Raw genomic sequence first — 144,179 nt, 5'->3', positions numbered from 1 at the left:
AACTTTTTGTATAAAAACATATATGGGAAACTTGGTTTTACCAGGCTTGAGATACCACCAACAATTTTTCACTATTTCAATAAATATTTACGAAGAACTCTGTGTCCAGGCACTCTTTCAAACACTTTTTTTTTTAATTTACAAGTCAGTAAATAAAGAACTTTTCCCATATGACACAGTTTAGTGAGAGAGTAGACAATAATAAAAATAACAAACAACTAAATAATTTAGTGCCTTAAAAAGTGATATGCATGGTGGAAAAATAGAATAAGAAGGAGCAGGTGAGAACTGGAGAGGTGAGCAATATGAGTGGAGGCCTCGGTGAATACATGAGATCTGAGTAGACTTCCTGCAAGTGATGGACTCAATCAATCAGGTATCTGAGGGAAGTACAAGCCACATGGAGATACAGTGAATGCAAAGGCTTGGAGATGGAGCATGTCCGCCACTACTTAAGGAAGATGGAGGAGCCACTTAAAAGTTAACCCAGAAGTGCTCAAATTTTCTCAAAGGTCATGATACCCTAAAGGTTCTCAGTAATTCTTTTCATGGACCTCCATGCCAAAATAAATACCTAATAGTTCCTTTCATTGAGTAGTTAGATCCAAAACACCAAATAAGTATTTACATCCTAACAATTTTAGTAGCCAGTTGAAAAAATAATACACATAAACTGAAGGGGAAAAAAAATGGTTTCACTTACTTGTAAACTACAGTCACTTACAAACGAGGTATCTATGAGCCTTTTTGGACACTGCACGACTCCTCAGGTGTTGGAATCAGATCAGACACTGTCACCCTCACTATTACATGTTGATTTTTAAATTTTTGTTGCTCAGTCGCCCAGTCGTATCTGACTCTTTGCAACCCCATGGACTGCAGCACTCCAGGCACTCCTGTCCTTCACCATCTCCCAAAGTTTGTCCAATTTCATGTCCATTGCTTCGGTGGTGTTAAAATAGTGCTTGCTTTTTATGCCCTTAACTGCAATAAAACCAGCCTTGCAGAAATATGTCATTTAAAGGAATATGAGTGCAATCCAGTACTGAAACTCTGAAGTGGTTTGCTTGGGTTCTGACAGGTGATGATCAGTCACGGGGCATCCCTGCGAGTTTGCTGCAGTTCCCTGGGGTGTCCCAGCACACAGGTTAAGATCTGTGGTGTTAACACACACCTGAACTTCTTCCCTTCTCTTAGGTCAAGCTACTTCTAGCCTCTTCAGTAGCTCCTCTGGTTTTTCTTTCAAGAATTTCTCCTCCCCGATTTCCTTTCTGAGTATCTGCTCTAAGGAATCTCACTGCGGGTTCTTTACCACTAGGGCCCTCTGGGATTGCCTCTGTGCTTAGTCACTCAGTCATGTCTGACTCTTCTCGACTCCGTGGCCTGTAGCCCGCCAGTCCCTGGGGATTCTCCAGGCAAGAATACTGGAGTGGGTTGCCACGCTCTTATCTAGGGGGTCTTCCCGACCCAAAGATTGAACCCAGGTCTCCTGCATTGCAGATGGATTCTTTACCATCTGAGCCACTAGGGAAGCCCCACGATTGCCTCAATAAGGGACAAATGTATAAATAACCAGGCAATCATTCAGAGGCCTTTATTCTGGTGAAGAACTCATTTCCTTTGTCCTCTAAGTTCTTTAAAGGATTTAACTCCTTCTGAATGTTGTGGTTCCAAATAGGAAAAGGAGTACATCAAGGCTGTATATTGTCACCCTGCTTATTTAACTTATATGCAGAGTACATCATGAGAAACGCTGGGCTAGATGAAGCACAAGCTGGAATCAAGATTGCCGGAAGAAATATCAATAACCTCAGATATGCAGATGACACCACCCTTATGGCAGAAAGTGAAGAGGAACTGAAAAGCCTCTTGATGAAAGTGAAAGAGGAGAGTGAAAAAAGTTGGCTTAAAGCTTAACATTCAGAAAACTAAAATCATGGCATCTGGTCCCATCACCTCATGGGAAATAGATGGGGAGACAGTGGAAACAGTGTCAGACTTTACTTTTTTGGGCTCCAAAATCACTGCGGATGGTGATTGCAGCCATGAAATTAAAAGACGCTTACTCCTTGGAAGGAAAGGTATGACCAACCTAGATAGCATATTAAAAAGCAGAGACATTACTTTGCCCACAAACGTCCGTCTGGTCAAGGCTATGGTTTTTCCAGTGGTCATGTATGGATATGAGAGTTGGACTGTGAAGAAAGGTGAGCCCCAAAGAATTGATGCTTTTGAACTGTGGCATTGGAGAAGACTCTTGAGAGTCCCTTAGGCTGCAAGGAGATCCAACCAGTCCATCCTAAAGGCGATCAGTCCTGGGTGTTCATTGGAAGGACTGATGTTGAAGCTGAAACTCCAATACTTTGGCCACCTCATGCGAAGAGTTGACTCATTGGAAAAGACCCTGATGCTGGGAGGGATTGGGGGCAGGAGGAGAAGGAGACGACAGAGGATGAGATGGCTGGATGGCATCACCGACTCGGTGGGCATGAGTTTGAGTAAACTCCAGGAGTTGGTGATGGACAGGGAGGCCTGGCGTGCTGCGATTCATGGGGTCACAAAGAGTCGGACATGACTGAGCGACTGAACTGAACTGAACTGAACTGAATGTTTTAAACACCAAACTGATCATAACACAATGAACGAATTAAAACACATCTCACAGCACCTGTAGACAATGAGAAGCTGCAGGGAATAGTCCCTGTGCCCACAAAAATAATTCTATTTATTGTGAAAGCCAGTAATCTCTTCTGCTAAGCATTCGCTCTTAGACATTACCTTAAGGTTTAACTGTTCAGTTATCTTAAAAATCATATTAATAGTCTGAATCATTGAAAACTGTTTTTTAATGGGCAAAAGAACATTTCAGTCCATTATGGGAATTTCCAAGGACTATAAGAAAACCAATACTTTCATTCTGATGAAAATTAAAGTCAGTAGCTTTCAGAGAAGGAAAGACTAGTAAACATACTCTCATCGTGAGAATCGATCACACAGAATCGATCACACACCTCCGTCTCTCCAGTCACCTTCCGAATGCTCACGTGAAATAGAGTCAGTGGCAGGGGGGATGCCATCATAGCCCATTAACCGATACCACACACTGTGAGACAGAGCTGCCAGCAGCCTGGCACTCTGTCCCTCAAAGTGAGAATTAAATCAAATTGCATTTGCTTTATGCAGAGGTAAAGTCAGACAGTAGGTCCCTGGCTACCCCGTCTCCTCCAGAATAAAAAGGTCAGGATTTCTTATCAAGGAAAACGAGAAGAAAATGGCTTAAAATAAACCTCTGCTTATCTGCATCCTTGGCTAATTACAAAGTGAGATTCCCATTCCTGCCAGCACTGCCGGTGGGGCCAGTCTTCTGCAGTGATGGAGCGCCATCTAGTGCTGACATCCTGGAGACACTGAGAAGCACCCGAATAAAGGGCTCCCGCAAACCATGGTCAGAGAAGGCAATGGCACCCCTCTCCAGTACTCTCACCTGGAAAATCCCATGGACGGAGGCGCCTGCTGGGCTGCAGTCCATGGGGTCGCTAAGAGTTGGACACACTGAGCGACTTCACTTTCACCCTTCACTTTCATGCATTGGAGAAGGAAATGGCAACCCACTCCAGTGTTCTTGCCTGGAGAATCCCAGGGACGGGGGAGCCTGGTGGGCTGCCGTCTATGGGGTTGCACAGAGTCGGACATGACTGAAGCGACTTAGCAGCAGCAGCAGCAAACAATGGTTAAACAAAACTAAATCAACAGAGCACCTACTATGTAAGTATCTTGTGCTGGTTTTTTCTTCACAATCATGCAAAAGCTTTTAGAGACTTGAGCTGCCCGAAGTTTTGTGGAAAAGGCTTACATTGTGGTAGCAGGGGAGAAGATGCTCTGTTGGACGTTTTGCAGGTGATTCTCTCAACATGAAGTATGAGTGTGGAGGTGGCCATCAGGCAGCTCAGCTTGAGCGGAACCCTGGTTACAATTGCTGCACCTCTTCCCAGAAAAAACATGTGGCTACTTAGCATTTATATTGCACTTTTCATCTCTAAACCACTTTACAGAACCTCTCTGGTGAATTCCCCCAACGCCCTGGCAAAATAGTTATTACTCTATACTATTAGCTTCTTTATGAAAGCTTCTGATGGCCTTTCCCACTGCATGGCAGTGAACTGCATTTACCAAAGGGAATTTCTCCAAAGACTCATGTCCAGAGTCAAAGAGCAATTATCATCTGAAACTTTAATGTTTCTCCTTTTCTTTTCTAGGGGAAAAAAGGCTCATCATTAATTTCTGTAGTGAACATACTGACCCTTTCGCATTCAAAGACAAGACTGTCAGAATAAAGGAAAGATTGCATCGTCAATGTGAGACTTCTCCCTAATCTTCCATTACTGCTATTACAGCAGAGGACCCTGCCCTAAACCAACAGCATCGTCGTGTCCTTAAAATAAAGAAAATCCGGGAGACAAAGGAGATGGGCAGGCTGATAAAACAGGACCTTTTCAACTAGGATTCTGTGATACATTAAGGACCTGACCTTTTTTATTTAAAATCGAAGCATCTGTCACTCTTAATCATATTTCATGGACCAGCTATTCCTTATAACATTTCAATCAGTGGTGTAGTTTAAGAGAGAATGGCTAAGAAGCTGTAGTCACATTTTCTGTATATAATTGAAGTCTGAGCATCTTAACTGGACTCTTCACTTTTTTAAAAGAAAAAAAAATTTTAGCAATCACATTTTCTAGATCACAAAGATATTTAGTACATGACTCCCATACAGTATGTGATAAAATATGAGTGTTCCAAGAGAAAGGGCACGCAGTAAGGTGCATCTCAAGGAGGACAGCAGAGCAAGCAGGACAGTTAAGAGGCAGAATCCTCAGCAAAAAACTCGTGTCACTGGTGGGAGCGGCCTAGACACACCAGGAACCTCAGGGACAGGCCTGGCTCCCTTACAACATTCATTTTTCTGCTTTCATATTTATTTGTCTTTATCCTAGAGATTACCAACCCAACAGATATATATATGACAGGCATTTCACAATGCATATTTTATGATGTTAAAAGTTTCACATTAGAAATAATCATCCAATATTTTCAGCATTTAAAAAAGTGAATATTCCATTCCATGGTATGTGGGAAGCAGTAAGTTAGAATTAATGTATCACATATCATTTCCAAAATCCTTCCTGCAGACCTGAGAGGATGCTTTTGGTGATGTCTCAATGCCAACTTTTTACAAACAATCTCTACTTATAGCCACTTTACATAAGGGGATTCATCACTCTCCTGCCACCTAATGTATTTTAGTATGTTTTAGCATTTAGGAAGAAAAGATAGGGTGAACTGAAATAAAAGCTCTAATGAGCATATTTATTAGGCCAGACTATTTCCTAACAGGAAAATGCATCATTTGAATTAAAAAGAGGTTTTCCTTTGGTTTGCTGGGAGGAGTGAGGATGCCTTTGTTCCAGTAGCATGTGTCCATCTTGGAAGAGTCTGGAGGTTCAGGAGAATGGAAGGGGAAAGAAGGTGTCTTTCCAGTCTATAGCTCAGAGAGAGCCACTAAGGCAAACAAACACTTAAAGTCACCTCTCCCTCACAAATGAGGCTGAAAGTCCTCGGCTGGAGAGAGTGGATACTCATCTACTCACACTGCAATCCAATGTGACCGAAGAGCTTAGTGTTTTCTTTCTGTAAGACTGACCTGATCTTCCTCATCAAACTCCCAGCAAGCTCAGGAGCATGGGTAGTTTAGATGCGCCATTAGTAATATTTCACTGTCTTTGATCTTAAACAGTCAGTTTAAATGATCACATTTAAATAGTCTACGTAAAGCTAGCCTCAGAGCAACAGCTAGTTTCCCTGATCTCTTTTGGATGGCACAGACCTTATAATCAAATTTTCAGTCCTTTAGCCTTTGCTCCCTTACTTCCGACTTCCCTGAGATGGCCACTGTATAGATAAAAGACACTTACCCTGCCTTCCTGGTAGTGGCAAGGAGGGACTGTCAGACCACAACAGCATCCTCTGAGTCCAGTGGCCCCTGCTGCTGAGTGGCTGGATTGCCTGACCCCACGGGTCCAACTGTAACCATCACAGACCAGTTCACACTGCTCTGGTCTGGTCTGGCCCTATCATGTCAATAACAGGATGTCAAAGTCATCTCACAGGGGCACTGAGTCTAAACTGTGAGTCATGTAACTGGAGCACATGCAGAAAGGGATATTTTGACCTGAGATACCTCCAGGCACCCAAGTTTCTCCTCACCAGGGAATCAAAGGCCTGGGACACAACCAGGCCTTGAAAGCCAGCTCTTCTTCAGGAGGAGGAAGGGGTCCATTGTTCCGGAAGATCCATAGGTAAAGCCCTTTTTCCAACTTTATCATAAATGGTCTTGCTTAAAATCCTCCCAATCAAAATCTGACCTGCCAGTGCTTCCTCATACCAACCCGTCCTTCACTAATTCATAAAGTTTGACCAAACCCATATCAGGGAGATGGATTTGCCCCTGCCTCCTATCCCCTTGCTGGTGGACCTTGTGATAAAGCGCATCCTCTTCTCAAAAGCCAGGGCCACGGTATCGGCTTCTACGTGTTATCGGGCAGCAAGCCCTTGCTCCGTGATACAGTCGGTCAAGTCTGACTGCTTGGAGGTGACGTGAGAGGACCCATCTCTAGGTCTCCTGTCCCAGCGGCTTGTCCCCCGTCTAGACGGCCCCACAGATGGTAACCTCAATGTTCTCACTCCAGGCCTCCGTCAGGTCTTATCACAGATGGCACCTCCACGTCCCCTCCCTGGGCCAGAGAGGGGTTCCTGTATCCCTTGCTCATGACTCCAAGTCCATGAAACCAGAAGGGCTGCCACAGGCCTGTCCATTTACACCATTGCTGCTGGGTACCATCTGCACTTTCCATGTTCGTAGTGGCCAGCTGCAAGGCTGCTTTTAAATCCTGCAGCATCTCATAGCATAACTGAGACCATTCACTACTAGAACTAGTATCTTAGGCCTCACATGCCTATCTGGCTAGTTCTGTAATCCTTGATGCCTGACCTCATTGGTTTCCCTTCTTTCTAAGCCTTAGAGAGGGGACAGAGGGATCACAGACTTTTCTTTCTCTCTGCCAATGCTTCTTGTCTTTTTTCATAACAATCATAAAAGTTCACCATCTTTGTTCTGCACACTGGAGGAGACGGGGACATCTATACATGGCCTGCTTAAAAATATATATTATATTATAGTTTAATCATATAGACAAAAAATACATTATAATTATAATTTTGATAAATAGACAGGAATCAAGAAAGCTGTTGAATTTGAATTTGTATAAAATACATAACTATTTTTCAATCTTTTAAGAGAAACTTGGGTGTGACTCTTTATGCACAAATTGTGTATCAGTTTTTATCCCTCAAATAAGTACAAATAATTTCTGACCAAGTTTTTAATGATGAGCTCTTCAAATTCAGAAAGTTGACCCTGATGAGAAAGTTTTTTTCCCACAAAGATGTGATACATTTAGAACCATTTTTTTTACATCAAATATTCTACAACTATTCAAAATCTGGCATTGTATAAAACTTCAAAAATTTATAACAGTTCAAATAGTGACATTTAAAGAATCTGTGAGCTCTTTCTTTTCTTTTATAGACAAATGAGATATTGAAATCGTAAGTGATTATGTAAAAGCACCTCAAATGCAAGTATGTGTGCTAATTAACGGTAAAGCTAACTTGAACAGGACGCATGCACTGTTAGAGCAGCCTCTCCACCCACAGCTTGGGCACCATGAAAGAGTGCATCTGCTGCAGCTGAGCAAAAATATACCATCTGTGGGAAAACTGCCATAACTGGGTCTAGTGGGAGTCTGTGCCAGGCCTCTCTGCCTCTGAACTATGACCCTCAGGTCACACCCCACACTCCCATGCACCTGGAAGATGAGCTTCCCGCAGCCCTATGCAATCCCCTGCAGCATCGGAAGCCACGTGGCCACAATGGGTAGCAACATACCTGCCCAGCAGCTGGCTGGTGGAGTCCAAACTGCAGAGCATCTCCTAAGCCAAGCATAGGCAGCGTGCCTGATTCCATTTTGCTCAAGCCACATACAAAACCGTCCATGTGAGAAACTGCCAGCCAGGTGCCACAGCTACTAGCCAAGGGCATGGCCACCTCAGGTCATGCCAAGCTTTCTTGAAAACTAGGAGAGAGGAGACAGGCTCTCACCCACTGGACTGGGAAGCCCTGTTCTGCCTTATTCCTGATTCAAGCCTCCAGGCATAGACAACAAAAGACACAGGCGAATCTTTAAACACTGTAGCAGAGATTCACCCTCGGAAGCCCTGGGCTCTGCTCTAAGCCTGATAAAGGAATTCAGAAAGCAATCCTCCTTTTAAGAAAAAATTTAGCTCCCAAGCTTATTGTCTTGCCGCTAAATCCTATTTTGAATATCGTAAGCTAAATATTAACACTTGGTTTTCATTTCATTTCAACGGAAACCCTTAAAGAATTCTAATGTCTGTGCTCTAAAGGAAGTTGTATGCTTTGGCTGATGGAGAAACTCCAGTACATAGAATTTAAAAAGATAACGTGTTACCATTTTTCAATACATTGACCCTAACACCTGGACATTCCACGCCCCTTAGAAGTAGCCTCAGCCTAACTCTCCAGCTTCACCTCTCCCTACTCCTCTTCAGGCAGAAACGTCACCAATCTAGACAATACAGCATTCCTTCAACAGATACCATGTATTCCCCTTTGCTCATGCTATTCACTCTGCTTCGAAAGCCTTCCCTTCCTGCCTCCCGCATTTTCACAAAATCTATTCTTTTCCTTCACGATCCATCTTCTGCTGAGTCTCACCACATGTGCCCCGTGACTAACCTGACGCCTCTTTCTCCTCTGAACCCCCACAGCATTCTGCGCTCTCGCCTGCACCTCTTCCACTCTACCTTGTGCCAGAGTGAGTTGTGCAGGTTTCTGCCCTTCACGCCAGCTCATGAGCGCCCTGAAAACAGGGATGATCTCCTGCTACCTTTGTGTGTGCTCAACACGCAAAGATGCAAGTTTGACATGCCTGGGGTAGCAGTGCGGATTAGAAGTAGGTTTAGCTACATATAAAGAAACACATTATAGTAGCTCAAACACAAAGGGTCTATTCTCTCACACAGCCTCTCTCTCTCCACAGCCAGCATTGGAGGCTGAACAACAGAGGCTGGCCCATCAAATGCCCTTTAAGGCCCTGAGGCGGAGAACTACAGAGAAGGCCCCCAGGCAAGGGAGCCGCTAAGTGCCTGAAGGGCGGAGCTTCGGAGAAAGACTGGCCAAAGAGGCCTTCTGAGCACCAGCTACCAGAGGCCGAGAAAAGACTCTGATCGGGCCCTAACTCCTGCCTCGGAGGCCGTCAGTGTCCCTGCACACTTGGCGCCGCCAGGGTCCCCGCAAGCCAAGCAAAAAAAGCCGTGTGTTCACGCGTGCGGGGCCTCCTCAGTCCTGTCCGACTCTGCGCCCCTGTAGACTGTGGCCTGCCAGGCTCCTCCGTCAGAGGGGGGCTCTCCAGGCAGGAGCACTGGAGCGTAATGGCCAACACTGGCTGCCATGCCCTTCTGGAGCGCTCTATTTCCTGCCGCCCTAGCCGCCACCCCCCGAGTCCCTGGTGCTGCCAGAACCCCTGCGACCCAGGCAGCTGCACCACCTCCACGCCTGGCCCTCAGAGGGGCAAACCCAAGCCCTCCAGGGCAGCCTCAGGAGCAAAGCCCAGTGGGCGACCCACAGGCAGAGGTGGGGACGAAACCACTACTGCAACCCAGCGGCAGTGGGGCTAAGGAAGGCGACCCAAACCTGCCCACCAGCTGGGCAAGGTGCAGACTAAATCCACACGATCAGCTAAGCAGACTGCGTCTGTGTCTAAGGCCACTGAGATTCTCAAAAAAATAAATAAATATATATATATATATAAGGCCACTGAGAGCTCCCGCAGAAGAAAACGCACTAGCTCTGATAGCTGCGGACATTGGAGGCAAGAACACACAGGAGTCGGACCAGACTAGAACTTGAGCTGCCCCCGCAGCAGGTCCAGAGACCAGCACGGTGTTGGAGGGCATCCTAGGGAGGTGAGGCGGACTGGGCTTCCCAGCGACGGAAAGGACGCTGACAGCAGTGACTCAAGAAAAACATCTATTATTTTCCATTTTTGACTTGTTCTGTAGATTCTTTTGGATTTTTTTTCTTTCTTTCTTTCTTTTTTTTTTTTTTTTACCTTTTTTGTCCCCTCTTTTGCAGTTGTCAATGTTATTGGCACTAAGAAATCCATTTAAGCTTTTGAGCTTTTTTCCCCGCCTCAGTCACATTTTTAATTTTTGTCATAAACCTCTGCCTCTATGTTGGGCTTTTGCAGTTCTGTGGAATTTCCTTCTTTTTTTTCTTTTTCTTTTCTCTTTTTTTGATTTTAATTAAAAATTTTTTTAAACCTATTATTTTTTTTTCTACATTTATTCCTTCATTTGCCTTTCCTACTGTTCTTTTCCTCTTGCAGTTAATCTTTAACGTATATAAATCTTTATCTACCTCTATTTAACTTTGCGTATGTATTCTTTCTTTTCTTTCTCGCCTCTCCTCTCAACATGTTTGTTAGTTTTATTTTCATTGTTTTATTCCCCAATTGGAACTTTGCTTCAGCTTTGTTTTCCAGTTTGCTTTAATTTGTTTTGTTCTGGTAGATATAATTTTTGGTTTCCTTTGTTCACTGGGTCAATCTGTTGTACTTAATTTTTGCTGGACTGTTTTGATTTTTCTTATGGGTATATATGTATATTGTTTATCCAGTCACACTTTCTATTGTTGTTATAAACCTCTGCCTCTACATTAGGCTTTTGCAGTTCTGTGGACTTTTCCTTTTTTTCCCCTTTTTTCTTTCTTCTTCCATTTTTTCTCTTTTCTCTCTTTTATAATTTTAATTTTTTTAAACCTATTATATTTTTCTACATTTATTCCTTCATTTGCCTTTCCTACTGTTCTTTTCTCCTTGCAGTTAATCTTTAATGTATATAAATCTTCTTTATGTACCTCTATTTAACTTTGAATATCTATTCTTTCTTTCCTTTTCTCTCAACATATTTGTTAGTTTTGTTTTCATTGCTTTATTCCCCACTTGGTACCTTGCTTTAGCTTTGTTTTCCAGTTTGTGCTTTAGTTAGTTTTGTTCTTAACTGGTAAATATAATTTTTTATTTCCTTTGTTCACTGGATCAATCTACTGTACTTTATTTTTGTTGGGCTGTTTTCACTTCACTCATAGGTGTATATGTATATGTGTATATTCCATTATTTTAATTATTATCTGCCTGATTTTGTAACTGCCATTTGTATGGGGTTCATCTTTGGTTTCTCATTTTTGAATATTTGTTTTACTCTCCCTTAATGCCATAAAAAAACACTTCTGGAATCTTTGTTCCTGACCAGAGATCAAACCCTGAGCCTTTGGAGTGGGAGCACTGACTCCAAGACCCTAGAGACCAGAGAACTCAGCCTAGGGAGTATCAAATACTGAGAACTCACATAAAGGAAACCACTTTATTACAAGACCCGGCATCACCCAACCACCAGTAGCACCCCGTGCAGTTCGCCTCATCTAAACAACAAACAAAACAAAAATACAAACCCAATCATCGGCAGACAGGAGTACCACCTCACTCAGCCTTGTCCATCAGAGGAAAAAACCTCAGTAAATTTAAGAAAATTGAAATTGTATCAAGCATCTTCTCCAACCACAACACTATGAGACTAGATATCAATTACAAGAAAAAAAGTGTAAGAAACACAAACACAGGGAGATTACACAGCATGTTTCTAAATAACCAACAGGTTACCGAAGAAATCAAAAGGGAAATAAAAAAATTTCCAGAAACAAATGACAACGAGAACATGACAACTCAAAACCTATGGGATGCAGCAAAAGCAGTTCTAAGAGGGAAGTCGATAGCAGTACAATCCTACCTCAAGAAACAAGAAAAACATCATATAGACAACCTATCTTTACACCTAAAGTAACTGGGAAAAGAAGAAGAAAAAAAAACCCAATGCTAGTAGAAGGGAAGAAATCATAAAGATCTGAGCAGAAATAAATGAAAAAGAAATGAAAGAAACAATAGTAAAGATTAATAAAATACAAGTATTCTACTTATAAGAATAAATTACTGTAAATAAGATCCCCTAATCATTAAAATTTAGCCTTGAGATAGAATCACATATTCAGGAATATCAGCATATGTCTAGACACGTGTACTCTTCACACTAGCTTACGCCCATGGGGACTAGCCTCTGACCACTACCTGCAGTGATGTACTGGGAGAGGTCTTCTGACACTTCTGAGGCAGAGGCAGCTACTGCCGTGAGGACACAGGTCTGCAGTTATTCCTCTCTGCCCTCAAAGGACCGAGCTTGTCTGAGAATGCAGCCCACGTGGAGCGGACAGAGCTGCCGTATGTAAAGAATTCTGTCCCGTTTCCACTATTTAATCCTTGACGTAAGCTATTGAGCATTCCACTAGGACATCTCAGTCAATCATCTATCTGCCAGTTTGGAGGAGGTCAGTTGAACACTCTGTCTCAACTGTAAAATTCCTAAATGATACAAATGTAAAAGATATTTGAGGCTGAGGAGGTTTTGCTTTAGCAAACAATGGCCTGCCAAGCTGTAACTCCAGCCGAGCTCCCCACAATGGGAACATGTGAACCTGAATCACAAAGCTGCCCTGTGGCCATAATTCATGTGTAGCAATAAGCTAGCATCCATCAACTGCATCCCTCATCTTAGCATCTACTCTGCTACTACAGCAGCATTAGATAATGTATTTGTTTTCTAGAGTTGTCATAACAAGTCACCAAAAACAATGGAAATTTGCTCTCTCACAGTTCTAGAAGCCCAAAGTCCAAAATCAAGATGTTGGCAGGCCACACTCCCTCCAGAGGGTTTAGGGTCCACTCCTTGCCTCTCCCAGATTCTGGGCATTCCTGGGCTTATGGGTGCATCACTCCTATCTCTGCCTCCATGGTCACAAGCCCTTTTTTCCCTTCTTTGTCTAATCTGCCTACCTCTCAAAAGGTCACTTGTCATTGGATTTAGGGCCAACCCAGATAAGCCAAGATGATCTCCTTACTTGTCATCTTTAATTTCACCTGTAAAGACCCTTTTTCCAACGGCTGAGTAATATTCCATGGTGTATATGTACCACAGCTTCCTTATCCATTCATCTGCTGCTGGGCATCTAGGTTGCTTCCATGTCCTGGCTATTATAAACAGTGCTGCGATGAACATTGGGGTGCACGTGTCTCTTTCAGATCTGGTTTCCTCAGTGTGTATGCCCAGAAGTGGGATTGCTGGGTCATATGGCAGTTCTATTTCCAGTTTTTTAAGAAATCTCCACACTGTTTTCCATAGTGGCTGTACTAGTTTGCATTCCCACCAACAGTGTAAGAGGGTTCCCTTTTCTCCACACCCTCTCCAGCATTTATTGCTTGTAGACTTTTGGATAGCAGCCATCCTGACTGGCGTGTAATGGTACCTCATTGTGGTTTTGATTTGCATTTCTCTGATAATGAGTGATGTTGAGCATCTTTTCATGTGTTTGTTAGCCATCTGTATGTCTTCTTTGGAGAAATGTCTGTTTAGTTCTTTGGCCCATTTTTTGATTGGGTCATTTATTTTTCTGGAATTGAGCTGCAGCAGTTGCTTGTATATTTTTGAGATTAATCCTTTGTCTGTTTCTTCATTTGCTATTATTTTCTCCCAATCTGAGGGCTGTCTTTTCACCTTACTTATAGTTTCCTTTGTAGTGCAAAAGCTTTTAAGTTTCATTAGGTCCCATTTGTTTAGTTTTGCTTTTATTTCCAATATTCTGGGAGGTGGGTCATAGAGGATCTTGCTGTGATTTATGTCGGAGAGTGTTTTGCCGATGTTCTCCTCTAGGAGTTTTATAGTTTCTGGTCTTACATTTAGATCTTTAATCCATTTTGAGTTTATTTTTGTGTATGGTGTTAGAAAGTGTTCTAGTTTCATTCTTTTTACAAGTGGTTGACCAGTTTTCCCAGCACCACTTGTTAAAGAGGTTGTCTTTTTTCCATTGTATATCCTTGCCTCCTTTGTCAAAGATAAGGTGTCCATAGGTTCGTGGATTAAAGTACCATAGGAAATGGACATATGTTTTGGGGGGCCACTACTGAGCCCACCACCGGTCACTAATGTCCTTTAAAACCTGTCACAGATCGTAAGAGACCTTCTTGAGGAAACACTCTTTGACATGGTGGTTCCCAAACTCTGCTTACACACTAGAGTCACGTGGAAAAGTCCTAACACCCTGCTGGCACCCCCAGGCCAAAAGAGCTGCAATATTGGAGAAGCAGAACCAGGCACCAGCAGTTTCTAAAGATGCCCCCAGGTCATCCTAATGTGCCACAAGATTTGGAAACCACTGCTTTCATAGCAGTTCTGTTTCTATATGTTTTCACTATCTTCAAGCTCAAAATGCTCCAGTTTTACTTTTTCTGCATGCTTATTAAAACTCCTAAACTTTTCCCTTGTGGTTATCTGTATTAAAATGAAGGCTTTTATAAAAACAAAACAATATCTTATTGAATATATGGTTATGTTTTCCTGTTGATTGTGCTCTGAGATCTTAGGACCTGCTCTTACTCCAGAGAGCCACAAATCTGCCAGTCTTTGCCTCAGAATACATATTTCTGCCAAAGGCAAAAACAAGCTGCTTCGGATCTGATTCCTTTGAGTAGATCATTGTACCCACTGGAAATCCACATCATTTTAAATAATTGCTCTAAAAAGAATGATTAAACATTTAGAGCTTTAAGGTCTATAAAGTATTAACCTCAGAGAATAAAGGAAGAGATGGGGTTTTAATGGAATCTTGATATGAGTATGGAAAAGAGGTACTCATGGTTTGGAGTACTTTCAAGTGGGGTCCATGATCTTAGAGAGGATCATAAAAGCATTTGTCCTGAGACATGCCAAGTTGATCTTTACAAAGAGAAGTTTACCTTGAGCCACATATGTGGTCAAATTAGCTCTTAGATATTGAAACCAAAGACCACCTTTCCATTTTTATTCATCTTTTCATTTTTATTATTAATTTCTTAGCAAACTTGCCAAAATTCCAGTGAAATATTTTAAGTAAAAATATTTCCCTGTATATATCTCTCTTCACACTAAATCTTTTTTGATTTCTTCTATGATTTGTTGGTTATTCAGAAGCGTGTTATTTAGCCTCCATATGTTTGAATTTTTAATAATTTTTTCCTGTAATTGAGATCTAATCTTACTGCACTGTGGTCAGAAAAAGATGACTGGAATGATTTCAATTTTTTTGAATTTACCAAGGCTAGATTTATGGCCATAGCTCTTAGATATTGAAACCAAAGACCACCTTTCCATTTTTATTCATTTTTTCATTTTTATTGTTAATTTCTTAGCAAACTTGTCAAAATTCCATTGAAATATTTTAAGTAAAAATATTTTCCTGTATATATCCCTTCACACACCAAATCTTAAAGTTCTCCACAAGGATACAGCCAAAAGTTGCATGACCCAAAAGTTCAGAACAGAGAAGAACACAGCTTGTACTTTACCAAAGGAAGACTTTACACTTTATTTTATATTACTGCAAGTGATTTTTTCCTGTGGTATAAGTTTGAACCCCAGAATAAGCTATTTATCAACATAGTTAATTTTAACACATATTTATAGACTAATAAAATTCTTTTCACTTGGTATACCCACATTTGCTAAAGAGTTTAATAAATCCCAGATACTATACTCTCTGTCCTCCAAGATCTTATAGCCAAAAGACATAGAAGAGCACAAATCAAAGTGATTAAACAAATATCTACTGAATGCCTACTTTATGGAATGCACTTTTCTAGGAATAAGATACCAGAGTTCTGATGCCATTCCTAGGCTGCAGAGATTTTGCTTGGCCTTGGTTGAAGACTAGGACTTGGACAAGGAGAGCTGCTAAGCAAGAAAGTCAACAGGAGGAAAGGAGCACTGATACCAAAGTACCTGTCAGGGTAGCAGATATCTGGTCATTGTTTGTGCAGTATCCTTTTTCCTTTTTAGGTAATTAATTGCACCCCAGCTTTCTTTTGGAGATTCACTCCTTTTTCACTCTCAGTCTGCCACAGTTTACAGATCCTGCCAGAAGACACAAAACTCTTGGGTCAGAGTAAAAACACTTGGCTACTAACAGCAACAGCAGTCACCAGAGTACTTTTCTTGTATCAGCTCCCCGAGCCCTGGTTCCTAGAAGGCAATGCAAAGAGAGTCAGGGGACACCTGTACACAGCAGGGTGTGTTGCAGGAACCTTAGCTTTTTTACAAGGATAGTAAGCTTGCCTCTCGTTTGTTTCAGAGGGACACACTGTCTCTGTCTTCCAAGGCTGTTTGCTATACAAATGTGAACAAAGAACAAGGTGTGTTGTTCACCACCCTAGTTCCATTAGCATTAATTGGTAACCCACTGCTGACCCACAGTGAACTCTGAGAGGAAACTGAGATAACAAGATGAGGCATTCTGTGCTTTGGACAAGGAGGTCCTTTATATAGTTAGATGTATATCTGACCCCAGGTTCTTGCATCTTCTCATACATAGAAAAGCACTAAAGTCATTCACTTGAGATATCTGTTTTTGGTGATTAGCAATAATCTTTTGTAAAGATGTATGCTTGACTGTACATAGCCCCTAGCCAAAAGTCGGGTATAAACTGGTTTCTCCCCTACCTGTTCAGAGCAGTTTTCTCAGAGCTAAGTGATTGCCTCTTGGGCTACAGTTTTCAGGAAGACCCTGAATAAAATTTAAAATTCACAACTCTTAAGCTGTGTATTTTCCTTTAAGTCAAGACAAACACTGAAAACAAAACGAAGTCACTCAGTGCCTCTGCTCACAAGAAATACAGAAATGCATGAGGCACAAGGAGAACTGTCTGCTAACATATACAGGTTTTGTTTTTCAGTTCATTCTTCTCAAGAAGTATACTGAGTATCACTTCAGTCAGTTCAGTCACTCAGTCGTGTCTGACTCTTTGTGACCCCATGAACTGTAGCACTCCAGGCCTCCCTGTCCATCACCAACTCCCGGAGTCCACTCAAACCCATGTCCATCAAGTTGGTGATGCCATCCAACCATCTCATCCTCTTTCGTCCCCTTCTCCTCCTGCCCTCAATCCCTCCCGGCATCAGGGTCTTTTCCAGTGAGTCAGTTCACATGCAACCACTCAATTCAAAACTGCTAGTCATCTGGAGCTTCTTTCCTTAATTTCCCAGTGAAAAGTAAAGACAAGAATATCCACATTATATGCTGTACTTAACAAGGACTCAGAAATGCATAGAAGCCTCACTGAGAAATTTGGTCCAAGACAACAGTCCCCAAATTCTAACCCCTGGGAGAGGGCTTTGGATTTCATAGTAATAGGCAGTACACAGTCATTTTAAGAAATCATCTGTTTTTCACTCGTGTGTAAAGAACAATGTCTTCTGAACTTTGGTAAATAATCTAGCTCAGTTGCCAGGCTACTTTCAAACTATCTCATTTCAAAGATTAGTATGCATCATGAAAGCAAAAACAGCATTTTCCTCATTCCTTTTGTCTGAAAACAAAGTGAAACATTTTTGTTTGAGAGAGGTGGTTTAATTACAAATAAAAGGAATTTCTACACAGTGTGGGGGAAAACTGAGGGAGCTCATCCCCTTTAAGAAATTATGTCAGTGAATTTCTTCACATTAGAAAAACCCATGAGTAAGAAATGCAAAATAAGTTATGCGTGCTAATTCTCTTCAGTCGTGTCCGACTCTTTGTGACCCATGGACTGTAGCCTGCCAAACTCCTCTGTCCATGGGATTCTCCAGGCAAGAACACTGCAGAGGGTTGCTATTCCCTTCTCCAGGGTATCTCCCTGACCCAGGTATTGAACCTGGGTCTCTTATGTCTCCTGCATTGGCAGATGAGTTCTTTACCACTGTGCCACCTGGGAAGCCCAAAATAAGTTATACAGAACACTTAAATACTAAGGGAAGTTATGCCAAACCATGAAATGAGCTCTAATATGACATTAAATATATACATACTAAGCTAATTTGTAACTGGTTTCTTAAGTCTTATGATCATATTCTGATCTCTGAAAGTGGAATTTAATATGATGAAACACAATGGAATTCTTCTTAATGAACTACTCATATTAAAGTATTTTTTTCTGCTCTTTTATAACCTGGTAAAAGAATGACTATCAACTAAAGAATCTAAAGATTTAGAATAAAGTTGCTGCCAAATATACAGACTCAGGATGCTCAAAAGGTATGCCCCACAGAGAAGCTCCCCTAGCAAGACCTCTATGATTTATTTACTCCTAGACAGTTCTCAACTTTGTTTTCACATGAGGCAATAGAGAGTCTACATTTTTAGTGAAAGTGAATATTTGAGCACTTATTGTGCATGCAAGAATGCTCAGTCACATCCGACTCTTTGTGACCCCATGGACTATAGCCCACCAGGCTCTTCTATCCATGAAATTTCCCAGGCAAGAATACTGGAGTGGGCTGTCATTTCCTACTCCAGGGGATCTTCCTGACTCAAGGATTGAACTCACGCCTCTTGCGTCTCCAGCATTGGCAGGTGGATTCTTTACCACTGTGCCACTTATTAAAGTGCAGCACTTATTAAATATTACACATATCAACCCATGTGTCTGAAAGCCACCCTATGAAGATGGTTGGTCCTTCCCATGTTCAGACAGGGACACAGATGCAACCTGGCCACGTTCCAGTGCAGGGAACGGTGCAGTTTGGATTGGAGCCCAAAGCCTGCACTCTCAGCTCTATACCACTGCCCTCAGGAGCAGTGGCCCATATTCCCTACCTAGTGGACAACAGTCAGAATCAACCCCCAAGGTGTTCAGCATTTTCACAATACATTTCCAGAATTTAAAAATGTCAAGGGTTTTCTCACTCCAATTTGTTGTGGCTGTCATTTGTCATACTATATAGCTAAAGAGTGTTTATTGATTTATTAAGGCTGTCAATTTCCCACCCTTGGTTGACATGGGCAGAAAAAATGTAGTTTTAAAATCCTGCCTATAACTCTTCTAAAGTGCTGAAGCACCCACTAGCTAGTAGCAGAAGGAAGACATCCCCATTTCAGTCCAATCTAGTCATTTGTCTGTCTGAGATCATACTCTGAAGTATCTCTTGAAGAAACTCATTGATCCCTCCTGGGATCATACTGGAGATACAGCCAAACATCTACTGGGGACTCTCAGGCTCAGACCAAGGCCAGGCTTTCAGAACTCCTCCTCCACCCTTGTCCTCAGATGGGGCGCTGCTCATGGCAATGGGCAAAAGGATCTAATAATCTGAGTGGTGTCCTCTTGCTTCTCTAGATCAACTGCACTACTCAGGCTGGCCACTTCTCCCTCTGCCACCACTTACAACACAAACACACCCCTGGTATAGTCTTTAGCTTGGTCTCTTTGGCTTGTTCTGGGCCTAGCATTACTTGTTGGCTTACTTGGCCCCTGGAAGTGTGTGTCTCTTGTATGATCCTGGCCCATGGGTTCTGCCTTGCAACCTTCAGCTACATGGTAACTTCCCCCCCTCTCTCCCCTATTCAAATCTAGAGCAAATGGCAAAATTTTCTGTCATTCCAAAAGAATATTGGAAGCATCTGGTTCTTGTTTAGGCCATGAACCAAAGATGAATGAGAAAACCAAGCTTAGCCCCTCTTTTACAACTAAACCCACTAAGTCACCAAGTTTAATTTGAAGTTGTCTCTCTCACAAATTGGGGCTTCCCAGGTGGCACAGTGGAAAAGAATACACCTGCCAATGCAGGAGATGTGGGTTCGATCCCTGGGTCAGGAATATCCCCTGGAGAAGGAAATGGCCACCCACTCCAGTCTTCTTGCCTGGAGAATCCCATAACAGAGGAGTCTGGGGGGCTACAGTCCATGGGGTCACAAAGAGTCAGACACAACTTAGAGACTAAACAACAACAACTTCCACAAATTAGGTTGTAATTTAGAAAAATTAATCCCCTACTCCCACACCAAAATGCCAATCAGGGATCTTGTCATTTCCTTTAGATTATTTAACATATTTTAGCCCAGAGAGGAGAGACTGGGATGTCTCTCATTCTCTACTGTCAACTTAAAAAATATTCACAACATAAAAGTTGAGGGTTATCTTTCATTTGGCAGGAATTTTTAGGACTTCAAGCCTGGAAGGTAGCATCTCAAGTAACACTGAGAGAACTGCTCTGAGGAGTTGAAGGGGGAGCTAGGATATATATGAGTTTTGCAACAAAGGGCAGGTAATCAGAACATCAATAGATTACTGTTAAAGAAAACCAGAAATTGCAAGTTAAAGAATTTAGTGCTTTCCTGTGTATGGAAAGATGCAAGAGTCTGGGTTTACTGAAATCATCCCTCTGATATGCACCTCAGCTATTTGTGACCAGTATCCTATGTTTTCGTATCCTGAGGTTCCTCAGGGTTCAGCCACTGGGAGTGGTTGCAGTCTGATGTCTGCTAGATGGCAAGTATTCCTTCTTTGCTGAGTTCTCTCAGGCTCACCAGCTCACCACAGGCTGTGGCTGTAGCTGCTAATGACTGTGATATCTTCTGTTTACTGACATGGCAGGAAAAGCTCCATTCCTCACCATTTACTCTGCCTCTCTCCTCCGTCTTTATTCCATAATCCCTCATGACAAGAGGATTTCATTTCATCCTTGAGGTCATATGCCTCAAGGAATAGCCACAGATGGGCATTTATCTTTGTTTACCTTTATTGAAGAAACTCTGATACTCTAACCCAAGCTCCCCCTGTTTTGCTCTTGATGTGCTAAATTTGAGAAAATTGTCTCTTCCTCAACAAAGTTTGTCTTACAAGCCTGTTGCCATAATGCAAAATCCTGTTTCATATGGCAGAAATTGAATGTGAATTCCTTCTTTCTCTTTACATTCCTACTGTAACAATCCTATAAGTACATCCCCACCATCAGCCATATGAGTCCTTCAGGCTGTAGAAGAAAAATACATGCAAGGAGACAAAAAAGAAAAATACAACATATTTTTAAGAATATTACCCCCCCCAAAAAGAATATTACCCCAGTTGCACTCATATTTAACATCTATAAGTATGTGCATATTTTCCATTATTCTTACATGCAAATATTGCGTCTACTTTTTTAAAAACATATTTTCCACACAGCAGAAACTAATACAACATTGTAAAGCAACTATACTCCAATAACTATGTAAAACTGTCTGATACATAAATTAAGTTCATTAAAGCCCCTGAGGTGTAAAAAAAAAAAGTGTTCTTATTCAGTCTTGAAGACATCCTTTTATAACATATGCCACTTATGAGCTATTAAATTGACCTTTTTCTTGATTAATAATGGATCTGGGTGAGAAAAATACCCTGGTGGAGGGCATGGCAACCCACTCCAGTATTCTTGCCCAGAGAATACCTTGACCAGAGGAGCCTGGCGGGGTACAGTCTATAGAGTCGCAAAGAACCAGACACAGCTGGAGTGACTGAGCACACACTGCACATGTATGCGTCTTTACTGCTGAGATAAAACTACAAGAAATAGTTACCGTAATGTCAGAAAGTGCTCTTCATTTTATTTTAATCATTTAGCAACAGTTTGCTTTAGGTATCACTTCATTTCTGAGAAACGTTTACCATGGCCACTGTCATTTTATAGTGTTTAGTTGGTGTGGATATTCAGGGGTAAGAAAGTATCTTCCCATTTTCTCCCGGTATCAGCAACAACAACAGCAAGCCAGAAGCAAATGCCTAAGATATTAGCTCTCCTGAAGACAGAAAAATGAACACAACACACCAAACAGAAGTAGTGTGATCCATGTAACTAACCATCAGTTCAGTTCAGTTCAGTCGCTCAGTCGTGTCCGACTCTTTGTGACCCCATGAACCACAGCACACTAAGCCTCCCTGTTCATCACCAACTCCCAGAGTCCACCCAAACCCATGTCCATTGAGTTGGTGATGCCATCCAACCATCTCATCCTCTGTTGTCCCCTTCTCCTCCTGCCTTCAGTCTTTCCCAGCATCAGGGTCTTTTCAAATGAGTCAGCTCTTCGCATCAGGTGGCCAAAGTATTGGAGTTTCAGCTTCAACATCAGTCCTTCCAATGAACACCCAGGACTTATCTCCTTCAGGATGGACTGGTTGGATCTCCTTGCAGTCCAAGGGACTCTGAAGAGTTTTCTCCAACACCACAGTTCAAAAGCATCAGTTCTTCTGCGCTCAGCTTTCTTTATAGTCCAACTCTCACATCTATACATCACTGGAAAAACCATAGCCTTGACTAGACAGACCTTTGTTGGCAAAGTAATGTCTCTGCTGTTTAACATATGCAGTTAATATGTTGTCTAACCATCAGGGAAGTGCAAATCAAAACAACAGTGAGATCACTGCATGCTGTCAGAATGGCTAGTGGCAAAAAGACAACAAACCATAAATGTTGGCAAAAATGCAGAGAAAAGGGGAGCCCAGGTATACTGCTGATGGTCATGTAAACTGGCACAACCACTATGGAGAAGAGAATGGAGATTCCTCTAAAATTTAAAAATAGAACTAGCTTATGATCTAGCAGTTTCACTTCTGAGTATTTATCCAGAGAAAAAGGAAAACACCAATTCAAAAAGATACACACCACCCCTATATTGCCTGCAGCATTATTCACAGAAACAAAGGCATACAACTTAAGTGCCCAGCAGTAGATGACTAGATAAAGATGGTGTGCTCCTGGAACCAGAGACAGAAAATGTACAAAAATCCTTACATTTATGTAAGGTCTCTATCACACGTTAGCCCATTGCCCAAGGAAAATAGACTCACACCATGCTTTGCTAGGAGCCTGCCTCTGCGAGGTCTTTCGAGCCAGCGCCGGTGATGCTCCCGCCCGGGAGGCTCACCAGCGAGACAGCCACTGCGCTCGGCCAGGACTGCAACCAGATGCCAGACCTTCGCTGCGTTGTGTCCACTGGAGCTGCGCCACCAGAATCGACTACTACTGCTCCTGCTGCTTCCTGGTGCGGGCTCGCTGCATCGTGCGGGCGGATATCTGCACCCCAAGCTGCCCAGCCACGGCCAGGGCCCTGGTCTAGGGTATCCTGCATCTTCAGAAGAACACCACGCTGAAAAGAAGCTCCAAACCCGGTCCTCCAAACCCAGGTCCGGCTGCCCTGCGGCATCCGCCTCGTCTTCCCCAGAAGCAGGTAATTTATCTTGATTAAACTACCCTCCGGCCAACAAACATCAAGAACATCAGTTAAGATTTGAAAAGTCAGACCAACCAACACGTTCGAAAGCTGACTGGCAGCATACCACTCAGAAAGATTTTGTCATCAGAGAAACCTTTGAAAGTAGCATTAATTCATGAATTCTGTGCTTCAGAGTACCAGGCCGGGCCCAGTTTTTCTAGTCAAACACTTAGGAATATCCTCCTTTCTCTCATGCTGGGACACTCTTCAAGGATGAAAATGCTAACCCGAATAAGAATATATAATGCTCCAACCCCAAATTGTAGATATGTAGTTTTTCATGGTAACAACACTAAGCTCTCAAACAGACGTTTGTGCTCTCATATTCATAGCCGCCGTATTCACAATAGCCAAAAGACCAAAGCAAACCAAGTATCTATTGACAGACGTATTAACAAATTATGGTGACGCATACATATGTGTTTATATATGTATACAGACACACATACACAAACTGGAATATTATTTACCCTTAAAAAACAAAAGAAATTGTGACACACGCTACAACATGGATACACCTTAAAAACATGAAACAGGCCAGCCACAAAAGGACAAATATTGTATGACTCCACTTCTGTGAAGTATCTAGAAGAGTCAAATTCATATAGACAGAAAGGAGGACACTGGTTGCCAGGGACTGAGGAAAGGGAAGACCAGGAAGTCAATGCTTAATGGGTTCAGAGTTTCAATCTGGGATGAGGAAAAGCTGAGGTAAGGGTTGCACAGTACTGTGAATGTATCCAGTGCCACTGAACTGTACACTGAAAAACTGTTAAAATGGAAAAGCTTATGTTATATGCTATTTTACCACAACATAAACACACATGCACACGTGCACGTGCGCGCACAGGCAGAGCTGTCCTTGCTCTGAATAGAAAACGTTCCTTATCCACGCTGCTGTACTAGATTCCGTGCTACTAAAGAACTGACTTTCCTTTTAGGAAAAGCGCGGCATACCTTCACCAGCTGTGACCCCTTCTGTGCCTCGAGGTTGTGCTCTGTGGCCGCGCACACTGGGCAGCCAGGCCCTCATCCGGACTGGAGGAGGCAGAGGGGACCCGAGGGCCTGAGCGCCTCTGACGGGAACACCCACCCTGCTGGGGCTCTCTCCCTGTTCTCCCCAGGGGGTAACTTCCATTCTTGGTGCCAGCTGAACTTGGTGAACTCCTTGCCCCCTTGGAAAGCATCCTGACAGTGAAATGGCATCACAGGGGCTTGTATTAGACATTCAGAAGAAGCTAAAGCTTTACGCTGTGAGGCAGGGAGAGAAAAGAACCAAGCTCTTCTGGCGCCCACCCCAACTCCTTACCGAGGAAGGGGAGTGAAGGGACCTGGTGGTTATGTTAGAGACTCCTCAGTTATACTTTCATCTCCTGTCCTTATACCAGATCATATGCGTGCCTTCAGGCTTGACCTCTGACCTGTCTTCGCAGTATTATATCGTCTCTGGGCTCAAATGCCTTTTCAAGTGAATTGGAGTAAGGGTTAAAAACTGAGGTAGTAAGTCCTCTGACCTGCAGCCTTAAAAGGGGTTTTTTTAAAATATGGAATTGAAATATGACTAGAGATATATATTGAGGTCCAGTCATCCAGAAAGCCCCACATACCTGATCTTCCTTCTGGCTCCTCTGTCAACATCTCATCTAAATGGAGGACTAAGAGTTATGCTTCAGAGATGCACTTCTCCAGTGTCATAAAATATTATTGCGTGCATCTCATCTCTGGCTATTCTTTCTTAAGGGTTTTATAAGCAGTTGGTAAATTTCAAGTCTTGGGATGCAAACTTCTTAGCTGAATCAATGTAACAAATGGACTTTTTGACACCTGTAGGTCGGTCCTGGTGTCTTTGCAGAGTTTGTAGATTTCAAATATGTCTTCATTGTTCTAGTGCTCAGAGTGACAAGGTCTCAGACTTGAGACCTTTTGTGGAAGATTCAAGGAATGAGGCAAAAACAACACAAGTTGAACTGGAATGAAAAAGCATTTGAGGTAGGTTCACTTAAGTCTTAAATTAAACCTCTGAATCTCCTTTAAGCATTTGGCAGCAATTTCACCCACAAATGGCTTATAGTATCGTTTAATTTCCCACTGGAACTTTGGGGAAACGATGATACTAACAATGAAGTGAAATAATATGTGCGTCAGCACCTACCTCAGTGCCTTGTGCGATGTCAGCACGTGATTGAACTTGGAAAGCAGTGATAACTTCTTTTATTAGATCAGTTGTGAAGCATTTTCTATACTTTATAGCAGTGTTGAATGGGGATGATCATTTGTCTGTCAGTTGCTTCGTCTGCTTCAGAGCATTCAGCCTCTAAGAGTGGATTAGTCTCAAACAGATACGACCTCCTGGATGTGGGAGGGAGGGCATGCACAAGGCTTCTACACCCAACCAGCAGAAAGTAAACTTAGATGACTCAATTCAGCTCTCTTTCCTCAATTCCAAAAATGATAATGCTTCAGAAATGGGACATATCTAAGTTTAGACAACAGGGTGGAAAAAAAAAAAAAGAATCTACCTTTCCTCCTCCCCAGTCTGATCCATGATAGAATTAAAAATGCTAAAGAGCACACTAGTGACCCCATGGAAACACAACCAACTTTGGCATTATTTATTATCTTCAACTAGCTTAAGGAGAGAACTGCAGCCTCTTTACACATCATTTGCACCCTGAGTGCCATCCCAAGTGAAAGGAAATTGATAGAGCAAGGCACCTTTATTGTTAAAGGCTTGCTTTTTCAAAGGATTGAAACTTAAATGACAGGACTTGGTTTTATGAGACCTAAATAGTTGCAGGATATAAAATTAACACACAGAAATCCCTTGCATTCCTATATACTAACAATGAAAAAACAGAAAGAGAAATTAAGGAAACAATACCATTCACCATTGCAACAAAAAGAATAAAATACTTAGGAGTATATCTACCTAAAGAAACAAAAGACCTATACATAGAAAACTATAAAACACTGATGAAAGAAATCAAAGAGGACACAAACAGATGGAGAAACATACCGTGTTCATGGATTGGAAGAATCAATATTGTCAAAATGGCTATTCTACCCAAAGCAAGTCTATAGATTCAATGCAATCCCTATCAAGCTACCAACGGTATTTTTCACAGAACTAGAACAAATAATTTCACAATTTGTATGGAAATACAAAAAACCTCGAATAGCCAAAGTAATCTTGAGAAAGAAGAATGGAACTGGAGGAATCAACCTGCCTGACTTCAGACTCTACTACAAAGCCACAGTCATCAAGACAGTATGGTACTGGCACAAAGACAGAAATATAGATCAATGGAACAGAATAGAAAGCCCAGAGATAAATCCACGAACTATGGACACCTTATCTTTGACAAAGGAGGCAAGGATATACAATGGAAAAAAGACAACCTCTTTAACAAGTGGTGCTGGGAAAACTGGTCAACCACTTGTAAAAGAATGAAACTAGAACACTTTCTAACACCATACACAAAAATAAACTCAAAATGGATTAAAGATCTAAATGGAAGACCAGAAACTATAAAACTCCTAGAGGAGAACATAGGCAAAACACTCTCCGACATAAATCACAGCAAGATCCTCTATGACCCACCTCCCAGAATATTGGAAATAAAAGCAAAACTAAACAAATGGGATCTAATGAAACTTAAAAGCTTTTGCACTACAAAGGAAACTATAAGTAAGGTGAAAAGACAGCCCTCAGATTGGGAAAAATAATAGCAAATGAAGAAAACAGACAAGGATTAATCTCAAAAAGATACAAGCAACTCCTTGCAGCTCAGTTCCAGAAATATGACCCAATCAAAAAATGGGCCAAAGAACTAAACAGACATTTCTCCAAAGAAGACATACAGATGGCTAACAAACACATGAAAAGATGCTCAACATCACTCATTATTAGAGAAATGCAAATCAAAACCACAATGAGGTACCATTACACGCCAGTCAGGATGGCTGCTATCCAAAAGTCTACAAGCAATAAATGCTGGAGAGGGTGTGGAGAAAAGGGAACCCTCTTACACTGTTGGTGGAATGCAAACTAGTACAGCCACTATGGAAACAGTGTGGAGATTTCTTAAAAAACTGGAAATAGAACTGCCATATGACCCAGCAATCCCACTTCTGGGCATACACACTGAGGAAACCAGATCTGAAAGAGACACGTGCACCCCATGTTCATCGCAGCACTGTTTATAATAGCCAGGACATGGAAGCAACCTAGATGCCCATCAGCAGATGAATGGATAAGGAAGCTGTGGTACATATACATCATGGAATATTACTCAGCCGTTAAAAAGAATTCATTTGAACCAGTCCTAATGAGATGGATGAAACTGGAGCCCCTTATACAGAGTGAAGTAAGCCAGAAAAATAAAGAACATTACAGCATACTAACACATATATATGGAATTTAGAAAGATGGTAACGATAACCCTATATGCAAAACAGAAAAAGAGACACAGAAATACAGAACAGACTTTTGAACTCTGTGGGAGAAGGTGAGGGTGGGATGTTTCAAAAGAACAGCATGTATACTATCTATGGTGAAACAGATCACCAGCCCAGGTGGGATGCATGAGACAAGTGCTCCGGCCTGGTGCACTGGGAAGACCCAGAGGAATCGGGTGGAGAGGGAGGTGGGAGGGGGGATCGGGATTGGGAATACATGTAAATCCATGGCTGATTCAAAGAATAAAAAAAAAAAGAAGAAAAAGAAAAAAAGTTCCCAAACAGATGTTGAATTCCCCACTACTCACAAGTTGCTCAACAAGATGATATGCTTCTTAAATTCCCTGAACTGCCTGAAAGTTTTTAATTTAACCTTTTTGCTTTGAAAAGGGCTTCATTTACTGTGTGTCTTTGGCATTATTTATTATCTTCAATTTTATTTTCTAAAACACTGTTGTCCTAGATTTTACTCTACCCTGGAGTCTATTTTTATCCTTTAAAATTGATTAAGTGGTTCATTCATTTGTTTCCTTCTATTTCCTAATTTTAGGTCTAGCACAAATAAAGCATTGTGTTAGGGTATGCCTGATAAGATAATGGTGTCCTCTTATTGTTCACATTCTTACTTCAGAAGCCCCTAGAACTGTCTTAGAAATGTGTAAGCAGAGAGGAGAGAAACTGTGCAAACACTGAGAAAAGATTACGCAGGGTATATGTCTCATAAATGTCCAAGGGAAAATAGCTGATGCAATAAAAGCACATAATGGGGATTTGACCAAGCCTGAGCTATCTGAGGAGGCTCCAGGAGGAACTTTGCTCTGAGATCTGAAGATGTGGACTGAAGTGAGCCCTGCTGTGGGGAGGAACACCTCTCAGCTGATGGACTTTAAGACAGGGTGCAGCCAGTGAAAAGGAGATGTCAGGCAAACCTGGACAGACAAGCAGGGGCCAGATCAGACAGACTTTGTGCCCACTGCAAAGATCTGAAATAGATCAGGATGTAATCCAACATGATTTTAAAGGATCGCTTGAGTGGCAGAAAATGGATTGGAATGGAAAAGTGGAAATGGAGAGACCAAGTAGATGGCTCAGAAGTATGGGTAAAATGTGAAGATGGTTTATCAAGGGCATTGATGATGGAGAGAAACATTCAAAAGATATGAAGTAAATTGGTCAGTTGTGGTTGTGGAAGGTGAAGCAGAAGGATGTCTCCAGATTAAAAATCACCCCCAGCTCCTGGCATATGCCTCTAAATAAACTGGGGTATCATTTGCTAAGCCAGGAAATCAAAAGTGGAAGGGGGTGAGGAATGGGGGAAGGGGGAACCCAAATGGTGACCTTGGCAATTTGTTTCCTTGGAGACATCCAGTGGAAATAGTGGGTAGGAGGCAGTGTGGACCTTAAGCCTTTCACATGGCCTCTGATCACAGTTAGAAGTTTATCACAGAAAAAAAAAGAAAGAAAGGAAAGGTATCAAAACAACATTCTTTTCATGTACCTCTCTCACTACTTTCTCCATTTTTCAAAAGAAATTAATGATTCATGTCAATGTATGGCAAAAACCATTGGCAAAAAAAGTATTTAGCCTCCAACTAATAAAAATAAATGGAAAAAAAAAGAAATTAATGAAGCCAGAGGTACTATTCTTACTAGGACAGACTTACTCTCAAGCCATGACTCTTTCTGAAGGGCACTACAATCTATAATCTCTGATAAACAAAGGTTCCTGGTCCCTGAACTTTAAAAATAATTATTGTAAAAAAATATTTAATGCAAAACAACTTGGAGAAGACCTTTAAAAGTCACTATATGCATTGAACTCACCATTGGGTGCGTACAATTGTGTTGAACATGGGATAACTTATTGAGAATGATTATGAAACTATATACAGAGATCTTCCTTACTAAAGGAGAGGGATTATATAGAGGAATAAGACTTTGCACAGCAACAATTTTTCAAAGAAAAGGTGAACATCACTTTTCCTTAAAAGGCTGCAGATGTATTCTGTATGAATTTAATACTTAAGCACTAATCATTAATAATTCAGGAGTTCCCATAATACCACTAGCTTAATAAACCAAGATAACTTCCATAGCATCAGTGATCAGTGCTTAAATGAAGGTGACTCATGTTATCATCACAAGGGAGTGGAAAATAATCAATCTAACATGCTAGTATGTTAGCCAAGGTCGAATCACCCTTCAAACTTTCCTTTTGTTCTAATAGCATGTCCCTTATAGACACATGAATTTCTGATTTGCTGCTTCTGCTTCTCCTTGCATGCTACATTACATTCCCTTAGTTCCAATTATTAATTTATTAATTATCACCAAGTAAAAGTTTGTTTTAAATGCCCAGAGGATGTGTACTGTAGGTTCACAGATGTAGATCCAGCAGAGTTTATGAACTCATTGCCAGTGAATTAGGAGGCTTCCATATGCTCAGAGACCATTATATGAACCAAAAATAAAATTTCTAATTATTCCCATCCATAAAATGTCCAGTAGAATGCTATGCTAGCTAATTTTAAGAATGTAGGATAATGTAACAGATGTCATGAGTGGGCTACCACCTAGGAGGGACAAAATCCTTCAGTGAAAGAAGCATTCTTTGTGGCGTGATCATGTTACTTACGAGTTCTCATCATTGCCTTAGCAACAACAATGTATTATTAGGACAGTCTCTCTGTCCCAGACTCTAAATCAGGTGTTTTCTGTGAAATATTATTTAATCCTTACAACTACCGTATGAGGTATACATTATCTGCATTTTATAAGGGCAAAACCTGAAAACATTGGGAAACTTACCCCAAGTCACACAGATAAGAAAAGGCAGAGGTTAATACTTTGTCTTTGGACAACAGACTCTCTATAGGAAATAATGATAAGACATTATATAACTTGTGTATATTGGAAATCACAGAAGTACGAAAAGAACTCACCCAATGACAAAGATTTTCAACATGATTTTCACCTCCGGTCAACTCTTGATCATCTCAGGATACAGAAAACAGAAATTACCTAAACCATGAAAATCATGGGAAATCTCCAGGTTTGCTTCACCAGTTCCTTTTCTTATTTAGTATAAAAAAAGTGTTTAGGTTAGTGACATGAAGATCTAACATTAATAGGGAAAAATAATCAAACAGAATTAGAGTAAACTATGCATGTAAGAAAATAACTTCAGAAATTTTTCATTATTCCTCTTTCTCTAAGTTCAAACCAGAAATCAGACATTTCCTCAAGATATTATAGCAGTGACCAGTACCCTATTTCACTTCTTAATCATTTCATTGTCAAAACTATCTGCTTTAGAGTATCTTTGACACAAACTTCACTTTCCTTTCTTGGAGATTTTGGTTTTCTAATTTTTTTTTCTTTTGGCCTTTACATAGAAACCTAGGCTTACTATAAATTCTTTTCCTACAAAACTCACTAACTCTCTGTTATATAAACATGCTAGTATTCTCTTAGGATCCTGGCCATTTTGAAAGTTATCCCAGCAGATCTTCAACAATAAAGTTTGTAGGCACTCAGTACCTTTCAACATCATCTCTTTTGTTGTTTTTGGAATACGTCATTTTTGGAAATGTGGTGCAGTCAACTACTTCTCCTTGATCGACTCATATGATTACTCCTTATAGCATCAAGGTAAAGTTACTAGTGAGGTTCTTTCTAATCCACTATTTTAGATTTTGAAATCTGTCCCTTTCCCAATATCAAAGGACATAAGATTCAGCTCTGAGCATCCCTCTCTAATTTGGTTCAAATGATGTTGTCTCTCAAAGATATTATTTAACCTTAAATAATGTTTAAGGTTAAAGATTAATGTTTAAGGTTAATAAATGTTTTCAAACTCAGTCTAATAAAACTTGACCATTAACATTCCAACTTGAAAATTCACACAGAAATCCAACATCACAAACAGACCTTTGAAAGGAATCTCATACTATAGAAATTGAATAGTTTCATTGAACAGGTCAGGGTTTTTGAGTAAGAACAGATGAAAAGATTGAAGAGATTGAATTGAAGGGTCTGTTTACAGAGGAGAAAGCAGGGTTAGAAAAAAACAAGGGAGAATGAAGTACCTGATGACTTGCAAGAGCAGGAGGCTACTGCCACCTCTAGACCCAAAGGAACAAGAAGTTGCTGGAAACCACAAAGTCCCAGTGACAGGAGAGACTTACGTGACAGGAGCTAACCAACTGCAGGAGAGAGTTATCTGACAGAAAGTACGACTTCTAGCAAAGGATCAAGGACACAGGGAAGCTACCAGTGACCCAGGCACTTAGTTGTGCCCGACCCTCTGTGACCTCATGTACTGGGCCCGCCAGGCTTCTCTATCCGTGGAATTTTCCAGGCAGGAATATTGGAATGGGTTGTCATTTCTTCCTCCAGGGGCTCTTCCTGACCCAGGGATCCAGCCTGTGTCTCTTGCGTCTCCTGCACAGAAAGGCAGATTTGTTACCACTGCGCCACCTGGAAGAAGACAGACATAGGGAAGTAAATTCTCAGCTCTCTATCCTCTCACCTTCCTACTTCCTGCTGTTGCCTCCCACTGGCCAAACCCAGCACGAAGTCAGAGGACAGAAAAGCCAGCATCCTGGGCAGAAAGGAAAGTGAACTGTGAGTCAAGAACTATCCATCATAGTGACCTTCACAGTAGCTTACTGAAATTTAAGACACAACATTGAATTTTAGATATAGTTATATACATTTATCAGTGCAAATGAAAAGGTTGCTCTTTTAAAAGATACGTTATTGACTCAATATTATTAGCTTTAGTGGAAAGAAGTGTAAATGGTGAGCACTTTAGTTCCAGTCTTGGCTACAGTGTGGCTGAGAATATTACCAAAATTAGAAAGGATCAGAGAAAAAAGAAAATAAGGAAGTGGAGGGAAAAATAGCACATCTTTTGGAGACTTAGGCACTTCAAGAATTCTGGGAGGAAAGGAAAATTCCCAGGCAAATCAGTGGTTAGGACTCAGGGCTTTCATTGCCATGGGCCTGGGTTTGAGCCCTGATAGGGAAATTATTAATATCCTGTAATCCTCACAACATGGTCAGGAAAAAAAAGAATTTGGGGTTCTCAGATGTGGGTCCTGAGCACATGCCATGGCTCCTCCGCATAATTTGTTTAGTGGTCTGTATATAGGGATTTCCAGTGGTCAAGTATGGATGTGAGAGTTGGACTATAAAGAAAGCTGAGTGCCAAAGAAATGATGATTTTGAACTCTGGTTTTGGAGAAGACTCTTGAGAGTCCCTTGGACAGCAAGGAAATCCAACCAGTCCATCCTAAAGGAAATCAGTCCTGAATATTCATTGGAAGGACTGATGCTGAAGCTGAAACTCCACTACTTTGGCCAGTTGATGCAAAGAACTGACTCATTGGAAAACGACCCTGATGCTGGGAAAGACTCAAAGCAAGAGGAACAGGGACGACAGAGGATGAGATGGTTGGATGGCATCAACTCAGTGGACATGAGTTTGGGTAAACTCCAGGAGTTGGTGATGGACAGGGAAGCCTGGCATGCTACAGTCCATGGGGCTGCAAAGAGTCGGACACGACTGAGCGACTGAACTGAACTGAACAGAAGGGATATTACAGAGAATCTATACAGCCACCTTGCCCAAGTGGTCTCCCCATTTGACTTGAGTTTCCTCTCTCTTCATGTCTGAGGAGGAATCCAAACATCAGTATATAGTATGTTCCTTATGTGTCATCAATATTCCATATACACACATTTATTGGGTTACCTTTGACTGTGGAAAGAACATAAAGCACATAACTGCAAGGTATGTGAAGGCAGTAAGGAAGCTTAGTTGAAGGAAGGCTCTGGGCAAGCTCCCTCCTCAACCAAAGCCTCTGGGCATTACTAGGATCCCTTCTGCCTCAGGGGAGAAAGACAGGCTTTCTTCACAAATGTAACTAAAATATACAAATGTTTCAGTGCCAAAGAGTCAAAGTCCACAACTAGTATCACTCCAGTCCCTCAATGGCCAGAGGCACATCTGTACAGTATGTTATGACTGAAGAGCCCAAGCTTCAACTGTTCCTTCCCATCAGGGTATTCTTTAGATTTTTCCAAAGACCTGTTTTCAGTCAGACCTCTCCCTTAACCTGGGGGCAACAGGTTCTTCACCTGTTTAAAAAAAAAAAAAAACAAAAAACCATGAACTTTGTGATTTCTTAAATTCTTTCCAACCCTAAAATCATCTTGAGAACGTGCCACTTAAACGTGCCATTTAAATGCACTTTTTCTTTCATGTCTGTAATACTTACGATTGGTTTGAAAACGCCGTGCAACACCGCCATCTAGTGGAAGAAATGAAGTGACAATTGTGACAATTAATACAAACAAAAGGAAATTTCCTCTTCATTAGGAGAAAGTAATTTTATAGAACGTTCCACGTAGTATTTTTTTTTAATACATTGTGGGCCCCTTCGAGATTCCTCCCCCCGCCCCAGTGAGAAAGCTACACGTACCAAAATTCTACATACAATTTCAGGGAATATAATGGTCTTCTCCAGACTTCTCCAATCATGCAAGGGCTGCAGTTTAATAAGAGCCCCTACTGTTTGCATTATTTCAACCACTGGGAAAACGAGAAACTATCCTGTAATCATCAGGAATCAGAAGGTGCTATAACAGATCTATGTCTCCCTTAAAAAACAAAACAAAAACACCATAATTCAAAACTTGTTATTGGGAGGAATACTTCATTGTATTAGGGCTGGTAGGAGGCAGGGTCCCATTTTCTGTGGCAGAAGAGGCCAGAACCTCCTGCTTCCTACTCTTTGACAGGAAGGGTACCCACTTGGCTAGTCATTTGATCCCAGCAACTTTGATTCTTGAGAGGGTGTGGCAAAGATACAGGGAAGACTGGAAAAATCACCCAAGAAAGAAGTGGGATCTGGTATTGTCAGTGTCCAGTAGCAGAAAAGCCAGGGGTAAAATCCTGGACTGACCTTTCTTTAGCTGAACTCCCATCTACCCACTCCCCCGGCCATTTCCATATCTGGTTATTCAATCTCATCAGTTCTCTAAATCCTTTGTTTTGACGTGGGTGTGTACGAAGTCGCTTCAGTCGTGTCTGACTCTTTGCAACTCTGTGGACTGTAGCCCGCCAGGCTCCTCTGTCCATGGGATTCTCCAGGCAAGAATGCTGGAGTGGGCTGCCATGCCCTCCTCCAGGAGGTCTTCCCTACTCAGGGGTCAAACCCACATCTCTTGTCTCCTGCATTGGCAGGCATGTTCTTTACCACTGGTGCCACCTGCGAAGTCCCTGTGTTCTGACATCCTGTAAATCCTCTTACAGTATAAGCAGAACGTGTTACTTGCAACTAAGTTACACAGTTTTTGATGGATACACACAGCAGATTCTTAGAGGTGACCCCAAAGGTAACTTTCATCCGATGCGACACATTTTATCACTTACTTACCAGCACCTCTACTTTGTACTTTTAAGTGTGTAAGTTTCTCCACATCTCTTGCAAGTTATTCTTAGGTATTTTATATTTTTAGTGTTATTGGTATGGCATTTCTTTTAATTTACAATTGTTTCTTGTTAATAGAAGTACATTTTTAATACTGACCTTGTACCCTGCAACCTCACTAAACTCACTAATTAATTCTAGTAGCTTTTGGTAGTGAATAGCTAATAATTTTGCCTTCCCCAGAATCCTTATTCTGGTAATATTACTTTGATATTCCTTTAGAGAGCCATTTCTCTTCTATTCTTGGCCCATGTGTTTGGGGTGAATATTTGACACAGATTTGGCCAGTTAGCATAGTAATTGGTGGAACAAGAAGCACATGACCAGTTGATCCAATGAGAATCAATCCTGGAGCTTAGAGGAAACTAGTGAGAAAACATTTTTTTTTCTAGCTGGTTTAAAGTAGGATGTTACTCACTTCTAATTTAAGTCTATTTTAAGAAAACATTGCATGATTTGAATCATTTTTAAATTTATTGAGATTTTTAAAGATAAAACTATCTTATGATCCAGCAATCCCACTTCTGATATATTCAGAAAACTGAAATCAGGATCTCAAAGAGATATGTGCAGTCTATTTACTGTATCATTATTTACAATAGCCAAGATACAGAAACAACCTATCCACAGATTTCTATCCACAGATGAATGGATAAAGAAAATGCTGTCCATCCTAGAGTGAAATATTATTCAGCCTTGAAAAAAGGGGGGAACTCTGCCAAACATATCATGAATGAATTTGGAGAACATTATGCTAAATAAAATAAACTAGTAACAGGAGGACAAATACCACATCATTCCACTTTATATCTACAGTAGACAAAATCATAGAGAATACAGTGATTGCCAGGGACTAGGTGGGGAATGGGAATTGCAGATAAGTTCTACAAATACGCTATACACCGTGCCTGTAGTTAACATTATTGTATTGTGCATTTAAGAATTTGTTAAGGGTAGACCCAAAGTTAAATGCTCTTACCATGCTTATAAAACCAATTAATAAAATAAATGTATTGAGATTTGTGTCATGGCCCATAAAGTGGTCTATCATGATAAATATTCTACGTGCATTGAAGAGTGTATATTCTGCTGCTGTTGGGTGACAAGTTCTGTAAATACTAATTAGGTCAAGTTGTTCGATATGGCTCTTTAAGTCTACAATATATTTGCTGATTTTGTCTACTCTATCAGTTACTGATCAGTATTGAAATCTGACAATACTATGAACTTACCCTTTCAGTTTTATCACCTTTCACTTAAGTATTTTGAAGCTCTTTCAATTAAGTGACTAAATATTTAGCATTATTATGTCAATTGATTCTATTATTACTGTCTTTATCCCTTGTTTATAGTCTTTGTTCTGAATATTACTGCCCTTCTAGTTTGTCTGTTGTTTTTTTTTTTAACTAATAGTAACATGGTATAACTTCTTTCATTTTTAAAACTTTTAACCTATTTGTGTCTTCATTTTTAAAGTACAGTTCTTATAGGCATCATGTAATTGAGTCTTTTTCTTTATCCAGTCTGAAAAGCTTTCCCTTTTAACTGGGATTGTGAGGCAATATGGTTACTGATTTTTTTAGGTCTGAGTCTATCATCTCATTATTTGTTTTCTATTTGCTATTTTTGTGTGTTCTTTTCCCTCTTTTCTGCCTTCTTTTGTATTTTTACAAGTCTGGCTAGTGGGAAGAGATACTATTCCTGGCCCGTTACAAGCACCGAGCGCCACTTCCTTTAGCCCTTTCAGGTGGCTCCTCACCTCAGGTAACCTCTGTGTGCATGCGCTGAGAAGCGCTCTGAGGAGTACTGCAGAGAGACTACTGCAGGGTTTGGGCCTTGCCTGCTGTGCAGTTCTACCCTCTCTGCTACTCTGCTCTAGGAACTCTAGCTGCTTTGGTTTCCCCACTGTAACCTCTGTCTCCTCAACTCAGAAACTCTCAACTTCTGCTTCAGTTGCCCTCCCTAGGCCACAACTTGGAAACTCTCTGAGGCAGTTAAACTTGGGCAGTTGTAGAACTCACCTTGTTTCCTACGTCTCAGGGATTACTGTCCTTCACCTGATGTTCAGTGTCTTGAAAACTGCAACTTCATGTATTTTGTCTTTTTGTTTGTTTGTTTGTTTCAGGAAAAAAAGTAAAGGTTCATGTTACTCCCAATCTTAGAGGTGAAACTCCTCACTATCCAATTTCAAAAAATTATCCTAATATACCAATAATCAAGACTTCAGTATTGGTGATGGGACAGATACATAAACCAATGGGACATAATAGAGAGTTCTGAAACAGAGCCAAAGAAATAGGCAAACTGATTTTTGTTAAAAGTGCAAAGACAATAAAGGTTAAAGTCTTTAACAATAGTGTTGGAACCACTGGACATTCATATGCATTAAAAATGAACCTCAACCTAAATATCACAACTTGCACAAAAATTAACCCAAAATGGGTCATGAATCTAAATATAAAGCTAAAGAAATTTTAGAAGGAAACAGGAGAAAATCTTCATGACTACGGATTAGGTAAAGGAATTCTGAGAAATGACACCTAAATCATGATTCATAAAAGAAGAAAAACTGGTAAGTTATAGTTCATCACAATTTAAAAATACAAAAAAAGTTACTGTTAAGAGAATTAAAAGACAAGCTACAAATAAAGAAAAGAATGTAATCACATATCTGACAAAGAACTTGTATTCTAAAAACATAATGAAAGCCTCAGACTCAAGAGTAAGAAAACAAGCCTTTTTAATTTTTAAATAGTCAACACACTTGGACACTCACTTCACCAAAGAGGATGTATGGGTGATGGCTAGAGGCTGGATGTTTGTGTGCCCCCAAAATTCTTCTTTTGAAATTCTAATGTCCAATGTGATGATACTAGAAATATTTCTGGGGCTTTTGGCAGGTGGTTAGGTGATGACGGCTGAGCCCTCATGAACAGGATTAGTGCTTTAATAAAAGAGGCCCCAGAGAGCTTGCTCATCCCCTTCTAACATGTGAGGACACAGCAAGAAGTGAGCAGCCTGCAACCAGGAAGAGGGCTTGCACACTTGGCACCTTGATCTTAGCCTTCCAGCCTCCAGAACTGTGAGAAATAAATTTTGGTTGTTTACAAGCCACACAGTTTGTAATATTTTATTTTACCAACCTGAACAGACTAAGGGAGCACATGAAAAGATGACAAACAATAACAGTCATTAGAGAGCTACAACTGAAAAATGATGAAGAGATACTATTGCAGATAGCATGGTGGAAATAAATGTATTAGCAATAGTAAGTGCTGTTAAGTATGTGGAGCAACCAGGAGCTCTTAAGACAGCACTGATAGGAATGCAAAATGGTATAGTCACAGTGGAAAACACTTTGGCAGCTTCTTATAAAATAAAACATAAACTTACCATATGATCCAGCAATTCCAGTCCTGGGTATTTACTCAAGAAATGGAAACATGTTCCACATAAAATACTGTACACAAATATTTAAATGTTCTACTTATAAAAATGGAAATAAAATATGGAAAACAACCTACATACTCTTTGACAAATAAATGGTTAAATATAAAATGTGGCACATTCTCTGCAATGGAATACTATTCACAATAAAAAGAAGTAAACTTTGATATACATGACTTGGATCATGCTTAAAGGCATTAAGATGACTGTGACTTTGTAGTAGAGCCTGAAGTCAGGCAGGCTGATTCCTCCAGTTCCATTCTTCTTTCTCAAGATTGATTTGGCTATTCGAGGTTTTTTGTATTTCCATACAAATTGTGAAATTATTTGTTCTAGTTCTGTGAAGAATACCGTTGGTAGCTTGATAGGGATTGCATTCAATCTATAGATTGCTTTGGGTAGTATAGTCATTTTGACAATATTGATTCTTCCAATCCATGAACACAGTATATTTCTCGATCTATTTGTGTCTGCTTTGATTTCTTTCCTCAGTGTTTTATAGTTTTCTATGTATAGGTCTTTTGTTTCTTTAGGGAGATATACTCCTAAGTATTTTATTCTTTTTGTTGCAATGGTGAATGGTATTGTTTCCTTAATTTCTCTGTTTTCTCATTGTTAGTGTATAGGAATGCAAGGGATTTTTGTGTGTTAATTTTATATCCTACAACTTTACTATATTCATTGATTAGCTCTAGTAATTTTCTGGTAGAGCCTTTAGGGTTTTCTACGTAGAGGATCACGTCATCTGCAAACAGTGAGAGTTTCACTTCTTCTTTTCCTATCTGGATTCCTTTTCTTTCTTTTTCTGCTCTGATTGCTGTGGCTAAAACTTCCAAAACTATGTTGAATAGTAGTGGTGAGAGTGGACACCCTTGTCTTGTTCCTGATTTTAGGGGAAATGCTTTCAATTTTTCACCATTGAGGATAATGTTTGCTGTGGGTTTGTCATATATAGCTTTTATTATGTTGAGGTATGTTCCTTCTATTCCCGCTTTCTGGAGAGTTTTTATCATGAATGGATGTTGAATTTTGTCAAAGGCTTTTTCTGCATCTATTGAGATAATCATATGGTTTTTATCTTTCAATTTGTTAATGTGGTGTATAGTCATCAAGACAGTATGGTCCTGGCACAAAGACAGAAATATAGATCAACGGAACAGAATAGAAAGCCCAGAGATAAATCCACGTACCTATGGACACCGTATCTTTGACAGAGGAGGCAAGAATATACAATGGAAAAAAGACAACCTCTTTAACAAGTGGTGCTGGGAATACTGATCAACCACTTAGAAAAGAATGAAACTAGAACACTTTCTAACACCATACACAAAAATAAACTCAAAATGGATTAAAGATCTAAATGGAAGACCAGAAACTATAAAACTCTTAGAGGAGAACATAGGCAAAACACTCTCCAACATATAGAACAGCAGGATCCTCTATGACCCACCTCCCAGAATATTGGAAATAAAAGCAAAAATAAACAAATGGGACCGAATGAAACTTAAAAGTTTTTGCACAACAAAGGAAACTATAAGCAAGGTGAAAAGACAGCCTTCAGAATGGGAGAAAATAATAGCAAATGAACAAACAGACAAAGGATTAATCTCAAAAATATACAAGCAACTCCTGAAGCTCAATTCCAGAAAAATAAATGACCCAATCAAAAAATGGGCCAAAGATCTAAACAGACATTTCTCCGAAGAAGACATACAGATGGCTAACAAACACATGAAAAGATGTTCAATATCACTCATTATCAGAGAAATGCAAATCAAAACCACAATGAGGTACCATTACACGCCAGGCAGGATGGCTGCTATCCAAAAGTCTACAAGCAATAAATGCTGGAGAGGATGTGGAGAAAAGGGAACCCTCTTACACTGTTGGTGGGAATGCAAACTAGTACAGCCACTATGGAGAACAGTGTGGAGATTCCTTAAAAAACTGGAAATAGAACTGCCATATGACCCAGCAATCCCACTTCTGGGCATACACACTGAGGAAACCAGATCTGAAAGAGACACATGCACCCCAATGTTCATCGCAGCACTGTTTATAATAGCCAGGACATGGAAGCAACCTAGATGCCCATCAGCAGACAAATGGATAAGGAAGCTATGGTACATATTCACAATGGAATATTACTCAGCCATTAAAAAGAATTCATTTGAATCAGTTCTAATGAGATGGATGAAACTGGAGCCCATTATACAGAGTGAAGTAAGCCAGAAAGATAAACACCAATACAGTATACTAACGCATATGTATGGAATTTAGAAAGATGGTAATGATAACCCTATATGCAAAACAGAAAAAGAGACACAGATGTACAGAACAGACTTTTAGACTCTATGGGAGAAGGTGAGGGTGGGATATTCTGAGAGAACAGCATTGAAACAAGTATTCTATCAAGGGTGAAACAGATCACCAGTCCAGGTCGGACGCATGAGACAAGTGCTAGGGGCTGGTGCACTGGGAAGACCTAGAGAGGGGCGGGAGGGGGGATCGGGATGGGGAAAACATGCAAATCCATGGCTGATTCACGTCAATGTATGGCAAAAACTACTACAATATTGTAAAGTAATTAGCCTCCAACTAATAAAAATAAATGGAAAAAAAAGTAAAAAAATAAATAAATAAAGGCATTAAGATGAGTGAAAAAAAAAAAAAAAAAACCAGACCCAAAAGGTTATATGTATAATTTTTTAATATATTTTCAAAAGGAAAAAACTAGAATGTCAGAGAATAGACCAGCTGGCAGGGGTTAAATGTGGGAGGAGTATGTAACTACGAAGGATAGCATGAGGGAGTTTTGGAGGTGATGGAACTGTATCCTCATTGTGGTATAAATTACATATGTCTGTACATGTATGAAAAGTCATAGAGCTGTATATCTAAGAAACATTTGATTTTACTGTTTGTTAATTTTTAAAGTTAAACTGTTGTTATTAAGACACTTTGCAACTCCATGGACTGCAGCATGCCAGGTCTCCCTGTCCTTCACTATCTCCTGGAGCTTGCTCGAACTCATATCCCTCGAGTCGGTGATGCCATCCAATTATCTTATCCTTTGTCATCCCCTTCTCCTTCTGCCCTCAATCTTTCATCAGGATCTTTTCGGGTGAGTTGTCTCCGCAACAGCTGGCCAAAGTATTGGGGCTTCAGTTTCAGCATCAGTCCTTCCAATGAATATTCAGGGTTGATTCCCTTGTTGTCTAAGAGACTCTCAAGAGTCTTCTCCAACCCCACAATTCGAAAGCATCAATTCTCCAGCACTCAGCCTTCTTTATGGTCCAACTCTCACATCCATACAGGACTACTGGAAAAACCATAGCTTTGACTCTATGGACCTTTGTTAGCAAAGTGATATTTCTGCTTTTCTGATACACTGTCTGGGTTTGTCACAACTTTTTTTCCCAAGGAGCAAGTGTCTTTTAATTTCATGGCTGCGGTCACCATCCACAGTGATTTTGGAGCCCAAGAAAATAAAGTCTGTCACTGTTTCCATTTTTCCCCCATCAATTTGCCATGAAGTGATGGGACCGGATGCTATGATCTTAGTTTTTTGGACGTTAAGTTTTAAGTCAGCTTTTTCACTCTCCTCTTTCACCTTAATCTTTATTTAGTTCCTCTTCGCTTTCTGCCTTAAGGGTGGTATCATCTGCATATCTGAAGTTATTGATATGGTTTCTTTAAAAAAAACTTTACAGTAAAGCTAACACTAAATGATGACATAACTAATTGGCCAAACAGGTATTCTGAGAAAGGCATTCCAGGTAGAGTGAAGAAAGAAAACTAGTCTCTGATGCTGGAAGGTACTTGATATTGAAGGAACAATGAAGAGGTCAACGTGGCTAAAGTGGAATGCGTAGAGGAGGAGAGCAGAGGAGAGATGGTCAGAGAATAGGGAACCAGCTCATAAAAGGGGACCAGATCATCATGCCATTATAAGGACTTTGGCTTTGAGTGAATTGGGGAGCCACTGCAGGGTTTTAAGCAAACAGAATAATATAAATTGATTCAATGTTTTTAAAGACTGATTCTGTGTTGAAAATAGACTGGTAGCATGAGGAAGGGGTAAAGAAGGGAAGACATCTTAGGAATGAAGGTGGCTCAGTCCAGAGCAGTTGTGACACATGTGGTGAGAACCAGCTGGAGTCTAGATATATTTTGAAGCTGAACCCAGGAAAATTTTCTGATGGATTAAATTGACAGAAATAAAGGAATCACATATAACTCCAAGTTTTCTGGTTTGAACAACTAAAAGAATGAAAGTGGCACTAATCAAAAACAGGACAACTTTAAGTGGAACAGACTGTGGTGAAAGAATTGCGGCTAAATTTTGAATATACCGAATTTGAGATTCTATTAGACAGCCAAGTAGAAATTCATATTTGGCTAGAAAAACCATGATGCACCCAGTGGCCTTGGCCACACTTGGCACTGTGTGGGCCTCTGGGTAGACAGCAATCATGGAGATCTCAGCAGCACAGCAAGGATCTGTGTATGAGAAGCTTGCTCAGACCAAGACGTGTGGTCACCTGTGAATTATGTGTCCAGCTTTTCACCCTGGTATTGATTCAGGTGTAAAGTTCATTTGACTTATTTCTCAACATTTTCTCTGTCTCAGGATATAAGATTTTAAATGGTGAAGAATGAGTCTCTGAGAACAAATTCTTAAATGAACATGTCTTTCCTTGAAGTACTCAACTGAGATTATTCTTTCCTTATTGTTTATCTTTGCTGTAATTGGTAGAGTGAGGCTGGATACAATGGCATAATGCACCGTCTTGAGAACAGAAGGTGGACAGCTACATAGCCTATTAATAATCAGATTTTATGTTAAAACAAGCCTTGGGATTTTTCTCATGCCCCTATCATAATAAGGTAATTTTTTTTCTAGGGAAAGGTACTGATGTGAGGCCATCACCTTCTACTGCAATTTAGTATTTTTCAAAGTGTATGAAATTGATTAATATCTCAAGGGATAATTGTTGATCATTGATAATGTCAGAAATAACAAAATCTAAATGATTTAATAGAATTTCATTTAATAAGTATATTTAAAGTTCATCTCTCTCAAAAAAAAAACAGCATTTTAATTACATTCAAATTGTGTTCATCTTAAATATCAACAAACTCATTATTTACATACAGGGATAGAGATTAGAAAACAGGTGGAAATTGAAACAAGTTCTATTTTTCAGAAGCTCTTACTTCCAGATTAGAATACTGTGAACTGCTAAATATATACCTAAATAAATGTATACATTATCAGAAAACCACAACTTGCTCTAATAGGAAAAGAAATGTAATATACATATAGTGGAACATAAGTCACACAGGCTCAATTTACAGGTATGTTTCAAAGTATAAAACAAACAAAATCCCAGTAACTACAAGTACAGGCAAAAGTTACAGCCAGCATTTTAAACTAATGCACCAACATACAATGCTTTCCCAGAGAAAGTAGAGAAGAGTGCCCAAGATTTTATGTTGATGAATGACTTTTCACTTCTTTACTCTTAAATAAAGAAGCAGAACACTTACTCTTTTTGTGTTTAAATTAGATTCATGTTGGTTTTTTGTTACATAGCAATGACCCAAATGCATCATGAGAAGTGCTATCAAACCTGTTTCACTTAGAACTCAGCAACCAATACAATTCTTTCATTTCTCCTTGAACTTCCATTTCCCTTCAGAAAGCCTCTAAGGAAATTTTATAGACAACTGTGGTAAAGAGATCAAACCAAATAATTCTGAGATGGCAAAGAAAGGTAAGAGTTGGCACTAACATGGGTTTACAAAAAGTTACTCTCCATTTATTAAACCACAAATGCAAAAAAAAAAAAAAAAGGAGCAAGAGAGAAATCTTACCTGGAAACAGAAGTAGGATAAAAAGTACTAGAAAACATTGTATGTTGTTTGGGAGCTTCAGTTTGGAAAAATACAGAAACCAAGTTACCATTAACTGTTACAAGCATTTTTTTTCCAACTTGTATAACTTGCTTAAATCTTTAACTTGTCTAAATCAAGTTTCTCTAGCCAAAATGAAGAGTTCATAATCACTGTTTTTATATCAGAGATAATATGTGAAGATTGTCATGTAGGAGAAAGGATGGTTTGGACACATCAGATTAATAGAGGTAGCACCTCTATTAAGCACTTAATCTGATGTGATTCAAGTCAGGAAGGAATTCTGCCTTTCTTCAGTTTTTACTGTGTTTTACATAGTTGCAGAACAAGAAGATTCTTTCTTCTTTTTTTTTTTTTCCTTAAGGTACCTCAGGTTAAAAATGGCAGAATGAACAGTCCTTAACTAGCATGTACTTTTTTAAAGGGACATTTTTACATTTTGGTCATTTGCTTTTCTTTGTTTTTAATGATAAATCTTTAGAGTTGACTCTTCTATAATAGTGCTCAGGTGGACAGATAAAATCAGACTTTTCTTAAAAGTAAACAATTTATCTTGCATTAAAACAAATCACCAATTAGAGATCTAAGTCAGTGTTTCAAACAACTGTTTAACTTCAAATTAAATATGTTAACTGCTGCTGTGTTAAATAAAGAAACAACTACTTCATTCAATTATAAACATATTAACAAACACATAATCATTCCCTATGATCACTATAAAAATTAAATTATCCTTTTCTCTTTTATATGAAGATGGTGGTCCTCAAGAAACACTTTCAACCAGAAAAGCTCATTCATAACACAACCCCATCTCAGTTTTTGGACGTCAGTGCATTCAATGGTTATAAGGAAGCATGATGTTCTTCTGAAAGCTAAGAGTTCTGAAAGAGTTAAAAACAAAAAAAGGAGAAGGAAAAAAGAAAATATAAATAATCTGAAAGATTTCCTTAATGATAACAAATAATGCCTGTACTCAAAGTTAAGTATGGTATAACCTGAATATTAATCAGTTGTGGTTTTTTCTCCCAGCGGAAGGCGTTCCCATAACTGGAGCAACTGTTCACCAACCTGAGGTTCTAGTTCCTAGTATAAACCAAAAGTCACAATAAACATAAAAACAACTAGATTGAAAACTATACTGATAAAAATGTAAGAAAATCAAATTTCATATTTCTACTAAAATCATGTTATGCCTTCACTGCTCTAATGCTTTTCATGAAGATTTAGAGTTGACTTCCCAACGTCCAAGGTTGCAGTTAACCTGCAAATATTACAACTGCCCATGACAAAATGGTGAAAAATTTCTGGGGAGTTCTTCTGGAATTTTTTCTCCCAGGAAATAGTGAATTTTGTTTTCATGAAGATTTAGCAAAAGTACTCAGCTTTTGTACTTCCAAACGTTTATGTTAATACTTAGCATTTTAGATGTTTGCATTTTTTCCCTCAAGAAAGATTCTTAGATACTATGTAATATTCTTAAGGAATGAAATTGATTTCAAAATTATTATCGAATAAAAATTAAAATATTCTCACATAATTGAAAAGAATGTCATTTATTGTCCTCTTGTGACACCATGTGCACTTAAAAAGAACCTTAAGAGTTTTCATGCGGTTATTTGAAGAGTCACACTCGTTCAGATGAAGTATTAGATGTAGCCTTAGATAACTCTCTAAATGAATAACTAGATAGCTCTCTAAATAGATTCTCTGAATCTATTTTCTCCTACAAAAATCTTGGTCAATAACTTATTTTAGGCTTAAGAATTGAACTACCTCATATAAAGAAACTAGCACAGTCATCAATATATATATGTTAATTCCTATCACCTTAACTAGTTTAAAATGCCTATCAGCAGTATCATGAAGGCAAAGCATAACACAAACAAAACAAGCCACAAAAATATAAAATTGCTGCTATTTATATCATTAGTTAAATCCATAAAGAACTTAGATACTGTTCTTATCCTTAGACTTTAGTGAAATTACTTCAGATTACACTAGGTTTTTTATTATATCACGTTAGTTAGACAATAGGAACCTCCAAGAACTGACATGAAAGATTATATATACAATGACAGAGCAAAGTCAGGTTTACAAAATGTTTAAAAAAAAAAAAAAAGAGCTCTGTCAGGCACCTTTGCAGGTAGGTTTTTAACTAACTCTTCTACAAATTGAACCATTATCTTCCCATGTGCACAGGGAATATACAATTTGTATTCTTGCATTTGTTTCTCAAACAAGTCACTCAGTAACAGCCAAACAAAACAAAGAGTGGAAGAAAAACATTAAATGCCATTGTATACCTGCCCATCTCTGCTTATCTGGACTTTCTTGTTGTCATTCCAAGGATTGAGTAAATGGTGTGCAAACTGAAACGGAAGACTTTCTTTCCGTATCCACTCCACCTTAAACACTCCTCCTAGTCCAGCTGAGCCCCAATCCTGACTCTTCTCTCTTCCTATCTCAGAAGACATTCTAGAAAATCCCTGTGAGTAAAATGAGGGAAAAGGGGAGGATGATATTAAGACCTCTAAATTCAATTTATCTGAGAAAGCCCTGAGGTTTTTGTACTTTTAAGGTAACAATGTAATATAAAAATAATAGATATCTAACAAAATTCCAGAAAGACACTCATTAAGTATTTCTTATAAGAAGATGAATTAGAAAATTTTAGAGGAAAGACCGATTTCAGCTTTCTAAAATAATTTTAAATACAAACACATATTTTCTAAATAATGTATCATAGTTCTAAACCCACATTTATTCCTTTACCATATGAATACAATCTAACTTCCAGGTTTTTAGTTCAAAAAATGATAATTATATCAAATAATAAATCCATTATTTTATAAATTCAGATATACATCAAGTCAAGCTGAGTTAAGAAACACACTTAGTTTCTTGATGGTCGGACTAATCTCTTTGGCACTATTTAAATAAACATTTTATCACAAAGTCACACTACTCATTACTTTTAATCCACCTGAAATCTTAAGTTGTCCTTAGAAGGAAAAATTGTTTATCTGGAGAGACTGTGGGAAAACAAGGCAAAAACAAAGGGATCCCTCTATACCATTCCTTTGAAGAGGTGCAATATATTCCTCATCCTCAGTCAAGCACAATGCATTCTTACGTTCCAATGCAATAAAAACCCAGCTTCTTCTTAACCTCTATGATTTAACTGATCTAATCTACAGCCAGAAAAATGTCCTTTTACTGTTTCAGGATGGCTCACCTGGAAATGTCCAGATCCTTGAACAGAAAATACCAAGTAAACCACGCTGCTTTCCCAAAAGGCTCGATTTAGCTTCCGCTCATTACTAGGAGTTGTGGACCAGATACCCTTCTGTTGAGAAATTTCAAGGTTTCTCAGATTGCTACTCTTCATTATGAAGTATCGAATAGGCATGTTTGGTTTTGGTGAAGGAGATTTTGAGCCCTAAAAAAGAATGCATAAATTCTTGAAATGAAACTTGACCTTTCAAAATCAATAGGCTCAATTAAATAACATCTTATAAATATATAAACCAAAATATTTCACCAAATATTCAACAAATTTAAGTAGCTCTATCATGGCTGAAAACTTACACAAGACTCAATCAAAGTGAGGTGAAAGAACCAAAACCAAGTCCTGATTTTCAGAGCATTCAGAATAGTAAACTCTGATTTATACTCCAAATGTACTTTCAGAAAATATCTTAATAAACTTGCAAAGACTGAAAACAAAACAAAAACTGCTTCAGCTTACTGCCTGGATACAGTTTCCAGGTGACAATGCAGGAAGGGAAACACAAACGGAATCCAATGGCCTCACTGAACTTACATTTTAGAGGCCAAGTTAACTAGATTTTGCATGGCAGTGTACCAGATGGAAGGGAGCTGCATGGGAAGAAAACAGGGAACTACAGAAGGGGTCCTCACAAGTGTTTGGCTAAGTAAAGACCTGAACATAGTAAGAAAAAATGACCTGAAGCAAGGAAAAATTCAAAGAAAAAGAGTTCTTAGAGCTCATACATGTTTGGGAATATTTCATCTTTTTCCCAGACAGAATGGAAAGAATGTGTAATACCTAGCACATCAGCCCATGGAAGGATCCCTAGTGCTGTAAATAAATTCGTACCAGAATAAAAACCACCCTCTGCCCTAGTAAATATAAAAGACACTTTCTTGACTTTTGATATAAAGGTAATTGTGTAAAATAAAAACTAATATATTCTGACATTTGTAACATGTAGAAATAAAATGCAAGAAACCAATATCAACAAAGGACTGAAGGGTAATAATATAAATATACTGTTGCAAGGTTCTCAAACTATAACTGAAAGGGCATAATGCTGATTCAAGATACATTAGGACAAGGTAAAAATGACTTAAGTAGTGAATTCCATCAAGCACTTAAGGAAGGAATAATATTAAGCCTATACATCTCTTTCAAAAATCGAAGTCAAAGGACCACTTCCCCACTAACCATAACATAACCACACAACCCTGATACCAAAATCATACAAAGATAACACAAGGAAAGATAACTAGAGAATAGCATCCCTCATAAACAAAGATCCCTCATTTAATAAAATTTTTGATGGAGCAAAATCAAATCCAGCAATATTTTAAAAGGGTAATACATAATGACCAAGTGAGGTACAGCATGCAAAGAGTTCCAACTATAAAATCTCTAGAAGAAAGCACAGTAGAAAATCTCTGGAATCTTTGATTAGGCAAGGACTTCTTAGACACAAAAAATATGAACTGTAATAGAAAATACAGATGAAATATTAAAAATAAATTAAATGGACTTCCATCAAAATTAAAAGCATTTGTTCTTTAAAAGATAACCGAATCACCTTGATGTACACCTGAAACTAACACAATATTGTAAACCAACTATACTCTAATATAAAATAAAAATAAAATTAAAAATAAATAACAAGGACACATTGTATAGAACAGGAAAATATAACCATTATTTTGTAACAAATTTTAAATGGAGTATGATCCATAAAAATATTGAATCATTATGTTGTACACCTAAAACTAATATGATATTGTAAATTAAGTATACCTCAATAAAAAGTTAAAAACTAAAAAAAGTTAAAAACACTCTTAAATAAATAAATAAAATGGTGGGTTACATGAAGACAAAAAAAGAAACCATTAATAAAATGTAAATGCAAGCACAGACTATTGAAAAAAGTGTTTACAACACAGATAATTAAAACTTGTATAGAGAACTCTTACAACTAAATAAAAAAAGACAACCAATAAACAACCTAAAAAACTTTAACAAAAACTTGAACAGATATTTCACCAAAGAAGATTCAGAAATGGAAAAAAGCATGTGAAATGATGGTCAATATAATACTTAATCATTGGGAAAACACAAGTTAAAACTACAATGGTGCTTCACTATACACCTAAATAGCTAAAATTAAGAGTCTAGTAATGTCAAGCACTGTTAAGAATATTGAGCAAATGGAATCCTCATAGATTACTGAAGGGGACAGAAAATAGTGCAGTTGTTTTGGAAAACAGTTGAGTAGTTTCTTGTAAAGTTACACTCACCACACAACCCAACAAACACACTCATGGGTATGGACCCAAGATCAGAGAACACATCTGTATATAAAGATGTGTACCTGAATATTATTAATAATAGCCAAAAAGTAGAAACAATCCAAAAGTCCATGCATGGTGAATAGATGAACATACTGTTTATAAACAAATCTGGAATCAAGACTGCCAGAAGAAATATCAATAACCTCAGATATGTAGATGACACCACCCTTTTGGCAGAAAGCGAAGAACTTAAGAGCCTCTTGATGAAAGCAAAAGAGGAGAGTGAAAAGTTGGCTGAAAACTCAACATTCATAAAACTAAGATCATGGCATCTGGTCCCATCACTTCATGGTAAATAGATGGGGAAAGAGTGGAAACAGTGGCTGACTTTATTTTGGGGGACTCCAAAATCACTGCAGATGGTGACTGCAGGCATGAAATTAAAAGATGCTTGTTCCTAGGAAGAAAATTTATGACAAACCTAGACAGCATATTAAAAAGCAGAAACATTACTTTGCCAACAAAGGTCTGTCTAGTCAAGGCTATGGTTTTTCCAGTGGTCATGTATGGATGTGAGAGTTGGACTGTGAGGAAAGCTGAGTGCCGAAGAATTGATGCTTCTGAACTGTGATGTTGGAGAAGACTTTTGAGAGTCCCTTGGACTGCAAGAAGACCCAACCAGTCCATCCTAAAGGAGTGTTCATTGGAACGACTGATGCTGAAGCTGAAACTCCAGTACTTTGGCCACCTGATGTGAAGAACTGACTCATTTGAAAAGACCCTGATGCTGGGAAAGATTGAAGGTGGGAAGAGAAGGGAACGACAGAAGATGAGATGGTTGGATGGCATCGACTCAGTGGACATGAGTTTGGGTAAGCTCCGGGAATTGGTGATGGACAGGGAGGCCTGGTGTGCTGTAGTCCATGGGGTCACAAAGAGTCAGACACAGCAGAGTGACTGAACTGAACTGAACAGGATATATCCACACAATGGAATACATACTATTCAGCAATAACAAGTAATAAACTAATAATATAATAATTATAACAATAATATATGTAACTAATATATAATTATATTAATATTCCACTTATATTAATTATCTTCTACTTGCATAATATATTATTAATATATATTATATATAATAATTAGTATATTATATTATACATAATATTAATATATAATATTAAATTATTATGTTATATTGTAATGTAGTATATTATATATAACATATAATATATAATATAAAATATAATTTATATTATATTATACATAATACTAATATAAATAACATATACTATTATATGATATATTATATGTAATATATAATATTAATATAATATATTAATGTTAATAGTTATAATATTCATAATATATAATAATTCAAATATTATAAATATAATTTAATATAATTAAATATAATATAATTATCAATTATATAAAATTATAATTATATATTGTTTATATATAATTTATATGTAAATAATTTATAATCTATATATTTATATATAATTTTTATATAAATAGAATTTAATATAAATCAAATATAATTAAATATATTTATATTAATATAATATAAAATATATAATAACATTGTATATTATATATAACTAATATAATAATAATAATAAACTCAATAATTTACAAATGAATTTCAAAAGTGAAGTAAGCCAGTCACAAAAAGTTATACACATTTCCTTTACAGGAAGTTCCAAAAAGAAGCAAAGCTTTAAGAACAAAGAGCAGCTTAGTGGTTGCCAGAATCCGAGGGTAATGGGAATGCTATCCATGAGGCTATAGTACAGTTCATGATTGCATACACTTGTCAAAATTCACTGAATTGAACAGTTTGAATTGGTGAATTTTATCATGTAAATTATGCCTTAATAAAGGCACTTAAAATTAAAACCAAAAATACTCTTAAAACCTAAGAATATAAATCTGCAAAAACATTTCTTTTCCTCTTATTTAACAATAGTATTTTAGCAGACATTTTCACCAGAACTACATCACATAGCTAAAAAACACTAACCAAATACTTATTCAGGTGTTAAATTAAAATTATTCTAAATAGTTGAAATCATTCATATCATAAACTTTATAAAAGATACATAGTTCTCAATTCTTTATCAACATTTCCTTATCTTCCTAACCCCATCTAGTGTTGTATTTTTAATATAACCACTGAATTGAAGAAATCAGTTAAGAATGAAAGATTGTTTTCAATTCTGAAAGTACAAATCAAAATTAATTTAAGAAATTCCTCTTGTCATTTGTATTTAACAAAAAAAAAGGTTCTAAAGGTACAGAAAGGGAATCATGAACTGCTTAGCCACATGCCATCAGGGAATGGTCTACTAGTATGAAAACTTCCTTGGATGATACCGACCAAAAATACCTGGCAAGCAGGAAAAACTAAAAAATTTACTGTTTGCAAACTTCTATTTGTACCTAGAACAGAGGCCATGATCAGTGATTTAAAAGTAGAATTATTTATAATTTTGTTTAAATAAGTAACACCAGATGTGCTACAAATCCCTGATACTCTACCTTTCCTGAGGATGGAGGAGAAGGACTAGCACAAGGGCTTGGATAATTACTGCTGTCTGTAGATTTCACAGAAGATTGATCTGACCGGTCCTCAGTGCTTCGTTTAGGATGCAAAATTCCTCTATCTTTATACTTCTGAGGTTGGTGTAGTGCTGGAGCTGGAGATTTCATCAGTACTCTTGAGTAAAAAGAAGGAAGCAAAGATCAGTTACACATAAGATCATAATACAAAGCAGACTCCATTTCAAACCAAAGTTCAATGATTCTGTGATATATGGAATAGCATTTAAAAAGGTAGTTTCATTCTTCTATTACACTTAGAAGAAAGGATTGTACTATTAGGGTACACTTAAAAAGATTACATTTTTTTAAAACAATACAAAAATACATTAAAAACAACCTATAAAAAATTTTAATTTAGATACCCATGTATTATTTCCCTTACAAAACTCCTAACATCTTTTATGACAGTCTAGAAGAAATCCTAAACAATTATAATGTCATATATCGATGCCTAATGTCTTTACCATTTTAAAATTATTTAAACACATCTATGCTAATGGCCGTTACTAAAAAATCACCTACTCCTCTTCCACTTGTGTATATCTTAAAACCAAACAGATTTCAAAAGCATACTAAAAATTAAAGCATGGCAAAATGGAAATAATACTGGACTAGAGTCAGAAGAGAAGATTTTCAGACAGAACTAAATTTACAACTAATGAGGTAGGTGATCCTAGGCAAGTCTTTTAATTTCTCTTTTAATTTAATTTAGCTAATATCCTTAGCTGTTAAATAAAGGGATTAAACTGGCTAAATGCTAAGATTCTTCTGTTTTAAAGTTCTATGAATAAATGCAGCAAAAATGACAGTCAAGAATTTTATAATTTTTTTTAAAGTATACATCTCAGTGGAAAACCAGACATTAAAAACAAAGAAGACATTAAGTACTTCCTAAAGCAGTATAATATAAAGTTCACAGCATTACCTATAAAATATTCCTGCCAAAAGAAAAAAAATGTTCTTGCCAAAATACTGGATCTAATCAAGCCTTGACAGCTAACCACATCCATGAAATATGCAGGGTATAGCAATAAAAAGAGACATATCCAGAATGTGGTACATCTCATACCACTGACCTAGTTTCCTAAGAAAAGTCAACAAAGGAACAAACTGCTCTAGATCACAAGAGATTCAAGAAACAAGACACCCTAACACAGTGCATGAGTTGAGTCCGCCCTAAATGCTGTTTCAAATAAACATAGTTTGAGAACTGGGAAAATGATTATTTTATTGGGACTGATTACTGGATTTTGATTGTAAAGGAAAAGTGCCTCTGTTTTTTAAGAAATACAATTCTAAATACAGAGGAGTAAAATGACATGATATGAGAGACTGATTTTGAAATACGTGAACAAGAAAGAAAGAAAGCAAGGAAAAAATAATTGGGTAGATACAGCAAATAGGTGAAAATCGTCTGAGGATGAGATGGCTGGATGGCATCACTGATGCAATGGACATGAACTTGGGCAAACTTCAGGAGATGGTGGGGGACAGAGAGGCATGGAGTGCTGCAGTCCATGGGGTCACAAAGAGTTAGACACAACTGGGAGACTGAACAACAACAATCATTTACTTTGCTGTGTTTATATATAATAATTAAACAGAGCATAAAAAGAATAAGTCATAAACAGTTCATAAACTTCCACTGAGTCTTGCAATTATAATTACTCTGCCTTCAAAATAAGTTTAAATAGCTTATCCCCACAATTTGCTTCTCTTTCAATAAATATCTTGAATTCAATATTTCTTTCACAAATGAAATAAAATAGCTAAAGCCTAAAAATGCTAACAAAAATATATAATAAATAAACATGTGAATAATTATTAAGAACTTGATAAATATAAAAAACCAACTTTTCAGGGCTTTTGTCTTCAAGAATTGAAGTTCAGTGAATTATCAAGTTATACCTCTAAAATTCCATCATTCTTACCTTGGCAGATTATCTACCTGAAAACTAGGTAACAGAACTTATTTGAGAGTAATATCTTATTAAAAAAAAATGATGCTTCCAATAGAACCAAATGCCTACTTTTGCAGTTTCCAATTTGATCTTTGATTCTGTGCTCTATTCTCGCTTTCCTCTCTCTTCCTCCCCAAATTTTGGCTCCCCCTCAAATTTCATACATGTAGAAACAAAGCATTTGTATAAAACCTTCCACCTACATTTTCATTTAAGAGGAACAAAGAATTCTGATAACTCAGTTATATCTCATTTTTCTTATAGAAAAGATGTTTATTCTTTGTAAGCAAATTATTATGTAAAAAATGACAATTTAAACACTGGTTTAATTTTATAATGGGATATGGGCAATTTCCATGTTTTAATAGTTTCTTAAGCTTTTAAAAATAACTTTAATAAAATGTTTTTACTAAAAGAAATTATCTGATCTATATTTTGCCATCCTACTGTAAAAACTCTAACTATAAATACCTTTTCTTCAAGAAGCAATTCCAGAAAGATTATAAAGAAAGATTATTCTCCATTCAAAAATACATCTTCAGAAGAGTCCTTAATCTATTCCTCAATAAGCTACATCAGTTTCAGGCCTTGTCTAATAAAACTACAAAGTCTAAAAGTACATGAAATTCTTTATCTCACTGTTCAACAGATAAGAGAATAAAGAAAGCAAGGTTACAACCTATAAAGAAAGGAAAATGGCAGATACTCTTATCACAGGAGAAAAAATGAATTTATAAGATAATCAGGTTCTAAAGCATAACTAATATTACACTTAAATTATGATTTTCTCTTGCATTTCTAATTTTTATTAAATGAGTATATATTACTTTTATAAAGAAAATAGGAAAAATTTTCTCATAAATGTATGTGTATAGTATGTATGTATATAAACACATGTGTATAAATAGTCTCTTTGAATATATATATATCTGAATATATATATATTCTCTAAATAATATATATATATCTGAATAGATATATTCTCTGAATATATATATATTTTACAGAGGAGTCTATAAATAAGTATACCACACAATTTCTACACAAATGTATTCACGTATTTGAAATAACCCCTGTTCAAGGAAATTTTTAGAAAAATTTTTTTAAAAAGTGAGGAGTATCTAAGTAGAAAATGTATTTTTTACTGTTTTCTTTTTTCTTGGCAGTATCTACATCACAGAAAAAGGTTTAGGGACACACATTATTATAAGCAATTGGTTGAATTATTCCTAAAATGTTATATATGAAAAATTTGGAAACCATCATGTATTATTACTTTTTACTGAAGTCTTAACTGATAACATGACTTTATGCTTCATTCAAATAAGTAAAATCTGATTAAAAGACAGTAGGTACTAAACATTCCATCTGATCCTTGAAAAACAATAAGCATCACATATCTTTTATGCTTCCATTATTTTTATTTTCAATTTTTAACAATGAAATAATATTCTTAGCATAGAGATAATATCTACTATATTGTTCAAACTAGCATTCTAGGCAAGAATGTTGTCTCTGTTATCCATTCTATCAGGGTAAAAAAAAAAAAATTTAACTGATATAAAGAAAAACAAATTGGGTTCTAACAAACATTTTTACAACCAGAAATATTTCTAAATCATGGCCAACCATTCACTATAAATACTATCATATTACCAAATACATTTTGGAAAAATGATTCAATATAAGAGCTCTCAATAATCATAGAATAAAAAATTCACATCTAACTGCCAAATGATAGAAAGGATAAAAGAATTTAGCTAAATTCTAAGAAATTTTGCCAAGACAGTAAATTTCCTTTTTTAATATATGTATTCCTTTCTTCAACAAAAGGTAACCTTTCTGAAAAGATTTGTTTTTTATTTGTTATACACTGCTATATGCCTCACACCAAGAACACTAAGCATTTAATATGTCCCTGTATGAACAAATGAATAAAGTACTTTTCTGTACAAAAACCAATCAGTTTTATTAATACCTAGGTAAGACTTGAGAGGAGACAGTTCTTCTAAATGGCCATAGCCAACACTTTTTGCTGTGAGGTATCTAGGAAAGATATGACTTGACATATATGAACTAAAATGCATAATAAAAAATGCTGTTATCTTTTTCATAGACCCTAAATTTGTAAATTCTGAAAATTAAACATTTTGAGCTTTTCCTGACAAAAAAAAAATCCTTTTTAAATAATTCAAGACCCCAGGAGCTTGAAATTCTTCGTATTATCTAACACTTAAAAGAATTATGTTTTAAAAGTAATAAATTATTCCCATTTTATTGCAACCTTTTTGCCTATCTCAGATTATAAGTAATTTTTAAATATTGTAAAAGCATGTGATTCTATGATAAATAACTATTTCCTAGAGAAAATATCTCATTTTAGTAAAATGCTATAAATTTACCTTTCTGCAGTAGTAGACTCATCAGAAAATTCAGTATCTGCTGAACTTTTCCTACTATTATTTGACCTCCAAGATGATGCCAAAGGAAGTTCTTCTGAAGACATAGGTCTTGGCCTTTGGCCAATCCCAGATGGCTGTTGTAAGCCTGCAGACTGTTCTTCAGTGCTTAAAACAGCTATAATTGCTCTTATAGTAGCTTCATCAACTTGAGACCAAGGTTTGGATGGAGCTCTCATTCGACGTAAAAATAAGCTGTGCCACTTCTGTCTAAGTTGCAGCAATAAACTGGCTGCCTGTAATAAAATAGCTTTTTTTCAGTTCAAATGAAAGTGAAAATCACTCAGTTGGGTCCAACTCTTTGCGATCCCATAGACTATACAGCCATGGAATTCTCTGGGCCAGAATACCGGAGTGGGTAGCCTTTCCCTTTTCCAGGGGATCTTTCCAACCCAGGGACTGAACCCAGGTCTCCCACATTGCAGGCAGATTCTTTACCAGCTGAGCCACAATAGAAACCCAAGAATACTGGAGTGGGTAGCCTGTCCCTTCTCCAGTGGATCTTCCTGACCTAGGAATCGAACCAGGGTCTCCTGCATTGCAGGTGGATTCTTTACCAACTGAGCTATCAGGGAAGCCCCCAGTTCAAATAGGTAACAGCAAAATATGTACCACACTTGCAAGACAATTATTTATTAGTCTGAAATTGTTTCCAAAGAACACATTTCACATTTAATATATTTCATTATCAGTTTCATTCATCTTGTTGCATGAAAGAAATAAAATTTCTTCTTTACCATTTTGAGGCACTAGAGACACAAAATCAAGTTACACAGTCCAATGATGAGAGTAAGAAAAACAATGTGTGGTAAAGTGTGATTAATACTGGAAAAGTAACAGCAGAGTAAATAAAGAAAAAAACACATTTAATTTCACTCATACTTTATTTTACTGCCAAATGATGGTGTCCAGAAAGCAGCTGAATTCATACAGAGAAAATCCTAAGCTAGAGATACAGATAAGATGTACCTGGAAGTTATCAATGTATAAATGATTACCAAATCTACACACAGAGGTAAGGTCCCCAGAAACTGTGCAGAGACAGAGTAAAGAACATACTACTGGTGAACATCTAACATTTAAGGTACAAGCACATACAAAAGAGTACATGAAAGAACCTAAGAAGGAACAGCCTCTCTAGATAGAAGGATCAGGAAAGAGTAGTAGTATAAAAACTAGTGACAAAGAAGTTGGACAGGGGTGAGGAAGGAAATGGGGAAGGGTATGGGCAATAGCGTTAACTACGAGGGAAAGGCCAAATTTATCAAGAACAGCAGTCTGGCTTTGACAACATGGAGGAGACAGCATCGACCTCGGCAAGGACAGTTTCAGTAAAGTGAAAAATCGATAGGAATGGAAAGGAGACTGCAGTAGCTTGAAGTGATGAAGTAATGCATGTAAAAAAGTAAGCACTAGCCAGTATCAACTTTTGATAGTTCATATTGTTCCCCAAAAGGATATAAAATGATCTTTAAAAGTAAAGATAGAATTAAGGGAAGGCTTTGTCAATAATTTTAATTTGATAACAAACATTCATCTTTCCTACTTGAGAGATACATGTAAAGAGAAAACAGAATGACCTAATATCTTTCCCTTTAAACAGAGTTATATAAAAGAATTTCTTGTGTACCCAAATACTCAGTATTTTCTAACATGCTCAAACATATTCAAATATCACCATGTTCAAATACTGAGTGACACCTAGGTTTTTCAAATCCTCTATAGGAATAAACCGCAACATGTCAGAGAATGTTAACAGGGCCCTATGAAAACTGAAAAACAAGATGTATTCTATTCTCTCACGCTAAGGGCTCAATTTTAAAGAGACAATTTTCATCACACCGTGTATAATTCATACAACTGAATGAAAGGAATCTATCACACTACTAGAAAGCAACTTACCTCTGGCTCTAGTTTGAAACTGAGCCACTCATCAAGTTTTAAAGTTGCCAAATTAGCAGTAGTCCTGTCTTCCATCTCACTATCGCTACTGTCATTAGGAATACCATCAGCTGTTCAAACACGTATGGAAAGGGAAAAAAATTCACTTTTACTATCTAACATCACAGCAAAAAAAGTAAGCCAATACAGATACTCTGCATTTAAACAAATCCTCCTTATATACTAACAATTTGTGTGGACAGTTCTCTAAACACTGCTGCTGCTGCTAAGTCGCTTCAGTCATATCCGACTCTGTGCGACTCCATAGACGGCAGCCCACCAGGCTTCCCCGTCCCTGGGATTCTCCAGGCAAGAACACTGGAGTGGGTTGCCATTTCCTTCTCCAATGCGTGAAAGTGAAAAGTGAAAGGGAAGTTGCTCAGTCGAGTCCGACTCTTAGCGACCCCATGGACTACAACCTACCAGGCTCCTCCATCCATGGGATTTTCCAGGCAAGAGTACTGGAGTGGGGTGCCATTGCCTTCTCCATCTCTAGTAGGTCACAAATTAAAAGTCAACATCTGGCCATTCTTTATTTCTCTACTCAAATTCTAAATATCAGAATTTCTCAAATCTTTTTCTCAAATTTTTACATCCTCAATGCCCAGCACAATAATTGACATAAATAAATATTTGCTGAAACACCAAATAACAAAAAATTGAAAACAATCAAGATATCCAACTATAAAGAAATATTTTAAATGCATTCTGTCACTTTAATGTGACAGAATATTTTCCAACCATTAATATAAAATATTAAAAATGTTTTCTATATTTTGTATTTTGTGAAATGAAAATAGAATATAAAATAACAGTATGGGTGAAATACCTAAAATATTTAAACACACAGAAAAAAATATGTAATATTAAAAAGTGTCTGCATAAAGTTAGTAGGATTATGGGTAACATTTCTTTTAAACAATTACCTTTATTTATGTTAAACTATCATTTAAATTCAAGTGGAAAAAAAACTAAACTTCCTATCAGCAAGATTAATCAAAAATGTACAAATCAATATCAAGCTACCTTAGAAATCAATTTCAAGAATAGTGGTGTAGTTTAATATTTTTTAATTAGTCTTAATACATCAAAAGGGAGCTACTACCACATAAATTTCTATAATTTCAAATTCTGTTTGGTTCAATAAGAAGAAAAACACAGACTTTTCTCTCAAACAGATTTGTGCTTCCGTCGCAATGCACTTACCACGGAAAGATGAAGGTTCCTGAAGAGCGCTGCTCGCCAGCCTCGCCGGCCCACAGAACACCAGCACAGTGACGGGCGTCACTGCTGAGCAGCATCTGACGTTGGCTGTTCTGTGGGCTCTGGTCATCTCATCGTAAATGAGCCAATCTGTGGGCAGTGCCTGGACTGCCGCAGTTTGACCATTAGCTGGAGGAATCTATTCGGAAGATAAATTTTAAAACTATTAACTGAATTTATCACTTAACTTACTGGTAATTCTTTTAAAATGTATAAAGTCCCTCAGCAAAATAGAGGATGCATATATTACTACTCAAACAAGAATTAAAGCAAATCATTGCTCACGTAGTTCGTACAAAAGTCCCTTAATACTTAACACATTACTTCTTTCAATTCTATCAAAGTTTTGTTTCAGTATTGAATTGTACATTTATAACTAATTAATTTTGCAAAGCATGTTGGTATTGGGAACATTTTTCATTGATTTTCAACTATTTAAATTAGACAAGTTTTACCTCAAGGCCAAAAAGCATTCAAAAAGTTTTACCTTTTTATATTGAGGCTGACTGAGAACTGAAGTGGGATGAAACCGTACTTTTTTCTCCTTTGGCCCTGCCAATACTATATTCTCTCTGTCCACATGAACTAAGTGAGGATACATGCCTGCAACCAATGCAGCTTTAACAACAGCCCAATTCTCAGAATTTGTGTTAACATCTCGAATGTCACCACCACCTCTTGCTCTCACAAAACCTAGAAAGACAAAAGAAACCACACCAACTTTTTTTACTTCACAAGATATACTTTTAAATTTGTGGTTTTCACACAAAAAAATAATTTGTAACCGATGCAAGTTTAATGATTCAAATTTCACAATAATTCATAATATATCTTCTGAAAAGTTTAACATACAGAAGCAATGTTCTAAGGAAGTTTAGGTTTACTTAGACTAAAGTCAGCAGTAGATACACTGGGAAGCTGTGGACTTAAAAAGAAAATACACACTCTTGCAATAAAGTTCTCCATAAACAGTTATCAGAAGCATCCTAAAATCACACCTAGAAACCTAAAATACTCTGCTGAATGGTATTAATATCACGTTGGTTGTGATAGACACTAATCCTGGAAGTGAAGTCAAATAAATATAAAGTATTCTTGCTTGAATTTCAATAGTCCTTCATATCTCCCCATATTTGAAACAACTCTAAATCCTCTGGTTCATGCCTTATATCACTTTGGCACTTGAGCTATTCTAGGAATCCAGGCTCAGGTACTTTTCTTCTATTTCCTCAAGATAAAATGCCACTCAAACAGAAATTCAAAGAAACAATTCTAAAATGATATAGCAAAACTGACATTCTCTTAAAAAAAAAAAAAATCAAGTGTCTTCACGTGCTTACTAGTTGTTTTATGTTCCAAAAATATAAAGGACAGCATTCATATCAATCTACTTAATTTTTAGCAATTTCTCTTCCAAAAAACTATTAATAGTGATAAAATATAACAAGTACCATACCTAAATCTATTTTCCCAAAAAATATAAATTGTTTATTGCCAACATTATATCATTCATTTATATCACCCACAGCTTCTACAATATCATTTTTTTAATCAACAAATAAAGTTGACATCATGCAGAAGTCTACAAAGTTAATACAAAGCAGTTTATGAACAAAAGACAGACAACATGATAATGTTATAAAGACAATGCAAGATGGCGTTAGTTAACAGAAGAAGTGCTATAAGGTACAGGCAGGGCACTCCCAGTAGCTGAAACAGGTTCTCTGGAGGAAAACTTTACCTGACGCTCTAAGCTGACCAAGCAACTGAGTTCTCATGCCAATGATTATTTCCATGGTAGCCTGTGAAAGAAAATTCTTCTCACAAAAGGCTCGTTCCCACCCATCACTTCGAGCTTTCTGCCATGCCTATAAAAACAAAATTACACAAAAGACACATCACTCTCAGTTAGGCAGCAAAGTCACTGAAAATCATTATATTAACCACTCAAAAGTCAATTCTTCTTTTTATAATTCTCTTACAAATAAAGAAAACAGGCAAACAAAAACATACTCATAGATATAGAGAACAGATTGATGACTGCAAGAGGGGGGAGGTTAGGGGAGTGGAGAGTGGGTGAAACAAGTGAAGGGGATTAAAAGGTACAGACTTCAAGTTATAAAATAAATAAGTCCTGGGGATGTAATGTACAGCATGGTCTATAGTTAATAACACTATATTGTATACTATAAAGTTTCTAAGAGAGTAATTTTCTTCATTTTTGACAAGAACATTTATTTTTTAAGTAATTTTTACTGGAATATAGTTGATTTACAATGTGTTAGTTTCTCTGCACAGCAAAGTGAACCAGTTATACGCATACATATATCCACTCTTCTTTATTCTTTTCCCCATAGGTCATTACAGAGGACTGAGCAGAGTTCCCTGTGCGATACAGCAAGCTTTCAACAGCTATCTATTTTATATATAGTAGTGTATACATGTCGATCTCCATCTCTCAATCTATCCCTCCCTCCTCCTTTTCCCTTTAGTAACCATAAGCTTGTTTTCAACATCTGTGACTCTATTTCTGTTTTGTAAATAAGTTCATCTGAGAGTAATTTTGGTTTTTTGGCTGCACCACACAGCATGTAGGATCTTAGATCCCTGATGAGGGGTCAAACCTGCACCCCCTGCACTAGAAGCACAGAGTCTTAACCACTGGACCACCAGGAAGTCCCCAAGAGTAACTTTTTCTATTGAGACATAATTGACTTATAACATTAGCTTTAGGTGCATAATATAATGATTCAATACGTGTATGTATTGTGAAATGATCACAATTTTAGTTAACAGACTAGAGAATAGGCCTTAAAAGCTCTTATCACAAGAAAAACATTTTCAGCAAGGAAAGATAAGAAAGCCTTCTTAAGGGAACAATGCAAAGAAGTAAAGGAAAACAACAGAATGGGAAAGACTAGAGATCTCTTTAAGAAAATTAGAGATACCAAGGGAACATTTTATGCAAAGATAGGCACAATAAAGGACAAAAACAGCAAGGACCTAACAGAAGCAGAAGATATTAAGAAAAGGTGACAAGAATACACAGAAGAACTGTACAATAAAGCTCTTAATGACCCAATAACCACAATGATGTGGTCACTCACCTAGAGCCAGACATCCTAGAGTCTGAAGCCAAGTGGGCCTTAGGAAGCATCACTATGAACAAAGCTAGGGGAGCTGATGGAATTCCAGCTGAGCTACTTAAAATCCTCAAAGATGATGCTGTGAAAGTGCTGCACTCATTATGTCAGCAAATTTGGATAACTCAGCAGTGGCCACAAGACTGGAAAAGGTCAGTTTTCATTCCAATCCCAAAGAAAGGCAATGCCAAAGAATGTTCAAATTCCTGTACAACTGCACTCATTTCACACACCAGCAAGGTAATGCTCAAAATCCTTCAAGCTAGGCTTCAGCAGTATGTGAAATAAGAACTTCCAGAGGTATAAAATGGATTTAGAAAAGGCAGATGAACCGGAGATCAAATTGCCAACATACACGGGATCATAGAAAAAGTAAGCGAATTCCCATAAGACATCTACTTCTGCTTCATTGACTATGGTAAAACCTTTGTGTGGATCACAACAAACTGTGGAATATTCTTACTGAGATAGAAATACAAGACCCCATTACCTGCCTCCTGAGAAACCTGTATGCAGGGCAAGAAGCAACAGTTAGAACTGGACAAGGAACAACTGACTGGTTCAAAACTGGGCAGAAGATGGTATACTGTCACCCTGCTTATTTAACTTATATGCAGAGTACATCATTTGAAATGCTGGGCAGGATGAAGCACAAGCTAGAATCAAGATTGCTGGGAGAAATACCAACAACCTCAGATATGCAGATGATACCACTTTAATGGCAGAAAGTAAAGAGGAACGAAAAGAGCCTCTTGATGAAGGTAGAAGGAAAAAGCTGGCTTAAAACTCAATATTCAAAAAACAAAGATAATGGCATCGGTCCTATCACTTCATGGCGAATAGATGGGGAAAGAGTGTCAGATTTCATTTTCTTGCGCTCCAAAATCACTGTGAATGGTGACTGCAGCCATGAAATTAAAAGATGCTTGCTCCTTGGAAGAACAGCTATGACAAACCTAGACAATGCATTAAAAAGAAGACACATAACTTTACCAACAAAGGTCCATCTAGTCAAAGCTATGGTTTTTCCAGTAGTCATGTATGGATGTGAGATTTGAACTATAAAGAAGGCTGAGTGCTGAAGAATTGATGCTTTTGAACTGTGGTGTTGGAGAAGACTCTTGAGAGTCCCTTGGACAGCAGTCCAACCAGTCAGTCCTAAAGGAAATCAACTGTAATTATTCATTGGAATGACTGGTGCTGAAGCTGAAGTGCCAATACTTTGGCCACTGGATGCAAAAAGCCAACTCCAGAAAAGACCCTGATGATGGGAAAGATTGAGGGCAAGAGGAGAAGGGGTAACAGAGGATGAGATGGTTGGATGGCATCACTGACTCAATCAACATGAGTCTGAGCAAACTCCAGGAGACAGTGGAGGACAGAAAGGCCGGGCATGCTGCAGTTCATGGGATCGCAAAGAGTCAGACATGACTTAGCAACTAAACAACAACATAGTGATGGATGTTAACTAGACTTATTGTGGTGATCATTTCACAATATATACAAATACTGTCATCAGGCTCTACACCTAAAACTAATATAATGTTATATGTCAATTATATCTCATTTTTTAAGAATAAACAATTCACTGGGAAGATCCAAAGGGATGGGATGGGGAAGGAGGTGGGAAGGGGGGATCAGGATGCGGAACACATGTAAATCCATGGCTGATTCATGTTAATGTATGGCAAAAACCACTACAATATTGTAAAGTAATTAGCCTCCAACTAATAAAAATAAATGATAATAAATAAATAAAACAAAATCTAAGACTTTGTAATCAAATAGAATTATCATTAGATAATTTATACTCAAAGCTATGATGCTATGAAAGTCACTGAGTTTATAAAGTTCTAACAATAATGAAGTATCAGTTAACCTAAATACCTAGCTATGTAAAAATATTCACCTTTATAGATGTGCCTGCTAGTTTTCCTCTACTAAGTATGAGAGATTTCCAACTAAGCCATCATAATACCATTATATCTAAGAATCCTGTAACTCCAGGCCTCTAAAAATAACCTTTATATCAACTTCCTACTCTGTGTAAGAATGGAAAGTGAGATTCCTAGAAATTACCTATATGTAGGATAGTAAAGCTTCTCTTTGAAAATGAGTTCTCTTGTTTCAGAATATAACTGAAAAGCTGGGGAAAAAACAGACTAGAAAGGAATTCCACTCCAAATCTTCCTCTGATTACAATATTATCAATTAATATTATGATATATAGTATCTGATATACCCAATTAATAGCAATGCATCAACCTCTGTTCAATAATGCCCACAAAAGAGCTTACAATTATTATTTTTTTAATTGCAATATCATTTCCTTTATTCAGGCTCACTATTCTTATCCTTTCTTTCCCATTTATCACTTTCCTCAATTTCTCACCATTATTATCTTAAAATTTTTAAGTGATTTTTGGATTTTGCTTTATAAAATTAAATTCTTAGTATACTGTCTTGAGTACACAAGAAAGAGATATACTCTGAAAAATCAATAAATAGATATTAAATTCAAAATGATTTTCTTCTAAGTTTTGTTCTATACACTTTGAGTAATACACAGTTGCTTCTTAACTAAAATTTTACAGCATTCCTGAATAAGATATGATTAAAGATAAGGAATTTGAGCTTATAAAAAAATAAATATATATAAAAGTAAAAAATGTATATACACACATATTTCTACAAGGAGAAAATTGAGAAAATGAAAGAAACTAGAGAAAAACATGACAATTTTAACATAGTAGTAGTAGGAAGGTATTCTTTGGAGCTATTAATAAAACATGACTTTATAATGAAATAAAATTAATGGAATCATATCTACTTTTTTTAATTTGTTACGCTTACTCTAGAAATGTGTTTAGCAACATTTCAAAAATAAAATGACAATAATATTACCTGGAATGCTCTGAGAAGTGCCATGTGGTCACTGAAGGTTCCTGCAGTGAAACGTTTCCTACAAAGCATAGCTGCACGTTTCTGAGAGGCCTGAGTTGGCAGGACAAAAGGATCTCGATAAGCTAGTGTGCAGGCAATTGTAAGGATGGGATCCAGACACTTCAAAACAACAGCACACAGGACCATTTTACCAAGATGTGGCTCTACTGGCAAGTCAGCCAAATGATACCCAAGTTCAGTGAGATCTTCCCATGCATCCATTGCATCTATTGTCTAAATAAAAGGATATGAAATATAAATTGACATGATCAAAACTATTTAATCAAACCCTATACTTAAAAATCCATAAGCAAGATACAAGAACATAAATTTTCTTTTGCTATTACAAGCAATAGCTTGTAATGAGACATAAAAAAATTTTCTGCTTCAAATATATCATGTAAAAATGAACCATACCTACTGTTTTATAATATAATTACCATGAAAGCATTATTTAAAATACATGATTATTAAGATAATTTGGTAAGGTACAAAATTACTTAAGACATATTATCAATTGGTTTAAACTTCAAGTAAAATAGTCAGGTAAAATAAGTCTATAAAGATACCAACCTTAAGCATTTGTACAGCATTTCTTACAATTAAAGCTGGTGGAGGTTCAGGAGCTTTCATAAGGAAATCAGCAATAGCACAATTAACTGGGGCTAAAAGCTTTGTATGTAAACACAGTTCCTGTAAATAAAAAGAGCAAATAATTTTGAAATGTTGACATTTATAGCTGATTTTCATTTTTTAAAAAATCATAGAAATTACAGATCCCCAACAGAGACTAGTAGAGTCCCTGATTAAAATGACCAGCAAAGGAAACAATGTCACTCCATGAAAGATCTTTCTATGAAAGACGGGCCCATACTTCAGAGTGAGAATCTTAATAACCACCTCCCATTACTCCTGTCAAGATCACCACTGTCCCTGCTGGCAGTGTCTTCTCACATAGTCCTTATATGTAACAATAATAGTCACTGTCCAAAAATCTTTTTTTCCCCCTTTATACTGCATTCTACAACCTTTTCTCCATTCAACAAATATTTAAGTGCTTGATAGATGCTAGGCACTACACATCAAGTTGGAGAAAAAGAAGAGCATAGGCAGACACTGCCTTCATGGATGTTCATTGTGTGTGAAAAACAGAATAATTATATAATTAACTACTTAATTACAGTTGTGATAATGAAGGATAAAAGGAACTAAAGACGTAAACATGAGGTTCAAGATAATGGCAAGAGGAGGTGGTCATGGGAAGTCAAAGACAATTCCCTAAAGAAATGACGCAAATTAAGATGTAAAGATTGTGCGTGCTAAGTAGCTTCAGTTGTGCCTGATTCTCTGCGACCCTATGTACTCTAGCCCTCCAGCCTCCTCTGTCCAAGGGATTCTCCAGGCAAAGATACTGGAGTGGGTTTCCATGCCCTCCTCCACAGGATCTTCCTGATCTAGGGATCAAACCCACATCTCTTTAGTCTCCTGCATTAACTCCTATGTAAAGATTAGTTAATCAGAAAAGGAATAATGTGGTGGATTCTATGGAGAGGGGATGGCACATATGAAGGACCCGAGATACAAAGAAACAAAATGTGCTTGAAAAATTGAAGCTACTAGTATGAGTAGAGAGAAGAGGAAAGGTATGAATTAAAAATTAAAACCAGAGACACAAGCAGGAGAGATGATCTAGGCTCTTGTTAAGAATTCTGCATTCCATCATAAGAAGAACAGAAAATAATGGCACATAGGCATGGAGAAGTGGGAAGTCATCCAGGTATATGGATGCCAATAATATGATCCAGTGTCTCTTTAAGATTTGGAAGCCAGCATGTAGCTTGGCACACCAAAGAATCAAATTAATGTACTTCTGATAGTTTTCCCAACAAACTACACAGTGTTTGATTGTTCCATTAAATCAGAAAACTAAAAGGAAAATAATTGATATAGACCAGGAAATCTCAGTGAACTCAGTTACAAAACTAACAAGGTAAGCTCAGCAACTTGAACTGAGATTTTGGTATTATCTTTTGGACCTTAAATGATTTGTTTTCTACTTCTCATTGAGAGAAGCAGAAATGATTTGTTTTCTACTTCTCATTTCTAATTCTCATTGAGAATTTAAAAGGTGAACACTGATGTGGTTGCCAGAATCCTAAAATGGTACAGTAAAAAGAACAGTATATTTACATACTATACTATAACTGAAATGCACTCAAGCAGCTCTTTAAAATTTTGGAGATTTCTGAATTAAATTTTCTTATAGAAAAAAATATTAGTTTTATATAATGACCCTCCATAATATATATTTTAGAATTTTATTTTATAAATTGATTTGTTTTTAGGTCCAATCGGTGTAAGTTGAAATGATCCCTCTCCTCCCTCACCCACAAACAGAATTTAGTAAATTTAGTAAATTTCCACCTGTAATGGCATCCTCAAAAGCTCTGGAGTCTGAAATTCCAACATATTCTGGAATCGAAGTCTACTGAACAGCCGGAAACAAATTCCAGGTCTGCATCGCCCTGCCCTTAAAATTAAAACACAAAATTAAGGCTCAAACAAGGAATAAAAACCATAAGAGGGAAACTGGAAAAGCAATGTGATTTAGGAGACAGAACAATAAAGCAGTATCAGGACATCTGAGTTTCAATCTGTACTCTGATACTGATCCCCTAACCTTTGAAAAGATACTTCATAGGTGTGAAATTCAATTATTTCATTTACAAGTGAGATTCATGAATGATATCTACCTGACAAGTAATACTTCTAGAAAATGGTAAAAAAATTTAATACATATATACATATACACACACAAATAAAAGTGAATAAAAAATAAAGTATGAATAAATATATAGCAATTTAATCAGTTTTATGAAGCTGATACCAAGCACTGTGTTTAGGTCCACTGATAAGAGTTGTGGAAGTTATGCATTTATACAACTTTAAAGGAGTGTCATTTACCTCATCATCAGAGACTTGCATAATGTTCTGTAAAGTACCAGAAATATACTTTGAAGAAAAGCAGTGACTTTTAATTTCATTTAATGTCCTTGTGTCAGCTAACAGCAAGGCTAATATCAAGTGACAGAGATACAGAAATATCCCTATTCCCACAAAGTTCACAATCCAGAGAGAAAAACAGAACTATAACACAGTGTGATACAAGTTAGAAAATCTGACATTGTTGGACCATTCTTTCCTTCACCATTTCCCTGACTACATACACATGAGTTTTCCCACCTAACTAGCCTCCTCTAAGAAATTCCTATCCTTCCACAGTCCTTAAATGCTGATGTTCTTCTGAGGTCAGACCTCAGATCTCTGCTCTCCTTACTCTACTCTCTCTCCCAAGTGAAATTAATAATCCTCATAACTTCAAATTTCACCCATCTAGGTTTCATTATCCTAATCTGGACCTGTATTTCAGAAGCCTCTTAGCTCCCCCTGGATTTTCCACAGTCAACTCAAACTCAACACAATCAAAAATTAACTGTCCTCATATCAACACTTTTCACATTTCACCTGACAATAGCACCACCATCCACAAAATTTTCTTAGAAACCTGTAAGACATCCTTCATTCCACTCTATTCCCTACCCCTCACCTCCTGAACATACAATCACCAATATTACTCTCCTGAGTACCTCTTGAATTATTTACAGGCATACCTTAGAGGTATTTCAGGTTCAGTTCCAGACTATGGCAATAAAGCACACATAATAAACATAATACAAACAACATAACAATAAACGATGTAACACACACAACAAAGCGAGTCACAAGAATGTTTTGGTTTCCAAGTACCCAGAGGAGTTGTTTTACACTATACTGTAGTACATTAAGCATGCAATAGCATTACCTCTAAATAAACAATTTGTATATCTTAATTTTAAAAATTATCACTAAAAAAAATGCTAGCCATCATTTGGGCTTTCAAAGTCATAATCTATTTGCTGGTGGAGGGTCATGCCTCAGTGTTGATGGCTGCTGATCAGCTGAAGGCTGGAAGTTATGGCAATTTGTTAAAATAACACAACAATGAAGTCTGCCACATTTATGGATTCTTCCTTTCATAAATGATTTCTCTGAAGCATGCCATGCTATTTGATAGCATTTTACCCACAAAACTTCTTTCAAAATTGGAGTCAATCTTCTCAAACTCTGCTGCTGCTTTATCAACTAAGTTTAGATAATATAATCTTTTGTTTTGTCCTTCTTCTCAGTCAAAAACCTGTTTTTTAATATTGTTCTCTGCTTTGACAATGTATGTCTAAATACATATGTAAACATATACAGATACTTTTTAGCACAAGAAAATACTAGATATATGCTTTATACCTTACTTTTTCAATTAATACGAGTTTCTGAAAACTTATCCACATAAGACACATATATCTACATATTTCCTTTTAACAGTTACTTAGTAAGACATTATGTGGCAATAATATAATTTGCTTAACCACTTCACTATTTATGGATATTACAGTGTTCCCAGATTTTTCACTACTAATAATATACTGCCTAAAAGCATTTTTAAACATATATCTTTGCACACATGTGCAAGTGTACTCAAGATAAATTATGAGAAGTGGAATCCAATGCAAAAAGGGAGGTCTGGATAAACAATTTCAAATCATCCTGTGAAGAAGTCACACCAATTTACACTTCCAGTAACAAACTATGAAAGCCTACTGACCTATGCTTTTTCCAACTTAAACATTTTCATTGATACCAATCTGATAAGCAAAAACTAGTACCTCATTAATTTGCGTTTCTTCACATATATGTGAGATACATGTGGTATACATGAGGTTAATGTAGTGATCTTTATTTAACTGATTTATTCCGAGTTTTTTTGTATAGTACAGAAATTAGTTTTATCTTACATTGCTTTTATTTTCATTTTTTAAATTTTTTACATGTTCTGAGTGTAGATTATACAGGCAAAAATTTTTACTTTTAATATAACCTAAATTTGACTTTAAAATAAGTATTAAAATGGTCTGCTTTGAAAAAATAATATAAAAATTAAGACAAACATGAAGATTTTAACATTTTATAGAAAGTAGAATATACATTAAATATGTTCCCATTTGAATGGGAATTGAATGAATGTTCATTAAATATACATTACCTGCCTTTTCGTTGTATGGCGCTAGCTTTGGAAATCCATACCATTTTTAACATTGTAACAAAATTCAGTGCATCAAAGGATTTCTGTAATATTTAAATCACCTTCATGTTAATACATAAAAGGTATTTAAGATGAGATAGAAAACATTATGAATATATTTTAACATGCCAAGTTTAATTCAGAGTCCCTTTTGACTAATTAGCACAGGGTACTGATTTTTTTAAAAAATCCAGATTTCTGGTTATAATCATTCTAAGAGAAAAGAAGAAAAACTAAACTCTGAAGAGCTGTAAAACTTCCTCATGCTGTGCCTTGCTAAGCTATTTGTTTTACTCTACTACACTTGGATAATGGCAGTCAGTTCTGAAAAAGCATCAAGATTGGAGAGAATTGATCTATTCTCTTAAGGTCATTTTCTATCAGATTTACATCATTGTGGGGAATAGGATTCATCAGGGAAAGACATTTTCTGAAATACTTTTCAGGAGCTGATCAGAGAGAACAGTAATAATCACTAAAGTAATCCTATTCCCAAATGAAGAATTTTCAACCCCATCCATTTTATCTCCTGCTGAAACTACTAATGTATTAGCCTATCCAGAATGTTACAAAAGAGAAAGTGAAAAAGAACCACTACTAACCCCATATTTTCACTACTAAAGTGAAAATTTACTATAGAGAAATATTTTAAAAGAATTCATTGCCAACTAGAATATATACACTCTAGTGACTTTATACCTTCCTTTTCATAAAATAACTACATAAATAAACATAAATGGGTTCTCTTAATAGTTTATTATGACATTTTTAGAAAAGATGCTGCTTATTTTGTTTTTAATAAAATATTACATTTATCAATTTTGTGTATAAAATAACTTTTGACACTATCATCAGTTTTCTTAATAACACAAAGGTAACTTCTTTTCACATTAAAAATGATCATTTATATCCACTAGAGCAGACATGATTTGTTTTCCCAACATGGATAGCATTTATTTCCTTGAAAAACCAAAAATTTTCAATTCTTTCATGAAAGGGCTGACCAAAATTAGGGATACTGAGAATTGGTGGGCACTGCAATACTACAAGGAAATAAACACTGACTTTTATTTATATCAGGTGTTAGCAGAAGTTTTTTAGCCTTTGCAGAGGGGTTCTGTTGCAACTACTCAAATCTGCCATTGCAGTATGAAAGCAGTCAGACAATGGGTAAAAGTGGACAAGAACGTGGCATTATTCCAATAAAACTCATTTTTACAAAAGCAGTTGATGTTCTGGTAGCCATCATTTGCTGAAGCCTGGTTTTATGTTTGTTTTCTTGAAGTAAAGAGAGTTTCTTTGAACTAAATATTTTTTGAATACCCATTAATACTACATGCAGAGCACTGGACATGTAACAGTGAACAAGGACAGAGTCCATGCCCATAAGTAGAAAGAAAACATACAAAGTATGTAATCAAATTTCCACACTGACAACACTTTCAGTTACTAGCCAAATGCTTCATTTTCTTCCTAATAATAAGTGTGTGTGTGTGTTAGTCACTCAGTCATGTCCGACTCTTTGCAACCCCATGGACTCCTCTGTCCATAGGATTCTCAAGGCAAGAATACAGGAGTGGGTTGTCATTTCCTTCTCCAGGGGATCTTCCCAACCCAAGGATCAAACCTGGTTCTCCTGCATTGCAGGCGGTTTCTTTACCATCTGAGCCACAGGGAAGCTGGAGAAACTAAACTGTTAGAATAATAAGACAAACCCTACAAACTGAATTGTTTAAGGTAGAATATTCACTTCAGTGAAACCAACATTTACTATGTCAAATTCATCCTAGAACCAGAAGTTTCCCCATTAAGATGAATTCTGCTCATAAAAATATTTATTGTTATGGAACTTAACCTTCTTCATTTAAGTAAAAATGCAATTTATTCATACATACCTCTTTCACCTTACCAGAATCAATAACAAAGACAACATCATTGACTGTGATGCTGGTTTCAGCAATATTGGTAGAAAGGATCTGCAATAGAATTTTATATCATAGTTAATATGAATGTAAAACCAATGACTAACAAAATGGAAAAATGAAGATTTAATGAAGCTTACTATTTTTCGAACACCTGCAGGTGGGTTTTTTAATACCTTCTTTTGATCAGATGTTTGCATATTTGAATGAAGCATAAAGACTTGATATCTGTTGACAATTAAGAGAAAATACACTGTGATACCTAACTGTTATTAAAAGTAACAAATGCAAAGTGTTAGCTTTTACCTATGTGCATTATCAGCAAACCGCTTGTCATCAAACAGGATGCGATCCCTCAGACCAACAATTTCATCATATCCAGGTAGAAAAATCAGTATTGCACCTTGAAGAAGAATGATTTTTTTAACATTCAATCTCTTTGTAAAACAAGAATCAATAAAAACAACTAGACATAATGAACTATATATCTGTTTTCAAGTACTGATAAGCTCTAATTCCTATGACATTTAAAGAGAGAGTGCATTATTATCAATGGAATCATATAAAAATTTATATATACAAAATATTAATTTCTAAAACAAAGACTATATTTTTGTTCCAGTTCTTTTAGACAATACTCATTTACCAGCTTCACAACTATGGCAGATATTGTATAGAAGATGCATAATCAAATCCAAGTCTACTTTTTCATCATCAAAACTATGGTGATAAGCTTTCAGAAGCTCTCTGTCTTCTGCACTGAGATCACTCCCATTTGTTTGAACCAAAGAGCTTTCATCCAGATTTCCAAATTCCAAAGAAGCACTAGGGAAAAAAAAAAAAATAGACCAAGTCAAATTCCATTAAAAAGAGTAACCCTTGTCAATTATTCCCATATGTCCACCTTCAAATTTTCAATATACTCTAAGAAGGTCAAGTGACAATTAATGCTCTAGCTATAATGTAATTCATATTTTGGTTTCAAGTATATTATTCAAAGTAAAACTTGGCAACAGATGCTTTTTAAAAAGCTCAACCTGAAGACATTTCTTCAAAGCAAATACATAAACAGCCAACTAGCACATGACATCATTAGTCATCAGAAAAATGAAATTCAAAACCACAATGAGATACCACTTCACACCCACGAGAATGACTATTACCAAATGACAAATAATACGTGTGAGAAAGGATGTGAAGAAACTGGAACCTGAGTGGAAATGTAAAATGATGTAACCACTCTGGAAAACAATGTGGCCGTTTCTCAAAATGTTAAACAGTGTTACCATGTGCCCCAGCAGTTAGACTTCCAGGAATATACACAAGAAGAAATTAAAATATCTGTCCACAAAAAAATCTGTACACAAATATTTATACCAGTAATTATTCATAACACCCCAAAAGTGGAAATGAACTGTTCATCATTTAATGAGTGAATAAGCAAACAGTGGTCTACCCAGAAAACAGAATATTACTAAGTCATCAAAAGGATGTTACGACATGGATGACTTTTGAAAACATTATGCTAAGTGAAAGAAGCCAATTATAGAAGACCACAGATTATATGATTCCATTTATATGAATTGCCCAGAATATTAATCTATAGAAAATGGAAGTAGATTAGTGGTTGCCTAGGGCTGGGAAAGTTGAGGAAAAGAAGGACTTCAAATGAGCATAGGTTTCTTTTTGGGGTGATGCAAATGTTATCAAAACTGACTATAGTGATGATTGCATAACTCTTTGAACATACTAAAAACCACTGGAATACACAGTAAAGTAGGTGAATTATATGATATGTGAATTGAATATCAATAAAACTTAAAAAACACAAACTTTTGGTCATCACTTATATTTTAATAGGTTGTTTCTAACTACTCATTATTATAAACAATATTCTGAAAAATAGTTCTCATTAAAAATAAAAGAACTGTACAGGTGTCAGCTTAACATGACTGTTAATTTGGTTCTCCTATACTAAAAGTAGGCTTCCCTGATAGCTCAGTTGGTAAAGAATCTGCCTGCAATGCAGGAGACCCTGGTTCGATTCCTGGGTCGGGAAGATCTGCTGGAGAAGGGATAGGCTACCCACTCCAGTATTCTGGCCTGGAGAATTCCAAGGACTGTATAGTCCATGGGGTTGCAAAGAGTCGGACACAACTGAGCGACTTTCACTTCAAACTAAAAGTAGGTTGACTGTGCTACTTCCCAAAAGTCAGCATCAGCAGAAATTACTGGAATAACCCACTTGTTTCTTCATGCTGTATGTAAAAATATAGACTACTGCCATCACTAGCAATTATCAATATGATTTCTAGAAAGTTCAGTTCAGCTCAATGTCTCTTAAAGAGCTTAACAGAAAAATAAGACTGCTTTCAATAGGAAAAATATGAATCTTTTGCAACTTTATACCTGTAGTATTTAAAATTTTTAAGTCTTAAATTTTTAAGACTTTAAAGACTTAAAATTTTAAGTCTTTAAAACTTAAAACATTTCAAGTTTATTGTTTTACTTGTGTTGTTTAAAGCTATAAACTTTTTCAATCCAGCAAACATAATGAACTTAATTTAAATATTTTAAATTTATAATTGATAATATCACAATCTATGTAACAAAAAGAAATCTGACTTAGCTGGGATAATTAAAATATTATCCAGATAACTGCTTTTGTGATAATCTGTAGTAACCAGTAAGCTATACCTAACACCATAAGAATGGAATTTTCAAAGTGTTAGAATTAAAAGGACTGCAAGTTCTGGGTGCAATTAATGAAATGAGAACAAAACCCACCACACCAGCATTAGCATTTGGATCTGCCAAGAATTTTGAGATACTACATTATCATTTAATGAAATTAAAATGACAAAACTAATTTCATACATCAAATGTTTACTTCATCTAATAAATTTTCAAGACTAAATCTATAGATGTTCAGTTCAGTTCAGTTGCTCAATAGTGTCGGACTCTTTGCGACCCCATGAACCACAGCACGCCAGGCCTCCCTGTCCATCACCAACTCCCAGAGTCCACCCAAACCCATGTCCATTGAGTCGGTGATGCCATCCAACCATCTCATCCTCTGTCATCCCCTTCACCTCCTGCCCTCAATCATTCCCAGCATCAGGGTCTTTTCAAATGAGTCAGCTCTTTGCATCAGGTGGCCAAAGTATTGGAGTTTCAGCTTCAGCATCAGTCCTTCCAATGAACACCCAAGGCTGATCTCCTTGAGGATGGACTGGTTGGATCTCCTTGCAGTCCAAGAGACCCTCAAGAGTCTTCTCCAACACCACAGTTCAAAAGCATCAATTCTTCAGCACTCAGCTCTCTTTATAGTCCAACTCTCATATCCATAAATGACCACGGGAAAAACCATAGCCTTGACTAGACAGACCTTTGTTGGCAAAGTATTGTCTCACCTTTTTAACATGCTGTCTAGGTTGGTCGTAACTTTCCTTCCAAGGAGTAAGCGTCTTTTAATTTCATGGCTGCAGTCACCATCTGCAGTGATTTTGGAGCCCAAAAAAATAGTCTGACACTGTTTCCACTGTTTCCCTATTTGCCATGAAGTGATGGCACTGGATGCCATGATCTTAGTTTTCTGAAAGTTGAGCTTTAGGCCAACTTTTTCACTCTCCTCTTTCACTTTCATCAAGAGGCTCTTTATTTCTTCACTTTCTGCCATAAGGGTGGTGTCATCTGCATATCTGAGGTTATTGATATTTCTCCTTGCAATCTTGATTCTAGCTTGTGCTTCCTCCAGCCCAGCATTTCTCATGATGTACTCTGCATACAAGTTAAATAAGCAGGGTGACAATATACAGCCTTGATGTACTCCTTTTCCTATTTGGAACTAGTCCTAACCCTAACCTAACCCTAACTCTAATTTTCCATGTCCATGTCCATGTTCCATGTCCAGTTCTAACTGTTTCCTGACCTGCCTATAGGTTTCTCAAGAGGCAGGTCAGGTGGTCTGATATTCCCAATAAATATTCAACACTAAATCTATAGATGTAATATAATAAAAACCCAAGTCAAATAAATATTTTGTGTTCCTGAATAATAGATGTTTTAATATATTTTAACTTCATGTTCTGGCATTCTCATCTCTTTAAGAATTTTCCACAGGTTGTGGTGATCCGCACAGTCAAAGTCTTTCGCACAGTCAATAAGGCAGAAATAGATGTTTTTCTGGAACTCTCTTGCTTTTCTGATGATCTAATGGATGTTTGCAATTTGATCTCTGGTTCCTCTGCCTCTTCTAAAACGAGCTTGAACATCTGGAAGTTCACGGTTCACATACTGTTGAAGCCTGGCTTGGAGAATTTTGAGCATTACTTTACCAGTGTGTGACGTGAGTGCAACTGTGTGGTAGTTTGAGCATTCTTTGGCATTGCCTTTCTTAGGGACTGGAATGAAAATTGACCTTTTCAACCTGTGGCAGCTGTTGAGTTTTCCAAATGTGCTGGCATACTGAGTGCAGCACTTTCACAGCATCATCGTTTAGGATTTGAAATAGCTCAACTGGAATTCATCACCTCCACTAGCTTTGTTCGTAGGGATATTTCCTAAGGCCCACTTGACTTCACATTCCAGGATGTCTGGCTCTAAGTGAGTGCTCACACCATCGTGATTATCTGGGTCATGAAGATCTTTTTTGTACAGTTCTTCTGTGTATTCTTGCCACCTCTTAGTATCCTCTACTTCTGTTAGGTCCATACCATTTCTGTACTTCATTGAGCCCATCTTTGCATGAAATATTCTCTTGGTATCTCTAATTATCTTTAAGAGATCTCTAGTCTTTCCCATTTTATTGTTTTCCTCTATTTGATTGCATTGATCACCAAGGAAGGCTTTCTTATCTCTCCTTGCTATTCTTTGGAACTCTGCATTCAGATGCTTATATCTTTCCTTTTCTCCTTTGCTTTAGTTTCTCTTCTTTGCTTAGTTACTTAGAAGGCCTCCTCAGACAACCATTTTACCTTTTTGCATTTCTTTTCCTTGGGGATGGTCTTGTTACTGCCTCCTGTACAATGTCAGAAACATGGGTCTATAGTTCTTCAGGTAGTCTATCACCTAATCCCCTGAATTTATTTATCACTTCCACTGTATAATCATAAGGGATTTGACTTAGGTGATACCTGAATGGTCTAGTGGTTTTCCCTACTTTCTTCAATTTAAGAATGAATTTGGCAATAAGGAGTTCATGATCTGAACCACAGTCAGCTCCAGGTCTTGTTTTTGCTGACTGTATAGAGCTTCTCCACATTTGGCTGCAAAGAACATAATCAATCTGATTTTGGTGTTGACCATCTGGTAATGTCCACATGTAGAGTCTTCTCTTGTGTTGTTGGAAGAGGGTGTTTGCTATGACCAGTGCGTTCTCTTGGCAAAACTCTATTGGCCTCTGCCTTGCTTCATTCTGTACTCCAAGGCCAAATATGCCTGTTACTCCAGGTATCTCTTGGCTTCCTACTTTTGAATTCCAGCCCTCTATAATGAAAAGGACATCTTTTTTGGGTGTTAGTTCTAGAAGACCTTGTAGGTCTTCATAGAACCATTCAACTTCAGTTTCTTCAGCGTTAGTGGTTGGGGCATAGATTTGGATTACTGTGATATTGAATGGTTTGCCTTGGAAATCTTATTAGCAACCTACAAAGTAACTGAAAACTATTATTAGAAAATGTTCTCAGAACTACAAAAATATATATACAGGTGGATAAGATACTATAAATAGCTTTTATAGGTCACATTCTATGATTTATATGGCTAACCTTTTTCAAAAGGAGTTTGAATTAAAAATAGCAAAAAGTTTTACCTGTAAGATTCTAGAAGATCCACAATTTCAGTCTGACCAAAGTGTTTAGCCCAATCTAAAGCCATCCTGACAAAATTCAAAGGTATCAAATTAAAAAAGAGAAATAATGTTCTCAAAATTAGGAAACTAGTTACTCAAAGTTATTCATTCATCAATTAAAGTAGAGATGTATGAGCAATTTTACACAACAGCTTTCATTTATTTTTTAAGTTTTTCTTTTTTATTTTTTTAAGCAACTTTATTTATTTACTGGCTGTGTTGCATGGTCTGCGGGATCTTAGTTGCCAACCAGATATTAAACCCATGTCCCCTGCAGTGGAAGTTCAGAGTCTTCATTACTAGACCACCAGGGAAGTCCCCTCACAATAGCTTTTAATATAAAGGCAAATATAAGAAATCAAAACAGACATATGTAGCTATACAAAGGTATACAAAGGATGGATGCAATTAAAAATTACCAGCCATTTGATGCTTTACTGTGAACATTGGCTCCCATGCTAATTAACTGTTCTACTTGACTTGAGAAACCTCGTCCTGCAGCAACCATCAGAGCTGTTGCACTGGTTTCACTGTGTCTATAATCAACTAAAAGAAAGAAAAGGTATGTAAATGTTAAATGTTCAAATTACTTAAATACATTTTAATTTACTTGAATGTTAAGAGAATTAACCTAGGACGTGGTCATTTACCTAAATATATAACAGCACTGTATAAGCCTTAACTCAGATCATCCAAGATCTGATACTGATGTGTCATTAGTATAAGCAGGATAAAGTAAGTACCACAAGTTGGAAGGCAGGAGGAGGAGAGACAGTGTTAATCAAAACAGAAAGGAAAGCTACTAACTTGTTGAACTATTAAGTAACCTTCTTAAATCTAGATTCTGACTTAATCAAATGACCAGATATAATTAAAAAGTTAATTGTCATCAGAATCTAGTAGTGAAAGCTTAAAAGGGCAAATGAAAAATTTAAAATGACTTTTTTACATCCTTTTATTTTGCTTTTATTCCCCCATCAATCCAGGGTCATCTTATAAGATGCTTAAAGAGAGTAACACTGGCAGAAAGTTTACTTCCCATAAAACCCTCCATGAGAAAAAAAATAAACTTTTATTGAATTTAAATTCCATCTTAAAATATATTTCAAGCAATGCGATATATTATAATTACTTAGAACTAATGTTCATTAAGTACAAAATTGCTAATTTCAGAAAGAAATCACTACTGATAAAAACCCTCTATAGTAAAACAGGTTAACAACCCTCTAAAACATGGTATCAAATATTAATATAAACCAATGGTTCTTAAGGTAGACAGGGGGACTTATAAGAGAATTACCTCAGGCTTTTTATTTCTGAAAGCACAGATAGCTATGCCTTAATTCTAGATTCAGATTCAGTAGTCTGGGGTGGGAAAGCACATGCATTATTAAAAAGATCTGCAAAGATTATGATTTACGTTCACTATATGAGAATTACTACTTCAATGTAGTAATTCAATTCAATTAGGGGTACAAATAAGCGTGGGAGTTTGAAAACCAAAAATTCACTAATACTTTTTCCTTCAAGGGGTGGAGCCTAATTCGCCTCTCCTTGAGTGTGAGCAGGACTAAGTGACTGATTCTAGCAAACAGAATAAAGTGGAAAAAAGGGTGTGCCACTTTGGAGACTAGGACATGAAAGGTACCTACAGTTTCCTGCTTGCTTTTCCTTTTTCCCTTTTGAATCACACACTCTGGGAGAAGCCAGCTGTCACTTTCTGAGAAGAACAAGGCAATCCTATGGACGGTCCAGATGGCAAAGAACAGAGGCCTTCTGCTAATAGCAGAGACAAACTGAGTTCTCTGACCAACAGCCACAAGAGTGAGCCATCTTAGAAGCAGATCCTCAGTCTCAGTAAACTTTCAGATGACTGCAACCCTGCCAACAGCTTAACTATCAGTCTACAAGTGACTAGGAGCCAGAACCACTCAGTTAAAGCACTCCCAGATTCTTGACTCTCAATAACTATGTAAAATAATAAACGTCTTAGGTTGCTAAGTTTGGGAATCATTTCTTACACAGCAAAAGATGACTAGCATCCAGCATTCCACGGAATGCCTAGTCCTACTAAACCAGCTAATTACTACCTGGCTACACAAGATCACACAGGAAAATTGACATAGTTAAAAAGAAATCTATGAAGCCAAAGGTTTCCTGGATCACATGAAGTATTTTCAACTTCTGTTACCTTAAAATTAAGCATTGAGATTTTAGAAGAGAAATAAAAATATGGAAAGTAAATTACTGTTCATAGAGATATGCTAACATTTATTTTAGTTCACTACACGTGGCTTAAGACATTAGAATACTGGGCTCTGAAAAATGTCCAATAAAACTATAAAGGAGAGATGACCATTATCAAAGTAATAATCTAGTAGTCACAAAAGAAATATCTAAAAAGAGGGTCAAAGATAATACAAAAATACTTTAAAATGTTTCATAAATGTTTTAAAGCAATGTGTCTCAGAGTTCAAATTTCCTAACTTATGGATAGAAACCTAAATGAAGTAGGCATTGGACCATATTAGACCATATTAGACCATTTCAAGCATAAAAAAAAAATAAAAGCAAAGGCCCAAAGATGGGAATGAGACAGCATATATGAAGAGCAAGAAGATAAGAGTGGCTAAATTACAGTGAACAAGGCAAACAGTAGAAAATGAGATTTAAAAAGACTATCAGAGACTAAATCAGGGGAAAAGACTTTGATTTTTATTCAAAGTGTAATTGAAAGCCATTGGAGAGTTGAGAAGAGAAGTGGCATGATCCAATTTCCTTTTCGAAAGGATCAATCCGATTGTTCTCTGGAGAACAGACTATAAGTAACGTAAGAATAGAAGCTGTTAACAGGTCAGTGTAACAGTCCAGGAGAAAAACGCTGGCTTGGGCTAGATGGCAGCAGTATAGGCAGTAAAATGTGGTGAGATTCAGGATTTATTTATAAGGTAAAACTAACAAGATTTGCTAATGGATTACACGTGAGGTATGAGAGCAAAGTCAAGGATGATTTTATATTTTGTTACCTTAGCAACTAGGTGAATGGTAGTACAGTAAGGTTAGATTCAGTGTGCTTGGGATGGCCAGGCACTTGCATTTTTAATGGGGTCTGAAACTGATAATGATCACTAGAGGAACATTCACAAAATAGCAGGTTGAGAGAGAGATTAGGAGATAGAAAATCAAGTTGTTTGGTGTAAATCTAGCTTTATTCCCCTTACAGACTTCCAACTGGAAATGTCAAGTAGTGAGGTATATTGAAGTGAAGCGGGAGGTCAGGATTAGAGACGACATAAAGTCAGGAGTCATTTTAAATAAATATTTAAAGCTATGACTAGATGAGATTCAACTTAGGTGTAAGTGTAAAGAGAAGTAAAGTTTAAGGACTGAGGGCCAGGACATTCCATATTTGGAGGTCAAGAAAAAGAAAAAAATCCTGCCAAGGAAACCAAGACCTACCAGTCAGGGAGACGAGAAGAAAATAAATCAAGTATGGAATATCAGAAGTAAACTGAAGAACATGTTTCAAGAAGGGAGTGGTCAATTATAATAATGCTGAGAAGTTCAAGTGAGGGGATAAACTATTTGACACCTAAGTCCCTTTCAGTACTGACGTTCCATTACCATCATTCTACCTTTTGTCTAAAAGCCTTCAGGGTTCTAAAACTCACCTCTGATTATTAATATCCATTATATTCAACTAATGAAATCAGAATAAATCATTAGTGAAAATATGTCACATGATATAATGCAGGTACATGTGAATCAGAACTTGAGCCTAAATAACTAAAGGTATACTAAAATTTTTCACTTATTGAAGGAATAATCTAGAGCAAAAGATAGTAATATTTTTCCATGTTTTGAAATCATAAATCTCTTTGAAAATCCAAGACATTTGGATTTTCAAGGGGGAAGAGGGGTGATTTTGGAGTGAGTATATTTATATCACAAATCTTATACACATAAAAATACTTTTGCATATAATTATCATATATTTACAGACCCCATAAAACTGTTCTGGAGACATTAGGCTAAGAATCCTTGATTTAATACAATACTATTCTATTGTACAATATCTATTCTACTATGCTAATAAAAAAAATCCTCACTTGTATATTTGAAATAAGTACTCCAAAAGAACAAATTATTGGTCATGAACAAAAACTGAATTTTGAATTTTATGAATTAAACTATATCTCTATCATAATAAATAACTGCAAGAGTAATTTAAAAAACTGAAATAATTTATACTTACCACTAACATTTTCAGTTAAAATAAGGTGAAAGACCTGAGCAAAGGCATCAACATCTTTATGCAGCCATATGTCAGAAAGACAAGCATCCATTTCCTTTATTAACCATGGTTCAAGGCAATTCACATCTTTTTCTGTCTTCAAAAAGAAGCAAAAATTATAAATTACTTAACCTTTGCTGGCAAAGAACACAAGATGGCCATAATGACCATAAGAACTGTTAGTCATACAGTGTTATATCAAAGGATTTGACATAAAAGTTTGTCTTTTCATCATAAACATTACCATTCCCAATACTGTATCTTGTTTTCACATTCATCTTTTATCTGAGAATGAGCTTGTCAACAAAGCAGTATGATCCAGTCACAATATTAACTGTGCTTCTGACACAACGTGCTAAATATACCTGCAGATCAGTGGTCTTCCCTTCCAACTGTACCACAGAGGAAGTATCACCTGGAGCTTGTCAACACTGAAGCCAAGTCCCACCCCAGAGCAAGTACATCAGAATTTCAGATGGAGGCCAGATTCCACAGGACTTTAAATGTTCCTTGGGAGATGCTAATATGTAGCCAGACTTAAGAATCACTAACTTACAGGATCAAAATGCTATTCACCGAACCAAATGGATGTTCCCAACACTAAATAACAATTTTTAAACATTCTTTAAAAGTATACATTCTTTACAAGAATAGTTCATTTGGATGCATCAGAACTTTAAACAATGGGAGAAAACTGCCAAGCATATTTGCATTCTCATGCTCAATACAGTTTAATTCCTTTTCTAAAAAATATACAGTCCCAGCCATTAATCTAATTGCCAATGCCTTTTTAAGAACTCTGAGTGAAAGTCGCTCAGTTGTGTCCGACTCTTGCAACCTGTGAGGCTCCTCTGTCCATGGGGATTCTCCAGGCGAGAATACTAGAGTGGGTTGTCATGTCCTTCTCCAGGGGATCTTCCTAACCCAGAGATTGAACCCAGGTCTCCCACACTGCCTGCAGATTCTTTACCATCTGAGCCACCAGGGAAGCCCTTAAGAATTCTAAACCACAATCAAAGACCAGAAGGAACCTAGGAAATTCATTAGGTTGTTTTCAAATAGACTTCATGGAACCCAAAGTAGCAGAAGCCCCACCTAGGGAGTAGAGGTGGAGAGTGAGGGATGAGTTGGCAGGATGTCTACAAAAAAGATTTTGTAGAAAGATTTTGTGGCAAAATAAAAGGGAGAAAAGAAGAAGAAACTGAGATCTATGATGTGTAACTGACTTTACAGTCACATAGCTTTGTGGTAGGGAGAAGGCAATGGCAGCCCACTCCAGTCCTCTTGCCTGGGAAATCCCATGGAGGGAGGAGCCTGGTGGGCTGCAGTCCATGGGGTCGAAAAGAGTCAGACATGACTGAGCAACTTCACTTTCACTTTTCACTTTCATGCACTGGAGTAGCAAATGGCAACCCACTCCAGTGTTCTTGCCCGGAGAATCCCATGGATGGGGGGGCCTGGTGGGCTGCCATCTATGGGGTCGCACAGAGTCGGACATGACTGAAGCGACTTGGCAGGAGCAGCAGCAGCAGCTTTGGGGTGGAAACACTGGTCTTGATTATACTTGCCTTAACACCAACAGTCTTTTCTCAGTGTTTTCCTAACTTAGCTAATCTTACATTGCTTAGCTCATAGGTCCTTAAATTTTTGACATGATAAAATATCAAGCAATAATAATGTATATACATAATAACTATAACTATTTTCTTGAAACAATTTATAGAAAATATTGAAATAATTTAACTCAGAATGAAACAATAAAAGATGTCTCATTATTTGAAAAAAAGAGTTTATAGAAAGTTATTCTGAAAAATGTGTTGTAGTCTAAGATAAAGGGAATTATGCTTTAATAATGCAATAAAAATTATAATCTCATAAAATACTGTTTACACAATTTTCTCTCAAACTATCAGTGTAAAACCACAGAGGTCTTACCAGCTGACTGAAGACAGCGTCACCACCATCATCCAATAAATCATACTCTTCAGTCACATTTGGGATAGCTCTCTGTCTCTGAGATTCAGGCTTGAAAGTATTCTCTTGAGCTGAGTACCATTCTGTAAGTGTGGTTTGTTGTTTTTCCTCTAAATTAATTACCAAAGAAAATAAGTAGACACATTCTTTGTTTTATGAAACACATTTCTTTAAAAAAATAAGTGAATTTGAAAATACCTAAAAGTTGGCCTCATTTTAAAGTTACTTTAAAAAATTAATTAATTAGAAACATTCAATAAAACATGTTATGCTGAACCAAAAGGAGACATGAAACTGCTTTAAAAAACTTCATCTGTTCATCTACTGGTAAGAAGTTTACTTCTATATAAGTACATAATTTAATGAACAGTATTTTATCCATGTGACAAATATTGTTTAAACCAATGACTAATATCCATATGGCACTTTGAAGGAAATCATTTACTGAACTTCTACCACTATGCTAGTTGTTTGAGATACAAGTTATGATCAGAGCAAGAAATTTTATAATGTACATATTAGTGATTCAACATTGCACTGTAAAACAGGCATTGCTAATTGCTTTTTTCAAGCAAAGAATCCAAAGAAGTTAAGATTATTTGTCCAAAGTTATACTAACTAAACAAAGGAATCAAAACTTGAAGTCTTCCATCATGAATAATGTAGTTAAAAGTAACCAGAAGGAACTTAACCTTAATTCAAAAGTGGACATATAGCATAAATCATAAGAGATGTATTAATAGGCAGGTCATGCTACATTCAAAATTCAGATGCAATTCATAACAATATCAAGATTTGAAGAACTTGACAATTATAACAAAGATGAGCCTTTCATCACTCACAACTCTTTGCACTTCCTCACCCGCCTCTCGCTCCCACTCTGTAACATATGCTGGGGGACAGCCAGCATATCATCTCTCCCTACTTAAAACAGTGGCTGAATCTTTGGATGCAGACACACAGCCTACCCAGCTCTGGCATTCCCTTTCAATTCCTCTCCATAGATTATAACTCGTGGACATAAACCACAATATAAAAGGTCCATTTGGGACAGTAGTCTAATATAATATTCTACAACTATACACAGAGAGAAATACTTTCAAGTATCCTTGTATCTGCACACTATAAGACTGGAGTACTCTAAAATGTCAGTATCAATAGTAATTTTCTTTTATATTTGTTTGATAAAGAGCTTACCTCGCTGTTTTTCCTTTTTGTATTTTAACATTTCTTTGTTTGTATATCCAGTAGTTCTTAAAATGTCTTCCAAAAACATTTCTTTTACTTCAAATGGTCTTCCCTGTACTAAATAATAGGAGTATTTTAAACAGTCAACTTGCATCTCAGAGATAATTTGCATAAAAACATGAGATTCTCAAATTAATAAATCTGAGTATTAATCCAAAGGCAATTCCATAGATCAAGTAATCCTCATATTGCCCTTTAAATATAACTTTGATAGACACCTGTTTATTTGCATGTTTTTTCAAGTGTTTGCTATTCACCTGTATGTCTGGCATTACACTAGGTACTAGGAATATAAATGGCAAGTAGAAACAGAGTTCCTCCTGTTCTCCTGAAGCTTAAAGATTGCAGTCTAGCAGGAGAGTCAGACCTTAGTCCAGTAATTCAGAACAACAATGTAAAAATAAAGTTGTGAAAAGTCCTATGAGAGAGAAGTACAAGATACCATGACAGTACATAATAGGAGAACCTGAGTAAGACAAGAAAAACATCTTCACCGAGAAAAATGAGAACCAAGAGAAGGAGGTAAACAAAATAACTAAGCTACACAAAGAGGAAAGAGTATAATATGAAGAAGAAGAAAAAAAAAAACAGTATGCACAAAGGTCCTATGGTGGGAAAGAGTATGGTGTTCTCAAGGAACTAAAAAGCCAAGCTATTTGGAACATGATGTGAGAAGTGATGTGGAGAGGGGGCTATAGTTCAAGATGAGGCTGAAGAAACAAGTCTTATTAAGGGTTTAGGTCTTTATTCTGAGGTAAAGGTCATTCAAAGTTTTAAGCTCATGAGAGTGTTTAAATCATCAAAATTCCACTTCAGAAAAGAACACTCTGGCTGAAACCTGGGGAATGGATTTAAAACAGAGCAGAGTAGATGGAACAGACTAGGCAGGGGCAATTAAAATTCTTCAGGCTGAAGAGGACAATGACCTGAATAAGACTGGTGACAGTAAAAATGGAAGCAGACAGACAGACTCTAGATAGACAGGAAGTAAAATCCACAGAACTCAGTATTAGATTAAATATGGAGGAATGATAAGGAAGTATCAACCACAGCTCTTAAAAGTCTAGCTTAAAAACCTGGATAGAGGAAGATGTCATTCTCTGAGGTTGACAAGGAAAGCTAAAGACAAACAAGTTGGCTTCTGGGAGTTGGGGTCTGGTATTATACATGTCAAATGTTAGTTGCCAAAATGAGCTTCCATTAGCAGATGCATAAATTTTATGTGCCTTCAGTTCAGTTCAGTCGCTCGGTCATGTCTAACTCTTTGCGACCCCATTAATCACAGTATGCCAGGCTTTCCTGTCCATTACCAACTCCCGGAGCTTGCTCAAACTCATGTCCATCAAATCAGTGATGCCATCCAACCATCTGATCCTCTGTTGTTCCCTTCTCCTCCTGCCTCTAATCTTTCCCAGCATCAGGGTCTTTTCCAAACAGTCAGTTCTTCACATCAGGTGGCAAAAGTATGGGAGCTGCAGCTTCCAATGAACATTCAGGACCAATTTCCTTTAGGACTGACTGGTTGGATCTCCTTGCGGTCCAAGGGACTCTCAAGAGTCTTCTCCAACTCCACAGTTCAAAAGCATCAATTCTTTAGCACTCAGCTTTCTTTATGGTCCAACTCTCACATCCATACATGACTACTAGAAAAACCATAGCCTTGACTAGGCAGACCTTTGTTGGCAAAGTAATGTCTCTGCTTTTTAATATGCTGTCTAGGTTGGTCTTATGAACAAAAAGTCCTATAGGTTGTGACTTAGGTGATTTGGTCAATGGTATGATTAACTAAAACAGGCAACACAAAAGAAGCAGATTTTTTATTTTATATATTCCTCTTCTTTTATTTTTTTTAAATTTATTTATTTTAGTTGGAGGTTAATTACTTTACAATACTGTAGTGGTTTTTGCCATACATTGATATGAATCAGCCATGGGTTTACATGTGTTCCCCATCCGGAACTCCCCTCCCACCTCCCTCCCCACCCCATCCCTCTGGGTCATCCCAGTGCACCAGCCCAGAGCACCCTGTCTCATGCATCAAACCTGGACTGGCAATCTATTTCACATATGATAATATACATGTTTCAATGCTACTCTTTCAGATCATCCCACCCTCGCCTTCTCCCAAAGAGTCCAAAAGACTGTTCTATATATCTGTGTCTCTTTTGCTGTCTCACATATAGGGTTATCGTTACCATCTTTCTAAATTCCATATATGTGTTAGTATACTGTATTGGTGTTTTTCTTTCTGGCTTACTTCACTCTGTATAATAGGCTCCAGTTTCATCCATCTTATTAGAACTGGTTCAAACACATTCTTTTTAGTATATGCGCTGCCAAAGCAAGCACCAAACGCATTCTTTTTAATGGCTGAGTAATATTCCATTGTGTATATGTACCAGAGCTTTCTTATCCATTCATCTGCCAATGGACATCTAGGTTGCTTCCATGTCCTGGCTATTACAAACAGTGCTGCAATGAACATTGGGGTACACATGTCTCTTTCAATTCTGGTTTCTTCGGTGTGTATGCCCAGCAGTGGGATTGCTGGGTCATATGGCAGTTCTATTTCCAGTTTTTTAAGGAATTTCCACACTGTTCTCCATAGTGGCTGTACTAGTTTGCATTCCCACCAACAGTGTAAGAGGGTTCCCTTTTCGCCACACTCTCTCCAGCATTTATTGCTTATAGACTTTTGGATAGCAGCCATTCTGACTGGCGTGAGATGGTACCTCATTGTGGTTTTGATTTGCATTTATCTGATAATGAGTGATGTTGAGCATCTTTTCATATGTTTGTTAGCCATCTGTATGTCTTCTTTGGAGAATTGTTTAGTTCTTTGGCCCATTTTTTGATTGGGTCATTTATTTTTCTGAAATTGAGCTGCAGGAGTTGTTTGTATATTTTTTAGAAAGGATTAGTATTCAGTTAGCGCATATTAGATGTGAACTGCTTATAAACTTCCTAAGTCCAAAGCTCTGGAGAACAGGTTGAATTGGGAAATAAAGATTCAGGAGTCATCCATAAAAGAGGAAGTAGAAGTCAAGGGTAAGAATGAGATCTTCCAGGGAAACAAACTATGCATTCCCAGTATCAAGTAGAGAGCAGCATAGAGCAGGAAAGAGAAAAAGCAAAGAAGTCAAAAAAGGAAGGGAAAGGAGGGGAAGGGGAGGGAAAAGAAGAGAGGAAGAGAAAAAAAGAATGGATTATGGGAATAATCCTCAAAAATACCAATATTTAAGCACCATGCAAAAGAAGCCCACAGAGAAGACCAAGAAAGTATAGGCTGTAATACAGAATGAGACTTAGGAAGCAGTGCTGGCAAACAGATGATGGGAATATAAGTATTTCACAAAAAAAGGGGGAATGATTACAAGAAATACTACAGCAATTTTAAGTAAGATTTTTATACAAAATTTGAATAATAGGCTTGGCAATTAAATCAGTTTCAAAACAATACTGTTAAGAATGCATAAATGAATAGCCCCATAAACTGCAGAAATGTGAATCATTTCAGCCTTTTGGAAAAGTAAAATGGCAAAACCATATTATTGTTAAAATTAAAAACAGACATACTTTTTACTCAACAATTTCACTTTTAAGAATCTATTCTCAGAAATAAGAGCACCTATATATACATATATAAGAATATATGTATAAGGATGTTCATAACAACAAGGTTTATAGTTGGCAAAAGGAAGGATCCAGGACCAATGTGAATGTCTAAAAATTAAGAAATGGTTAAATAAATCATGGTACATTCATATTAGGAAATACAAAAGTAGCTGTTCAATATAATAAACTACATCCTACATGTTTGAACTGAGGTAAACACAACTTTTTCAATTTTTGAGAAGAAAATTAATCATTTTGTTAAAGATTGGTGGAAAAATCAGGTATTATTAAAGGACAAGGACAAAAGTTCAGTGGCAACATACTCAGAAATACATGGGAAATAAACATGGGACTATGACTACTCTGTGAAAGAGTCTAGCAATAAAGGTGAAGCTGTAAGACAGAATTTAAAGAGGAATACAAAATTAAAACATATCTTCTTTTAAGACTAGAAAACTGGCTCACTACACAATACCAAAAAGTGAAAAAGGAGAGGATGAAAATATATAGAGATGACTGATTAAGCACATCTCAGAGAAAACAGAAAAGGATGCCCTATACATCAGAATATTCCTTAATATTTCTATTTCAATAAATAAAATCAAGCCAGAAAAGAATTCTTTCGTAAAATCCTAGAAGAAATCTGATAATTTTACTTACTATATATCACTGGACAGCTCCCAAAATATCTAATAAAAAGATTTACATCTAAGGCAGCACTAGAAAGAATTAGTTTCAAAGTTGGGTGCTTCTGCAGTAAATCTCTTAACTTTGTAAGTAAAAAATCACTAAATCGATCCCTTTCATGTACTTCATCCTGCAGTAAACAAAAACAAACCATGGAACAGTTAAAACATAAAATAAGTGAAGTCTTTAAAACTATGGAGCTGCTGAGTTTCACACTAAATAAAATTAAATGTGGACACAGTCAATTAGTGAAAATTTTGTTATACGGACAATTTAGAACTACTCAGATATTAACAATCTTCTGTGGGTAACGTATTGCCCTTTTTCCCACAGAATGTAAAACTGTAGAAACTAAAACAAATTCTGAATTAGTACAGTCTAATTTAATGTACTTTCAATAAATATAAAATCTATTTAAATATACTTCTGTTAGCATCAGGACCAGGTGCATATTGTGGTTTGAATGCAGAGAACTAATAACTCCAAAAGCTGCTTATCACAAGCTTATAGAATTTAATCTAAGTTTTCTGACACAAACTGGATAAAAGCTTAGAATTCTTTAATAAGGTGCTAATTCATCTACTTATTTCATCAGCAGCTAGTTAATTTAGCAGCTTAACCAGTAATTTAACTGACTTTAAGTATTCTCCTAACATATGGAAGAGAAAATAGATGACTAAGCACAGAGAAAAAAGAAAACTTTCTCTATTCTGGAGACTCTTGAAATACATGTAACATTTTTACATATAAAAAGCACTTTTTACAAAGCTATCTATTTTCACTCATGAAAACTGATGGCAAGAATATCTTTACTTAATATAAATATTTATTTCTAATAATTATGGAAAATAAAAAGTAACTTGATTAGAACAGCCTGTTTTAAAAAAAAAAAATTGGTTCTCACTTATACTCTATTCTAAAATCTTAACTAGCTATTTAAATTTAATTATTCTTACCACAATAACATGCGTCACAGTTGACAATGTACTATCTCCTGCCATCAGTGTACGAAGCAGTACCCCATTGGTGCAAAATGTCAGAAGTGTCTTTGGAGAAACCCTTTTTTAAAAAAAAAAACTACAATTACAAATCTTTTTTGCAATTAAAACATGGCCGTATTAAAATGCTAGTATCCTTAGTATTTTAGTAAGTATTACCAACATAACAGTGTACTGGTTCAGTTCAGTTCAGTCACTCAGACGTGTCCGACTCTTCACAACGCCATGAACCCCAGTATGCCAGGCCTCCCTGTCCATCACCAACTCCCAGAGTTTACTCAAACTCATCTCCATTGAGTCGGTGATGCCATCCAACCATGTAACCTTTTGTCGTCCCCTATTCCTCCTGCCCTCAATCTTTCCCAGCATCAGGGTCTTTTCAAATGAGTCAGTTCTTCACATCAGGTGGCAAAAGTATTAGAGTTTCGGCCTCAACATCAGTCCTTCCAAAGAACACTCAGGACTGATTTCCTTTACGATGGACTGGTTGGATCTCCTTGCAATCCAAGGGACTCTCAAGGGTCTTCTCCAACACCACAGCTCAAAGGCATCAATTCTTCGGCACTCAGCTCTCTTTATAGTCCAACTCTCACATCCATAAATGACTACTGGAAACCATAGCCTTGACCAGATGGACCTTTGATGGCAAAGTAATGTCTCTGCTTTTTAACATGCTTTCTCAGTGCAGTTCAGTTCAGTTGCTCAGTCGTGTCCGACTCTGCGACCCCATGAATCGCAGCACGCCAGGCCTCCCTGTCCATCGCCAACTCCGGAGTTTACTCAAATTCATGTCCATCAAGTCGGTGATGCCATCCAGCCATCTCATCCTCTGTTGTCCCTTTCTCCTCCTACCCCTAGTTCGTCCGAGCATCAGGGTCTTTTCCAATGAGTCAACTCCTCAAATGAGGTGGCCATAGTACTGGAGTTTCAGCTTCAGCATCAGTCCTTCCAATGAACACCCAGGACTGATTGCCTTTAGGATGGACTGGTTGGATCTCCTCGCAGTCCAAGGGACTCTCAAGGGTCTTCTCCAACACCACAGTTCAAAAGCATACATGACCACTGGAAAAACCATAGCCTTGACTAGATGGACCTTTGTTGGCAAAGTAATGTCTCTGCTTTTTAATATGCTATCTAGGTTGGTCATAACTTTCCTTCCAAGGAGTAAGCGTCTTTTAATTTCATGTCTGCAGTGATTTTGGAGCCCCAAAAAATAAAAGTCTGCCACTGTTTCCACTGTTTCCCCATCTATTTCCCATGAAGTGATGGGACCAGATGGCATGACCTTAGTTTTCTGAATGTTGAGCTTTAAGCCAACTTTTTCACTCTCCTCTTTCACTTTCATCAAGAGGCTTTTTAGTTGCTCTTCACTTTTTGCCATAAGGGTGGTGTCATCTGCATATCTGAGGTTATTGATATTTCTCCAGCCAATCTTGATTCCAGCTTGTGCTTCTTCCAGCCCAGCGTTTCTCATGATGTACTCTGCATAGAAGTTAAATAAGCAGGCTGACAATATACAGCCTTGACGTACTCCTTTGCCTATCTGGAACCAGTCTGCTGTTCCATGTCCAGTCCTAACTGTTGTTCCTGACCTGCATATAGGTTTCTCAAGAGAGAGGTCAGATGGTCTGGTATTCCCATCTCTTTAAGAATTCTCCACAGTTTATTTTGATCCACACAGTCAAAGGCTTTGGCATAGTCAATAAAGCAGAAATAGATGTTTTTCTGGAACTCTCTTGCTTTTTGGATGATCCAGCGGATGTTGGCAATTTGATCTCTGGTGCCTCTGCCTTTTCTAAATCCAGCTTGAACATCTGGAAGTTCACAGTTCAAGTATTGCTGAAGCCTGGCTTGGAGAATTTGGAGCATTACTTTACTAGCATGTGAGATGAGTGCAACTGCGTGGTAGTTGCAGCATTCTTTGGCATTGCCTTTCTTAGGAATTGGAATGAAAATTGACATTTTCCAGTCCTGTGGCCACTGCTGAGTTTTCCCAATCTGCTGGCATATTGAGTGCAGCACTTTCACAGCATCATCTTTCAGGATTTGAAATAGCTCAACTGGAATTCCATCGCCTCCACTAGCTTTATTAGTAGTGATGCTTTCCAATGCCCACTTGACTTCACATTCCAGGATGTCTAGCTCTAGGTGAGTGATAACACCATCATGATTATCTGGGTCGTGAAGATCTTTTTTGTACAGTTCTTCTCTGTATTCTTGCCACCTCCTCTTAATATCTTCTGCTTCTGTTAGGTCCATACCATTTCTGTCCTTTATCAAACACATCTTTGCATGAAATCTTCCCTTGGTATCTCTAATTTTCTTGAAGAGATCTCTAGTCTTTCCCATTCTGTTGTTTTCCTCTATTTCTTTGCATTGATCGCTGAGGAAGGCTTTCTTATCTCTCCTTGTTATTCTTTGGAACTCTGCATTCAAATGGGTATATCTTTCCTTTTCTCCTTTGCTTTTCACTTCTCTTCTTTTCACAGCTATTTGTAAGGCCTCCTCAGACAACCATTGTGCCTTTTTGCATTTCTTTTCCACGGGGATGGTCTTGATCCCTGTCTCCTGTACAATATCATGAACCTCTGTCCATAGTTCACCAGGAACTCTATATATCAGATCTAGTCCCTTAAATCTATTTCTCTCTTCCACTGTATAGTCATAAGGGATTTGATTTAGACCATACCTGAATGGTCTAGTGGTTTTCCCTACTTGCTTCAATTTAAGTCTGAATTTTGCAATAAGGAGTTCATGATCTGAGCCACAATCAGTTCCCGGTCTTATTTTTGCTGACTGTATAGAGCTTCTCCACCTTTGGCTGCAAAGAATATAATCAATCTGATTTTGGTGTTGACCATCTGGTGATGTCCATGTGTAGAGTCTTCTCTTGTGTCGTTGGAAGATGGTGTTTGCTATGACCAGTGCGTTCTCTTGGCAAAACTCTATTAGCCTTTGCCCTGCTTCATTCCGCACTCCAAGGCCAAATTTGTCTGATACTCCAGGTGTTTCTTGACTGCCTGCTTTTGCACTCCAGCCCCCTATAATGAAAAGGACATCTTTTTTGGGTGTTAGTTCTAGAAGGTCTTGTAGGACCATTTATTTGGCTTGTCTTAGTTTTGGCATGCAGGATCTAGTTCCCCAACCAGGGATCGAACCCAAGCCTACTGCATTGGGAGCACTGAGTATTAGCCACTGGACTACTCTAGGTTGGTCATAACTTTCCTTCCAAAGAGTAAGTGTCTTTTAACTTCATGGCTGCAGTCATGCCATCTGCAGTGATTTTGGAGTCCCCAAAAATAAAGTCAGCCACTGTTTCCACTCTTTCCCTATCTATTTGCCAACAGATGGGACAGGACGTGGTGATCTTAGTTTTCTGAATGTTGAGCTTTAAGCCAACTTTTCCACTCTCCTCTTTCACTTTCATCAAGAGGCTTTTTAGTTCTTCTTCACTTTCTGCCATAGGGTGGTGTCATCTGCATATCTGAGGTTATTGGTATTTCTCCCTGCAATCTTGATTCCAGCTTGTGCTTCATCCAGCCCAGCGTTTCTCATGATGAACTCTGCATATAAGATAAATAAGCAGGGTGATAATGTACAACACTGACATACTCCTTTTCCTGTTTGGAACCAGTCTGCTGCCCATGTCCAGTTCTAACTGTTGCTTCCTGGCCTACATAGATTTCTCAAGAGGCACGTCAGGTGGTCTGGTATTCCCATCTCTTTCAGAATTTTCCACAGTTTATTGTGATCTACACAGTGAAAGGCTTTGGCATAGTCAATAAAGCAGAAACAGATGATTTTCTGGAATTTTCTTGCTTTTGCAATGATCCAGTGGATGTTGGCAATTTGATCTCTGGTTCCTCTGCCTTTTCTAAAACCAGCTTGAACATCTGAAGTTCATGATTCACGTATTGCTGAAGCCTGGCTTGGAGAATTTGGAGCATGACTTTACTAGAGTGTGAGATGAGTGCAACTGTGTGGTATGCCTTGGAAACGAACACAGATCATTCTGTCATTTTTGAGACTGCATCCAAGTTCTGCATTTTGGACTCTTTTGTTGACTATGATGGCTACTCTATTTCTTCCTAGGGATTCTTGCCCACAGTAGTAGATATAATGGTCATCTGAGTTAAATTCACCCATTCCAGTCCATTTTAGTTCGCTGGTATACATGTAGTGTATTGGTATACATATACATCTAGTGTACTGGTATACATGCTTTATTAGCAAAGTTATATGAAATACATATTTTATGTTTGATAATATCACAAATTTATTATTACTAATAGCCTTTTTTTTTTTTTTTATTTTTTTTTTTTAGCTTCGCCCCATTGGCTCCTCAGCCAAGCACATACACCAAATGTCTGAACCTGCGGTTCCTCTCGTATACTAATAGCCTTTTATTAATTAATTATTTTGTTAAAGAGTACAAAGAGATTGTTTTTAAGATCCCAAACATTTTTAACTTGAGGAAAACAGTATATCATAAATGAGATCAGCTTTTTGAATCATTATACCCAAATAACTATGAGCAAAGAAATGGTACTACCTGTCAAGAAGGCACTACTAAGTACTACTAATATCAATAACAATAATAATAATGAATTCAGTCACTAACACTTACTGAGTGCTTACTGTAAACTTCACATCAAACCTGTGCTCTAGATGCTTTCATTAACCGCATACTACAGATGAAGAAACTAAGACTCAAAGAGGTGATACAACTTGCACTTTATCATGAAACTATGAAACAGGATTTCTTTTCAAACTATTTATTTATTCAAAACCTCAATAAGTTTAGACATGACCTCAATGTTCTGTTCGCAAACTTACTTGAAGCAAAATGACCACCTCATTTTTCAACACATTCTCTATGTTTAGTGAAATACAAATATTTAGTCTTTTCTAAGAATGATAAAAGGTTACAGGTGAATTGTCTTTACCTGCTTTCTAAACGAATCTGATACCCAATTGTTTGACCAATCCTTTCTCTCCTCTCTGCAGCAACTCTTTCAGCCACAGCAATAGCTGCTAATCGTCTTGGTTGAGTACAAAATATACGGCAGGGAATACCATTTTTAAAGCAATCATCTAAAAGGAACTGAGGAATCTGAAACAAATTTTAAAGTACTATTAAGATGGCATAACTGTATATCCAGAAAATCTATGTCAACTGAAAAATCATTAGAACTAAAAAAGTTATGTAACATGTCCAAACATAAAAAAAAAAACCCTTTCATGTTAACTGCTAATAATCAGCTAAAAAAATGTAATTTAAAAAGATTTTGTTCACAATAGAAACTAAAACACTTAAAAACAAAAGTATAAAGAAACAGTTAAGGTTTACATGAAAAAGATTATAAAACACTACTAAAAAACATAAAGGATGGGAACATTCTAAAAAAATATGACATATTCCTGGGCAGGAATAATCAATATTGCAAAAATGTCAATTCTCTCCAAAATATCCTATAAAGTCAATGAAATAAAATTCTGTTGGACTCTTTTAAATAGCGAAAAGTATAAAGAAATCAGAAATAGCCTAATAGAAGGACTGCAAACACTCTTATATAATTAAGTTCAAACAGGTCAAAAAGATTTAAAATATAAGGTAAAAGTCTTACCAACCCCTACCATTACCAACAGTCCTCTCCACAAAAGTAACTACTGGTTAAGTTTCTCATAAACTCTTTTGGGGGGAAAATATGTTTATACAACTTATATATTTGTGTATATAAACAGGCTTTTATTCCCATGAAGTCATTATTATACTTAATGTTTGTAATCTGCTGATGTCACTTAACAACATATCAGATCTACCTAATCCATTTTAACAGCTGCACATTCCATCTAATGGATGTGCTATAATTTAACAAATACGATTACATATAATGTCCAGCTTTTTTAGGTTTGTTATTATTGATGTTGTTGCTTGCTATAAAAGAACACTGTACTGAGCATCTATCCTCAAATACTTTTGCAAAGACAAACATATGCTGAGTCAAAGAGTATATAAATTTAATTTTCATAAAAATGATCAATCAGCCCTTCAAAACAATTTATACTTTTATCAAAAGAGCAGAAGATGTTGTTTTCTCAATACCTATGCAAATGCTGGATTTCATGAATTTTTAAATTTCAGCCAAACTAGTAGTTTAAAAACTATAATTATGTTTACTTTGTATATGTAGTATAAATTTGATGCAAAACTATCACATGAAGTAAAATATTCTTCTTCTATAAACAACAAAGTAGAAACAAACCTGTGTAGTCTTTCCAGATCCAGTTTCTCCGACAATCAAAACTACTTTATTTTCCTTAATTATTTTAACAATTTCCTCTTGTTTTTCAAACACTGGCAGAGATTGTCTGAAAGAATCAAATTCAGATTCTCCTCTTTTTACTGGAATCTGAGGTATGCCATTGTTGAGTCGCCCACTTGTCTTGCTCATTTCCCGATTTTCTTTGAAAATAAATCAGAGAACAAAAAAAAATTTATGATCAACAATACAGTTAAAAACATAAGTAAGTAATTAGTACCTTCTAAGTGTTTCTTCTCTACTCAGTCAACATAAAATTAGCAAGCAGTACCTCAGCTGCTTAACTCCTACACAGTATTCTTAGAGAACACTTTACACGTTTTGATATCAATTAGATGGCAAACTTCTCAGAAGTATTCCTAGTGTATAATGTTTTAAAATGAACAAAAATCATTAAAAATAAAATCCAATTTTGATATCCTAAAATGATTCTCAAACTTGTTTCTATCAATTAGAACAAAATTTTAGAGTAGGAAACAATATACATTATACTTGTAAAGTCTATTACATGCAGTATGAAAACACACATGAAAAAGAAAAAACCCCTCTTGAAGTTAGCATGTGATCAAACAGAATAACGTGTAAACTTAAGGCTTTAATGCTTAACAAATCTCCTAATTGTGCATTTTAGCCAACATCTATATTTAAGCAGGTAAGAATAAAAAAGGCATGATGTGTTTTATATTCTTCACGTAACTTAAAATATTTTTTTGTGTGAAAGTATTTTTATTAATAAAGCTCCTTGATAGCTAGGACCATGCATTTTCTACATTCTGCAAACCTACTTCACCAACAGAAACTCTGTCACTGGAGATAACAAAAGAAATAAACTTCTCATTAGGAAAATTATTTTTCCAAACAGTAAAATTACAACTTCACTTTATAACCTAAATATATATATTTATCTACTTCTGAGCAAGTTAATATACTGAAGACTCTGTCCTATCTCTTCGCAGAAGCTGAAACTCTAATTCAAAATTCCACTCGTAGTGTATCATGGCAGCATAATATATAACAGTAAAGTCCAGAGACCTTGGAGTCAAACCCCAGCTCTGCAGTTTACTAGCTGATTGAGCGGCCTTAAACAAATTATTAAACTTCTCTGAGCCCAGTTTCTTCACCTGTGAAATAGGGGAAATTCTTACCTTGGAAGGGTTGCCATGAGGCTCTATATCAAGTTTACAATGCTGTCCAGCACACAATAAGTGCTCAATAAATGGTTAGCTATTACTATAACATGTAAAAAAAGAAACAAAAACAAAAACCCTGTCTAACTTAATGACATGCCTTAACACTGCATTTCATTACAAAACTTACAAATTCTAATCATTTCAAACAAACTTATTCACAGTAAGAAATCTTATTTAATGTTGTTTTAACATGTTAAAAAATTTTAAATATTAAGTGGAAAAAGAATAGTCATTCAATAAAAGGATAAACAAGGAATCTCCCCAGAAAATACATACCAGCTTCAACAGCAAACACATTTCCTCTTTCTGTTTTAGGCAGAAGTTCAGTACGCTCTTTATTGGTGACAGGAAATCTCTGAATTAGGCTCCTAACAGCATGTTTTGTATTATGAGTCAAATTACAGGTCATCATTGCATGAGCTGTTTCTGATCCATCTTTCTTCTTCACAGTTAGGTATCTATTTGCTCCCTTTCTGAATATTAATAAAAATCATTTATTTACTATATAAGTCAATGTGTTCACATATGATGTATGGCTACTTAGAAAACATGTCTCAAGCAAAACATTGAAAAAGATCAAAATGCTTTGAGATAAGATGCTGAAAATCTCCAAAAAATTCAGTAAAGAGGAATTGAGTGCTAAAGCGGCCACAGGACCATTTTCAATTAAAATTTAAAAATGCTGCAAATCCAGTTTTAATCAGCAAAAAAGGCTTACTTACCCTGAAATTTTGTCTTAGCAGGCTTCATGGTGGATGAAACATCACCAACTAATACATGCTGGGAAATATACAGAGGGAGAAAATCAATTTGAACAACAGAATCTAAAAATGATTATGACAATGCCATGGTGGTCCAGTTATGACAGTGATCCAGACTAATATATCCCACTGAGTGTTTTCCCAGTATGCTGGTAATGTCACACTCCCATGAAAAACCTGTTAAGAAAGCCAAGTTTAGTGGCTGAACCAAAAAATCAGCATTATTGATAAGCTGTATACTGGGAAAAAAAAATAAAAAGAAATCTTTCAAAGTTTCCGACTCCAAGTTTTGATTATAAGGTAATGATGATATATAACTGTTCTCAAGTTACCAGATTCTTCAACGAGTCCTAATTATATCTTTGATGACTTCTGTAGCTTCAAGAGTACTAAGTACAATGTCACACACAGAGGAAGTCCTCAGATGTATCTTGAAGGATTTAATAATACATGCCTATAATCTAGTACAATGTAGTATTGGTAAAGAGCTCAGGCTCTGAAAGCACATGGACTTGGATTTGAATCCTACCTCTACCACTTACTAGCTGTGACCACAAGCAAATTGTGTAATAGCTCTGAGCCTAAGACGATGATGATGATAACACCTGCCTCAAAGAACTATTAACATTATTAAATGAGATAATGCATAAAGGGCAGTATCTGTTACTGTGTACATACTAAATATAATAAATGAAAGCAATTATCATAGCCAGGAAAAAATATCATTTCTTATACCAAAAAAGTTAACCAAAACTTTATAATAAAATTTTTACAATTTGTTAATGCCACTATCACCTTACAAAAATGAACAAAGCCACAAATACAATGAAAAATGCATGTATAATTTTTCTAATTCTCATTAGATTTAAATTTTTTTCAACAATACCTTCACTATAAAATGACATGAAACCAAAGATTAACTTATACAGTTTCAGCTGTCTAAGTTTTCTAAGTCTTGGTCTTCAATTTACCAAGATTTTTAACTTCTGAAAATTCCTCCATGAATTATAACCTTTCTATGCCATCATCTACTCCTGAACAAGTGCTTAGTGATGCTTAAATGATGACATAAAGATGAACTTATTAAAATTTACACTTATCTAGAAATTTTAGTCAATTCCATGGTAAATTAGAATTACTGGATTCTAGAGATGTTCTCCGTAGTAGGTTCTTTTCCCATCAGTCACTCATTCCCCTTCTTTCTCACTTACTTCATAAAATTTTAACTATAGAAGGCCAGAGTGCGCTGAAGTGAGCACTAGAGCAAGAGTCAGGAGGCTTCTGCTCACCTAGTAATAATCTTTCAAGTAACGATGCGATCAAAAATAAATCAATTTACTTCTCTGACACAGTAGAACCATTAATTTTAAAATCTCGAATATGTCTATCAGTGCCAAGATGTTTTAATTTTCTTAAAAATCATCTCAGGAAAGTTTTCCTAGATTTTACTTTTAATTCTCTTTTATTCAATCATTCATCATATACTGAATACCTACTGTATGCCAGGCACTATGCTAGAGGTCAGGATTACAAAGTTGAGGAAAACACACTTTTCCTCAGTAAGCTAACAACTAAATTAACGGGTTAGGTTGAAATTTTCCTAACACAGATTGCCTAATAATCATACAGAATTAATGTATAAGAATGAGCTTCGCTGGTGGCTCAGTGATAAAGAGGAGATACAGGAGATGCTACTCTGATTTCTGGGTCAGAAAGATCCTCTGGAGAAGAAAATGGCAACCTACTCCAGTATTCTTGCCTTGAAAATTCCATGGACAGAGGAGCCTGATGGGCTACAGAGTTCATGGGGTTGCAAAAGACAGCAAAACAATGTATAAAAATAACTCATACTAAGCAGTGGGAGTACTTAGCCACTAGCATTTAAAATTTACTAAATTTGGTCTGAACACAGATGGTGGACAGAAAGGTAATACCAACTTACTAGCTTTTATGTTTTAGTAAAAAATTCTACTTGTCAATATTAGTGCTGTCCCTATACCATTCAACACCACAGTGGCACTGATATATAATTCAAAAATTAGTGAAATTCTGGCAAAATATTCACTTTGTTATTGTGCAGATGAAAACATTCTATACAGCAGCTGTCCTACTAAGTAAATTAATACAATGAAATCTCACCATGATTTCATTCCAAGGTAACACACTACCATGAAAATCTAGTAGTCCCTTTACAAAGCAAAATTAACTAGAAACCTGAAAAATGTGGGAAAGATGCTAGATAAGTGAAGTTCACAAGAAGTTTTAAAAATATAGTAGCACGCAAGCCACATATGCCATATTTAAGTATAGATGGACTGAAAGTACAGGTAAGAACATCGTAACTTCTAACTTTCAAAGGGAAAAGTAATCATACATTATAATGAAGTTCTGATATTTCAACAGCTTCTTCCTTTTAAAGAAATGATGATATAACTAATCAAATTTGATGCAACTTTAATATTAATAAATTGTGGTGACCCAAGGATGAAAGAGCAGATGAAACCAAGGAGGGCCTTGGAATGTAGGAACAGAAAAACCAGACCCTTAGTGTCCTTCCCTCCCTCACCCATGCTGTAACTATTAACAAATTTCAGGTCCTCCTGAGCAGCATAACCTGTCTCCCCTTCTACCCCACAGAGAAAAAGTATTTGCCTTACTCATCCCCGACTCAGTATACAGGCCTCATCCAATCAGCAAATGACCCACAAGACCCCTATCCCACTCCTTGTGCCCTGGCTATAAAAATAGACCAAGGACCTGTTCAATATCAGCTCTCCCTTGGGCCAGCCCACTGTTCTAACAGCCTCCCCCACTCTAATAAACTTTATTTCCCTCTCATTCTGTCTCATGTCTGGAAATTCTTTTCCAACCCACTCATGGACCATGACATAAATGTTGCATTTACACAGTATATTACTGAACAATTTACCTCAAATACAACCATACAGCTATTCCCCACTTTACAAACCTGAGAATTGTTTAAAAATCTGCTGAAGAGCCAAAATCTGAAAGCACTACTTAAAAGTTCTCAGCCACCAAGGAATTAATGTCTCTATACAAAGATACAAAGTCTTCCCTCATAGCTGGTTGGTAAAGAACCCACCTGCAATGCAGGAGACCTTGGTCCAATTCCTGGGTTGGGATGATCCCCTGGAGAAGGGATAGGCTACCCACTCCAGTATTCTGGCCTGGAGAATTTCATGGACTGTATAGTCCATGGGGTCACAAAGAGTCAGGCACCACTGAGCAACTTTCACTTCACTTCACAAAGATAATACACATTTGTTTAATGTCTAGCAAATACTTAATTTCATTTCCCTTTAATCTATACTTCCACTAGGCAGATAGAGGGGTTTCCCCAATGGCTCAGCAGGTAAAGAATCCACCTGCAGTGCAGGAGACACAGAAGATGCCAGTTCAATCCCTACGTCAGGAAGATCCCCTGGAGTAGGAAATGGCAACCCACGCCAGTATTCTTGCCTGGAAAATCCCATGGACAGAGGAGCCTGGTGGTTACAGTCCAAAGAGTGGCAAAGAGTCAGATACCACTGAGCGACTAAGCACAGGCAGACAGATGCAAAGACCTAACTCCAAACCATTTTACCTTCAATACTGTAATACAAATTTACAAATTTATTGAAGTTTACACCACACAAATCTGTGCCTTTTCATGATTAGCTCAGAAATAATAAACCGAGTTAATTTTGTCACTAAACACAATTATTTCCATGCCACACTATGTTTGTGACAATTTTTTTTCCTTGTCGAAATGAGCATTATCTAATATTTCCCTCTTAACTACTCATAGTTCCTAAAACATTGCTATGAATTCACTACAAACAACAAAAATTAGCTAAACAGTAACTATGTTTGATTGTTGGCTCTGCCACTTGCTACCTGTGTGAACCTGGGAAAACTAATATCTCTAAGCTTGACTTGCCTCATCTGTTATATAGGAATCACGTATTAAAAAAGTAGAACCTACCATACAAGACTATTGTGAGGATCAAATGATAATTTACTTAAAGCACCTAGCACAATGCCTGTTGCACAAGAGCACTTAATAAATATTAGCTACTGTTACTATTATTTCTGTACATCACAGGGTTTTAATGGATTTCCAAAACTTCATTAACAGGGTTCCTCACTTTTAACCCATTTTTCTTATTTTAGCTAGGGGAAGAGAGGGGGAGTGCAGCATTCAATCTTCTAGGGCAGAAGGTAAGGGAGGCAATAATTCATATCTGAAAGGAAGGCCTTGAAGGACACAGCATCCTGGTCAGGGTGAGAAAAATACTTGCATGCACGCCGCATGTGCGCACGCTCAGTCGTTAAGTCGTGTTGGACTATTGCGACTCCATGTCCCACCAGGCTCCACTGTCTAGGGGATTTCTCAGGCAAGAATACTGGAGTGGGTTGTCATTTCCTCCTCCAGGGGATCTTCCCAAGCCAGGGATCGAAACAGTGTCTCCTGTATATTCTGCATTGGCAGGCAGATTCTTTACCACTGAGCCATCTGGGAAGCCCAAGTGAAATACGTGTATACCTATTAAGCAGCACCTTCAGCAATCACAAGATTAAAAACCTGTACTTGGAAAACCTGCTTTCATATACTTTATATCTATTCCCTCTACAAGTTTTTAACAAGTTCACTTTGTAAGTTTCATTTTGTCTAACTTGGACTAAGAAGAATAGGAAACAATTTTGTTTTATTCATGAACAAATTAAAGACTCAGAAAAGTGTGCTCTTAGAACCAAAACATAGTGATATCAGTTCAGGAAAAATAACACAAATTATAAGGAGGTAAAATCTGCGGTATGGGAATACTTGACTGGAATTTCTAAGAAAACATAAGGATATAGTAAAGAACATAAAACAAGTGCTATTCTAACAAGAGTATTTTCACCAAAAGGTGAAGTTATTTAAAAAAAAAAAAAAACAATTCAAAGTAAATTCAACTCTCTAAGAGGAGATGAAAAACAAAATCCAACATACATAGCTTCATTTCAAAAGAAAGGATATAAAAAAAAAGTGATCAGAAAAACAACTGTAAATTATCACACAGTAATTCTGCGATCTGTTTTTAAAACTCATAGAAGAAGCTCAAAATAAACTGCAGGATCACAGAATCTCAACTAGCATAAAGAGATTAACTCTTTCATTTTTTTACATTAAAAAAAACACTGGCATTTAAAGTTAAAGGACATGATCAAACTAAAGAATGAAGCACTGACAGCCTGGGAGTAGAATCCAGGTTTCTTGCCCTTTTCTCCATACCTCTCAAATAGGTATAATGGAACCATAATACCAGGCACAAAAGAAAAAAAAAAAAAAACAGAAAGACTAATTTGCTAAATTAACAAAGTTAATTCTAGGAGATTAAAAATAAAAGATCTCAGGAGTGAACATAAGTTCCATTTTATTTAATCATTTCTAATCAGCTTTGTGACTTGGTATGAAAGAAAACAATAAGCATGTGTTCTAAAGCATACCATTATAGTACGGTAGCTTTAAAAGATAAGTTCTGTTAATAATTGTATTTATTATTTTAAGGCTATCCATTCTTCAAGGGAAAAAAAAAGAGTTTTGGTTTCTATAAGAAAAGAAAATATCTTTCTGAATGCAATCAACTTCAACTTTTAAACCATTTTGCTAACATCTTAAAATTTACCTTCTTCTCCCACCCTCTCCCAATCAGGGAAACCAAAAAAGGGGGATAGGAAGAAAAGCAAAGAGCTGACTTTGGTACAAACATAAATCAGATCTTCTATATACAATATAATTGAGAACGTGAATCTAAAATGGTATTAACTATTTAGTCAAAAACATTTCTCTTTTTCAGTAAAGTTTCTCTAATTAAGAAAAGTTATCAGCTTACCCTTTACTTTTAGAAACCAAACCAAGAGACTGACTCAATCGATGAATAAAGGCTCTTTCTGTACTGGTCAAAGAAGAAGGGAATTCCATTTCTACATGAAAAAAAAAGAAAAACAACCCACAAAGCATCATTTGCTGATAGGCAATTTCTTTCAAGGTATTTCAGTACACATATATTTATAAAATTTGAAAAAATCATAGAAGCATATAATCACATTTACCATATTTTATGTGAAAAGTAGATACAGGTATACCTCAGTGAGATTGTGGGTTTGGTTCCAGACTCTTGCAATAAAACAAATATAATAAATAATAAAATAAAATAATAAAAAATAATAAAGCAAGTCATACAAATTGTTTTGGTTTCCAGGGCCTATGCTGGTTTGTTCCTGGGCCTATTTATGGTTACACCACACTGTAGTCTATTAAATGTGCAACAGCATTATGTATTAAAAAACAATGTATACACAGTAATTTTAAAATACTTTATTGATAAAATATGCTAACCATCATCTGACAGCAGAGAATTGCCACAAACCTTCAACTGTTTAAAAAAGAAAAAACAACTATTTAAAAAATCTGCAAAGTACAATAAAGTGTAATAATCAGATATACCTATACTAATTAACCACTTAATGTCTACCAGAATTCTGATATTAGTAACACTTAAACCTAAATATGATAAAGGACTCTGATGTTCACCAAAGATTACTACTCTTACTTGTGCTGCTTGAGCTTCTATAAAAACTGACAAGTTTACTATCTTACTTCTTGTTTAATTAACAAAATGCTTATTTCCTTCAATGATGAGATATGCTCAAGAATTATGAACGCTCAGCATCAGATTCCATTGTCTTTGCCTTCAAAACTGCACAGAATTCATATTTTACTATCTCAGACTGGATATGTTGCGTATTTCTGGGGCTTCACATCTGTTTTCTTTTCTTCTTTTTCTTTAAGACGCTTTTAATTAAGCTTCCAGAGTAAGGGGGTCTTGTACTTAGACCAGCAAATCAGAATGAGCACTTAATATATACTGTACTGATCACAGATCGGCTGCTGGCTCTGCACTGCGTGACTCACGTCGCTTTCTAACCTTAAGAGGTGTGGAAGATGTTTTGTCTACCAGGAGTCTAACTCCTTTTTTTTTTTTTTAACTGTTCAATAGAGTGATGCTTCCAGGATTTAAGCAAAGGACTACATGTTGCCACTTCATTTATCTCTACGATTTCCTTCCGCTCCCCTACTTCCGTAACTCAAACTAAATCTACCTCAATTTAGGGGGAAAAAAAAAAAAAGCAGGGGCTAAACAATACCTAAAAGTTGTGGCAAAGCTACCGGAAGGCCTCTCCCTAGGGAAAGAAATGCCTCCCGCTACGGAGCAACCTGATTTTTTTCGCTTTCGGACGCCACGAAGGGTCCGGAAACTCGGCTGACCCGCAGTACTCTGCGGCTCTTTACATCCCGGGAGAGGGCGACCACGCCGGCCTCCGCCCCCCGCCCTCCTCGCCTGCGCCGAGCCGTCTTCCCTCCCACGCGTGAGACAGCCCCTGCCCACCGAGGGGCCGGGCTTCCGGGAGGTGGGGCAGCCGGCGGGGTCCCGGTCAGGAACCTCACCTCTCTGGTCCCCATAGCGGAAGCGCTCCAGAGCGATATTGACTGCAATCTTCACCTCCTCGTCTATACGAATGTCCTTCAGCCCCTTGGCACGGCCGCCGCCCCCAGGGCCACAGGGCGCGGGGCCGCCCCCGCCCCCACCGGGAGCCGGCGGCCGCGGGGAGACGCTGCTCGGCCTAGACATGGCCCTGAGGAGACGTTCTCCCCGCGGTAGAGCGGCCAGTCCTGCTGGCTGACAGCCAACGACCGCGCGAGTGGGCCTCTGGGGCCCTGGCCGGGGCTGGGCGGCCTCACAGGCTGCCTGCACTGCGCAGGGGGCACCAGAAAGCCCTCGGTCTCCACAACAGCCGGCGAGGTGCCGGCGCCAATGAAGCTCCAGCCCGGCGGACAGCGCGGCCGTGATGACGTCACCGGGGCCGGCGCCCGTGACCTCAGCGCGCAGGCCGCCCAGGCCCGGTGGCGCTGCACCCGTCTCCAGGTCAACACCTATGTTTCTCCCCGTTGTCTCCGGTCTTCACCTGCACCCTCACCGAGGGGCTCTTGTTCGATCGCTCTGTAGTTAAATCCTTTGTTAATGCATTCAATAGGCATGTGTGGGCTCCTACTCCATGTCCTGGGTATACATTGGGAAACCAATTGGGAGACAGAAGGGGTTCCTGCCTTCAAGGAGTTTGCGTTCTATTGGGGGTAATGTTGCCAGGTTTAGTAAGTAAAAATACAAGATGCCCCGTTTTTCTGAATGTCAGATAAAGAACAAAATTTTAGCATAGGGCTTTACCATGCAGTATTTGGGAGCACACAGACTAAAGAATTCCCTGGGCTTCCTTCCCTAGTGGCTCAGACAGTGAAGAATCTACCTGGGATGCAGGGGTGTTGATTTCTGGCTTGAGAAGATGCCCTGGGGGAGGGAATAACTACTCACTCCAGTATTCTTGCCTGTAGCATTCCGGGGCCAAAGGAGCCTGGCCAGCTACAGTCTTTAGTTGGACACGACTGAGAACACAAGGACACTAGGAGTAAAGAATTACTCAATATCTGAAATGCAAATTCAACTGAGCGGCCTTATTTGGCAACCCTAGAAGGGAAAAACAGGCAATAAACAAAAAAAAAAAAAAAAATGAGTAAATGGTAGTTGTAAGTGCTATGTGAGGTAATGGAATAAATAGGAAGATGGACCCTTTAGTCTGCGAAGTCCAGGAAGATTATGAGAATGTTCATTTACGTTTATAGAGTTACACTAACACAAACCTAAACCCAGCCACACTGCTTCCACTCTGGTCTTCCTATTATCCATTCTCCAGAAAGCAACTAGAATGATCTTTTTTAAAACACATTAAAAATATCTTGGTTCTCAGTATCTTTGAGTTCCTTATCCACTGTTTCAACCAACCACTAAGCCAAAAAAAATTGTTTTCAATTCAGAAAGTTCCAAAGAGCAAAACTTGAATTTACTATGCATTGCAACTATGTACATAGTGTTTATATCCTATTAGGTATTATATGTATTTAGAGATGATTCAAAGTATATAACAGGATGTGTATAGGTTATATGCAAATACTACTATTATTTTAAGGGCTTCCCTGATAGTTCAAGTTGGTAAAGAATCTGCCTGCAATGCAGGAAACCCTTGTTCAATTCCTGTGTCTGGAAGATCCCCTGGAGAAGGGATAGGCTATCCTCTCCAGTATTGTTGGGAGTGCCTTTTGGCTCAGCTGGTAAAGAATCTGACTGCAATGCAAGATACCCGGATTGGATCCCTGGATTGGGACGATCCCCTGGAGAAGGGAAAGGCTACCCACTCCAGTATTCTGACCTGGAGAATTCCAGTACTGTATCGTCCATGGGGTCACAAAGAGTTGGACACGACTGAGTGACTTTCACTCACTGCCATTTTAGATAAGGGACTTGGATTTTTGTATCCTCAAGGGGTCCTGGAACCAATCCCTGCGGACAGAGAGACAACTCTACAAGCCAAGTAGGATAACATCCCTACACAACGCACTCCTATCAGTCCCCACTGCAACTCTAAAATACCCTCATTTCCTTACTAAGACCCTTAAGACTCTGCATGATCTGGCATCTGTCTACCTCCATAAGGCTCATCTGTAACCATTTTCATCCTCACAGTGCTCAAATGCACTGATTCATTCCTGTCCCTTGAACACATGAAGTTCATTATTGTCAGGGAAACTTTCCACTTGAACAGTTTCCTCCTGCAATGACAGTCTCCCTCCCAATACTTCATATGGATGCCTCTTTCTCATCATTAAAGCCAGGATTCCATCCCTTACTTAGATAGGCTCTCCCACAGTAATCCATTATCATTTACTGTTGTTTGAAATTACTTTATTTATATATTTATTATTTGCTCTTCCCACTACAACATAAGCCTTTTAAGAGCAGGAAACTTGCCTATCTTGTTTGTCAATATTTGATCAGCAGCAAGAACTGTATGGTCATACAATAAATATTTATTGATTTTCCATATTATATAATAGAATCTGTAATTAAGATTTATCATCTTTATCCTCTACAAGTTTTCTTCATAATTCTAGGAATCCTAATCAATTTGATTAGGCGGGGGTCGGCTGTGGCCTGCTGCAGGGCTGGGGGCGCTGAGTGTAGCAGTGCATGCATGGGACTTTTTGAAGGAAGTCACCATTATCTTCATTACCTCCACAATAGTTTGGCCTCAGGTCAGATAACAGGGAGGGAACACAGCCCCACCCATCAACAGAAAATTGGATTAAAGATTTACTGAACATGGCCCCTGCCATCAGAACAAGACCCAATTTTCCCCTCAGTCAGTCTCTCCTATCAGGAAGCTTCCATAAGCCTCTTATCCTTTTCCAACTGAGGGCAGATAGACTGAAAACCACAATCACAGGAAACTAACCAATCTGATCACAAGGACCACAGCCTTGTCTAACTCAATGAAGCTGTGATCCATGCCCTGTAGGGCCACCCAAGATGGACATGTCGTGGTGGAGAGATCTAACAAAACATGGTTCACTGGAAAAGGGAATGACAACGCAATTCAGTATTCTTGCCTTGAGAACACCGTGAACAGTATGAAAAGACAAAAAGATAGGACACTGAAAGATGAGCTCCCCAAATCGGTAGGTTCCCGATATGGCACTGGAGATCATCTTTCAGATAAGATGATAACTCCAGAAAGAGCGAAGAGACAAAGTCAAAGCAAAAAACACCACCCAATTGTGGATGTGACTGGTGGTGGAAGTAAACTCTGATGCTGTAAAGAGGAATGTTGCATAGGAACCTGGAATGTTAGGTCCATGAATCAAGGCAAATTGGAAGTGGTCAAACAGGAAATGGCAAGAGTGAACATCGACATTTTAGGAATCAGTGAACTAAAATGGACTGGAATGGGTGAATTTAACTCAGATGACCATTACATCTACTACCGTGGGCAAGAATCCCTTGGAAGAAATGGAGTAGCCATACATAGTCAACAAAAGAGTCCAAAATGCAGTACTTGGATGCAATCTCAAAAATGACAGGATGATCTCTGTTCATGTCCAAGGCAAACCATTCAATATCACAGTAATCCAAGTCTATGACCCAAACAGTAATGCTGAAGAAGCTGAACGTTTCTATGAAGACCTACAAGACCTTCAAGAACTAACATCCAAAAAAGATGTCCTTTTCATTATAGGGGACTGGAATGCAAAAGTAGGAAGTCAAGAAACACCTGGAGTATCAGGCAAATTTGGCCTTGGAGTACGGAATGAAACAGGGCAAAGGCTAATAGAGTTTTGCCAAGAGAACGCATTGGTCATAGCAAACAACTTCTTCTGACAACACAAGAGAAGACTCTATACATGGACATCACCAGATGATCAATACGGAAATCAGATTGATTATATTCTTTACAGCCAAAGTGGAGAAGCTCTATACAGTCAGCAAAAACAAGACCTGGAGCTGACTGTGGCTCAGATCATGAATTCCTTATTGCCAAGTTCAGACTTAAATTGAAGCAAGTAGGGAAAACCACTAGACCATTCAGGTATGGCCTAAATCAAATCTCTTACAATTGTACAGTGGAAGTGATAAATAGATTCAAGGGATTAGATCTGATAGACAGAGTGCCTGAAGAACTATGGGCAGAGGTACATGACATTGTATAAGAGTCAAGGTAATCCCCAAGGACAAGAAATGCAAAAGGGCAAAATGGTTGTGTGAGGAGGCCTTACGAATAGCTGTGAATAGAAGAGAAGCAAAAGGCAAAGGAGAAAAGGAAAGATATACCCATTTGAATGCAGAGTTCCAAAGAATAGCAAGGAGAGATAAGAAAGCCTTTCTTAGCAATCAATGCAAAGAAATAAAGGAAAACAATAGGGAAAACAAATAGAGGAAAACAAATGGGAAAAACTAGAGATCTCTTCAAGAAAATTAGGGATATCAAGGGAACATTTCATGCAAAGATGGGCACAATACAGGACAGAAATGGTATGGACCTAATAGAAGAAGAAGATATTAAGAAGAGGTGGCAAGAATACGCAGAAGAAATACAAAAAAGATGTTCATGATCCAGATGATCACGATGGTGTGATCACTCACCTAGAGCCAGCTATCCTGGAATGCAAAGTCAAGTGGGCCTTAGGAAGCATCACTATGAACAAAGCTAGTGGAGGTGATGGAATTCCAGTTGAGCTACTTCAAATCCTAAAAGATGATGCTGTGAAAGTGCTGCACTCAATATGCTAGCAAATTTGGAAAACGCAGCAGCGGCCACAGGACTGGAAAAGGTCAGTTTTCATTCCAATCCCTAAGAAAGACAATGCCAAAGAATGCTCAAACTACCACACAGTTGCACTCATCTCACATGCTAGTAAAGTAACTTGAGAAATCTGTACGCAGGTCAGGAAGCAACAGTTAGAACTGGACAGGAACAACAAACTTCATATAGGGAAAGGAGTACCTCAAGGTTGTATATTGTCACCCTGCTTATTTAACTTACATGCAGAGTACATCATGAGAAACACTGGGCTGGAAGAAGCACAAGCTGGAAACAAGATTGCCGGGAGAAATATCAGTAACCTCAGATATGCAGATGACACCACTCTTATGGCAGAAAGCGAAGAAGAAATAAAGAGCCTCTTGATGAAAGTGAAAGAGGAGAGTGAAAAAAATGGCTTAAAGCTCAACATTCAGAAAACTAAAATCATGGCATCTGGTCCCATCACTTCATGGCAAATAGATGGGGAAATAGTGGAAACAGTGACTGACTTTATTTTTGGGTGCTCCATAATCACTGCAGATGGTGACTGCAGCCATGAAATTAAAAGACACTTACTCCTTGGAAGGAAAGTTATGATCAATCTAGACAGCATGTTAAAAAGCAGAGACATTACTTTGTCAACAAAGGTCCATCTCATCAACGCTATGGTTTTTGCAGTAGTCATGTATGGATGTGAGGTTTGGACCATAAAGAAAGCTGAGTGGCAAAGAATTGATGATTTTGAACTGTGGTGTTGGAGAAGAGTCTTGAGAGTCCCTTCAACTGCAAGGAGATCCAACCAGTCCATCCTAAAGGAAATCAGTCCTGAATATTCATTGGAAGGACTGATGCTGAAGCTGAAACTCCAATACTTTGACCACCTGATGTGAAGCAGTGACTCATTTGAAAAGGCCCTGATGCTGGGAAAGATTGAAGGCAGAAGGAGAAGGGGATGACAGAGGATGAGATGGTTGTGTGGCATCACTGATTTGATGGACATGAGTTTGAGTAAACTCTGGGAGTTTGTGTTGGATGGGGAGGCCTGTTGTGCTGCAGTCCATGGGGTCGCAAAGAATCAGACATGGCTGAGTGACTGAACTGAATCAATTTGATTGGCCGCTAGAAAGAGTTCTTGATAAGCAGAAATGGGTCCTGTACCCTGGTCCTGGCATTACCAGTGAACTGTGTGGACATTTTCTATTAACACTGTTGATTTCTGTGTATCCTAAGTTCCTTAGCTGTGCAATAATAATGCCCACAATTTATTAAGTGCCCAGGGCACTGTTTTTATTTTTCCAATCCTCATGAATTCATATGAAGTAGTTATATTACCTCAGATACAAATGAGGAAACTGGCTGGATGAGGTTAAAACTGGTCCAAGGTTTATTAATTAGCAATAATTAATGAGGTAATGGAAACTAGGCCCAGCTGATTATGAGGCCTGGTTTCATTCCAGGACAAATCATAAATAGAAGATAATATTTGAATATTGTGATGAAACTGAAAATATTTTATGTGGGGTCAGACATATATTTAATCTCCCTCCATAACTTCTTTATTCCACTGTTTATTGGCTCCATCATTTATAAGCTTTGTGACTTGACCAGTTACTTTGTCTTCCTAGCTTCATGTTCCCATCCATAAAACGGGTATTTTAATATTATATTATAGGATTTCTGTGAGTTTGACATAAGATGTAAATATCAAGCATTGATCTGATGTGTACTTCTTTTTTCCTTCTTTCTTTTCTTTTGGAATAAATGCCAAAATATTCATAGTCCTACTTGGAGAAGGAAAGAGCAGCCCACCCCAGTATTTTTGTCTGGAGAATCCCATGGACAGAGAAGACTGGTGGGCTATAGTTATGGGGTTGCAAAGAATCAAACACAACTGAAGCAACTTGGCGGCAGCAGCAGTACCTAGTAAGAGTAGGGAATATGTTTGTTGAAATAAAAGAGAATATTTACCTATATTATATATCAATAAATTATAAGGTTAATCAGATTCTTCATTATCTAACATTTTTGCATACTCCTAGAAATTTCTGGTGCTTAGGGTGAAACACTGCAATTCTACTTTATACATATGCTTTGGGGAAAAAATTAAAATTAGAGAAGATATGGAATATTTACAAATGATTTCAAGTTGAACTTAGTGTCAGAGAGACCTAAAGTTTTATAATGTTTGTTTTTACCACTGTATAGTTACGGTCTGTGGAAGGACTTACCTTCCCTATGTGTGTACGCGTGCTCAGTCGTGTCCAACTTTTTGTGACCCCATGGACTGTAGCACACCAGGCTCCTCTGTCCATGGGATTTTCCAGGCAAGAATACTAGAGTGGGTTTCCATTTCCTTCTCCAGAGGATCTTCCTGACCCACATTGTTATTAATATTGTAGGAATTAAGTTAGACTATATTACCCTTATGCAAATGAAGTACTTAGTACAATTCTTGGCTCATTCTTAACAGTCAGCACTAACTGCTAGATGCTTTTAACTTCAAGTAACAGGAAACCCAAGTTTTAAAAAAAAAAAAAAAGCCCAAATAAAGTCACAGGATAGGGTGTTTCCAGAATTGATTATTTCAACATTGCATACCGATGTTGTCAGTCATGCAGAATCTGTCCACCTTACCAGCCTGCCTCCTTAGGGCTTGACATTACCCTTTTGGTTGTAGGTCCAAGTAAGCAAATCATTACAAAGCCTGAGATAAAGACAAGATAAGTGCCTCCTGTCTGATGTTTCTTTTAAGATAAGCTTTCCTAGAAGTTCCAGAAGTATATATGCTTATGTATCCTAGTCAGAACATGGCTAACCCAACAACCAGCAAAGAAAAGTGGGATTACCATGGCAAAGGATGAGATGGTTGGATGGCATCACCAATTCAATAGACATGAGTTTGAGCAAGCTCTGGGAGATAATGAAGGACAGGGAAGCCTGGCGTGCTGCAGTCATGGGGTCACAAAGAGTAGGACACAACTGAGCAACTGAACAACAAACATGAAATGTCTGGTCTATGTTGAACAGTGTGGTCACCTAGAAGAAAATGGACTGAATTTATGTTCTCGTAGCAAGTAAAAAAGGGTGGAGAATGACTGTTGCATAGGCAACAAAGGATATGTCAGTCAACAATGATTTCATCAAATATTTCTGGTTTTCTTCCTTTCCAGGATGTCTCAGAATTGTCCTGCCTGGCCCTGTTGCAGTTGGGTGGGACCATTTGATTAGTTCTGGCCAGTGAGGGGTGAGTTGAAGTGCTATGTTTCACTTTCATTTTGACCTCACTTTTCACTGCAAAATATGTCTAAGAGCAACTAAAACAACTAACAAAACATGTCTAAGAAAGAAAGAAAATTATCCTACTCCAAATTGTTTAAAAAGCCTAAAACTACAAGAGAATATTTCTGAGAAAAATGAAACACTTAAACAAATGAAAACATATACTGTGTTCAGGGATGAGAAAAGTCAGTAGAAATAAGACAGCAATTCTCCTCTTATCAGCATCAATTCAGTCCAGTTCAGTCACTCAGTCGTGTCTGACTCTTTGTGACCCCATGGACTGCAGCACGCCAGGCCTCCCTGTCCATCACCAACTCCCGGAGCTTACTCAAACTCATGTCCATCAAATCAGTGATGCCACCCAACCATCTCACCCTCTGTTGTCCCCTTCTCCTCCTGCCTTCAATCTTCCCCAGCATCAGGGCCTTTTCAAATGAGTCAGTGCTTCGCATCAGGTGGCCAAAGTATTGGAGTTTCAGCTTCAGCATCAGTCCTTCCAATGAATATTCAGGACTGATTTCCTTTAGGATGGACTGGTTGGATCTCCTTGCAGTCCAAGGGACTCTCAAGAGTCTTCTCCAACACCACAGTTCAAAAGAATCAATTCTTCAGTGCTCAGCTTTCTTTATAGTCCAACTCTCACATCCATACATGACCATTGGAAAAACCATAGCCTTGACTAGACGGACCTTTGTTGCCAAAGTAATGTCTCTGCTTTTTAATATGCTGTCTAGGTTGGTCATAACTTTCCTTCCAAGGAGTAAGCATCTTTTAATTTCATGGCTGCAGTCACCATCTGCAATGACTTTGGAGCCCCCAAAAAACATTTCACCATCTGTTTGTCATGAAGTGGTGGGACCAGATGCCTTGATCTTAGTTTTCTGAATGCTGAGCTTTAAGCCAACTTTTTCACTCTCCTCTTTCACTTTCATCAAGAGGCCTTTCAGTTCCTCTTCACTCTCTGCCATAAGGGTGGTGTCATCTGCATATCTGAGGTTATTGATATTTCTCCCAGCAATCTTGATTCCAGTTTGTGCTTCATCCAGCCCAGCGTTTCTTATAATGTACTCTGTATATAAGCAGGGTAACAAGATATAGCCTTGATGTACTCTTTTCCCTGTTTGGAACCAGTCTGTTGTTCCATGTCCAGTTCTGACTGTTGCTTCCTGACCTGCATACAGATTTCTAAGGAGGCAGGTCAGGTGGTCTGGTATTCCCATCTCTTTCAAAATTTTCCAGAGTTTGTTGTGATCCACATAGTCACAGGCTTTAGCACAGTTAATAAAGCAGAAATAAATGATTTTCTGGAACCCAGCACAACTTTTTTCTAAAACAGTAACAAGCTGATGCTTCATATGGGAATGCACTAAAATATCCAAAACAATTTTAAGTAGAAAAAAATGTTTGAGGGCTACCACAATCTGATTTGCAAACTTAGTAAAAAGCTACATTTCACAAGATAGTGTGGTGCTGACATAAATTTGAACAAACATTGCTACAAAATAGAGTTTAAAAATAAACCCATATATATTTGGACAACTGATTCTTGACAAAGGTAAAAGCTAACACACTGGAGGAAAGCTGAGCTTTTCAACAAATGGTGCTGAAACTGAAAGGCCAAATGCAAATAATTCCAAACCTTATCTCATTCCATACAAAAAATTAACTCAAAATGGATTATAGGCATTGCCTAAGTATAAGAACTAAAGCTATAGAACTTCTCTAAGGATACATCAAAGAAAATCTTTGTGACCTTGGGTTAGACAAAGACTTTTTTAAGATATAACACCAAAAAGCACAACTCATTAAAGTAAAAAACTGCTAAATTGGATTTCATCCAAGTTAAGAACTTTTGTTCTTTCAAAGACATTGTTAAAACATAAAACACAGACTGGGGGAAAATATTTACAAATCATATATCTGATGTCTAGAATATATGAATAACCCTCAAATACCATACTAAGAAAACAAACAACCAAATTTTTTAACTTGGGCAAAGTTTGAACAGACACTTGACCAAAAAAGATATATGGGTGGAAAATAAATACATTAAAAATGCTACACATCATTCATCATTAGAAAAATGCATCTTAAATCCACCAAGGGATGCCACTACCTACTGATCAGTATGTCTAAATCTAAAATTAACTGATTTTACAAATTATCAGAGAGCAAGCTGAGGAATTGGAATTTTCATATTCTAAGATGGGAAACAAAGCACTTTGGAACAGTATGGCAGTTTCTTTAAAGGATAAAACACAGGGTTTCCCTGGTGGCTCAGTGGTAAAGAATCTACCTGCCAATGCAGGAGACATGAGTTCGAGCCCTGATCCAGGAAGATCCCACATGCTGCCCAGCCGCTGAGCCCATGTGCCACGGCTGTTGAGCCTATGCTCTAGAACCTGAGAGCCGCAACTACTGAAGTGCCGCAACGAGAAGCCTGCATGCCACAGCTGGAGGGGAAGCCCCACTCTCTGCAACTAGAGAAAACCCATGCATAGCAGCAAAGACTGAGCAGAGCCAAAGTTAGTTAATTAGAACACAAAACATATAGTTACCACAAAATCCAGCCATTCTATTCCTAGGTGTTTACCCAAGAAAAACAGAAGCATGTATCTACAAAGACAAGAGCACAAATGTTCATAGCAGCTTTGTTCATAATAGCTCAAACACTGGAAAGAACACAAACATTCACCTGCAGGTGTATGGATAAAGAAATGGTGATACAGGCGTACGGTGCAACACTGCCCAACTGTAAAAAAATGAGCTACTGTTACACACAAGCAACATGGATGAACATCAGAATAAATATACCAAATAAAAGAGGTCAGACAAAAAGAGTACAGCTATATAACTACATTCATGCAACACTTTGGAAAGTGCAAACTAATCTGCAGTGACGGAACGCAGATGAGTTGTTGCCTAGGCACAGCATGGACAGGAAGGGGTTTCAGGGCGGCGTGAGCAAAGTCTGGGTTACGGGTGTACTCATTACCTTGATTTGGGTGATGGTCTCACTTATGTGCACATATTTCAGAACTTTTAAAATGATGCACTGCCAATATATGTACTATTGTAGTCAATTATACCTCAGTAAATTTGTTTTTTAAAAAAATAACCTACAAGACTTTGAATCTAATACTATTTTTTCCTACATAATAACAGAAGGCATAGGTATACTGGTTTTCCTTCTTCATAAAAGTCATTCTTGGCCCTCCAGATAAACAGAGTTGTTATGTGATTTTTTATGTTTTAAAATGAACTATAAGTTCAAATTGAATGATCAAATATTCTTTATTAATTAAATAGTCCCTTATACCAGGTACTAACTTGCAGATCTGTTTAGTTCAGATAATTTATCTCAAGTAAATATGTCTAATTTTCCACAAGCAAATAACAGAGATATGGTTACACTAAAAGGGGAAGAACAGCTATCTTTGAGGGTAGAATATTTTAATTCCCAGAAGGTGCATTAAGACTTCATAAGAAATTAGAAAGTAGGCCACAGAAAGTAACTGTCTCCTTTACTAAAGTAGAAAAAACCACACCACTCATACATCCACATAGAATTTGAACTGGCAACCCAGTATCTGTTAAAGAGTAATTATTATTCTACCATGTTAGTCACTTTTTTACAGATTTCCCAGGATGTCACAGAGTCACAAATAATGATAGTTCCGAAAATAAACCCAAAAACCCAACACAACAAATAGACTTATATACATAAACACTCAGATTTCTATTTGTCTTAGAGATTAAGGTAAAAATACGTGTTCTGAATTGAAACCTTGAGCTACTTATTACACTTAAGTTTTGATGTTTTTCCACTAACTCCATTATTTACTTTTCAAAAGTATTCCCTAATAATAATAATAGTAAAATTGTTGTGCTCAGCCCTAATTAGATAACATCATTTAATTGGAAGAAATGTAGTGGATCCTTAATTGTTACAAATCATTGAGTCTCTCTAGATTAGTACTTCCCAAACTTTTCCACTTCATAGCACACTTTGAAAATTACAATATTTGTCCGGCACCACGTATATGGCAGAGAATGTTCATGCTCATAAATTTTCATGTTTTTCCTCTTCTTTCTAAGAACACTAGACCGTATTTCTACCATATCCTCTCATGTGTCTGCCTCTAATTTTGCCTTGAAATTGTGAAGCCAAATAGCTAAGTTCTAGCCAGTGGAATGTTTACAGAAGTGATTTACTTTCCTCCTCCTGTGATTTTCCCTCTTCTCTAATCTGCAGCTGGATTTTGGAAGAAGGAATTACAAATAAGAGGGAAAATCAGAATGAGGTCTGTGGTATTGCATTGGAATTAGCAGTATCTGGGTCTTAATATATACACAGAGAGGGATAGATAGACAAAAATAAGTGTGTATGTGTGAGTGTAAACACTGAGATGGCCTGGAAGCAAGTGACACCCTGATACCTTTGAGTTCACCTAGCTCTCAGATCCTATTTTCTAAATACCACTCTCTAATAAAAGGAACCCAGGCTCCCTAAAAAAATGGTTGATTCTAGGGCTTGGAAAGGACAGAACAAAATACACCTGAATCATCTTTATATATCAGAAAGCAAGGAATTGCTCAAAACAGGGTTCTTATCAAAAGAACACAGGAGACAACCTCAAGGAGCTCCTTCCTAAGAGTTAGTGCTGGTATAATTTGATAAAATAATGATAGTATTAGAATATAACCCATAAAATAAACATCCATGAGCTGAAAGTAATATTAATATATAATTGAATATATCAATAAATAAGGGAAAGGACAGCTCTTCCTTACAGAAGTATTCTAATTATAAATGGTGTTGAGAAAACTGGACAACCACAAGCAGAACAAAGAAACTGAACTCCTACCTTATACTATACAGAAAAATCAATTCAAAATGGATTAAGCTTTTAAACATAAGACATGAGACTACAAAACTCCTGGGATAAAACACATGGACTGATCTCTTTGACATTGGCCTTGGATTTTTTGAATTAGGCAACAAAAGCAAAAAAAAATAATTAAAATAAGTGCGACTACATCAATCTAAAAATCTTCTTCTCTGCAAAGGAAACGATCAACGAAAGGAAAAGGCAACCTATGAAATGGGAGAAAATATTTTCAAGTCATATATCCCATAAGGGGTTCACATCCAAAACATATAAGAAGCTCACATAACTTAATAGCAAAACAACAAATAACCCAAGTAAAAATGGGCAAAAGACCCGAAAAAGCATGTCCTCATTTGTATGAAGACATACAAATGACCAACAGGTACATGAATGATGGACATGTAAACTGGTACAGCCTCTGTGGACAAAAGAATTGTTGCCTCTCAAAAATTAAAAAGAGAAATACCAACTTGGCTTCCCTGGTGGCTCAGATGGTAAAGAATCTGCCAGCAATGCAGGAGACCCAGGTTCATCCCCTGGGTTGGGAGGCTCTCCTGGAGAAGGGAATGGCTACCCATCCCAGTATTCTTGTCTGGAGAATTCCATAGACACAGGAGCCTGGCGGGCTACAGTCCATGGGGTTGCAGAGTCAGACACAACTGAGCAACTAACACTTTCACACACTTTTCACACCATATGATCCAGCAATCCTATTTCTAAGTATAAATGCAAAGGAAACAAAACTATTACCTGAAAAAGGTATCTGTACTCCCATGTTCACTGAAACATCCTTCCTTATAGGAGACAACCTAAATGTTTGTCAATGGATGAATGGATTAAGAAAATATGGTGTATATGTACATATATATATATATATATATATATACACATATACATATACAAAATGGGATGTCATTCACATTTTTTTAAAAGTAAGGAAATATTTTTTTTTTTAAATAAGGAAATTCTATCATTTGCAAGAACATGGATAAACTTGGAGGACATTATGCTAAGTGAAATAAGGCAGACAGAGAAACACAAACATTGCATGTGGAATTATAAGCACTTAAAGGTGATTTTTTTTTTTAAGATACAAAAAAAATTAGGTCAAACTCAATTAAACAGAGAGTGGGAAGGTGGTTGTTAGGGGCTAGCAGGTGGAAGAAATGGGGAAACGGGGAGCAAGAAGTCAAGTACTAACATGCTAGTGAGTCGCTAAGAAGGATCCTGAAGGAATTCCCTGGAGGTCCAGTGGTTAGGACTACATGCTTCCACTGCAGCAGGCACAGGCTCAATCCTTGGTCTGGGAAGTAAGATCCGGCATACTGCACAACACGGACAGAAGTGTTTTCTTAATTTTAAAAAATAAGAAAGTAAGAAATCAAAAGGATCCTGAGCTCTATCCTCCTACAGGAGGACAAAACAGAAGCTCCACCTGGTCTGGGAGACCCTGGACCAGCCTGACTCCTCCTCTCTCAGGCGGAGCCCCGGGAAGAGAGGTGAAGAGGGTATCCGGGCAGGTGGGATTCAAGTGGCACAGAACACAGATGCCGGTGCCAGAGGGCCCGAATGGGCAGAAATACACACCAGACCTGCAGGCATTGGCAGCTCAGTTCAATTCCGTCGCTCAGTCCTGTCCGACTCTGCGACCCCATGAATCGCAGCACGCCAGGCCTCCCTGTCCATCACCAACTCCCAGAGCTTACTCAAACTCATGTCCATCAAGTCGGTGATGCCATCCAGCCATCTCATCCTCTGTCATCCCCTTCTCCTCCTGCCCCCAATCCCTCCCAGCATCAGGGTCTTTTCCAATGAGTCAACTCTTCTCATGAGGTGGCCAAAGTACTGGAGTTTCAGCTTCAGCATCAGTCCTTCCAATGAACACCCAGGACTGATCTCCTTTAGGATGGACTGGTTGGATCTCCTTGCAGTCCAAGGGACTCTCAAGAGTCTTCTCCAACACCACAGTCCAACTCTCACATCCATACATGACTACTGCAAAAACCATAGCCTTGACTAGGGACGGACCTTTGTTGACAAAGTAATGTCTCTGCTTTTTAATATGCTATCTAGGTTGGTCATACCTTTCCTTCCAAGGAGTAAGCGTCTTTTAATTTCATGGTCACAATCACCATCTGCAGTGATTTTGGAGCCCCCCAAAATAAAGTCTGACACTGTTTCCACTGTTTCCCCATCTATTTCCCAGGAAGTGATGGGACCAGATGGCATGATCTTAGTTTTCTGAATGTTGAGCTTGAAGTCAACTTTTTCCCTCTCCTCCTTCACTTTCATCAAGAGGCTTTTTATTTCTTCTTCACTTTCTGCCATAAGGGTGATGTCATCTGCATATCTGAGGTTATTGATATTTCCCCCTGCAATCTTGATTCCAGCTTGTGCTTCTTCCAGCCCAGCGTTTCTCATGATGTACTCTGCGTATAAGGTAAATAAGCAGGGTGACAATATACAGCCTTTTTTTTTTTTTTTTTCAATATACAGCCTTGACCTACTCCTTTGCCTATTTGGAACCAGTCTGTTGTTCCATATCCAGTTCTAACTGTTTCTTCCTGACCTGCATACAGGTTTCTCAGGAGGCAGGTCAGGTGGTCTGGTACTCCCATCTCTTTAAGAATTTTCCACAGTTTATTGTGATCCACACAGTCAAGGCTTTGGCATAGTCAATAAAGCAGAAATAGATGTCTTTCTGGAACGCTCTTGCTTTTTTGATGATCCAGCAGATGTTGGCAATTTGATCTCTGGTTCCTCTGCCTTTTCTAAAATCAGCTTGAACATCTGGAAGTTCACAGTTCACGTATTGCTGAAGCCTGGCTTGCAGAATTTTAAGCATCACTTTACTTGCGTGTGAGATGAGTGCAATTGTGCGGCAGTTGGAGCATTCTTTGGCATTGCTTTTCTTAGGAATTGGAATGAAAACTGACCTTTTCCAGTCCTGTGGCCACTGCTGAGTTTTCCCAATTTGCTGGAATATTGAGTACAGCACTTTCACAGCATCATCTTTTAGGATTTGAAATAGCTCAGCTGGAATTCTATCACCTCCACTAGCTTTCTAAGGCCCACTTGACTTCACATTCCAGGATGTCTGGCTCTAGGTGAGTGATCACAGCATCATGATTATCTGGATCATGAAGATCTTTTTTGTACAGTTCTTCTCTGTATTCTTGCCACCTCTTCTTAATATCTTCTTCTTCTGTTAGGTCCATACCATTTCTGTCCTTTATCAAATCCATCTTTGCATAAAATATTCCCTTGGTATCTCTAATTTTCTTGAAGAGATCTCTAGTCTTTCCCATTCTGTTGTTTTTCTCTATTTCTTTGAATTCATCGCTGATCTTATCTCTCCTTGCTATTCTTTGGAACTCTGCATTCAAATGGGTATATATTTCCTTTTCTCCTTTGCTTTTTGCTTCTCTTCTTTTCTCAGCTATTTGTAAGGCCTCCTCAGACAGCCATTGTGCCTTTTTGCATTTCTTTTCCATGGGGATGGTCTTGATCCCTGTCTCCTGTACAGTGTCACAAACCTCTGTCCATAGTTCTTCAGGCAGTCTGTCTATCAGATCTAGTCCCTTAAATCTACTTCTCACTTCCACTGTATAGTCATAAGGGATTTGATTTAGGCCATACCTGAATGGTCTAGTGGTTTTCCCTACTTGCTTCAATTTAAGTCTGAACTTGGCAATAAGGATTTCATGATCTAAGCTACAGTCAGCCCCCGGTCTTGTTTTTGCTGACTGTATAGAGCTTCTCCATCTTTGGCTGCAAAGAATATAATCAATCTGATTTTGGTGTTGACCATCTGGTGATGTCCATGTGTAGAGTCTTCTCTTGTGTCGTTGGAAGAGGGTGTTTGCTATGACCAGTGCATTCTCTTGGCAAAACTCTATTAACCTTTGCCCTGCTTCATTCCGTACTCCAAGGCCAAATTTCCCTGTTATTCCAGGTGTTTCTTGACTTCCTGCTGTTGCATTCCAGTCCCCTATAATGAAAAGGACATCTTTTTTGGGTGTTAGTTCTAAAAGGTCTTGTAGGTCTTCATAGAACCACTCAACTTCAGCTTCTTCAGCGTTTGTGGTTGGGGCATGGGCTTGGATTACCGTGATATTGAATGGTTTGCCTTGGAAACGAACAGAGATTATTCTGTCGTTTTTGAGATTGCATCCAAGTACTGCATTTTGGACTCTTTTGTTGACTATGATGACATTTCTTCTAAGGGATTCCTGCCCACAGCAGTAGATATAATGGTCATCTAAATTAAATTCACCCATTCCAGTCCATTTTAATTCGCTGATTCCTAGCATGTTGACATTCACACTTGCCATCTCCTGTTTGACCACTTCCAATTTGCCTTGATTCATGGACCTAACATTTCAGGTTCCTATGCAATATTGCTCTTTACAGCATCAGACCTTGCTTCTATCACCAGTCACATCCACAACTGAGTGTTGTTTTTGCTTTGGCTCCATCCCTTCATTCTTTCTGGAGTTATTTCTCCACTGATCTCCAGTAGCATATTGGGCACCTACCGACCTGGGGAGTTCCTCTTTCAGTATCCTATCATTTTGCCTTTTCACACTGTTCATGGGGTTCTCAAGGCAAGAATACTGATGTGGTTTGCCATTCCCTTTTCCAGTGGACCACATTCTGTCAGACCTGTCCACCATGACCCGTCCGTCTTGGGTGGCTCCACACGGCATGGCTTAGTTTCATTGAGTTAGACAAGACTGTGGTCCATGTGATCAGATTGGCTAGTTTTCTGTGATTATGATTTCAGCGTGTCTGCCCTCTGATGCCCTCTCGCAACACCTACCATCTTACTTGGGTTTCTCTTACCTTGGACGTGGGGTATCTCTTCACGGCTGCTCCAGCAAAGCGCAGCTGCTGCTCCTTACCTTGGATGAGGGGTTTCTCCTCACGGCTGCCTCTCCTGACCTTGAACATGGAGTAGCTCCTCTCGGCCCTCCTGTGCCCACTCAGGACAAGTAATAAGATGACAAAAGATCAGAAACCACATTTTCTAATGTCATGACACCGCTTGAGTCATCCAGAGTTTAATAACAAGCCTAGGGGCCACTGAATTAACTGAGATTAACTTAATTGCATAGAAATTAAGTCCTGCATGTCAAAATCTATGTAGTGAAATCTGTCCCCACTACCTAAGTGTTCAGTAATTGTGAAATTTCTTCCAGCTCTATCATTTGTTACATGTATAATTACAGATACATCAAAAATATTTATTTTGCTAATTCTCTCTATATGTATCTACCTTCCTGCCTACATAGTAATTGGCTTAAAATGTATGTTAATAAGTTGGCCACAAGGTGGTACTAGAAATCTATCTTTTGCTCTAGCCCCTCCTTGACTGTCATTAGTTTTGATATATCAATACAACTGTGAACAACTGTAATTGCAGTAATCAGAGCAGAAGTTGAGTTAGCAGGTTCATGTGAGACAATGCTCATACTTAAAAATTAAAAAATAGACTGTGAAAGCTGCTATCAATTATTTTATATTCTTCTTCTTTTTCTTATCAAGTTGCTATCGACTATTTTGTATTCTTCCTCTTTTTCTTATCTGCTATCATATCACTGTAGAATATCCCAACTGTTACCTGAAATATCAAACACTATATATTTAGCACTTGGAGGAAAATTGAAATAAGCGTGGCATTTTAGGTCTCAGAGTGTAAATTTTAAATGAATATTTTACAGGATATGCCTTCAAAATATCTAGGACCCCCTAAACCTCTCCCAAACACTAAAGCTCAGCACCAAAATGTGAGTACATTAGGCCAGCAAATGCACTGTATAACTCACACAGCATATGCTATCTCATGCTGAGGATGACTGAGGAGAAGAGGAAGATCACCTCTTACAGACTGTCTTACTTGTTTTTTCAGTTCATTTCAGTCACTCAGTCATGTTCAACTCTTTGCAACCCCATGGACTGCAGCACACCAGGCTCCTCTGTCCATCACCATCTCCCGGAGTTTACTCAAACCCATGTCCATTGAGTCGGTGATGCCATCCAACCATCTCATCCTCTGTCGTCCCCTTCTCCTCCTGCCTTCAATCTTTCCCAGCATCAGGGTCTTTTCTAAGGAGTCAGTTCTTCACATCAGGTGGCTAAAGTATTGGGGTTTCACCATCAGTCCTTCCAATGAATACTGAGGACTGATTTCCTTTAGGACTGACTGGTTTGATTTCCTTGCAGTCCAAGGGACTCTCGAGAGTCGTCTCCAAAACAGCATCAATTCTTCAGCACTCAGCTTTCTTTATGGTCCAACTCTCACATCCATATATGACTACTAGTTTTTTAAGTAGTTGTAATTTTAAAGAGACACACAGTAAAAGGGGAAGAAGAGGTATGGAAAAGCTCACAGGGAAGGACTTTCTAAGCAAAAGGGTGTTGAAGATAAAGTACCATGTCACAACCCTGAAGACTACCCTCTGGGAACACAGCAAGGCAGGTTGAAGGAAGCAAGGAAGAAAGCAGCAACCCAAAGGGAGACATATGAGTCCAATCTGTGGTCTTGAAGCAGAGGAAATTGAGTTTACTGGGAAGTAGAACCCCTATACTGTTTGGAAGATAGGAGTGATAAAAATATGTCCCTTGGCACACATCTTTGTTGAATTTTAGGGAAATGATGCTGTTAGGGGGCCCGTAAGAGTAGGCTGTAAAAATCAAAGTTAGGATTTAGTTGTGGTTATAAAAAGAATCCGGAGAAGGCAATGGTACCCCACTCCAGTACTCTTGCCTGGAAAATCCCATGGACAGAGGAGCCTGGTGGGCTGCAGTCCATGGGGTCGCTAAGAGTTGGACATGACTGAGCGACTTCACTTTCACTTTTCACTTTCATGCATTGGAGAAGGAAATGGCAACCCACTCCAGTGTTCTTGCCTGGGACGGCGGAGTCTGGTGGACTGCCGTCTATGGGGGTTGCACAGAGTCGGACGCGACTGAAGTGACTTAGCAGCAGCAGCAGCGTAAAAAGAATCAGATAGAATCTATGAGAGAATGCAGTAGGGTGGGGAGAATGAGACTTCCCTGGTGGCTCAGACGGTAAAGCATCTGCCTACAATGTGGGAGACCCATATTCAATCCCTGGGTCGGGAAGATCTCCTGGAGAAAGAAATGGCAACCCAACTCATTATTCTTGCCTGGAAAAATCCCATGGACAGAGGAGCCTGGTAGGCCACAGTCGGAGAGTGAATGCCCCTAGATTTCTCCCTCAGAAGAGTGTTCAGATGAACTCAGAAATGAAGAGAAAGAACCTATCTATTTGTGGAACCCTCTCCTGGAAATCCTCTCGTAGGATCTTCTAAAGAGAAAAAAACATCAAGAACCTACTGATGGAGAAAAGATTTCTTGGGGATTTCCTGGTGACCCAGTGGTTATGCCTCCACACTTTCACTGCTGAGGGTAGGTGACTAGGATCCCTCAAGCTACAGAGTGCAGTCAAAAAAAAAAAAAAAAAGATTTATCACTGAATTTTAATGTTTGCATTTTATTAAAAAATCTAAGTCTTTAAAGCTTGGGTCAAATTTACCCTTGCATATAGTTGAAGAAGAATTAGATATATGCTTTTTTCTCTAACTTGATAGTATATTCACACCCCACAAAATACTGAGCTTACTTTCCCCATATCATGCTAAATGCAATCCTTTGTCACTCATTTGTATTTTTCTTTAAAATCTTCAGCAGCAAAATCCTGGTAATCACTGAATTTGGGTAATGGGTATACGGGTTCTCTTTGTAGCATTCTCTTTACTTTGGAACCTGTTTGAAAATGTTGATAATTTTAAAAAAATTATGTCTTTTCAGTTCCAATAGATATCAAGTTAATAAACCCACTTCACACGTGGGACAGGTTAAGAAAGAAATGTTTCTTTAAGAAATGTAACCACCATGTTTGAATAGACTCTGAAAGTAGTCAGTGTCAGCAATAGTACCACAAGGAAACTAGCCTGGTAACCTCTGCTTGAGGAATAACATTAAAGAATAATCCTGGACAGATATCTTAGGGACATTTCTTTCATGTTTACTCTGGCAAATTGGTTCATGGCTAACACTGGAAGGGAAAGGGGCTACATGATTAAAAGGAGATTGTATTAGTTGGCTCATGCTGACAAGACAAAGTAGCACAGACTGAGGCTTTAACTAAAAATTTATCTTCTCATAGTGCTGGAGGCTGGAAAGCCTACAGTCTCATCCAATAGGGTCCAGTTCTGGTGAGAGTTGTCTTTGCAGTTTGCAGACATCCACCTTCTTACTGTATGCTTACATGGCCTTTCCTTGGTATATATGGAGAGAGAGAGAGAGTAAACTGTGTGTATATACGGAGAGAGTGAACTCTTTCAAGTTTCCTCTTATAAGGGCACTAATTTCATCATAAGTGTCCCATCCTACATGGCCTCATTGAACCCAAATTACCTCCCAAAGGCCTCATCCCCAAATACCATAGCATTAGAAGTTAGAGTTTCAACATGTGAATTTCAGGGGATACAAATATTCAGTCCATAACAGAGATGAAAGGAATTTGAGAGATGCTAAAATTCATGTTGACTCCAACTGGTTCAAGTCTCCCCAAACAACTGTCTCACCTTAATTCCCCTATATTCCCTGTCCTATAACAACTAATCCATCCTTCAGGAAGTGTACTGGATTCACACTTGTGTTACTCTTCTTCACCCCTTCCTCTCCTCCTGCCCCAAAGCCCTACCTAATAGACTACTCTCATAAAGTTTTAAATCGGTGTTAAGGGCTGAATATACTTACAAGTGCATTTCCATTTAATAACGGAGTCTTGAGGAATCTCCAAAGTATAAAGAGACAAATCTATTGTAATTTCAGGAAATGCTAGAGCTAGTGAGGTTTTGCAAACTTCAGATTCCATCTCATTATGCCCTAAATCATGACATAGAAGTAATTATTATTCTCTCTCCTTGTGAGATTGACTCTTATCTGAAATTAACAAGTAGTGTAAATCAACTATATTTCAACAAAAAAAATTAGGTCACACATGAGCAGAGGACAATTTTGCCTTATTGATAATTTACTCATGTAATGGGTGAGTGAAACTTTAACTATGGCAAATGAATCATGGAATTTTAGAAATAAAAGGGACCATTAAAATACAACCAAATTACCTCATGAAAGTATAACTTAGCTGGATGGATTGTCCAGTACTGTAGTTACTTGAAGACTCAAGACTAGAACGCCTTTCTGTTACATAATTTCACATCAGTGCTCCAGTTCTACTTCATGTCATTAGGCAACCAGATCAGCCTCCGGCAGCACACCCTCACTCTGGACCTGTTAATGAGGAGGTAGATGAAGGGGACCATTTCCTCCCTAGCAAGCCTTTATATTCTTAGCTCTGAGAAAGCAATTCTGCAAGTTTCATGCTGTGTTGGGTCTCAAAGATTAGTTTGTGGCTTCCTGTTAGAGCAAACCACATGTGCTGAATTTCCAGCTGTTGCCATCCCACCTTCTCAGTCATCATTGACAACATCAGGTACTTGCTAGGTAGCTACAAGTCTTATTGCCTCCTTAATTATCAAGGCACACAGATATAACAAGCATAAGTCTCTTCTTACCTCCACAGACTTCTGGAAAGGTCTGACATTAAAGAGGCCAGTCCAGGTTCAATGCATGAGGCAGGGTGCTCAGGGCTGGTGCACTGGGATGAGCCTGAGGGATGGGATGGGGAGGGAGGTGGGAGCGGGGTTCAGGATGGAGGACACATGTACACCCATGGCAGATTCAAGTCAATGTATGGCAAAACCACTACAATATTGTAAGGTAATTAGCCTCTAATTAAAATAAATAAATAAAGAGATCTGTAGAATGCTGGATGTAATAAATTTTTCAGACGCAAATTCATTGTCTCTTTTAGATCTATTCTGATTGTCCAGTGTAAATGTGGTAGCTATACCACTCCTGGAGACCTTTGTCTATCTTGACTTCAGGACTTGGCTGTTGGGAGCAGTTAAGAATGTGGAAAAATGTAGCCCATTCATTGATTCCATGTTGGTTACAGGTTATGGAGAAAAACATAATATCAGCCCTTGGGTGAATTAATAACAAGGAAGACTGCTAATGGCTTTTGAGATACTGTGAAAATTTTCAAACACAAAGTAAACAGAATAATATCATGAATCCCTATGTACCCATCACCCAGCCTTTATAATCAGCCATTCTTGACCCATATGTACCGCCATACACTTCCCAGGTCTCCTACATTGCAGGCAGATTCTTTACCATCTGAGCCACCAGGGAAGCCCCATACACTTCCCACTCTTATTCAATTTTATGTATATATTTCTGTTGTCATATATATATATATATATATATATAAGAAGGAGGTCTTTACCAGAGGACCTCAAGGTCTAAATTTATCAAGAGGACCTCTTGATGTCTAATTTAATTCTCATGGTCCTCTCCAGAATCATGAGAAATAAATTGTTGTTGCTCTCTCTCTCTCTCTCTCTCTATATATATATATATATATATATGTATATATACATATATATTTAACATATGTATATATGACAACAGAAATTTATTTCTCATAGTTCTGGAGGCTGAAAGTTCAAGATCAAGGTACCAGCATGGTCTCCTTCTCCGGTAAAGACCTCCTTCCTGGTTCATAGCTGGAGCCTTCTCACTGTACCCTCACATGGTGGGAGGGATCTATTTTTTTTTTTTTTAAGTAAAATGTATATGTACTGAAATGCACAGTTAGCTACATAATTTGGAAACAGATATGCCCATGTAACACACACCTCCGTCATCTCCTTCTGGTCATATTTAAAATATGTAAATATGTAGATAAGGAAAGAGCTTACAGATTTTTAGTTTTTCTCATTTTCAGATCATGAAGCCTTACTATGGCTGTTTCTCATTTTGGGAATTCTTCCCCTTAACCTCCCCTCTTCCCATTTCAACACTGCAAGATCAACCCTTCCTCCTCTACTTTTTTTTTTTTTCTACTTTGTTTTAAACACTGTTTGTCTCTGCACACTGGCTCCAGATTTCTGCCTAGCAACCTAGGTTTGAGGATCCAAAGGAGATTTTCTGTAATTTTTTTCACAGATGTCGTCTATCTTAGGTAAGAAGGCTACTCCAACCCCTCTCCAGAACCCAGCAGCCCAGCTCACTCTTGACTGCTTTGCCCCCGAGGAGAGAGATGGAGTAGCCCAGGCTTCTAGACTCTCCTGGGCACGGCCTGAAACTGAGAAGGGGCATCGGAGGGACAGAAGCAAATGTTTTCTTTCTTGATTATCCCAAGTAGGATGAACAGAAGATGAATGAAAAGGGCAGGATTAAGAGAAATGTCTCAAACCCTTCCTCAAAAAAAAAAAAAAAAAAAAGGAAAGAAAAGTAAGGCTTCTGGACTAAGAATGTCAGGGTAATTGTTCTTATTATAAGTGTCTTCTCCCTAAGGCTGTGTTTCAACCAGATACACAACCAAATACACCCTCTTTCTACATTGTATTCCAGAAAAAAACAATACATGAACAAACGAAAAAGTTTTCTGAAACAGTAAGATTATGTAAGAATAATGTAATATTATTAAGTTAAATATTAATACATTCAGATATTTTATATTTCTTTAGCTCATTCAAAGGGGGAAAAAAAAAAACTAGTCACATCCACTTAAATAAATAAAATGATTTTGCATTTTATGGGTTGCAGCCCAAAGCCGCTGCCCTCGGGGCTTTACCTAAGATGCTGGATTGGAGTGCTCCTCTCTGGGGCTGTTGGCCTCACTGTTTCCTTCACTAGGGGCCAGTCTGATCCCTCAACAAAGTATGGTTACTCAGCTTAAATCCAAGGTGCCTAGGCTCCTTACAAAAGATGATATTTAGCTAGGGATTATTTAAAATCAACCAACACTGAGTACATGCCAGATGGAAGGCTCCTCTTCACAGATAGCTGAGGTGGAGTTCACTGGAGAGCCAGTCACCATCTGGGGTCATGAGAAAACGATGATGTCCACCATCCCCTACTCAGCCTGCCCCAAGACTCCATACTGTGTTTGCCATATCCTTTAGCTGCAAGAAGAAATGCAAGCCTCCTGCATATAAGAGATGCTGTGTGTGCAAGGAAAATGCCAGACTACTCCAGAGATGTGAATCTAAATACAGTATAGATAACTCCTTATTGTAAAATTCAGACTTAAATTGAAGAATGTAGGGAAAACCACTAGGCCACTCAGGTATGACCTAAATCAAATCCCTTATGATTATACAGTGGAAGTGACAAATAGATTCAAGGGATTAGATCTCTTAGAGTGCCTGAAGAACTTATGGACAGAGGTTCGTAACATTGTACAGGAGGCAGTGATCAAAACCACCCCAAGAAAAAGAACTGCAAAAAAGGCAAAATGTTTCTCTGAGGAGGCCTTCCAAATAGCTTAGAAAAGGAGAGAAGTGAAAGGCAAAGGAGAAAAGGAAAGATATGCCTATCTGAATGCAGAGTTCCAAAGAACAGCAGGAGAGATAAGAAAGCCTTTTTAAGTGAACAATGAAAAGAAATAGAGGAAAAAAACAGAATGGGGAAGACTAGAGATCTCTTCAAGAAAATCAGAGATATCAGGAGAAAATTTCATGCAAATATAGGCACAATAAAGGACAGAAATGGTATGGACCTAACAGAAGCAGAAGATATTAAGAAGAATACATGGAAGAACTGTAAAAAAACAGATCCTCATGATGCAGATAACCATAATGGTGTGATCACTCACCTAGAGCCAGATATCCTGAAGTGTAAGCTTAAGTGGGCTTTAGGAAGCATCACTGTGAACAACACTAGTGGAGGTGATGGAATTCCAGCTGAGCTATTTCAAACCCTAAAAGATGCTGTTAAAGTGCTGCACTCAATATGCAAGCAAATTTGGAAAACTCAGCAGTGGCCAGAAGACTGTAAAAGGTCAGTTGTCATTTCAGTACCAAAAATGTTCAAACTACTGTACAATTGCACTCATCTCACATGCTATCAAAGTAATCCTCAAAATTCTCCAAGCTAGGCTTCGAAAGAACAGGAACTGAGAACTTCCAGATGTTCAAGCTGGATTTAGAAAAGGCAGAGGAACCAGAGATCAAATTGTCAACATCTGTTGGATCAATCATCGAAAAAGCAAGAGAGTTCCAGAAAAACATCTACTTCAGTTTCCTTGATTATGCTAAAGACTTGGACTGTGTCAGTTCAATTCAGTCACTCAGTCGTGTCCTACTCTTTGCAACCCCATGAACCGCAGCACGCCAGGCTTCCCTGTCCATCACCAACTCCTGGGGTTTACTCAAACTCATGTCCATTGAGTCGGTGATGCCATCCAACCATCTCATCCTCTCTCATCCCCTTCTCCTCCTGCCTTCAATCTTTCCCAACATCAGGGTCTTTTCAAAAGAGTCAGTTCTTTGCATCAGGTGGCCAAAGTATTGGAGTTTCAGATTCACCATCAGTCCTTCCAATGAACACCAGGACTTATTTCCTTTAGGATGGACTGATTGGATCTCCTTGCAGTCCAGGAGACTCTCAAGAGTCTTCAACACCACAGTTCAAAAGCATCAATTCTTCAGCACTCACCTTTCTTCACTGTCCAACTCTCACATCCATACATGACCACTGGAAAAACCATAGCCTTGACTAGATGGACCTTTGTTGACAAAGCAATGTCTCTGCTTTTTAATATGCTATCTAGGTTGGTCATAACTTTCCTTCCAAGGAGCAAGCGTCTTTTAATTTCATGGTTGCAGTCACCATCTGCAGTGATTTTGGAGCCCCCCAAAATAAAGTCAGTCACTGTTTCCACTGTTTCCCTGTCTACTTGCCATGAAGAGATGGGACCGGATTACCATGATCTTAGTTTTCTGAATGTTGAGCTTTAAGTCAACATTTTCACTCTCCTCCTTCACTTTCATCGAGAGGCCCTTTAGTTCTTCGCTCTCTGCCATAAGGGTGGTGTCATCTGCATATCTGAGGTTATTGATATTTCTCCTGGCAATCTTGATTCCAGATTGTGCTTAATCCTGCCCAGCATTTCTCTGATGTACTCTGCATACAATTTAAATAAGCAGGGTGACAATATACAGCCTTGACATACTCCTTTTCCTATTTGGAACCAGTCTGTTGTTCCATGTCTAGTTCTAACTGTTGCTTCCTGACCTGCATACAGGTTTCTCAAGAGGCAGGTCAGGTGGTCTGGTGTTCCCATCTCTTTAAGAATTTTCCACAGTTTACTGTGATCCACACAGTCAAAGGCTTTGGCAGAGTCAATAAAGCAGAACGAGATATTTTTCTGGAACTCTCTTGCTTTTTCTATGATCCAGCAGATGTTGGCAATTTGCTATCTGGTTCCTCTGCCTTTTCTAAAACCAGCTTGAACATCTGGAAGTTCACAGTTCATGTATTGCTGAAGCCTGGCTTGGAGAATTTTGAGCACTGTGTAGATTACAACAAATGTGGAAAATTCTGAAAGGGATGGGAATACTAGACCACCTAACCTGCCTCTTGAGAAACCTGTCTGCAGGTCAGGAAGCAACAGTTAGAACCAGACATGGAACAACAGACTGGCTGAAAATTGGGAAAGGAGTATGTCAAGGCTATATATTGTCACCTTGCTTATTTGATGAATATGCAAAGTACATCTTGCAAAATATTGGGCTGGATAAAGCACAAGCTGGAATCAAGATTTCTAGGAGAAATATCAATAACCTCAGATATGCAGACGATGCCACCCTTATGGCAGAAAATGAAGAGGAACTAAAGAGCTTCTTGATGAAAGTGAAAGAGGAGAGTGAAAAAGCTGCCTTAAAACTCAACATTCAAAACATTAAGATCATAGCATCTAGTCCCATCACTTCATGGCAAATAGATGTGGAAACAATGGAAGCAGGGACAGACTTTATAATTTTGGGCTCCAAAATCACTGCAAATGATGACTGCAGCTATGGAATTAATAAACGCTTGACTTTGGAAGAAGAGCTATGACCAACCTAGACAGCATATTAAAAAGCAGAGACAATACTTTGCTGACAAAAGTCCATCTAGTCAAAGCTATGATTTTTCTAGTAGTCAAAAATGCAGATGCAAGAACAGACAATAAAAAAAAGCTGAGTGACAACTGATGCCCTCACACTATGGTGCTGGAGAAGACCCTTGAGAGTCCCTTGGACAGCAAGAAGATCAAATCAGTCAATCCTAAAGGAAATCAACTCTGAATATTCATTGAAAGCACTGATGCTGAAGCTGAAGCTCCAATACTTTGGCCACATGATGTGAAGAGCCAACTCATTGGAAAAGACCCTGATGTTGGGGAAGATTGAAGGCAGAAGGAGAAGGGGATGAAAGAGGATGAGTTGGTTGTATGGCATCACTGATTCATGAGTTTGAGCAAACTCCAGGAAATGGTGAAGGACAGGAAAGCCTGGCATGCTGCAGTCCATGGGGTTGCAAAGAGTTGGACATGACTGAGAAACTGAACAAAAACACCAACATCCTACATCTAAACTCAGAAAGAAAAATAGAACACATTTTAAAAGGAGAAGGTCTGATGATAGCTATCCAACAATAAAGGTTCTGGAAGAACTATGATGCATAGCCTGGTCTAGTTTTCTAATAAAAAATAATAATAATAGCTGAGTTTCACTGGACTCTTCCTAGTGATTCATATAATGTGCTTTACATGAATTATGTCCTAGAATTTCACAATATCCCTAGGAAATAAGTAACACTGTGACTTCCAGTTTACAGATGAGGAAATGAACAATTAATTAATTTATCCAAGATCACCCAGGAAGTAATAAGACAGACAGGATTTGAGTTCAGGCTCTCTGATTGTGTGTGGACACAGAAATGTGCCACCCAATTCCCCTACAAGAGAAGACTTGTTGTCCAGATTCTGGGAGTGTCAGCAGTTGCAACCTTCAGCTGTCAAACTGTTCAGGGTTTGACTCAGCCTCACAGAAACTCCTTGACAGAATCACGCCTTTCTCAGAGCAGCCTAGATCCAGTGATTAGTTGAGATGGAGATATGAAGGCCCAGCCATGATAGAACAGTATAGCACAACTCTAAAAGATCATTTTAGCTCCAGAGTTTCCTATCAGATTGCCATCAGGCCCATAACAATCTGTCCGTCTCCCCCTACCTAATCTTGCTTCCATTCTCTTTTTTCCACAGTCCTTGCAAGGAAATCAAGGAAACTCCCTAATAGATATCCTGTACACCTTCCCTGAGAACCAAAACTGTAGCAAGGAAAAATCTTTCCAATAAGCAAAGCTTCAGGGGGTCATCCAATTTGTATAGAGAGAAATGGCCCAAGTTAGAATATATGTACAACTCGTAGGTAGAGGCAAATGGCCTAGCCAGATGGTCAGGAGCATGAAAGCAGGAAGATTAGAAAAATAAGGAGACAAGGAGGACTAGGTAGATCCATGAAAGCACAGAAGGGAGTGGGCAAAAACAGACCATTCTATCACAGTTTAAAGTCTACCACAGGGCATCAACTACACAGAAGAGACACTCAGCCACAAAGTAGACAAAATGACTCAACCAGATAACACCAGCAAGGCCGTGTCATCAGTCACTCCACTACCAACACATGGGAATATGCATGCAGCAGCCGTGAAGACAGACATGGAGGCTATGCCTGGGCCCAGCCAGCCAGTTCAGTTCAGTCGCTCAGTCGTGTCCGACTCTTTGCGACCCCATGAATCACAGCACGCCAGGCCTCCCTGTCCATCACCAACTCCCAGAGTTTACCCAAACCCATGTTCATCGAGTCAGTGATGCCATCCAGCCATCTCATCCTCTGTTATCCCCTTCTCCTCCTGCCTCCAAATCCTTCCCAGAATCAGGGTCTTTTCCAATGAGTCAACTCTTCGCATGAGGTGGCCAGAGTATTGGAGTTTCAGCTTCAGCATGAGTCCTTCCAATGAACACCCAGGACTGATCTCCTTTAGGATGGACTGGTTGGATCTCCTTGCAGTCCAGGAGACTCTCAAGGGTCTTCTCCAACACCACAGTTCAAAAGCATCAATTCTTTGGCGCTCAGCTTCCTTCACTGTCCAACTCTCACATCCATACATGACCACTGGAAAAACCATAGCCTTGACTAGACAGACCTTTGTTGGCAAAGTAATGTCTCTGCTTTTAAATATGCTATCCAGGTTGGTCATAACTTTCCTTCTATGGAGTAAGCGTCTTTTAATTTCATGGCCACAATCACCATCTGCAGTGATTTTGGGGCCCCCAAAAATAAAGTCTGACACTGTTTCCACTGTTTCCCCATCTATTTCCCATGAAGTGATGGGACCAGATGCCATGATTTTAGTTTTCTGAATGTTGAGCTTTAAGCCAACTTTTTCACTCTCCTCTTTCACTTTCATCAAGAGGCTTTTTAGTTCCTCTTCACTTTCTGCCATAGGGTGGTGTCATCTGCATATCTGAGGTTATTGATATTTCTCCTGGCAATCTTGATTCCAGATTGTGCTTCTTCCAGCCCAGCGTTTCTCATGATGTACTCTATAAGTTAAATAAGCAGGCTGACAATATACAGCCTTGACGTACTCCTTTTCCTATTTGGAACCAGTCTGTTGTTCCATGTCCACTTCTAACTGTTGCTTCCTGACCTGCATATAGGTTTCTCAAGAGGCAGGTCAGGTGGTCTGGTATTCCCATCTCTTTAAGAATTCTCCACAGTTTATTGTGATCCACACAGTCAAAGGCTTTGGCATAGTCAATAAAGCAGAAACAGATGTTTTTCTGGAACTCTCTTGCTTTTTCTATGATCCAGCGGATGTTGGCAATTTGATCTCTGGTTCTTCTGCCTTTTCTAAATCCAGCTTGAACATCTGGAAGTTCACAGTTCACCTATTGCTGATGCCTGGCTTGGAGAATTTTGAGCATTTCTTTACTAGAGTGTGAGATGAGTGCAATTGCGTGGTAGTTTGAGCATTCTTTAGGATTGCCTTTCTTTGGGATTGGAATGAAAACTGACTCTTCCAGTCCTGTGGCCACTGCTGAGTTTTCCAAATTTTTTGCGACCCCATGAAGTGCAGCCCACCAGGCTCCTCTGTCCACGGGATTCTCCAGGCAAGAACACTGGAGTGGGTTGCCATTTCCTCCTCCAGGGGACCTTCCCGACCCAGCCAGCCAGGGCCCCCTTAACAAAGGCTGGTGTTGCTGCCACTGCCACTTGATGTTCAGCCTGCCATGAACAGAGACTAGCTTGGACTCCTATATGGCACCATTCTTTGAGGAGATGAACTGACCATCTGATGGCAAGTTGACTACATTGGGCCACTTTTAGTCTGAAACGGCCAGTGATTCATGATCATACTAGACACATATTCCTGGTATGGGTTTGCCTTTCCAACCTGCAGGGCTTCAGCCAGTGTTATTAACCAAGAGCTTGCAGAGTATTTGTTCTATGGACCCAGGAGCCCCACAAAACATTATGGCAAATCCGTGAACTCACATTACCTGAAGCACAGGAAGGGGCTCATGACCGCAGGATTCACTGGTCCCATCCCGTACTCCACACTAAGAAGCTTCTGGGAAGAAAGTAGGATAGCCTTCTCAAAGTACAGCTAAAATGCCAGCTTGAGGGTGATACTTTATGAACATGGTGGACCATCCTCCAGGACACAGGACATACCTTGAATCAAAAACTTCATTTAGTGCTGCATCATTAGGAAGACCAAAAAGATCTAGCAGCCAAGGGGTAGAAGCCAGAGTGACCACACTTACCTTGACGTCCATGACCCATTTGAGAAATGGGTGCCTCCTGTTCATAAGGCTCTTGCCTTTGCAGGGTTAGAAATCTTGGTCTTCAGCAGAAGAACTCTCCCACCAAGGGATACAGATATCAGCAGGAAAGAAGAGAAGTCACCATCTTGGCTAAAGTAATTGATCCCAGTTGATCAGAAGAGGCAGGGCTACAAGTATACACCAGGGGCAGAGAATATGCTGAGTAACTCATGTGGGGACAACTTGCATACTCCCTTGTTCAGTTGTAACATTAAATGAACAAGCGCTTTGATCAAAAACAGGATCTGCATTGTGCCGTGAGGTGCGCCAGGGCTGACAGGGGTCTAGGCTTGCTAGTGGGGAGGGAGAAGATGAGTGTCAGTCGGGATCTGCAGCAGTGGTCAGAATTGTGCTTTTCCCCACCACTTATTGTGAAACTCTCCCAGACAGAAAGACTCACCAGAATCCAAGAGGAGCTGTTCCCAAAACAGTTGTGAAGAAGTGAATCTAAATGGCTCAAAGAGTGAATTTTGATGAACTTGGAGATACACCATATGGTTCTTCCTTCAAGAAAGGAGCTTGTTGCCCCAGCTTCTAAGAATGCTGTCAGCAGACAACCCTGAGCCTGTCAGGAACCAACCCTGCTGCAGAGAGGTCACCCAGGTCACAATCTTCCAATCCTTCCAATGGATTGGATAAAATGGGATGATTGAGACAAAGGTAGAAAGACAAAGCCATTTCATTTTAGTAAAGATAAGCTGATGGATCATGTGGTAAGCAGAATGATGGCCCTCAAGGTATCCACATGCTAATCCCCAGAACTTGTGAATATGTCATGGACATGGTATTGGGGCTCATAGAAGATGGGAAGTGAGGGGCAGAGAAAGGCAAGGATTCTAGGGGCTTTGGCTTGGAAAACTAAGTAAATGATGGGCATGGTAAGAGGAGACCCCCGTGAAGAAAGAGAATAAATTCAGTTTTAGGTGTTTGTGTATTCAAGTGCAGATGTGAAGCTATCCAGTGGGTGGCTAGATATATAGATCTAGAACTCCACTGAAAGATATGAGTTGCTCATTAAGATCTGGGGAGTATTCATATATGAGGATACCCAGGGATAATGGGGAAAGAGATCAGAAGGAAGTAGAAAAGAGGATCCTGGGAAGCACCAACATTAAAGAGAAAGGCAAAGCAAAAGGAAGAGCTGGAAACCGGGAGAGAAATGTTCTCAAGTCATGGGGTGAAATGATTTCAAGGAGTGGTTGTCTATGTTGAAAGGAATGGTTCTCATTTTGATGATAAACTTAAAGAGCTTTGGAAATTTACCACAGATCATAGAGTAGAATACCGTGAAAGCCCATTTTTTTCATGTTTTATTCAACTCAGTACACGTTCTTTAGACCACTCTTCTGTTCCAAACAGTGTCTTGAGAAAAATATAATCTAGATACAGTCTGTGCTCAAGAAGTTTAAGATCAAAGAGCAGACCCTGAAATCAAATATAAAAATAACTGCAAGGAAAGCCAGATACACTGGACTGAATTCTTCAATTTTCGTATGAGTATTTATATTTTTAAATAGAGACTTTGCCTCTATTATGTCCAAAATGTGACCAATGAATGGAAAAATTAAAAAATTAGCCTCTGCAATGTCATTTTCTAAAAAAGCGGTTATTTTGGAGTTATATAGATGCTATCATTATATATTCCTATTTGAGATTATACCACACTTTGATTTGTCACTTCATTTTGTAGTAGCAGATCTTGCCAACATTTAAATGCTTCCCAATTATATTTATTAAAAAGTTATACATCATGTTACAATTTTGTAAAGGGGCTTTGAAAAATTCTGTAAATCAGTCGGTTTCTGCAGGTCCTATTTCTCTAGTACTTAGATTTATCACATTCCGACATTGTGAAGAGCATTCAAACAGAAATCAAAGAACCCCATTTTAACTCAATTACCTCTTTGAAGAAACTGCTGAGAACATTTATCAATATTAGTATAGTGGGGAAGGATTGTCGAATTGTGGAAACTGGTTTTTCAGTCCCAATTCAATCATTACTATTCGAGTAACTTTGGGCAAGACACTCAACTGCACTGACTTTAAGTGTCATTATCTATAAAATGGTAATCATAGTAGGGTTTCCCTGGTGGTTCAGACAGTAAAGAATCCATCTGCAATGCAGGAGACCAGGGTTCGATCCCTGGGTTGGGAAGATCCCCTGGAGAAGGGCATGGCAACCCACACCAGTATTCTTGCCTGGATAATCCTCATGGACAGAGGAGCCTGACGGGCAACAGTTCATGGGGTCGCAAAGAGTCAGACACGGCTAAGCACACATATACACACAATCATAGTAGGATTGTATTCAGGCTGTAACAAGGTATAAAATGCACTATATCAGATATGTACGTAAATTTCTTTAAAAACTCTAAATTCCTTTACAAATATTTATCATATTATCATTATTATTTCCTTGACAGAAAGGGTAATGTGAAAAAAAAGTTCAAATATGAACTCTACTTGAGGCTTATGGATGCATATTTACGTAAGTTTAAAAGGTGGCTAGAATCATTCCCAAGTTGTAGACAGAATCACCAAATAATCAGTCCCTTATGGTAGTAAATGGAATAAGAGTCACTTAGGGCATTTAGCTGATGTTAATGACCACATATCACTCTTTGGCACTTATCATTCATGGTGGATGAAAGAAATCAATTGATACTTGAATCAATTGATTATATAATTGAGATCTTAGAGTTTCTAAAATCACTTCATACATAGGAGTACATGAATATATGTGATATATATATATATATATGAATATTTATCCTAGCTTAGAGATAGATAGATCAGAGAAGGCAATGGCACCCCACTCCAGTACTCTTGCTTGGAAAATCCCATGGATGGAGGAGCCTGGTGGGCTGCAGTCCATGAGGTCGCTAAGAGTCGGACATGACTGAGCAATTTCACTTTCACTTTTCACTTTCATGCATTGGAGAAGGAAATGGCAACCCACTCCAGTGTTCTTGCCTGGAGAATCCCAGGGACGGCGGAGCCTGGTGGGCTGCTGTCCATGGGGTCGCACAGAGTTGGACACGACTGAAGTGACTTAGCAGCAGCAGGGATAGATAGATAGATAGATAGAAATAAGATAGATATAATATATATTCATATAGCATAACTACTTCAAATTTCATCAATATTTTTATGAAATCTTTTTATTTAAGAAAGATAGAAATTGAAGACAGAAATAGAGTTTTGAACAAGAGAATAAATTTTGAATAATTTTAAATATATGAGACAATGTAAGATAACATATTTACCATAGACTCTTTGAATCTTAGAGTTGGAAGGGATCCTAGATTTTGTATATTCATACCACCCACTAGATTCCTTATCAGTGCTTTTCTGGCCTCTGCTAGCACAGGAATACAAGAGTAAATATTCTGCAAGATACACCATTCTTTTTTTAAAAAATTTTTCCTTTTTCACTTTTAAATAAGACTATTTTAAGAAAATTCTTCTCTATACTGAAATGAGATATCACTCAATACTCTTAAAAGTTTTTGTTGACATTTCATAGGGCAAGAATATCATTCATTCACTGAACATTAACTGCCAGTTACCAGCTGACATTCATACAAGTACGGCCCACTCATAAGCCAAGGTACAGCCAAGTTAGAGATAGGAGTAACTCATTTATAATTGATTTCTTTCAACATCAAACCCCTTACTTCATTGGAAAACTTCTTTCCCTACAACAAATCTATTTGCCTCTCCTGAAATACTTCCCTCAGTTGATTTTAGAATTAAGTCATTATCACATTTTACTGTTACTTCTCCAAACCAAATTTTGACATAAAATGGGGGTATCCAGAGTGTAGCAGGCAAACAAAGCAATTCTCACCTCTTCCCTTCTAGATTTTCTCTAGCTCTGTGTACAATAAAAAGTAAAATGGATAAGCCTGTGGTAATTTTACTTGTCCCTCATATATTTTGAGTGCTCTGAAAATTTAGCAAGTATATCTTCTCTTTGTTTTCAGTCCATGTTACCAGAAGGCTATCTGACCAACTGGAAGTTTGCCCAACCAGTCAGAAAAAAATTCTACAGTTTTAGGGGCCAGGGAGGAGAACCACTCAAGAGCAGAGGGAAGAGGAGGGAGGCAGGATTTTCGGCAGACAACAGTTCTGCACAAACTAACAGTGAGATGCCTCTTGCTTCAGTCTTCTCATCTGTAAGGGTGGTAAGTAATAAGGAATATTTCAAGTGCCTTACAGTTTTAAAAATCTATTATTTCAACTCTTATTTGAATATAATTAAATAAATTTGGGAAAAAATGCACTTTTAACATTCCAAGTTACAGCAAAGCTTATTAAGAACTTTTCAGCTTGTTAATATCTTGGAGCAGATGTCTTGACA

General features: G+C 38.0%; 1 protein-coding gene across 1 annotated transcript; it reads right to left on the bottom strand.

The window, feature by feature from the left end:
• Window positions 1-43,779: 43,779 nt before the first annotated feature.
• YTHDC2 (YTH domain containing 2) lies at window positions 43,780-108,475 on the bottom strand. Its single transcript, XM_043470629.1, has 30 exons — window positions 108,075-108,475; window positions 106,459-106,549; window positions 100,095-100,291; window positions 98,572-98,771; window positions 97,252-97,418; window positions 92,264-92,366; window positions 91,281-91,437; window positions 86,955-87,062; window positions 85,719-85,867; window positions 83,745-83,880; window positions 79,909-80,035; window positions 79,451-79,516; window positions 74,285-74,463; window positions 73,945-74,041; window positions 73,779-73,866; window positions 73,612-73,692; window positions 71,678-71,760; window positions 68,965-69,070; window positions 67,114-67,233; window positions 66,502-66,774; window positions 62,196-62,322; window positions 60,942-61,147; window positions 60,398-60,593; window positions 59,153-59,262; window positions 57,194-57,486; window positions 52,768-52,945; window positions 47,897-48,100; window positions 46,965-47,147; window positions 45,657-45,744; window positions 43,780-45,542 (listed from the first exon to the last, which is right to left on the bottom strand). The coding sequence occupies exons 1-29, from the start codon at window positions 108,256-108,258 to the stop codon at window positions 45,664-45,666; spliced, it is 4,290 nt and encodes a 1,429-aa protein (XP_043326564.1). The 5' UTR covers window positions 108,259-108,475; the 3' UTR covers window positions 43,780-45,542; window positions 45,657-45,663.
• Between the last annotated feature and the right edge of the window lie 35,704 nt (window positions 108,476-144,179).

Source organism: Cervus canadensis, chromosome 6 (assembly GCF_019320065.1).
Source record: "Cervus canadensis isolate Bull #8, Minnesota chromosome 6, ASM1932006v1, whole genome shotgun sequence".
Classification (NCBI taxonomy): domain Eukaryota; kingdom Metazoa; phylum Chordata; class Mammalia; order Artiodactyla; family Cervidae; genus Cervus; species Cervus canadensis.
This window is presented reverse-complemented; position numbering and strand designations above follow the sequence as displayed.

Excerpts from the sequence above, each read along its gene's own strand:
- YTHDC2 (XM_043470629.1), bottom strand. The coding sequence starts at position 108,258 with ATGTCTAGGCCGAGCAGCGTCTCCCCGCGGCCGCCGGCTCCCGGTGGG. Across the intron at positions 91,438-92,263 it reads CTGTGACGCATGTTATTGTG|GATGAAGTACATGAAAGGGA; the intron begins GTAAGAATAATT and ends TGTTTACTGCAG. Across the intron at positions 73,693-73,778 it reads CTGCAGGTGTTCGAAAAATA|ATCCTTTCTACCAATATTGC; the intron begins GTAAGCTTCATT and ends ATTCTATTGCAG.